This window comes from Myxocyprinus asiaticus, chromosome 10 (genome assembly GCF_019703515.2).
Source record: "Myxocyprinus asiaticus isolate MX2 ecotype Aquarium Trade chromosome 10, UBuf_Myxa_2, whole genome shotgun sequence".
Classification (NCBI taxonomy): domain Eukaryota; kingdom Metazoa; phylum Chordata; class Actinopteri; order Cypriniformes; family Catostomidae; genus Myxocyprinus; species Myxocyprinus asiaticus.
Genome location: NC_059353.1, coordinates 40633028 through 40777206, shown reverse-complemented (window position 1 = coordinate 40777206; position 144179 = coordinate 40633028). Strand labels below are relative to the sequence as shown.

General features: G+C 37.4%; 3 protein-coding genes and 1 pseudogene across 3 annotated transcripts; 2 read left to right on the top strand and 2 right to left on the bottom strand.

Moving 5' to 3' along the window:
- LOC127446761 (PMS1 protein homolog 1-like) overlaps window positions 1-33924 on the top strand; it is a 42223-nt pseudogene extending 8299 nt beyond the window's left edge.
- A 30277-nt stretch (window positions 33925-64201) lies between these two features.
- On the bottom strand, window positions 64202-67772 carry LOC127446766 (growth/differentiation factor 8). Its single transcript, XM_051707958.1, has 3 exons — window positions 67319-67772; window positions 66290-66660; window positions 64202-65572 (listed from the first exon to the last, which is right to left on the bottom strand). Exons 1-3 carry the CDS (start codon window positions 67695-67697, stop codon window positions 65192-65194), a joined length of 1131 nt encoding a protein of 376 aa, XP_051563918.1. The 5' UTR covers window positions 67698-67772; the 3' UTR covers window positions 64202-65191.
- Window positions 67773-82005: 14233 nt separating this feature from the next.
- Window positions 82006-124206, bottom strand: LOC127446765 (3-hydroxyisobutyryl-CoA hydrolase, mitochondrial). The gene is made up of 14 exons (XM_051707957.1): window positions 124066-124206; window positions 121473-121515; window positions 121197-121328; window positions 119921-120005; window positions 119556-119636; window positions 119420-119472; window positions 104574-104652; window positions 98188-98333; window positions 92373-92459; window positions 90196-90254; window positions 85992-86073; window positions 84138-84257; window positions 83945-83978; window positions 82006-83672 (listed from the first exon to the last, which is right to left on the bottom strand). Exons 1-14 carry the CDS (start codon window positions 124095-124097, stop codon window positions 83557-83559), a joined length of 1149 nt encoding a protein of 382 aa, XP_051563917.1. The 5' UTR covers window positions 124098-124206; the 3' UTR covers window positions 82006-83556.
- A 265-nt stretch (window positions 124207-124471) lies between these two features.
- LOC127446764 (GDP-fucose protein O-fucosyltransferase 2-like) lies at window positions 124472-133164 on the top strand. The gene is made up of 9 exons (XM_051707956.1): window positions 124472-124654; window positions 126824-127074; window positions 127359-127503; window positions 127729-127839; window positions 127939-128005; window positions 129041-129166; window positions 129437-129617; window positions 131243-131366; window positions 132120-133164. Exons 1-9 carry the CDS (start codon window positions 124479-124481, stop codon window positions 132271-132273), a joined length of 1335 nt encoding a protein of 444 aa, XP_051563916.1. The 5' UTR covers window positions 124472-124478; the 3' UTR covers window positions 132274-133164.
- Window positions 133165-144179: the final 11015 nt, after the last annotated feature.

The following is a 144179-nucleotide window of genomic DNA, read 5'->3' as shown; positions in this document are numbered from 1 at the left end:
GTAAGTAAATGGTGACAGAATTTTCCTTTTTGGGTGAACTATTCATTTAAGCAGAATGTTAACCTCAATCACTATTCACTATTTATCTTGTGGAAAAGAGCAATTCTTCAAAAATGTGTGTGTTATGTTCCACAGAAGAAAGAAAGTAATACAGGTTTGGAATGACATGAGGGTTAGTAATGAGTAAATGAGTTTTCATTTTTGATGAACTAACAGTTTAAAAACATCCAAAGATTCAGCGAAGAGAAAAATTGCTATTTTGGTCCATGCAGTTGCCTGCAGTGCTCCCTGGCCAGTTGATTTTGTAATATTCAAACATTCCCAAAGGGTAATTATTTATTGTGAAGACTTGATTAGCGGCTAATGGCTGTTTGAGAGCATGCAGTCCCACAGGTGGTCTTATTTTAGGATGACCAAAAAATAACTTGACCCGTTTTACCGTGTTGTTACAGGCTGTTGTCTGGCAGAAGGCCAGGGTGTCGGATCACCGAGCTGCCCTCATGGCCGTGCTCAGAGCAGCCTCCGTAGCCAACATGCTCTCCGTCCAGCATCACCAAGAGTAACCAGAGGTCAGTAAAGCACTGAGAAAACATGGGCATATTTATAATTTCCAGCATGAGCTGTAGGGTTCTACAGATGCACCAGCTCAAGGCTGCTGTAAAAGTACTTTTTAAATAGGAATAGTTCACCCTAAAATTTTAATTCTGTTATTATTTACTCACCCTCATGTTGTTTCAAATGATATGACTTACCCAAGTCTTTTGGAACCCAAAAGTAGAAATGTTCAAGAATGTATTTTCAAGAATGTCAAATATTCAAGAATTGCACTTTTCCATGCAACTACAATGAATGGGAACTAGAGCTTTCAATCTTCAAAAGAAAGAGAAAGCACCATGAAAGAATCAAAAAAGTGGTACAACTCATGCCCTATAATCATTTGTTTACGATTTTCAGGAACAATTACTGTTCTGAAATTCAGCTCACTCAGTGCATTTAAATGTGCATTTAAAATCGAGCTACAGCGGGGGTTTTTTTGCGTAGTCCAGCTACAGACTTCAACTTTTCAAGTATACATGACACAATGCGTAATTGAATATTTGAAGAAAGGATGACAAATACAGCGAGTTAAATATGTCACACGTCACCTCTGTCTTTTGGAGCATGTGCACAATGCAGAGACCAATTGAGGTCCGAGTAACGTGTATACATGCCGGACAAAGCTGAGTTACAATCGCATTGTCTTGGTCTGTTTGTATGAGTTTGCATAAATTGGTACGATTTCAGTCAGACTAAAGCATTTACAATACATTTTAAAAAGCCAAATTATTGTTTTAGTCCAACCGAAATCCGACTGTAAACATTAAAAAGTGCATGTAAACGTACCAACTTAAATTCCAGTCTTTTTTTTTCCACCCATAGCAATTGGATGGCTTCTGAAGTCTTAGAATAAAGAACACGAGTTGTATGGACAGCATAAAATTAATCCATGTGACTCCAGTTGTTTAATCAATGCCTGAAGATGCGATACAGTTGGTTTTGGGTGAGAACAGACCAAAATGTAACTCCTTTTTCACTTTGAATATTGCCATTGCAGTCTCTAGGCACGATCATGATTGCAAGCTCGATTACACTTCCTAGTGCTTGACACATGCACAGAGCACTACATGGCGCTATAGGAAGTGTAATCGACTTTGAAATTATAATCACCAAGGAGACTGCTTTCAAGATGTACAGTGAAAAAGGAGTTATATTTTGGTCTGTTCTCACCCAAAACCAACTGGATCGCTTCAGAAGGCATGATTAAACCACAGGACCACTGATGGATTATGTTTATGCTGACTCGATCTGCTTTTTGGAGCTTCAAGGCCTGGTCACCATTCACTTGCATTGTATGGACCTACAGAGCTGAGATATTTTTTCTGAAAATCTTTGTTTGTGTTCAGCAGAAGAAAGTTATTCATATCTGGGATGTCATGAGGGTGAGTAAATGATGAGAGAATTTAAAATTTTGTGTGAACAATCCATGAGTGGCAGGGTAAATTAAAGGGGGGTTGCACACTGGACGCACCTGGTGGACGGCATGGCGCGCTGCGTTCTAAAATTTGAAACAGTTATTTTCTATGAAGGTACATACACATTGCCATCTTGCATTGGCAGACTTGCCATCAATGGAGCAATTGGATGGCTTCTGAAGGCTTAGAATAAATCACATGAGTTGTATGGACCATTTTAATGATACTTTTGCATCCTTTTTGAAGCTTGAAAGCTTAAGTCTTGATTTATTGTAATTGTGTGCAGAAATTTTTCCTTTTGTGTTCCACAGAAGAAAGTATTACAAGTTTAGAACAACTTAAGTGATGGTGACAGAATTTAAATTTTTGGGTGAACTATCCCTTTAAGCATCTCTGCACTTCTGTCAGGTTGCTAAACCCAAAGACTCGTGTAACAACTTAATTCCAAGTGGCTTTCCTCTCCCTGGAGAGCTGTTTCTCTTTTTCCTAGTTGTGCATTCCTCAGCGATAACGTTTTGCATGAATGACTCAGCATTCTACCCAGGTTATATCTTACATAAAAGACATTAACTTTTAGGATAGGATTCAAATTTCAATGTAATATTTGTTCGTTATACATCGGGTTCATATGGTCATGCAAAACATGGAGACGTCAGGGAATTCTAAAATTGTATGATTATAGAATTATAGAGTCATGGAGATTTTTGTAATGAATATACATCTTTCTAGTTGTGCTCGAAAATATTATATTGGCCAGACATTTCTCTTACGTAGAGTAAAACTTGCTTACAAGCCATAATGATGTCACTTACTTTCTCTTCTTTGATTTGGTAGAACTGGATCACCAATTGGTCTAAATGATTCATTATCATATCGGTCTAAATAAAAATTATTTTAAAAATAATTATTCAGAAATCATGAACAACTGGTTCAGTTGTGTGAGAACCCTGTATGCATGAATACATTTTAAGAATAAAAAAGTGTTTTTTATTTAGGCTGTAGAATTACATGCCACACCATACTGAAAAGCCACTTTGCACCTTCATTTGCCATGTGCTGTTTCACTCACAGTGATCAGTAAAGGATCACGTTACAGTTTTAGAGTTGTACCTATAGGCTAAATGCGGCAAACTTTGTGACAAATGCAGCAGTATATTAAAGGAGCCTGCAGGGACTGTAATGCACTCGGTGAAAGGGCCTCCGAGGGACATAACCTGCCTGTGTTGGCCAGAGGCCACAATCACACTCCTCTGGCACCAATATAATACACTGCTACAAGCATGTGCTAAAGCAATAAGATATGTGACATATACTGTAGATATGCTATTCTGCTTTAGTAAAAGCTGAGGGCCTGCAGAGCTTGATTTCAGCCCATGTTGGTGACATTTCTCTCTCATTTACAAAGACATACATATGAAGATTAAAAGGGATAGTTCAACTAAAACTGAAAATTCTGTCATAATTTATGCACTGTCATGTTGTTCCAAACCAATATGCCTTTATTTCTTCTGTGGAACACACACTCACAAAAATGTTGTGTTCCACAAAAGAAAGTAAGTAAAATTCTGCCTTATTCTCCTTTTGTGTTCCATGAAAGTAAGTCAAACAGGTTTAAAAAAAAATTGAGGGTGAGTAAATTATGATAGAATTTAAATTTTTTGGTGAAATATGCCTTTAATATTGGAACATCTGGGCTGCATGTTTATTGGCATGTTTGCTGCAGGTGTAACATGCTCACTGCCTGCTCTGCTTCTCGACAATAATCCTCCTTGACTAATCACGAATCCTCTACATTGTGAGTAAATCACTTGCATATGCAACTAAATTTTGCGCTATGTGACAAAAAAATGTCTGTTATTAGCCACTAGTTAGTTTCATGAGCATACACTCTGAAGGAAATGTACCTTATTTGTCTGCAGTAGGTCCTGAGGTGTCATGGATCGCAGTGTCACCATCGCTTTACTTGAGCCATGATATGCCATAGTTAAGTTTACATTGCATTTAACAACGTCAATTATGATGAAACTTTTCCATGGTCTGTTTTCACAATTTTGTCCATTTTACAGCATGTCTAGAGGCCAGTGGAATGTGCCTGTTGGACGTCTGTTGAACGCAGAGGTGGGTAGAATAGCCAAAAACTGTACTCAAATAAAAGTACAATTACTTAAAAAAAAATAACTACTCAAGTAGAAATAAAAGTGGTAACATAAATAATTACTTGACTAAGAGAGTATCCAATTAAAAGAGTACTCAAGTGACTTCCTTTCCTCTGCAGAACACACATTAAGTTTTTTTAGAAGAAAATTTCAGCCATGCAAGTGAATGGGTGCCAAAATTGTTATGATCCAAAAGCAAATTCAGGCACCATAAAAGTAATCCATACAACTCCAGTGGTTAAATCCATATCTTCAGAAGTGATATGATAGGTGTGGGTGAAAAACAGAGCAGTATTTAAGTAATTTTTGGCTAGAAATTCTTTTCCCAGCCCAGCAGGGGGCGATATGCAGAGAAGAATGTGAATCACCAAAAACACAACAAGAAGAATGTGAACGTGACCTGTTTCTCATCCACACATTCTCATATCACATTGCTTCTGAAGATATGGATTTAACCACTGGAGTTTTATGGATTACTTTTATGCTGACTTATGTTATTTTTTTGAGCTTTACAATGTTGGCACCCATTCACTTGCACATTATGGACTAAAAGAGCTGAGAAATTCTTCTAAAAATCTTCATTTGTGTTCTGCAGAAGAAAGGAAGAAATCTGGGATGGCATAAGGGTGAGTAAATGATGAGAGAATTTGCATTTTTGGGTGAACTATCCCTTTAAGGGCTCTCGTCAGATCTGGGTGAATTTGTCAATAAGAAGAGAAGTTTGGAAACCTATTACAGTGAAAATGTGAACAATGTCCCACAGGGAAATATAAACCAAAGCAAGATCATGTTTTATTAATGCCTACTTTTGCTATTTCATAGCTTATAGTTGTTAGTTCTGTATAGTTACTGTTTTCAGTGTCGAATGAATTTAGATCATTAGTTCTGTACAGCAGAACTAAATGCAGAGTACGCAGCCTGTGAAATGCTGTCTGTTCGCGCTTCAGTTGTCAATAACGCGATCGGCAGAGCAAAAGGCATTTACACTTAATGTGGATTTTTATATGGATTTCTACAGTTAATCCGTCTGAAGTAGCTGCAATAGTTTCCAGTATCCCCGCTAGGGCGTGGGGTAAATGTGTAAATACTGCTTATGACATTCGGGATGCAGGAAAAAGTGCACTGATATATTGCTGCAGATTTAAAAATGTACACTTAAAAACTGATTTTGCGTTATCATTAGAGCCAAAACTTACCTCAACGCGCTGCCTTAAATTGGAGCTGCAATTTTAATCTTGAAATATCCGCTTGACTTGGTGTTAAATGAAGGCATTGCATGACGAAACTATTCTTTTTTCACTGTGCAGAGCGAGTGTTTCTCTTAGTTAGAAGAGCATGATGCTGCAGAAGTGATGGACTCAGCTTGAGTAACAATCTGTGACATCGCGCGCAGCTGTGTGAAATTCTGCTGTCGTAAAAGTCCCATTTAATAATCTCTCAATAAATTACACATTAATTAAAATTAAACACAGTAATGTAATGGCAGGAACGCCGCCCATTGTAATGAAGTAAAATTACAACAATATCATTAGAAATTTACTTCAGTGAGAGTAAAAAGTACCCACTTTTAAACCTACTCTAAAAGTAAATTTTTTGTGAATGTAACGGAGTAAATGTAGCACGTTATTACCCACCTTTGGTTGAACGGTAAAATGTGTTGCAAAACTCAAGAATGTAGATTTGAATTTGAGAGCTGCACAATGCAAGTAAAGTTTGGTTCGACTAGGTCCGCATCATGTGTGTCCAAAGACTATATCCAAACACTCATTTTCATTTACTAATGTCTCTATTAGGGGCCTGGGTAGTTCAGCGAGTATTGACACTGACTATCACCCCTGGAGTCGTGAGTTCGAATCCAGGGTGTGCTGAGTGACTCCAGCCAGGTCTCCTAAGCAACCAAATTGGCCCGGTTGCTAGGGAGGGTAGAGTCACATGGGGTAACCTCCTTGTGGTTGCGATTAGTTGTTCTCACTCTCAATGGGGCGCGTGGTAAGTTGTGCATGGATCGCAGAGAGTAGCATGAGAGTTCACATGGGAGTCTCCGCGGTGTCATGCACAACAAGCCACGTGATAAGATGCACGGATTGATGGTCTCAGAAGCGGAGGCAACTGAGACTTGTCTTCTGCCACCTGGATTGAGGTAAGTAACCACGCCACCATGAGGACCTACTACAGTAAGTAGTGGGAATTGGGCATTCCAAATTGGGGAGAAAAGGGGATAAAAAAAATAATAATAATACAAATATAAAATAATAATGTCTCTTTTAATATTGTTAGTCAAAAAGAAACAATAAAGGTGCTGTAAGCGGTTTTAGCGTTCTGAAGCTTTCACGTGACTGAGCCGTTGAATTGGCCACTCCCCCTCATTCCAAAACCCCGCCCTCCAAAGATAATTTTGAGACTAAAACAGAGCAAAAGAGCATCATTGTTTGTTCCTGTGGCTGCCAAATTCAACAGTGGCACAAGAGCACTCTCAACTGACAAACATTATGAATCATAGCCTCAATGATCCGCTTCAAAAACAACACTATGAGAATGAGCAAAATGATTGACAGGTGATAAGTGTCATTGTCTGCTGTCCGCGGACACATTTTTGTTTACTGTTTACAAAGACTACAGCTGTCACAGAGACTGATGAGATATCTCAGGACACTTATTTCATTAATATCTTTAAGGGAGTTGGACATTTTTTTGGCATACTTTTCCATGAAAAAATCGATTGCAGCACCTTTAATTCTAAATCACACATTTACGAATGAGGTAAAAACAACCGTGCAACTTCTCTCTCGTTAATGTGTGCTACGCTTATTCAGCTGTAAACAATTGCTCACAGAACTACCGGTTCTCTTAAAGGGACAGTGCCATTTTAGTACCTGTAATACATATCAATGTAAATACTTTATATAAAGCATACAAATTATGCATAAAGAAATAATGTAGCAAAATGTAGTAAGTGTAGTAAATGTATAAATATATAAATATTTAAAGGGCCAATCATACATTATGAAATATTTTAACTTAAAAAAATCACTGTAAATATTTATAAATTTAACAAATAGGCTCTTGCAGCATCTATGCAGGGATTTGGTAAAAACCTGTGCAAAGCCCTGCCCCATAAACCTAATGTTTTTTTTTTTTTTTATATAGTACATTTGATATAGTAGCACATCAATGTTATTTGTGGAATTCTATTTTCATTATTAGGTTCCAACCTTGTGATATTTTGTGTTCAAAATGTTTATGACATTGCAAACAGTGACAACAGCTTGTATCATCATTATTATAAATGCAATTTCATGACATCATATACATTGATAGAATGAGAAATTTGTACATTTCAAAAAATCTAAAATGTGATTTAAAAGATGAAAAGCGACATATGAAATCTTAAACTATAATGTGTGAAGTTCTATATATTAAAACTCTATATAAAGGTGAAGATTCACCTTCCTGGTTTGGTAAATATCCTTTTTAGTTGCATTAAGCTTACATGTCGTCAAAAGTCTGGTGAGTAAAAACTATTCACTAGCCAATGGCGATTCTTTATCCAATGTGTCTGAAGAGGATTGCAGTGACATTATTTTTGGTGGGAAAACAACAGCACAAATGTCATTAAGTATTAGCAATAAACTTGATGAATTCTGTGATGTTTTGTGGTATTAGTTGGTTTGTCTCACTCTAAAACATTCCAACCTGTTTGATAAAATTACAGAAATCAGAATGATAATAGCAAAAGCTCAAAAGATGGTTAAAACATATCAAAATTAACTTCAGGTTGGTGTCCTAATCTAAGCTAACTTTATGTCTTTATTTCCATCCTGTTAGGCATTTTATTGCCAGTGTGTAAATAATCGAGTTATAATTTAATAAAGTTAAAGTGCCTGAGCTTAAGCAGAGCATATACGTCTGGAATTCCCATTAGAAATACTGCTTTAATTTACAACACAAGCATATTCATCTTTTAACATTTATAGGAGTGAACAAGACCCCTTTCTTTTATCTGGTCATTTTGTTTGTTTTAGAAAGCTATTGACCTTCTCCCCCTTCTTTCAGCAAAAGCTCTCCTATCACAGAATCTGCCTTTCATTCTATAATTACCTCCCCCATTATGAGGAACTGTATAGTTCATACAGTACATGCATGAAATGGTGATTCTAATTCAGGCAATTGGCCTGATCTCATCATTGCCCTGTTGGAGAGGATGCTATTGTTGGTGCACACATGGTGTCCTACTATGATATATGAAGCTGATGGAGAACGCACAACAATAGCATTGTCTAAATTTGCTGGCTCATTTAAGAGTGATTTATTCATGTTGAGTGTCCTCTTACAAAATACACTTTAAGTAGAGACGTGCGGTTTGTATAGATTCCCTGCTTGCATTTTGCATTTGTGTAGGAATAATTCTCTGTAGGCATGCTTCAGAATTTGTCTCTGTCAGATCTTGGCAGCTCGCTCCTCTCATGCTGAACATATAGCAGAACACATTGCGTATACAGTGACACTCAAGGATGGATTTTGCTGAGTCTTGCCAATGTTCTGTAAAGTCATGTGTCGGATGAGAATGCATCTTTGCTCACCATGCCATTTATTAGTTGTAAGTCATCCTAGCATTCTAGGAATCAGTGAGTTTTACCAGGAGTTAATTTATGGCCTTGGGAAGGAGGGTCTGTTGGAGTAATCAGTCAATAGCTGCACACTCATCATCAGGTTCAGCACGATGCCAAGACCATAGCAAACCCTTCACCCCACCCCTCGTGGCTTTGACATGTGAAGCCGAATTCAGATTGCAGTGACTCATTTTTTGTAAACCTCAGTAACAAGCAGTGTCATGCAGACCTGACAGGTTTTGCCATTTAACCTTTTACTTGTGTCTAAATCTTACATAATCAGTTATGAGAATGGGCACAATAGTTATGATTTATTAAGTTTAAATGGATAGTTCACCATATAGTTTAACAGATCAATACTGAAGTCCTTTTTACCATACAGGTATATCTCCACTTTCACACTAATCATATAGCTTCTGAAGATAATGATTTAAAGGAATAGTTCGCACCAAAATGAAAATTCTCTCATCGTTTACTCACCCTCATGCCATCCCAGATGTGTATGACTTTCTTTCTTCTGCAGAACACAAAACAGAATTTTTAGAAGAACATCTCTGTAGGTCCATACAATGCAAGTGAAGGCTGACCAGAACTCCAGAAGCTCCAAAAGGAGATAAAGTCAGCATAAAAGTAATCCATATGACTCCAGTTGTTTAATCAATGTCTTATTCGCATAAATACAGTTGGTTTTGGGTGAGAACAGACCAAAATGTAACTCCTTTTTCACTTTGAATCTTGTCATTGCAGTCTCTAGGCATGATCATGATTGCAAGCTCAATTCCACTTCCTACTGCTTGACAGATTAACAGAGCGCTACATGGCGCTATAGGAAGTGTAATCGACTTTGAAATTATAATCACCAATGAGACTGCTTTCAAGATGTACAGTGAAAAGGAGTGATATTTTGGTCTGTTCTCACCCAAAACCAACTGGATCGCTTCAGAAGGCATGATTAAACCACAGGACCACTGATGGATTATGTTTATGCTGACTCGATCTGCTTTTTGGAGCTTCAAGGCCTGGTCACCATTCACTTGCATTGTATGGACCTACAGAGCTGAGATATTTTTTTGTAAAAATCTTTGTTTGTGTTCAGCAGAAGAAAGTTATTCATATCTGGGATGTCATGAGGGTGAGTAAATGATGAGAGAATTTTCAATTTTGTGTGAACAATCCAGGGTAAATTAAAGGGGGTCGCACACCGGACGCGCCTGGTGGACGGCATGGCGTGCCGCATTCTAAAATTCGAAACAATTATTTTCTATGAAGGTACATACACATTGCCATCTTGCATTGGCAGACTTGCCGTCAACGGAGGCTGCTCAAAAATCTGCAGCACCATGGAGCTTAACTCATTAAATTCCAAATCATTACCAAAGGACATATATTATTTAGTCTAGCCATCACTGGATGATATATTGTGTACATGCATCTTTTAAATAGCCTACACAATGTATTTTCAGCTACAAGTATGTCTTTTGTGGTTTGACAGCTTGAATGAAACCTCTTCTGCATACAGAGAAATTGGATAATAATTTCTAATCGTTCAGTTTGTACTGTTTAAACAGTTTCATACACTAACCTTGAAAAGCACACAAATTAGGCTTCTAATTTAAATGTCAGCTAATGTTAATATATCAGTGCCACAAAAAATATCGATAAAATAACGTGCCGGTCAATAATCGATATATCGATATTTTATGGCATGCCTAATTTTCATAGGTTATATATTGGATATAAAATAATTATGTTAGCAAATATGTTTTCTAGTGTCATTTTATCATAAAATTATCCCTTTTTCAATATGTTTTATATACAGTTGCAATTACAAGTGCCTTCTTTGAGTTTTCTCTAAATGTTGTTAACAGTTAAAGTTTTTCTAAATAGATCAGTAGCGTTATGGAACACTGCTTTCAGATTTTAGCAATTGACAGTTTTTGCACTGTGGCCGAGATCCTTCTGCAGTGGAAGAGCTGGGAATAATAACCCCCATTCAGTGCTTGAAACAGGAAAGGACTGGGTCACCTATGCCACCGTGATTGACAAATGTGGCAAAGTTTAGAGAACATTAGTGGTTATTGTGAATCACAATACTCCTGGTTATAAAGTTTGTCAGAGACTCCAATTAAATGTCCTCTTGCCAGCCAACTGCTGTGCTTGTTAATTCCAAATTGTGTGCTCAAGCATCACAATCTAGCGCTAGATCACCGAGTAATTTGGAGCCATTTCTCATCCCGCCACTTTGCCAGTGCTGCATTTTGCCAACAGAAACTGTTTTCATTGCAGATTTTAGCAGCTTGGCCACTCCATAGTTAGGAGATGTCAAATGGGTTCTGAAAGCACAGTGAAATCTTAATTGGTTACTGAAAAGTGGACTAAAGGGCAACAGTGTGTCATTTTGTTTGTCTTGAAAAAAGTTCATGGAAGCCTTAATGTGCTCTGACAATTAACGAGTGCGTTATGTTGCAGAGAGAAATTAATTACAACTTAAGGGGATAGTTTAGTTCCAAATTTAAAAGTTATGTCATCATTTACTCACCCTCATATTGTTCCAAACCCGTATGAGTTTTGTCCATTGAACATAAGAGGGAATGTTAGGCAGAATGTTAGGGACTGACAACCTCAGTCACCATTCACTTTCATTGTATGGAAAGAGATGCAACAAAAGTGAATGGTGACTAACATTCTGACTCCTTTTTTTTGTTCCACAAAAGAAAGAAAGTCGAACGGTTTGGAAGAATATGAGGTAAAGAAATTATGACAGAATTTAAATTTTTGGGTGAACTATCCCTGTATTGGATGAAAACTGTATTTGACATGGACGATAACTTAATAAAAATTACCTTCGAGCAAGAGTATTTCTTATCAGCTTCTTGATACAAAATGCACAGTAAAAATATTTGACACCCTTTTTTTAACCTAAGAATAATATTAATGTTTTATGAAATTTTTTTTTACACAGATTGTCATTGATGGGTTTCTTCCTAAACCGGGCACAGATTTTAATACGATGAGCTCCTCTTCTCCTGATAAAACATTAATCTTTGTAAACAGTCGGCCTGTGCATCACAAAGAAATACTAAAGGTAAAGGAACTGTCATAGCAATACCAATTTACCTACACTTAGTTAATGTTTTGTGTGTATTGCGCTGTGTGTGTAATTATACACTCACTGAGCACTTTATTTGTAACTCGTTGTGTTGTGCATTCTGAGATGCTTTTCTGCTCTCTACAATTGTACAGATGGTTATCTGAGTTACCATAGCCTTTCTGTCAGCTCGAACTAGTCTGGCCTCTCTCCGTTGACCTCTTTCATCAACAATGCATTTCTGTCCGCAGAACTGCGTCTCACTGGATGTTTTTGGTTTTTGGCATATTTCTGAGTAAACTCTAGGGACTGTTGTGTGTGAAAATCCCAGAAGATCAGCAGTTACAGAAATACTCAAACCAGCCTGTCTGGCACCAACAATCAATCCACGGTCGAAATTCATTGAGATAAAATTTTTTTCCCCATTCTGATGGTTGATGTGAACATTAAATTAAGCTCCTGACCCGTATCTGCATGATTTTATGCATTGCACTGTTGCCACACGATTGCCAGATTAGATAATCGCATAAATAATTAGGTGTACAGGTGTTTCTAATAAAGTGCTCAGTGAGTGTATTTGCGTGTGTTGCCATTTCTGTATGAATTTTCAATATAAAGCCTTTGCATAGAGCACAGTTTTACAGTGGCCCTAGTTCCGGAAGCATTTTCCCATTCATTTTCTTAAAAGGGATTAAAACATTTTTTCAATAAAGGTAAAGTTCTAATCCATGAACCAAACTAACCAGCTCTGAGATTAATCACAACAGTATAAACTTTTATTTATTTTATAAACTTGGAAACACCCCTCTGTTCTTATATGAAAGGATGTTAAAAGTCAATTTCTCTAAAGAAAAAATGGATTTTTACTTCTGGGGCCCAAATGTTGCTGTCTATTGATCTAAACCCATAATATTCATCGCAGATGATTGACATTTATATATTTTTTTCTTAGCAGAAGCAACTTGCTTAAAGTGCACAAATTTGTAATTTGAGAATTGAGACATGTATACAGGCAAGAAGTAGACTTGCACAGAAACTTCTTGTATACTCGCACAATCTTCTTGTGACCGCAAGTTTACCATGCAGCTTGTCAAGCAATACTACACCAATTTTCATTCTGATAATGAAACTGTAAACCGCCAGTATCCCCATTTAATGATGAACATCACCATACCTGCCTCAACTGTGGATGTTAACTTGACACCAGACAAAACCAAATTGATGCTACAGAATAAGGTACAATTCAGTTCAAACTTCCAGTTATTTAAGTAAGGGTGCCTACAACACACTGCACCAGGGAACGCTGCAAATCCATTGATTTCAGGCAATTCGCAGAAATGCAATGGAGGAAAACACAATGGTTTGTGAAAGTGACAATCTGTAATGTGACCAAAAGTTGAGAACTCATTGTGGTGCAATGCACTCTGGCATAGGCATTGAGAATTTCAGACAGATGAGTTTTAATGCTTTTTACCAGGACGGAGTGCTCTTGGCAGTGGAGACTATGTTGATCTCCTTGTATGGGTCTTACTCCTTTGGTGATGATAATCCTCAAAAATCCTCCAGAGTTGTCCAGATTCAACACATGGATTGTACTGATGAGGGCGAGATTGTCCAGTGACTAGTGTAGTTATATCTACACCTACCACAGATGTTAGTGTGATGGACCCACCAGAACTGCTCGAATGTTCTCCCACAAATGCAGATAAACAAGACAGCAATCTATCTTTAAACAACTCTGCAAAAACTAACTCCTCCTTATCTTCAGAGGATTGGGTAATCAACAGAAGCTTGAGTGATTTTGACAGTATTAATTTCTCATTAACTGCTGACGATGTTGTAATAAACGCTACAGCTGTTCTTAAGTGTAACTCCCCAAGGCCTTCAAAGAGTAACATTGCCCATGGTCAAAAGAGTGAAGAAGTATCTGCCTGGAGATGGAGCATGGGCAGGGCCTTCTCAAATCAAATCACAGGAGAGTGCCTAGAACCCATAAAACTCCATCTCCCATAAACAATCCAAAACAGTGGAACAACTACAAGTGGGCCTACATAGGGGGCCAGCCCATCCAAGAGGCCTTCCAATGTGATTATGGAGAAAATGGCCAAGCTGACAGCCTATGACCTGATCAGCAACAGCTCCGTGCGTCAGCCCTCGTCTGCCTTTTCACTGTTTGAGCAAGACACCAGATCGCTCGTCCTCCAAGAGAACCCAAGAGCCAGTCTGCAGGATGTCACAGCTGCTGTGAGAGAGAGATGGGAAAGCCTCAGGGAGGAAGAGCGAAAGAAGTAAGTTTCCAGATTTCACCCTCGAAGATGCCGTTTCCAGTAGTTGTGATTCACTTTCTCTGTGTAGAAAGAGATAAATAGGCCTGCCACTGCCATGTGTAAAATGTCAGTTGGAAAGCCTTGGACTGGCTTGTTTGTGTTGCTACTCAATGGAAGAAATGTTGCTTATTATATTCCTGTTTTCCATTGTAAAATAGGTATTCTATTTTCCAAAGAATGCCATGCCTTTCAGTGCCCTGCAGTTTCTTATGTGAAAAGAATCTGGTTCATTCTATCTCAGATGAAGTCCATGTCTGACAAATTTATTAGTCGTTTATGAGCTCTAAGAATACTCAATCTTTTTTTATTTTTTATTATTAAGAAACACTACCAGTCAAAAGTTGGATACACCTACTCATTCTTAATAAATGTTATGTTATAACACTCTTCTATATTGTTTGATCATTATTTGATAAATTACTGCTGCCATGATCAATAGAAAATGCACAAAAACATTTCTTTGATATAAAATCCATTTAGTGTCTGCTTTCTGCAGGTGGTAATAGTGTGATGTTATTTGCGCTGGGCAAAACAATAAGCTCAATCTATATTAAACCTAACTTATATAGAAAGAAGGCGTGTTTGCGCTGAAAGAATGACAATGAGTGCGTTTACATGCACAATCTTAAGATTAAAAATTATGCTTACTAAGCTGACAATAGCTGGATTTCCATCTAAATGTTTAGCAATACGAATCGTTGCTCGTTTCCATCCACTACGTCATGCGCATTATCTTGAGGGAGCCGCCTTATCTTGAAGGAGCAGCTAAATTACCTCCTTGCTTCGGGGAGAGTTTTATTTGCAGGATGGCCAGTCACACCAAGCTATTGCAAACACATAACACGTGCACGAATGGTCAAAACGTCATTTTTTTGCGATTTAACTGTTTCCATCACATTGATGCACATTTTAACTAATGCAAATCTCTAGAAAATCCACCTCTTCCTAGCAAATTTTGAGAGTTTATTCAGATTACAAGCATTTCCACTCAAGATTTATTATGCACAATTTCCCAATGTGCATAAAAATTGTTGGATGGAAACCCAGCTAATGTGTAAGGTAATGTAAACACCTTAAATGCCGTTCTTTTATTGGGATAAGGTCATAAACGGTTTTAGCAAAAACCGATTGGCACACCTAGACTATTGTCCATTACCCTCATTTGCACTGCACCTTTATTAGCGTTCTTAACCGGGTGTGCGCAAGTGTAGTGTACATGCCTGTTTACGTTTTCACGTCAAACGCAGGGAATGAATCTCAAGAAAACGCGGGTTCTTAAGTTGTCATTTTTTATAAAAAATATTTTGTGTTTTGATATAGTAAGCACTATTTTAGCACTGATTGCGCCTGCATAAACTACATTGTGGGAGGTTAGTAAATAAGACGCAGGTTTTTGTGCTGAAATACCATGCGTAAAAGTGGAGCAACTGTTCTGAAAATTCATCCCTTTTCATTTGTAGGCACAATTTGCATTTGTTGACAAAACTAACCGACCAAACAAAAAGAGGTTGCACCCTCCCAAACAAATTGTCAATTAGAGCATGCCATGTCAGCATACTTAAATTAATGGAAAGTGCATTTCAGCATTGCTACTGGCACTTATGTAATGTACTGATAAAGTCATCTGTTTGAATCCTGTTGTGCATTACCGATTCTTTAACATGAAATAGGCCTTATCAAGTACTTTGCCAGTACTTTTTGCTTTTATTCTGGCACATATAGTATATAGTAGTATGCATTTTAAGAAACATTTTTACATGAGTCCATGTAACATGGGTTCATTACATATGGGCACGCTGAGCAAAAGGGCTTAGAGTTGTTGTCATGGATTTATTTTTGTGTGTGTGTGTGTGGGGGGGGGTTCATGAGTTGTGCAGATTGAGCAGGACCCCTACTGTACCCCCAAAACCATGCTTGTTATATTTTGGTTGCAGTGGTCTGATGCAGCAATAAAATGTCTGGCACTGATTCAGGGACTCTATATGAACTTGGTTTATATCCAAAGTGCTCACACCGAGGGAGCATTGCTTTCTTATTGCACAGTTTATGTGCGTTTGATCCTGGTTATGAATTCCAGGCTTAAAATGCAAACAGTGCTCCCTAAATGGCTTTCATCATGCATTTGCAAAGTGTCCAGTGAGGTCCATCTTAGGAGGGGAGAGCAGTAGCTAAGAGTATCTAAATTTTCCATGTACTATTTCCTTACTGCTTGTATCACAGTTGTGACTGGAGATATTATGGCCTGCTTCAGGTCTCAGTTAAGCTATGTTTTGTAGCTGCAGGTCACAGCTCTCGCTACCTACCTGAGATTTAATCTGGATGGGGTGCTTTTTATCCATTAAAGGAGTATTTCATTTAAAAATGAAAATTCCATCATGATTTACTCACGCTAATGTGGTTGCAAGCCTTAAAGACTTACTTTCATATGCAGAACACAAAAGGAAAAATTTTATGAATACTCCGGTCCATCATTTCAATGGAATGGCAGTGGATAGTGCATCATTTAAAGCTTAAAAAGACCCAAAAGTACCATACAAGTAGTCCATGCAACTAGTCTGTCATATTCCAAGTGTTCTGAAGGAATACAGTTTTGTCGAGAAACAACCGCACACGTTTTCATGTGAAAACTTGCTTTGTTTTTAGTTCTTGTGTAAAAACAAGCCACTTTAATGAGCTGCTCTCATTGCGCTCATTAACGGGCAAGGGGCGTCAAGATATTCACAAAAAAAAATACTTACATTTCATGTTGTTTCTCAACAAAACCAATTGTATGCCTTTGGAAGACAGAATATGACATACAAGATTAGAGTCTCTAGTTTCGTTTGATATGCCTCTTTAAAAAAAATTTTTTTTCGCACGTCAGCGCTCTGATAAACGTGATGTCCACATATGTGGAAATTGGCACTGCATTTCCTCAAAAGTAGAAAGAACATGTTAGATATTTTGAATAACTTTCAACTCTAACACATTTGTGGGTCATGTCGCTTCATTTTAATATACATTTAGTTATATTTTATTTAGTTACCACTGTACAATACGATTCTATTCATTAACCTTAGTAAATACATTCCTATATATTTACTGTGCATTTTGAGAATAAATGGGTTCAAGCTAAAAAAAAAAGGTTGCAGACAGACAGCACACTGGAGGTTAATTCATTCACTAAATAGGGAGCAAGGGAGCATCTTATAGCTTTCTATGCAGCTAAGTGCATTCAGTCCTAAAATCCGACCAAAAGTTCAGTTTCAGGCTGCAGATGATGTTTGGACCACTCAACATGTTTGGCAGACATGGGGCAATGGTAATCAGTATGTAGATTCAGAATTTTATAATGCTACATTTTATTTTAAAATATTTGGCATTGGAAGATGCTGGCCATTACTTTGAATAAGAATTATTTATTCGGACCCCCTTTATATTAGGTGGCCTTAACTACTATGTACTTAACCATTTGATACAATGTACTTATTATGTACATACAGGTTGTTGCATTGAAATTACATTAAAGTAGCTGCATTTAATTGCATTTGTAGTTACACAGTTAACTTTACCCATAACCCTTACCCCAAAACCTAACTCTAACCCCTTATCCTAACCCTACCCTTTCTCCTAAACCTACCCGTACCTCAACCTCAGTAGCAGCAAATGTGGGTATTTTGCAGAACAACATGTAGTTACACAGCATAGTCTCGTATGTATTTAATGTTAGTACATGGTAGTTAAGGCCATCTAATATAAAGTGTGACTATTTATTCAGCTTTACAGAAAATCAGCTATTAAGTCTGTAACGTCTCAAAAACATGAATAACCAACACTCCTGGAAACATAATTTGAGGGGGAAAAATAAATCAGACTTTCTAGAGCTTGGTGTTTTTTTTTTTTTTTTTTTTTTTTTTTTGATTTCACAACGTAGTCTCGCTGTCCACATATGTGGACATACATTTTTAGGAAAGCTTTTTTTTTCTTTTTTTTTTTCTTGTTTATTAGGTGCTACTAGTTACAAATCAAAAAGGGAAATGGAAAATGCACACTGCAGTCACCCGGGGGTCTTAGGAGATTAAAGCGAGGCACTATCCACTGCCATTGTACTGAAAAATGGACCAAAATATTCATTAAAACATCTTTTGTGTTCCTCCTTAAAAAAGAAAGTCATATGTGTTTGTTACAACATGAAGGTTTGTAAATTATGACAGAATTTTTCATTTTTGGGTGAACTATTCCTTTAAATGTCATGTACAAAGTCTTTTTATACATTCTCACTGTTCGAACTGCAAACTTTAGTCCCAAAGCCCTCAGGTCAAGAACCCATTTCAGTGTACATGGCAGGGAATACCCTCCAGCTTCAACCTTCTGCTCCATTATGAAATCATTTATCTCCCCCATTGGCCTCTTATTGCTTTGCATTTGCTTTCAGCACATTTCATGCCTGCCTTTTGATTGCTGTGGTTCCATCAGCATGTTGTTTTGCATCTTTCTCTTTCACCCGAGCTGTATGCTCAGAAACCATACAGTGCATTTGAAAAAGTGCCCGGTCCATTGTACAGTAGCAAGCACCATGCAATGGCACAGCTGTTAATTGGCCAGCCCATCGAGAAACTTCCAGTAGAGGGTCAGGGCCACATATTTTTACAGCCCCTCTCCCCCATTCCCTCCTGCTCTATGGCCCCCCATCTGGTCACAGGTAGCAGATGTTTTTTTATTTCGCCTGTTTCTGCACATTTTGTACTCTTTGATTTACAGCAGCCCACTTAGAATCACAAGAGCAAATTAAATCAAGGTTCCTTTTGTGAATTGAGGATATTTAATTAGTCACAAATTCTGACCTCTTTGCTGAACCTTGTTTGTACTTAGCCTCCAAAGTAATAGGTGCTGGATGTTTGTGAAAGAGTTAGTTACAGATTGAATTTAAATTTTTAAATGTTACTTGTTTGTTATTAAGTTAAATTGGTCATGGACTTAGTTTTGCCTGTTCTAGGCCAAAAGTGAAGTGTTCCAAACCAGCTGTGGATTTTTTTGTACAAACTATGTCAAAAGTTTGGACACAACTTGTTCTTCATTATCGATATTTTCCACATTTTACAACAAGGGTCAATGACATGCCACTAATTTTTTTGTCCGGATCTATTACGTTTTTTTTAAGAATACATTAAAAATGCAGTTCACACAAAACAATTATTTCCCTTCTACTATGATGACATTTTTTTCCATTTCTAAGGTCAAAGTCATTTTGATTTTTTTTTTCTGGGGCTTAAAGTCTAAGGGGTGTAACTGTCTGGAGAAAGTAAAACAAAACAAAGAACAAAAAAATGTCATTAATAGCTAGTTTTTGAAAAAAGAAATGTCGGCATAAGTAGTCTGGAATATTATTTTATTCTACTTTTATTTCTTAAAAAATAAGCAGGGACCCATTTTTTTTAAACAGTATTTAGATTTGAAAAATTTTGTCCACCAAATCAAAGTCATGTGGTATTACCAACATGCAGGTAGCATTTTGTTGTCATTTGAGAAAATAACCATAAAACATAGAGGATGCCTTTAGATCTTCATGACTGTGTGTGAAGCAAAAAAATATATATATTTTGAAATTTTTATGAAAAGGCACATTTTGCTCAGGTCAAATGGAGTAGCCCTAAGAAAACTTCTTGGTACTCATGACTAAACAATTCATGATATTTGGACAGTATTTTTTATTTTTATTTTTTACCTTAAAAACATATTGGAAAACTTATTTGAAATTAATGATTAAGTTAAATCATTAAACTCGCGTGTATTCAAGGAGCAAGGAAAGTATTTTAATACCTTATACTTGATGTTTTTTAAAGGGTTAGTTCACGCAACTCATGCCATCCCAGATGTGTATGACTTTCTTTATTCCACAGTACACAAACAGATTTTTTTAGAAGAATATTTCAACTCTGTATTTCCACACAAGTGAATGGTGACCAGACATTTCAAGCTCCAAAAATCACATAAAGGCATCATAAAAGTAATTCATATGACTCCAGTGGTTAAATCCATGTCTTCAGAACCAATATACAGTGGCAAGAAAAAATATGTGAACCCTTTGGAATTAGCTGGTTTTCTGCATTAATTGGTCATAAAATGTGATCTCATCTTCATCAAAGTCACACGTATAGACAAAGACAGTGTACTTAAGCTTACATCACACAAACAATTGTAATCTTTCATGTCTTTATTAAACACATCCCATTAAACATTCACAGTGCTGTGGAAAAAGTAAGAGAAGCCTTGGATTTAATAACTGGTCGATCATCCTTTAGCAACAATAACCTCAACCAAGCTTTTCTGGTAGCTGCGTATTAGACCTGCACAATGTTCAGAAGGACCATTCAGATGGACCATTCTTCCTTACAGAATTGTTTTAGCTGAGCCATATTCTTAGGATGTCTGGTGTGAACGGCTCTCTTGAGGTCATTCCACAGCATCTCTATTGCGTTAAGATCTGGGCTCTGACTGGGACACTCCAAAAGGTGGATTTTCTTTTTTTTTTTTTAAACCATTCTGTAGTGGATTTCCCTTGATGTTTAGGGTCATTGTCCTGCTGCATCACCCAACTTCTACTGAGCTTCAGCTGGCGCACAGCCACTCTGACATTATCTTGTAGGATATCTTGATAAACTTGGGAATTCATTTTTCCCTTGATGATGGCAAGCAGTTCAGGCCCCAAAGCAGTAAAGCAGCCCCAAATCATGATGCTCACTTCACCGTACTTTACTGTTGGGATGATGTTTTCATGTTGGTATGCGATGCCCTTTTTACTCCATACGTAGTGCTGTGTATTCTTCCCAAACAATTCAACCTTAGTTTCATCATTCCACAAAACATTTTCCCAGTAGCGTTGTGGAGTGTCAAAGTGGTCTTTGGCAAACTTCAGGCAAGCAGCAATGTTTTTGTTGGAAAGCAGTGGCTTCCTTTGTTGTATCCTACCATGGACACCATGTCTGATTAATGTTTTCCATATAGTACACTCATGAACAGAGATGTTAACCAGTTCCAGTGATTCTTTCAAGTCTTTAGCTGTTACTCTAGGGTTGTTTTTTACCTCATTGAGTACTCTGCGGTGTGCCCTTTGAGTCATCTTGGCTGGATGGCCACTTCTATGGAGAGTAGCCACAGTACTAAATCATCTCCCATTTATAGATAATTTGTCTAACTTTGGACAGATTACTATTTAAGCTCTTCGAAATAACTTTGTAACGCTTTCCAGCTTTATGCAAAGCAACAATTTTTGATAGTAGGTCTTCTGAGATCTCTTTTTTGCAAGGCATGGTCCACGTCAGCAGATGCTTCTTATGAATAGCAAACTAAAAATGTCGGACTGCTTTTTACAAGTTAAAGTAGCTCTAACCCACACTTCCAATCATGTTTAATTAATTGGATGCCAGGTTTGCCAACTCCTGACTCTAAATAGCTTTTGTTGATGCCATTAACTGGGCTTCGCATACTTTTTCCAACCAACACTGTGAATGTTTGAATGATGTATTCAATATGTACAAGAGCAATACAATAATTTTTGTGTGACTAGTTATTAAAACAGATTGTGTTTTTTCATTATTGTAACTTAGATAAAGATCAAACCAGATTTTAAGACAAATATATACATAAATGCAGGTAATTCCAAAGGGTTCACATTCTTTTTCTTGCCACTGTAATAGGTGTGTCTGAGAAAAAGATCAATATTTAAGTTTTTTTTTATTTTATTTATTTATTTTTTTTTACCACAAGTCTCTACTTTTACTTTCACATTCTGAAAGTGGAGATTTATAGTAAAAAGAAAGATTGAAATATTGATCTGTTTCTCACCCAAAATGATTGCATCACTTCAGAAGACATACTGTATATTTAACCACTGGAGTCATATGATAAATGATGAGAGAATTTTCATTTTTGGGTGAACTAGCCATTTAAGACATTAAATTATTTGATAGAAAATTATATAATTATATTTAAAAAGATTATGAAACTAACATGGACACAAATATTACATTTTACAAATTTGGTATGTTTTTTTTTAACTAGATTTTTAAAAGACCTGTAATTTTTATCATCTTGGACAACCTTATTTGAGTGATCAAAGCTATGAAATAACTCAAATGGAAGTAGGGGAATCATCTATTGACCCAAAAATGTTAAACAAATTACTTTTGTCTAGATTACAGCGTTACACACTGTGGGCATTCTCTCATCCAATTTCATGAGGTGCCACCTGGGATGCTTTGAAAACAGTATTGAAGGAGTTCCCATGTATGCTGGGCACTTGTTGACTGCTTTTCCTTCACTATCTAGTCCAACTCATCCATTTCAAACCATTTTAGTTTTGTATAAAAATTAATAGACACTTGCATTTAAGCCTAAGCCTTAAGAAGGTTTTCAAGTAATGAGTAACATAAATTCAGTCAAGTGTGACCAAACTTTTGACTGATAGTGTAGATAGTGTTGATCAACTAATTTTTCTGTTGCTTGTCCTAACAAAGTCTCTCTTCTGACCACATTTAAATAGTTACGCAGTAGGAAATGCAAAATGTACTACTAAGGACTGTAACAAAATACATGCTCTTGCTTCACATCCCTTCTTAGGTATGAAAGCAAGGCAGAAAAGTCTCTGAATGCCTACAGCCTTCAAAGGAAGAGGGCAACAGAGGGAGGTGGCCAGTGCGGAGAGGGCAAGAAGCAGATGAGCGCAGACTTCTCACTGAACAAAGCTCAAGGCGTGAAGCGCAAGGCCTCCCTCTCCAACCAGCAGGCCCTGAACAAACTCTTCTCCTCTCAGCCCTCGAGTAAGAGGAGCTGTGCCAAGCTCTCCAAACCCCTCCCGTTCAGTATTGCAACCCTCAAGCAGAGTCTTAACCTCCTCTCCTACCAGAACAGCTCAAGTGCACAGGGCCTCAGGCTTGTAAACCGCTTGGCTTCTCATGGTGCCTGGGTCGTTTTATGCGGCAGAAAGCTCATGTTGTTGAACCCGTTTCGAGTGGAGGAGGCCTTGCTGTTTAAAAGACTTCTGGAGAATAATATACTTCCAGCAGCGAGGCTGCAGACCCCTGTACAGCTGACAGATGGGTAGCACATCTCTTTTATTTTCTCTCCTAATGATACATTTTGGATGTGTACATACCGATCTGTTTTTGTAGTTCTAAAGATGCATTTACTTTTATGCCTTTGGCAGAGGCTTTTATATAGGATAAATATTGATAATTTGTATGTGTTTGGCTATAAAAAAATATTTCAGTATTCATATTTACATTTGGATTTACAATTTTGGATTGTATTCTGAATTACAATTTGAAATCATGACTCAAGTATACCACCATATTTGTACTTGTACATTGACATACAGTTCCTTTTTCCATGGTACTTGTTTGGCCAGAGTGCATGGATGTTCTCATGAACATGAAGAAAACTTCACTGATCCAAGGATTGTGGAAAATGGTTTCCAGATTAGGATTATTCCAGGTAACAGTTTAAGACTTTTTAAATTCATACTCTGTTCATATACTTCGCTTATCTTCAGTCTTCAGTCAAATCTGTGAATTTTGCATAATTATTGTGTAAAATAATTTTTCATTTCAGCATTTTTTGTAAATCTCATTTGCTACCATAAAATTGTATTCTATTAATTATTATTATTATTATTATTTTTAAATTTTATCCCCTTTTCTCCCAATTTGGAATGCCCAATTCCCACTACTTAGTAGGTCCTCGTGGTGGTGCGGTTACTCACCTCAATCCGGGTGGCGGAGGACAAGTCTCAGTTGCCTTCGCTTCTGAGACTGTCAGTCCGCGCATTTTATCATGTGGCTCGCTGTGCATAACACTGCAGAGACTCACAGTACGGGAGGCTCATGCTACTCTCCACGATCCATGCACAACTTATCTCACGCCCCACTGAGAGCGAGAACCACTAATGAGGAGGTTACGCCATGTGACTCGACCCTCCCTAGCAACCGGGCCAATTTGGTTGCTTAGGAGTCCTGGCTGGAGTCACTCAGCACGCCCTGGATTCGAGCTCGCGACTCCAGGGGTGGTAGTTAGCGTCAATACTCGCTGAGCTACCCAGGCCCCTATTCTATTAATTATTAACTATTTCGGCCATCGGCTACCCTGGACTAGAGGCAGACCACTATATTTTACAAATTAATCTGTGCCGATAGTTGCTTTTTGGAACTATCAGTTAATGGCAAAAATGCAGATAGTATTATTATTATTTTATTCCTTTGTGTTCCTCTGTGGCTGGCGCTAAAGGATTCTACCGTTAGAATGGCATGGATTTATAGTATAACAGCAGCCTCTAGAGGTGAAATAAAATCAATCACATGATTTGCTTTATCTAAATAGTCATCCATATTTTAATCCTCATGTCAATGCATATTTTGTTATTTTGATTAGATAATCAAGTGTTTTAAATTGATGTGAGGGCATGCAAAGAAAAATGTGACTACATGGAAACGTGCCTCATCAGCAGTAGGGCTTGATAAAAATATCGATCTTCGTTTGAACAATCTCGATTCTTAAATCCCAAGATCGATCTTTCACTCTATGTGGCAACCCTCGGTAATGCAAGTAAATCACTCGCATGTGCAACCAAACATCATGCCATGCAACTAAAAATGTCTATAATTACAATCATAGACATTTACTGGCTAGTAAATGTTCAGATTTCATTCACCAGTGATTGAGTATGATAGTGGAGATGTTATTAGCAAAGAGCTCCTTTCATTGCATGTTGAGAGTAAATGTTTGGTTTAACTTGTTCTGTGTGTCCAAAGACGAGATCCACAGATCCATATGTCATTGAATAATGTCTCTTTTAATATCCTTTCTTTTTTACAGTCAGTTGTTGATAAAAAAAAAAAAGAAACATTTAAATCTAATCTCACATGGATGCGCTAAACATACAATGCACGTCTTCTCTCGTTATATGTGCTTACTGGCTGATGCTGCTAGTCTTAATTGGGCTGTACTGAATAAGCATGTGTTCTACATATCAATGTAAATACTTGTAAATAGGACAAATTATGCAAGTAAACAATAAATATGTAACAAAAAATATATGTGCAACATAATATATGCAATTTCAAGACATTAATCGATGGAATAGACTGAATTTGAACATTTTTCAAAAGCTTTTCAAAAATGTATGTGATCAATTTACATTTAGTCATTTAGCAGATGCTGTAATCCAAAGCGACTTGCAAATGAGGAAAAAAAACAAGCAGTTTTTCATACAAAAGTCAACAATATCTTAAGTATCACACTGCCAAATTAAGATAAAGATGTAGTAAAGATGCTAGCTCAGAAGAAAGAGACAGACAAAGAATTTTATTTTATTTTTTGTTAAAATGTAAGAGCATTTATTGTTGTTTGGTAAAGTGCTTGCAGGACAGATATGTTTTCGGCTGTTTCTTGAAAGCTGAGATGGTAGCTCATTCCACCACAGAGGACCAGAAAGAGTGAATGATTTTGAAATGGACTTTGTGGCTCTTTGCGACAGGACTACCAGGTGCCGCCCTTTCATTGAGTTTAACTGAGTTGGGACGTAGACCTGGAGGAGTGAATTGGAAAAAGAGGGATCTGTTCCATTGGCTGTCCTGAAGGCCAGAGTCAAAGCCTTGAATTTGATGCGGGCAGCTACTGGCAGCCAGTCGAGTGAAATCAAGAGTGGGGTGACATGAACCCTCTTTGGCTGATTGAAGACCAGATGCACTGCAGCATTCTGGACCATCTGCAGTGGCTTAATCATGCTAGCTGGGAGACCGGCCAACAGGTCATTAGAGTAGTCCAGCCTTGAAATGACCAGAGCTTGGATCAGGAGCTGTGTGGCGTATTCAGACAGGAAAGATCTGATTTTCCTGATGTTGTAAAGTGCAAACCCGCAAGACTGGGTGGTTGATGAGATGTTGGCAGTGAAGTTAATCTGGTCATCCACCAACACTCCCAGGTTCCGGGCTGTCCTGGCTGACGTTACCATAGTTGAACCAAGATGAATAGAGAGGTAATGGTAGACAGATGGGTTGGCTGGGATCAAGAGGAGTACTGTCTTGACAAGGTTGAGCTGAAGGTGACGTTCCTTCATCCAGGCCGAGATCTCCGAGAGGCAGGCAGAGATACGAGCCGAGACTGTGGGGTTGTTTGGCTGAAACGACAGGTAGAGCTGTGTATCATCTGCGTAGAAATGGTAGGAGAAACCATGTGCCTTAATGATAGATTTGAGTGATGTAGTGTAGATCGAGAAAAATAGGGGTCCAAGCACAGATCCATTAGGAACACCAGTGGTCAGCTGGTGTGACTTGGACACCTCTCCACTCCAGATGACGATGAAAATTTGATGAAAATCTAATGATAAGATATGATTTGTAAAATTAATATTTTCATATTGTACCAAGAATAGTTGCATAGAAGGTTTACCTTTACATTTATGCATTTGGCAGATGCTTTTATCCAAAGCGACTTACAGTGCACTTATTACAGGGACAATACCCCCGGAGCAACCTGGAGTTAAGTGCCTTGCTCAAGGACACAATGGTGGTGGCTGTGGGGATTGAACCAACAACCTTTTGCTTTCCAGTTCAGTGCTTTAGTCCACTACGTCATCACCACTCCAAGGTTCCTTTATAATTAAGGGCATTAGCTGAGAGAACATTTCTTTTACAGTATATGTAAGCAAAATGCCATATGAATCGATATTGAATTGAATCGAAAGCTTGTGAATCGGGATCATTCAAATTTTGAAATCTGTTTCAATACCCAGCCCTATTCAGCACATACATCGTGTCTCCAACTTCACATCTTGAGAATAATAATAAACCTTATTCCTCATTAAACCTCATCTGGTGAAATATAAATATACACAACCCTTAATCTTGTAAATATATATGCTATAAAAAGCATAATTTGGTAAATACTTAAACATAGAGCATTGTAATGGAGCCAGGTCTCCTTCATTTAAAAAAAAAAAAAGAGTCCCTGGTGTTTCAGGCTAGTTAAAAGTCCAGCCTATGCACCAAAACTGCATCTGGGATTTTATTTATTTTGGACTCTTATAGCCTCTATATCTGTGTCCATCATAGTAAGAAAAGATCAAGTATTTTTTTAACATTGTAAAATGTATTTTAAAATCTATAGACTGATTAATTGGTTATCAGCCTTTTCCACCACCTTTGTTATTGGTATTGGCAAAATCCACTATCCGTTGACCTCTACCATGGACTGTAAGTATTGGTACTGTCATCGCCATTTAAAAAACATTATCCTTCAACCACTACATTTCATTATCTAAAAAGAGTCATTCAACATACATGTAAATAGAATGCTTTGTTAAATTACATTGTGATTTAGTGGGTCAGTGGTTTCATGGGATCTGATTTAGACTTACTGTTCCATCTCCTTAGACACGGTTATTCAGCTTGGGTGCTTTGGAGCCAATCATGAAATGTATGAAATGGTCTTGAAATTTTTCCATGAAATGGTCCAAGAGTGTGGTCAAAGCTTAGATTTGAATGTTACACGTGTATGACTTAATTTGGAACAATTGGCGACAGATACACATTAATCACATTAATTTGTATTGTCTCAAATCAGATCAAACTACCCCTTATAAGTATTTAAAGATATCAGTCAACTTTCAATGTACAATAATAAAACATTTAAAATTTTTAGTTTTTACTAACTTTTGTATCCATGCTGTTACCCCAGAGACATTAATTCCTGCTGTGCCTAGTGATGAAGTCATTGTTTATACAAATTGCTTAAGTGGAAAGTGCTTTGCCAGCATTTACTTTTCCCTACACAGCTCAGTTTGGGCATACTTAATTGTATGAACTTGTTTTTAAAAACAGGGGGCTTCATTTTAAGGGATCGGTCAACTTCATGTTTGACACAGCCTCGTCTTCCATTGTAAGAACTCTTCAGATTGTCATTAAGTGTGCTTAAATTCGCACCCCGCCTTCCCTCCTTATACTCATCATGTGCTGTGGAGAGGGAGAGATTCAGAAATACTTCTACACACGTTTTTTTTTTTTTTTTCTGTGACAGGCTTCCCTTGAGAAAATGTGCCTTTATTAATTCATGGGTCATGCTGTTTAAAGGTCTCAAGGATTGTCCAATTTGATTTAACAAAGGTTGGGCCCAGTGGACATCATTAATGCCACAGTTCACAAATTATTTAGAAATGTCACACATAACGGCTTTAATAACAGGATTATAGTCAATTATTTCTGACAGAATTGCCTGTGTCTGATTAGTGAAGAGTGAAAGTACCTTGTTTTCTTTAAATGTTTTCTTGTGGTGCCTTTAATTTTCCAATAATATAAAAACAGCTCTGTTAATTTGTGGGCTTATAGTGTCACTATACCATTATACACTCACTGAGCACTTTATTAGGTACATCTGTACATGCGATTATCTAATCAGCCAATCGTTTGGCAGCAGTACAGTGCATAAAACCATCCAGATACGGGTCAGGAGCTTCAGTTAATGTACACATCAACCATCAGATCTCAGTGATTTAGAGCATGGCATGATTGTTGGTGCCAGACGGGCTGGTTTGAGTATTACTATAACTGCTGATCTCCTGCGATTTCCAAGCACAACAGTGCCAAACAATTGTGCCAAAAACAAAAAACATCCTGTGAGTGGCAGTTCTGCAGACGTAAACGCCTTGTTGATGAGAGAGGTCAACGGAGAATGGCCAGACTGGTTCGAGCTGACAGAAAGGCTACGGTAACTCAGATAACCATTCTTTACAACTGTAGTGAGCAGAGTAGCATCTCAGAATTCACAACTCATCAAACCTTGAGTCAGATGGGCTACAACATCAGAAGACCACGTCGGGCACTTTATTAGGACCATAGTGCTCTTAATAAAGTGCTCAGTGAGTGTACTTAGACTGGTGACAGAGTATGGATCATGTGCTCCATAGGATAAAACATTAAACATTACCTTTTACATTATTTGAAAACAATAGTACTTTTCTTTCTTGTGTATTATAAGTACTCAATAAAGTACAAAAGGCTGTGCTATATTGTGAATATAGTCATGGCTAAAGGGTGTTGTTAGGCACAATGCACACCGGAGTGCTTGCAACTGCTTCAATCGTGACTATAATCACAATCTAGCATGGCCTCAAGTGCCTTTATGCTTTTTTTAAAATGGCTACATTTAAAAAAAAAAAATACTAAGGACACAAATGTTCATTAAAACATTATTTTAATAAGCATCCTTCCGCTAAATGATATAGTCTCTGGCATGTAAACAATAACAGAACGTGTTTTATGGGTCTTTTGTAATGGTATACACAGTAGCAAGGTGGACAAGTGTTCTGTGTCATCGTTGTTACTGTATAGGTTACTGAATTTTAGCAAGGATGGAATGCTTTATTGACCAATCAGCATCCAGGACCATTTTGTAATTGCATGTAAATCTAATAGAGCACAACAGTCTGGTTTCAGAAGTAAAAATAAATAAAAAAAATCCCATAGATGAATTGATTTGCAACAATAACTTATAAACCTTTAAAGAAGGACCTACCATAAACTCCGAAGATTTCTGTGAAAGTTATTAAAAAGGGTGTCCCTACAAATACTGAGGTCTGTATAAAAACTCTGGCATCAACTCACAATATTTATCTAAATGTGAAATGGTAGCATGTCATGAGAAATATGCTGTTTATATCTTTTACATGTTAACTATATTTTGAGGGACATTCTCTGCTTAAATTATTGTTGCTAGGAATTGTATTATGATCATGTTGAAAATGTATGAATTAAATATTTAAATTTTTCATAATCTGACACAGAATGTTTATATCTCAGAAGATACGTTGCCCTTTTAGGGGTAAAAAAAAAAAAAAAGAGTTCAGTATATGAATGGAGAGTGAATAGAGAATGGTTGACTGTTTTACTGAAAATCAGTACAATTTAAAGGAATAGTTCACCCAAAAATGATAATTCTCTTATTTTTTTATTACCCTTGTCATCTAAAACTCATATGACATTCTCTCTTCCATGGAACACAAACAAAGATATTTTAATAAACTTATGAGGTGTGTTTTCCATACAATGCAAGTGAATGGTGACCAAATTTTTAAGTTTCAGAAAGGACATAAAGGCAGCATAAAAGTAATCCATAAGACTCCAGTGGTTTCATTTATGTCTTCTGAAGCGATTCAATTGGTTTTGGGTGAGAAAAGACCAAAATATAACTCCTTCACTGTAAATCTTGACATCTGCAGTCTCCTTGGAGATCATGATTTTTTAAGCTCGATTACACTTCCTAGCGTCATCTAGCGCTCTGCGCATGCGTCAAGCATTAGTAAGTGTAATCGAGCTTGAAATCATGATCTTGCCTAGAGACTGCAATGGCAAGATATACAGTCAAAAAAAAAAAAAAAGAGTTATATTTTGTTCTGTTCTCACCTAAAACCGATTGGATTGCTTCTAAAGACTTGGATTAAACCGCTGGAGTGTTATGGATTTCCTTTATGCTGCCTTTATGTGCTTTTTGGAGCTTGAATTTGCATTGTATGGACAAACAGACATCATAGCTCCATAAAAATATGGTAATTTGTGTTCCACGGAAGAAAGAAAGTCCTACGAGTTTGAGATGACATAATGGTGAGTAAATGATTAAGTAATATTTCACCCAAAATTATAATTCTCTTAAGTAATTAGTAAAAGAGTTGGATTATGGTCCCACCAGACCCTGGTTACACATCTCTTTTCCAAAAAAATATAATAATTCCATGGTACATTATAAAAGACTCTGACTCTAATGTTTTAAATATGCATTTGAATGGGTTTAAATCTGGTAAGAAGCACAGCCAAACATGAACTCTTTTTTTCTTTTTTTTAATGCCCTAAAGGGGCAGCATATCCTGGTGGATAAAAACTGTCAAATTAAAAATAAAGCAATAGTTTTAAGAAAAACATGAAATTGTGTTATTTGGGCCCTAATGTGTCAGAAAATAGCAATAAATACATTTTCTGAATTTTTTTTATGGTCTTGCCCTTTTTAGGGCTAAGGACGCCACCAACTTAGTCCTCATTTGACCTTATTTTGCCTCTTGGTTATGAAATGCACTTAAGACTCCCTCTCAGCCCTGTTCCAGTAAGTGTTGTGTTGGCACTGGTAAGGGTCATCATGGTTGATGCTGGCTCACTGCCTGAGCTTTTGCCAGAACTGTGGATTTGCATTTCAGTGTGGTTCTGTGGAGAAACACTGCCCTTTACGAAGGCAGTGGTTTCTTGAGCCAAATTCCATGAATTTGGCTAAGACTTTCAGCAGATTTATATCCCTCTCAAGAGCACTTTATTGTTAAAAATGGGCATTCCACAAGTAAATGTTTGGTTTTCTGGTTCACCAGGTTCAATATTAATTAGTGGTGCTTGCTAAGGCAAGCATCAACATTATTATTGGTAATTCTTGGGGTTAGGGATTAAAAAAAAAACCTTCAAGGAATATTCCTTGTTTAATACAAGTTAAGCTCAATCGACAGCATTTGTGGCATAATGTTGATTACCACAAACATTAAATTTAGACTTGTCCCTCCTATTCTACAAAAAGAAAAAAGTAAAAAGAAAAAGACTGGGTTATAGTAAGGCACTTACAGTACATAGATCAAACATTAAAATACTCACTGTTTTAAAAGTATAGCCACAAAATGTAAACAATATGCATGTTAACATGAGTTTAGTATGGTAAAATTGCTAACTAACATTTTCTGTGTAAAGTCATATCCAATTTTACAACTTAATTGCCATGACGACGTAACTCTGTAAACCCTACAACGGCATAAAAAAACTGCAATTTAAACAACTTTACAGCTCAAATATTACATGAGTTTTAACAGTGTAATTAATGTAAGTGCTTTTATAAAATTATAAGCTTCATATTTCTGCCTTTAAACCCTCCAAAAATTGGCCCCATTCACTTCTATTGTAAGTGCATCACTGTAACCTTGATTTTTGCTGCATCTTTTTATTTTTTTAAAGGAGGGACAATACCCGAGCTTACGTTGTATTGAACCCGGAATATTCTTTTAAGTCTTAAGTATTTAACTTTAGTGCATATCTAGTTCTGCATTGCTTTTCTAACAATAAATGAGCGAAAAAAGTCCCATAGACTTGCATTGAAAGATGGGACCAGAGCCATATCTAGGGACAAGAGGATCATAGCGACTTGGGCCAGTAAGCAACCACCTAGCAACCACCCAGAATAACTTAGCATCGTGGTAGCAAGTTGTGTGCTTGTAAACTAAGGCTGTCTATCCTCTAATATGCACTACATTAACAATATCATCATTTTGTAAGCATGGTAGATCAACCCAGATTTTTTATGTCTGGGTCTCTGTTTAAAGCAAACAGGGAAGGAGAATCCGTTTGGCCTGTACTTCCTTGATGACCTTTCCATACATTTCACCTAGAGCAGAGCTCTTCATTGAGATGTGTCTAGGGAAGAGCAATCATCTTTAAATCATCTGTTGAAAACCTCCTCCACCTTGGTTTTTCTTTCCAGTCCACAAAGACACGGTAATAGCGTAATTTGGTGCAGTGCCTGCTTGACTTGGTTTCCAACCAGCGTGTAAATCACAATATTTATTTATTATTTTTTTCCTGGAGAACGTTGTACTAGGAGTTTATTAATCCTTGCTCGTTGCTTATCTCGGCCAGGTTCCTCGTCTACTGAGAGGCGTGTTGAAGTGACGGGCATGGCTGACTGCATGCCTTTCTACGGGCTAGGAGACCTGAGGGAGTTTCTGCAGGCTGTAAAGGCCCGGGATGCAGTTTGCAAAAACTGCTGAGCAATGTAGACCGCTCAAAGTCTCAAACTACCTAGAGATGAGAGAGGCTTCTTGGAGCACACTTTTTCAATTACCAGTTTCACTTCAGAGTTTCTAAATATAAGCACAAATGGAGAGTTTATTAATATTAGACAATGACCACATTTACATGCACATAATTTTTAGATTAAGGTCCATATTCTGGTTAAGCCTCTTATTTTCTCAAAAAGATGCTTTTGTTATAACACTGCATTCATTAGTTCTCATTCATGTGTTTAACAATAAAACAAACAAGCTCAATGAATTGCAAAATGTAAGCCATGAGACTTGAGTTACTATGCTTTCACCTTTTTTATGTTGATTGTAATTATTTCCTTTCATGTTTGTAAAAAATGTATCCTCGCTTTTAAAACATCTTGAATTGTGTTTTTTTTTTTTTTTTTTTTTTTTTTTTTTACTTTCACAGCTGTCAGGATCTTGTGTGTCTCAGTGTTTACATGATCCAAAATTCCAATTAATACAGGCCAGCTGTCTTCTGATTTCCGTCTGGCTTCAGATTATTGCAGTTTGTTTAACATGTTCGTATTATGCTTGTGTAACAGCAATACAACCAAATTCTGATAAATATTGTAATAGTCTTGTGCATACAAACATTGTCAATGATATTTTAATCCCTTTTGTGTCTCTTTAGCTGCTGTTTTTGATTAATCATGCTGTTTCTTTCATTCTTTTTCTTTCAGAGTGAGGCTGTAAGACTAGCTATACAGTTACCTGTGAACCTCTCCAGAGCTGTTGTTACAAACACAGTTTGCAGAATGAAATAGGAACTAAAAGAGAAAAGTCTGGTCTGCCTCCATGGATGACCATTTTATCACAATCTGGTTACTGTTCCTGAAACAGAGGAGGAAGCTCTCAAGATCATAACTAGTTCTCAATAAGGACTTTATTATTTGATCAAATTAACATTTTGTACCCTATAGAGGTATGATGATTGTCACTTGGAATAAATATTTTTTTCTGGATGAATAACCGTTTTCATTCTTATTATTTGAGATAAATTTGCAGAGTAAAGGAATAGTGCATCCACAACTTAATTGTCATTTACTCACAATGTTCTAAGCCTATATGATTTTCTTTCTTCCATGGAACACAAAAGGATCATTTTTAATAATTTACTGGTTTTACTGAGCTTTTGTGTTCTTTTTGAAGCTTGGAAGCTCCAATCGGCATTCATTGTAACTGCATGGAAAAGAGCAGCATTATTTCAAGTTTCTCCTTTTGTGTTCCACTGAATAACACTCAAAGAATAGCTCTTTGGCTGAACTCGATTCAGTCGTGGACAGTGGCTCCATGTGTTTGAAATGAGTTTTCTTAAAGGTGCACTCATTAATTTTTCCTCATTAAAAAGTTTAACTACTAAAGACACGAATTGTAATTTTGCAATTTATGTAGGAAATCATGAGCACTCACATTAAAATGTAGACTCCAGTCATATCATTAACCTTATAAAAGGTTTTATTCTACATGGAGAGGGTCCGCACATGACCAGCCGAATACTACTCGCTTAATCTCAGTAACCATCCTGTTATTTGACACTTTCACTCATTGATTAAAGTAATCATGGCTGACTGTGAACACTACATTTCTACAATGACATCTTAAACTGAAAACTGTTGATTTTAAATGATGCTGCATCCAAGCCGCTAGGTGTCAATGTAAGTCCAAAATGAAACAGAAAATTTATCTTTAACTTACAATTACTATGTAATCTCAACACAAACACTTTGTGCAGAAAGAACCTAGTTGAATTGGGTAAACCCAACAAAATTAAATATGTCAATATAACTCAAATTAATCTCTTATACTTTTATGTACTAACTGGTTAAAGTGTACGTTACTGAATACATGTTGTGCAGAAGCACTACAGAGTGTAGTATAATAACTATGTTAAGCACAACAATTGCTCAGTGAAGCAAGAAACCAATTCCAAATGTGATGTGTACCTGTCCTCATCCTTAATTCAAGCTCCACTCTTCACCATAATGGTAACCTCCAAAACTCCAACATAACAGAAACTCTTCTGAATCTCAAAATAAAGAAAACATTAAACACTAACAACTATCCTACTTTATATTCATCTTTCACAAAAACACAAAATATCACTTAATTTGAACATTTACTCTCCCTTAAGAGTCCCATGCAAAGCATACTGGAAAATAGAAATCCCCTGCCAGTTTCATCAATGCTACATTAACACCACAAAATGTATTCATGTAGTCCCAACTCAAATGGATTAAGTAAACTTCCATTTAAAAAATTTAAATGATAGAATGCAATGAAATCAAGTTGTGACAGAATATTCTAAAATTGTGTTGCTTTAGTTCATTTAAATTAAGTAAATTGAACTTTCTTGTGAAAGTAAGTCAAACAGCATTGGGACAACATAATGTTCACTTTGGGTGAACTATTATTTTATACAGAGGCTTCCTAGTGTTTATGGGAGATGCATAGGTATAAGACATCTGTTCAAGTAAGCACGGCAATCAGCCAGTGTAGAATTTGTTTTCAGCCCAGGTAGAGCTCTGCACTATTTCCTAGAACCAATCAGCTTTTGCATGATCAAGGTCAGCTACTGAGTGAAGGGAGGTTTACGGTGGAAGACATAACCTTTTATAAAATAAGATTATCTGTGCACACAAATCTCTGAGGATTGAGATATAGCAAACAGTATTTACATTACATTTATCAATATTTAATTTTATTTAGTTGAAACACTGTGTACAAATAAAATATAACACAGGTCAGAACATATAACACACCACTTAGCTGCTCCACATTTGACAGACCTTGCTGATGAATTTAGTTTTTATGAATGATTGCATGAGGACAAAGCATAGCAAATCATTTCTGAAAACGACTGAAGACAAATCAAGATTTTGAAATCTAAATAGCACTTTTCTGTGGTGCTAAGGAATATACCTTGTTTCACTGTCTTTATTTATTGTGGGGAAAATTTTTTTGCCATTACTGGTAATTAAGGAAAGGTCAAGTACCCGACTTTTAAAGTTTGGCTTGTTGACTTCTGATTAGAAAAGAAAACAAGCTAAAACTACTGACCCCACAGATGTCAGTGAACCACAAAATTGACTGTAGTGTGGTTGTAAATTCACTCTTCCTCAGAAATCAGCACCTTAAATGCTAATCGTGAAAACCTGGTGCTAGGGTCCCATAAAGCGAAAAAGATGGACTCTGGGGTTGTGCATTCACAGTGAGGGACCTCCAATTACCAGCTGAAAATAAGGCTCAGATGTTAAGTTTTAACAGTTGGTCGCCTGTAGCCATATGGTTTGTGGTTTTCCAGTGTTTGATCAGTTCCACGAACTACATTTTAACCCATTATGGACTCCAGAGCTTCTGTTCATGCGTTGATGTGCCCTGCAATGTGTGACCGCAATAGTTTGTTGATCAGCAGTTAATCGCTGCGTTTGTACCAGTTGTGGCACAAAGTAGTTGGTTTATGAGAGAGAAAATGTTAGATGTAATTAATGGAGCTATCAAGTTCACCTTCTTTTACAGTGTTTGAGCAGATCTAAATTACTCTGATGCTTGTCCTCATGTGGCCATAATTTTCCCAATCAACTGCAGTAAAGCAATTACCTTGTGCTCCTTAACTTGGACACTCAAGAAACATGTGCTCTGTGTTAAATATCACTGGCGTGAAAACATGTTTTGTCTTTATTGTCATTTAAGCTCCTAAAAGCCTTTGAAACAGGTCTCTGGGTCTCCAGGTTAAGTTGGGCCCAGAGCATTCACAATTTTACATAGTTGAATAAGAAATCACCATATTTCCTCACCATTTTAAAGCAGGCCATGGGTAAACATTAATGTCCTCATCTCTTGTGTTTGACAGATTTGTGCACAGAATTAACCCATTAGAAAGGAAATTGCTGTACATGAATAGGTGTACACTGTACAAGCAGTACTTAGACCTCATTGTGATGTCATTTTCATTAGCTAAGTTGCACATAAGAGGTTTATAGAACAGATCAATGCGCTTTAATTGCCTTCACATTTATTCTATTGGGATTCTGACACAAAACTGTTATCACTTGCTTGTGGTGATCAAGTATACAGTGGGATCAAAAGTCTTGGACTACTACAGTTCATTGAAAATGTGGGATGTTTTATTTAAATTGATGAAAATATATAGATTCTGCACTATTTTTAGGTCACCAATCAAATATTATCAAATTTGTGACATCAACAATGTATGGATTGTCAGGTTTTGCACAAACTTGTGGAATCCATGCCAATTTGAGTGCATGCTGTCATTACAGCAAAAGGGGGATAAACCAAATACTGAACCAAACCAAATAAGAAATTCTGACATGTAAATTAGTCAGTTTAAATTTTGACTCAAATTGCTATACTGATAATATAGTTGATATTGATATTTTAATTATAGAAGCAAATGCAGAATAGAAACATTTTCAATAGTGGTCTCAGAATTTTTAAACCCCACTGTACCTTTTCAAGTTTAAAAATGCAATCAAGAGGCAACTTCATAACATCAAATGCAGCAGTTACAGAGGGTTCAAGCATAAGATTATTCATTTTCTATGCACAAGGAAAGGTTTGCTTGATCATATGGATCTTTCTGGGACAGTTTCACAAGGGTGGACATTTTTTCTCTATATGTAGCCTATGATGACCTATATGTCTGCCATTAAAATCAAGGAACACCACTGTGAAACATTCTTATCAGGAGGTAGGAAGCTGGGAAAAAGATGAAGTCCCTTGGGATTCTGTTGCACGTTCAGGATGAATAGCAATAAAAGGTTTGTAGATGCTTGAGTAATATAAATGGAAGAAATTTACAAGACTAAACATGTTAATTGGTGCATGTTTATTGACTAAACATATGCTGCGTTCTCGGAATTACTGTAACACGAGATGACAACTCGGAGAGTTCACAGACTCAGATACTATTCCTATCTCCAAAATCCATGTGCGACTTTGTTGTTGATGACAAGAAAATATTGAATCACAACATTAAGGTGTTGAAAGCGATTTCAGATGCTTTGCTAACTTCTGACAAACTTTGTCATTCGCTGAATTAAAGCGTGCTCGCAGCAGATTATGTGAGTGGAGTGGAGCGGCAACAATTTTCCCTCCGCGCTCAAAGCATTCTTAAATCACTCCGCTCCAGCTCCACTCCGGGTTGTCCATTTACCGCTCCTCGCTTGCTCGCTCCGCGCTCCTGGATTACAGAAACCCCGCTCCGTGTTCGCTCCATAGCTAAATTACCACCTAACCAGTGCTTGAAGTGGAAGAAAAAGAAAGTGCTCTCCTTGTTAGTATTAAACTTGAGATATATATATCTATATTATATATATATATATATATATATATACACACACACTACCGCTCAAAAGTTTTGAAACACTTGAATGAAATGTTTCTCATGATCTTAAAAATCTTTTGATCTGTAGGCGTATGCTTAAATGTGTGAAATTAGTTTTGTAGACAAAAATATAATTGTGCCACCATATTAATTTATTTCATTATAAAAAAAAAAAAAAAAAAAAAAATTTTTTTAAATTGATGACTTGGACCAAATAATACAGAAAAGCAGCCAATAAGTGCCCAACAGAGATAGGAACTCCCTCAATACTGTTTAAAAAGCATCCCAGGGTGACACCTCAAGAAGCTGAGAAAATGTCAAGAGTACATGTCTGCAAATTCTAGGCAAAGGGTGACTACTCTGAAGATGCTAAAATATAACACAGTTTTGATTTATTTTGGATTTTATTTAGTCACAACATAATTCCCATAGTTCCATTTATGTTATTCCATAGTTTTAATGACTTTATTCTTATTTTAAAATGTGAAATATATATATATATATATATATATATATATATATATATATATATATATATATATATATATATATATATAATTAAGAATGAGTAAGTGTTTCAAAACTTTTGACCAGTAGAGTGTGTGTGTGTGTATATATATATATATATATATATATATATATATATATTATATTATTTTTTTTCCGGATTTATCTTACCTAACACATTTATTGTAACTAACATGTTAACATTAAAATTAAAACTGTTAATATTATGCATTTATTTACATTAAAATGATATGCTATTGCATTAAAAGATCTATTTTATTAACATTTGAGTCTGGCTGTAAATTCCTTCTTAAAATATGGCTGAAGAAAAAACATGTCCTCACACCCTCAACTAACAAATAGGTTTTGATTTGCTTTAATTTGAAAACAAAAACATTCAGTGTAGGGTTATTGTTTATGAAATCTGAGGAACAATATTTAGACCTGCTTAAGTCTGTATCTTTGACAATATCAACCCACATAAGAGAACAATGGCAATCTAATGTAGAACTCTCTTTTCACACAAAATAATGTAGCCTAAAACTGAAAAAAGACCATGTCTGTTTTTCCTTTATTATTATTATTATTATTATTATTATTATTATTATCCTCCCATTCAGTGAGGGGACAATTATCCTTTTCTTGTCCTGCGCACATGAATTTGCACACAGGAGCCAGATACTTGTGCAGATAATAAATAATAATAAGAAACGATGAACAAACTGATGATGTTCAGGTCAGGATTGTGAATGCTGACACATCTGTATGTAGAACAAAACACTGTCAGGATTTATGCATAGGCAGGTTCAGTGACACTTCACAATATTTTTACGAGCACTACAGAAAATAATTGAGAATAAAAAGCTAATTTTCCTGTGTATTTTATTTGAAGTTTCGGTTTTCATAATCGATTTATCTTTTGTGAGAAAAGGTTGTGCATATGAGCTGACCACCTCTGTAACATCATTGACTTTTTGTTTTTAAGTCTGTAGATTTGACTGCACCCAGCAGCTAAACAATTTGAATAAGATGCGATAAAATGCACTCATCTAAAAGTTTTGGAAAAGAGTGTAACTGACCTATGTCCAGACAAGCTTAAACATGCACACTGCAGGCCAGAACTGTGGATAGCTTGACGACCGCCCAAAAACTGTTGTTGCATGTGTTGAGTGTTGTTAAACACACCGCTGAGTTTTGCGCAGAGAGGGCTCGGATGTTTACTGCCTCGATTTTATCAAAAATCATTTGGAAGGTCAGATAAAAGTGATTGGCTGGCCTCATCAAATCACTGACTTTCATTAAATAAAGACATTACATCGCACCGGGAGACTCTGAGAAGTGGTGGTACGCAAGAATAACTGGTACGCTGTAGAGTAAATTACAGAAGTGCAGGTGCTGCTTACCGCCCCACTTCAAGCACTGCGCCTCACTACCTCTCCACTGTAAAGTTATTTCTGTATGCTCTTAAATACCACAAACTTCCATGCAGAAGATGTATTAAATGAACAGTAAATACACAATACTAGAAGAAAAGCTACAATGTGCTTTATTGGAATCCTAACATTAGCCCAAGACTAATTTAAATTATTTTTATAGCTTACTTTTGAAACATGTAATTGTAAATCTTTGGGTTTGATCAATTAAATAAATTACTAGAAGAAAAAAAAAAAAATTAAATATAAATTAACAAACACATTTTATTTATTTTTTTTACCAGAATGAAAACAAAACATTAAATTAAATTAAATCAAATTAATTAATTACCAAAAAAAAAAAAAAACAAACAAAAAAAAAACACTTTTTAAAATCAAAACTAGATAAGACTGTCAAAACTATATGTCTAATGTAGAGTTCACTTTTAGAAATACTAGCTTTTTAATTTTTCAAATATTTTAAATCTATTTAATAGAGGATATATATATATATATATATATTACTGACCTTTAGATTTTCTCTCCACATGTTCTGGACACCTCTTTTAGGATTTCACAACAAACCTTTACTAGTGACAATCACCTCCCCATATATGCTAGTTGATGTTAGAATAAAGAGACGAGACACGAGCATGTAGTTAAGTCAAGCATTACTGCAAGCTTAACTCAATAATAGCGAGTGTGTACACAGAAAGCGGAAGTAACCTTCGCGCTGAAGGTCGAACATTACCAAGTGCTACTAGATTTTAAATTGTTATTATTATTTAATTTTTTATCACATTCTTTCTGGTTAAATCAGGAATTTCATCTTTCCTTCATGCCAATAGTGTTTAACACTGCTTAACACATGGTGAATTGCTGCATTAAGGGCCGTTAACGTACTGTGCCTGTGATGGAGCATTAGTGGAGCACTCTTGGAGCGAGAGAAAGCAATGACGCTCTGATTTTTAAAAAAACCCGCTCCTTGCTCCAGGCAAAATCATGTCGCTCCACTCCTCCGCTTCCACTCCGCTCCGCTCACATATTCTGGCATGGAGCCCTTCAAGCACTCCCCCAAAGCACGAATTTCCAAAACCTAACCTTGTTGGAGCGTTTCTGACTGGTAAAAGGCAGAGTCCTCCTGACTCTGCCTTTTACAAAGCTTTGTGTTGTTACAGAGACAAATGTGATATATTAAAGGTGCACTCAGTAATTTTTTTTCTCATTAAAAAAGTTTAACATGAATTGTAATTTTGCAATATATGTAGGATATCATGACCACTCAGATTAAAATGAAGACTCATATGAGTAACCTTAAAAGAGCTGTTTTATTCAACATGGAGAGGGTCCACACATGGGGGCTGCCATGTTTGAATCACATTACCAGTCGAATACTACTCGCTTAATCTCCGTATCCATCCTGTTATTTAGCGTTAAAAACAATTTCAGTGATATCTGTCAGGTAAAGCCTGAAATATACTTCGGTTTAGATGCAAATGCTAAGAGTATGCGTACAGTCGAACGCTCAGCCTTTGAAAGGGGTCATGAAATTCACTTTTTTTATATTTCCATTATCTTCCCTAAGGTCCACTGATAATGTTAGTAAAGTTTTTTTTTTTCCACCTAAACAGTCATAAATTTGTATTATATGATAATTTTCCACCCTGTCTCTGACCATCTTTCTGAAAAGCTTGATTTTTGTAATGCCCTCTTTTATGATTGGCTAACAGCATGCAGCCCCTCATATTCAGCCATTTTTGAAACTCAATCGGAAGAGAATAAACAAGCACCAAAACATTAGGTATGTCCATTTCACGGTTTACACATAAGGCACATCCAACACATTGCATCTGAATATATTACACTGTTCATCTCAAGCACAACTGTTAACACTCACACCCTGTCTACACCGGACGCTATAATCAATGACGCTGTCTACCATGGAGGCGTCCGTTTTTGCACGTCACTCCAACAGTAAACAAACAGGTGCCCCGTTCCATTTTGCGCTGGCAGAATGGAACTGTTTACTTATGTTTTTGATCGGGTCCAATAGTGTTTTTAACTGCCCCATATCCTTCAGTGACAATTGCTTCATTTTATGACTGCTTCACAAGACGCACACATCCAGTTTATCATCCTGCACTGAGGTGCACATCGCCGGAAACATATCAAAACGGTTAAAGATGTCCCCCTAATGCAGTGGTTCTCAACCTTTTGTTTGATGTACGCCCCCCCTTCCCTCAATCATGTGACATAATTTGAAAGCGGAAACTTCGTTATACCAAAAAACAATTGTGTATTTTGCATTTGCCCTTTTGAAATTTTTAATTTCTTCATTAATTATTTATTTATATAGTTTTAACTATGGTATTTGTAACAGGGCCATAGTAGGCACATGGAAGCATGGATATTCTTCACTACCATGGTTAGATGGAACATGATTTCTATAAAACAAGCTATGGCATTTTTTAAATTATAAACAGTAGACCTACTCTAAACACATGTAAAAACAATAAGTTGTAGCAATAATTAATTATATTCCCTCACTCCCCTAATGTAGCCTATGACAAATTTAATAGAGCTGAAGTAGTGATATGATAATATTTATTATAAATCTATTTCTCCCTAAAGTACAGTTAGTGTTACTATAGTAAATTCAAGGGTGGTAATGTAGAATTCTGTGCCGAATTCAAATGGTTTCCGCTTCTCGCGCCTCGCTTCTCAATGATTCTCGCAGAGCTGCGCATTTATGAACTCGAGACTGGTCTGCAAGTAAAAAACACACCTTCTTTGCCTGGCGCTGCTCTGTCCATTGAGACGTATCCATCAACAGAGCCATAAAGGTGCATTAGCTGAGGTTGTGCTTCTCCCTGTGTATTTGACGCTGCTAAACCAGATACTTCAAATGTGTCGCAAGACTACAAAATCAGACGAACCGTGGTACTAATGTGTACCAACCCATATAATTGAGAACCAACTGATATACTCCAAGTTTGAAAGCCCTCGTTGAGAATCCCTGATCTAGTGCGTACAATTATATACACCAACAATTAAAAACAGCGCTGATGGGCGATATAACAGTTTGTTGAGCAGTTTAAGCAACAAAACAACAGGAGCCACAGCAGCTGATGAAACGCATCTTCTCTTCAGAGTTGAAACTTGACACCGTTTCTTTTAAAAGCAAGAGAGATGACAACAGTCAAAGACATCTGTGTAGTATATGTTTGTATACAAAAATAATTCAAAATAGTCCAGATGGTCCCCTTTCGTGTTCAGGAGTAGTTAGGCCACAGAGAGCAGGCCTTTTGTCCTTCTCTCTGTCTCTGTTTACGAGCCAAGTGAGCACCAGTGGACAGGGCCATGGGTGCAGTGATTCTAAAATAGGTGTTAATGTTGATGCAGTAGAGGCCGTCTTGAATTAATGAGAACCCCAAGTGACGTAGAGAAGTCACGGAAGTAAAGAATGGGGTCAAGTCATGAGGAATCAAGGAAAACTTGATTCCTCATGACATGACCCCTTTAAAGTATTCTCCATTTAACAGTGCACACTCACACAGGTGGCTAAGATATGAGATACTGGACTATTTCTCTGTAGGAGTTTAGACTCTTTATAGCCCTTCAGTCTAGTTATATAAATGCAGGTATCTCCTGACCTCTGAGTCCTCACAAACGGTCTTGCCATGCACATCCACTGTTGTTGTTTGCACCTTTGGTCACCTGTTGTTTACTGGAGATTACATCTCCTTGCGCTTCTTCTTGAAAACAGTGGCTCAATTGTGAGTGTTGCCACCTTGTGAATCCACTAATTAGCGTAAATAATTCCAGGCGCAGGTGCATGCTGTTACAAAAATCGGTCGATCACTCTGCTAATGACGAAATTTACGTCACGCATCCTGTAAGCAGATGGCTAGATCTCTTCTAATCGAAGTATGCTTTGGGCTTAATAGGGAATTTTTTTGTCTGTGCTGTTCCAAAGAGATCGATTACAGCACCTCTAAATTCACCTCTACACTGTCCTGGAAGATATTGTAATACTACGAAAGCGCACACTGTAAAAAATTGCTGTAAATGTATGGCCATTTTCTACAGCAATCTACTGTGATTCTTAAATACAATAGTTTGCTGTTAAAATGTTGCATTCTGGGAGATCAAGAGCAGGCTCACTGTGAAGTGATTTGTTTTACGGTAAATAGCCATTGTTTGCAAGGCATTAGGAGAAAATGAACATTTAAAATCATGAAGCCTTCACTTGTCTGTCTAATGAGAAGTCAAATTAAAAAGAGGAAATATCAACCTTTGAAGTAATGCACATATTAAATGTTAAATGTTGCCAGGATTGAACAGCATATTTTTTATGGAAAAAAGAAACAAACCTGTACACAGTAAAATAACAGAATAGCACTGAAATACTATAATGGTGAAATACCCATAAGCCTTTGCGTTTTAATAAGTATGTATGCTTTGGAAATGCATTGGGGCTACAAAAAAAACAAAAAAAACAAAAAAAAAAAAACACAAAAAAAAAAAAACAAAAGAAAACGTACATTTTTTTTTATTTAGACTTAATAGAAATCTTAGTTTATTTAGTGTTGTTGTTTTGTTATCAATAGTTGTGTTTTGTTTGAAGTCACCATTACGGTGATCAATGTTCTCTTGAGCTGGCACCTTGAACCTTCTTCATTATTATATTATGTTCTTCCAGCCAGTCAATTTGTGTTGAAGCAAAACACAAGTTGTTGCACTGTGCTACTTGGAAGACAAACCTAAGGTCAGACTGAATATCTGATCCTACCATGCAAATAGCACTACATGTTGCAAAAGTGATACATTACACATAAAAGCAAAAACAGTAAAGGATATTTCAGCAAAATAATATCAGCAAATTGAGTATTTGATGTTTTAGAATATACAACAGTTAGTTCCGGTCCTCGAATCTGATTGGACGAGAGACGTTCCATGAATACTGATGGTCTTACACAATCAGCACTTGGACGTTTCACTGTGTGTATCACTCCACTTGTGTTCGTGCCTTTCTAAACTAAAGTGTAAGGACAGTGCATATGTGTTAAGAGCTACTGTATGTGTCTCTTTTGACATTTTTTTTTTTACATTACATATGTTAGCCAGCAGGTGGTGGCAAAAGATAATTTTTGTGTGTAATATGAGCCAGTTAGGTGATGTGAAGTGAATCCGCGTCAGCCAGTGTTTACATACAACAGCATTCTGTGATCGCTCGTATTACTACTACACTACTAAAGCTAGGAAATAGCTTTAGACGGCTTTAAACGAACAACTTCAGCATTACGGCTCATCACATCTGAGAGACACAACAGACTGACTAATTACAGAACTCAAGGTGCTTACCTCTTACCGAAGTTTCCACATTGGAGAGGACGTGCTGTTTAAAATGGCGGAGGACATTGCGGTTTCTATAGTGAATGACTCTTGCGCACCGGCTACCGCGAAATAGGGAGAAATACCCCCGCTTGGACGGCTACTTTTTCACTGAGAAAGCTGATCTTCAGAAAGCTGACAGCATCTCTGCTTGGGTGTGGCAACAGGTGATCGCACACCCTCCATCTCTCTCTCTCTCACACACACACACACACATCCATCCTTGTTTATCTAATAACTTGTTAGAAACAGCACAAGCCGTGATACTATTTCTGAAGTGAAATTTTTGAATTACTATTGAAGGCTTGGACGCATCATTTGGTTTGAACCAGCAACGGCAGATTCTGATCCGTTGCGTAAGAAAGTAGTTCCATGCACAAATGCGTTTTTTATGACCGTACTCAGTTTTTCCTAATTTTTAAAAATTTACTTGTTCATTGAACTGTTGTATATAAGCAATATCACACGCGCAATCATGCTATATGGCCCTAAATCAGCACTGCTGTGATTACCTACAGCCGAATCACAGCAGTGCTGATGTAGGGATATATCGCACTCTTGCTCGTGTGATATTGCTTAATTAATTTACAGCATAACTCAATTGCTAATATGACACACACAGAAATCAACTCTCGGCATACAAAACCCAACAATGGTGACATTTAACAAACATACTTTACGTAAAAAGTAAAAGCTAAACATTAAAAAATACAAGTAACTTAGACTGCAACATAAACGTCAAAATAAACCAATAAAAAGGTAATTTCTTCATGCCTCAGTGCATGCTGGGAACTTAGCTATATGCTGCTAAATTACAGTTGTATACTGTAGTTGTAAAAACAGTATCTCGCTGTTAATTTCAACAACAGTAAAACACCATATTATTACAGTATGATGTTGACGAATACAGCTTTATGCTGTATTTGCAAAAACAGTAGCAATCTGTACATTTCAGCAACAGCAAGACACCGTTAATTTTACAGTAACTTGCTGGCAACCCTGCTGCCAGTTCTTTACTGTTTTTGATGGGAAAATCTTTAACAGTGTACCAGGTAATGACTATGATAAAATGATTCATAAAACAGTAATGTATGTAGAGGAAACTCCCCCACAACCTTTAGATTTTTAAAAACAGATATTTTGGTTGTTTTATATACTGTGTGATGTCTCAACAGACAAGTGGGCGAAGGTGGGAGCTTTCCAAAAATTTAGTGTTTCCAACATGTAATTACAAGTTTGGCAGAGGTAAATGTATTTTTTCTCCAAAACACTGTACTTGATTACTAAACCTACTTCCGATATGACATGTATGCACCAGCACATATTGACTCAGCACAAGATTTTGAGCATGAAATTAGAATTTGTACCCTACACATTGTTTTAGCAAATTTTGCTCAGTCATGCACTGCACCATGCTTCTGTTTATCTAATTAAAACAGGTTGGTGTGGTGATGGGTTCTATTTTCTGGCCTTTCTCAGTCCTCATCACTGAACTAAAAATAGCATGGAGTAGATCTATGCAGCATGTGTAATTTCATTTAGCACTTGATGACTCAAAGTTTACTGTACATGAAGCCAGAGAGGGGTGCACAGGGGGTTGAACACAAACTGTGAAAGGGACTTTGGGCTACAAACACCATCAAAATAACACATCATCAGAAGACATTGGTTTATCATGCACTGACCCTCAACTGCTCCTAGCTTGGTAAAATGTATGCAGTGTGACCTTTTTAAATGAGTGGTCACATGTTCATCATTTAATCTCAACTATCAGCTTGATATTCATGCCAAAGCATATACAGTATACTATAGGCTGATCTGATCTGCTGTCCTGACTGTTTCAAGAGTGCACCAGGCACACATACCCCTTTATTTGAAGTCTTAAACATGGGTCAGTGAGAAATGAGGCCCCAGAGGGCTTGGAGCCCCACAAGCCTGCCTCACTTATACCCTGCTTTGCCTTTCTGTAGAATTTGCACCCTGCAGCTATGCAAGAGCAAGTGCTGAAGTCACAGCACAGGGCCATGAAAACTAGAACGTGTGCTGTGGTTTGACCTTTTCCCATGTTAAATACAATATTATTATAAGACGTGCTATCGAGTTGCAGTGCCGTTGCATGATCAAATTTACTGCCACGTGGGCCCTATGGTCAGGTTCAGCACATGTGTGCTTATTAGAACATGTCTGTTGTTGTAAATGTGGTTTAAGTGTAAAAATAGTGCAGCATGCCAACTGTTATTCAAAAAACATATAGAATTTTTTTAATTTTGTTTATTTATGAGTGTGCAAGCAGGACAGTTATGAGGAAAGAATTATATTTTATCAGATTTTGAGGCTTATGGTGTGCAGCAGCTCCTAATCTGCACCAGACCCTAATGCACCCTTAACCCTCATGTTCTGCTGAGTTTGACTAAACTCTTTTTATGTTGCGGTTCCAGAGACCCCATCGACATATGTGTAAAAATAATAATAGTAGTTTTAAAATGAACCTCTAATTTGCCCTTCAAATTCTTAAAACATTACACTGACCCAATCACAACCCATTTGGCAGATATTATTGAAGCTTTAGCCCTCTGTAAAAATCTTTAGCCTGAAATTTCACTGAAATCTCATATAAGGAAAAGTTATTTAGTATCAACCTGACAGTTAATGTTATGTATGTATTTTTTGGGGTAAAGTATAGTATATTATTTGGGGTCTCTGCAGGCGCCAAACAACTTTAAGTTTAAACAATTAATGTAAAATTACAATTTTTAACATGTAAAACTTTGTATGGGGAAAATAATGACTTGTTGAGTCAATTGGCATTCAGGCTTAATTCAAACACCCTTATTCAGAAACTAAGGACAAACATTGTGCATAAATTGCAAATCTCCAAAACGTGCTGTAGATTTAGGGACTACACAACTAGCTGTCAAACTGCATTCATTAATTAAAGACTGTGCAGCTGGCACTGGTACAAGCAGAGTACTGAAGGGGGTCTGACATGAAATGGACTGCACATTGTGGTCAGCGAGCATGCCAAATGCCATTCAAGTGCCTCTGCAACAGGGGGCGAATGTTAAGAAATGTTGTGGCTCAGTAGACAGATGTCCATGCATCCGGGATAGATATTATCTTTTTGGCTGAGAGCTGAAATCACCTGCATATTTATGAGTCCACATTTATGTGTCATTGCATCACCATTTGTTCTCCAACAGTCAAACATTTGGACACACTTGATCGAAAAACATTTTGATGCTCTAAATTAGTTTTGTAGACAAACATATTGTAGATTGTGTCGACATATGAATTGCTTTATAAAACTAAAATTGTATTCATTTATTTATTTTGTGGATGAGTTGGTTCGGATTGTGAAGACAAAGCAGCCAAGTGCCCAGAAAACTCCTTCACTAATGTTAAAAAGCATTCCAGGTGGCACCTCATGAAGAGAATGCCCTGAGTGTGCAGAGCTGTAAGCTAGGCAAAGGGTAGCTAATTTGAAGAAACTAAAATATTAAATAGTTCTGATTTAGTAACATTTTTGGGTTAGTATGTAATTCCTATACTTTCATTTGTATTATTTCATAGTTTTAAAATGTGGCCAATTGTAATAATAAAGAAGAAGTAACATGATCACACAGGAAAAAAGTTGCTACTAAAAACTGCCAGCAAAGATATAGGGAGCCCCATACCTAACACTTTCCCTAACCCTAACTGTGTATGGAAGTGACGCCCCCTTTTGGAGTTGCCATAACCCCCTTTTGGAGTAACCCTGCCCCTTATGGAGTAACCCCACCCACTTTAGGAAATTCCGTCCCCATTTGGAGATCTCCGGCCAGCAGCTATACCTACTTGGATTGTTCAGCACCAAGCTAAATTTCGCCGTTTGATAAATGGTAAGGCAATATTTTTTTCCCCCTTCTGCTCTAGTGTACTGAGGGGCTACCGTCCCTTGTTAAAACTGTGTATGTCTACTGTTACAATACTTTTATGAATGTTGCCTATTATGCTTACATAAAATACAGCATATTGCAACAGTACTTGCTAGGTGAAGTTATAAAGAGAGTAAGCAATTTCTGTTTTGGGTCAGGTCAGGCCACACAGTCTCGGGTACGGGTCGGATTCTGGTTTTATTTTAATGCATGTGCAGACCTCTAGCTGTGTGGCCAGTGCTATATTGTCTATTCTGAACCCGTGGTAGGGGCCCCCTGGTGGTCGCTGGGCCCTATGCAGCCACTTATGTCTCTTATTAGGTAGGGCAGCAACGCTCATTACCAGCCGCTGCTTGATTAGATAGGCACCTGCACACTATCTTCTCTCTCCCTTATAAGCAGCCCTTTTGTGTGAGTTCAGTATTGGATTGTTCTCTTGTTGTGTGCTTTGTTACTCGTGTTCTCACGCTGTTCTCTGTATTTTTTAGTCTGTATATTTTTGCCTATTTTCCTGTGCTCCAGCCATTACCATCAGCTCCATTCACCAGGATTTCTCACCTCTGTTTCTCTCTGCTCCAGTCGTCGCCAACTCACACCCTGGAATATACATTATCTCTACTCTCTCCCCGCTGCAGCTGCCACTGTCAGAGTCCTCCACCTTCATCTTCTTCCGTTGTTTGTGCTACTTCATATTTTTTCATCATATACCTGAACTTTTCACTCATTAATCATTGTTATATTTTTACTCCTGCGTCTGGGTCCTATTTATATCACGACATAACGATCCGATCAAGATGGACCCAACAGGACTCTCTCAGATACAACAATATCTTACCAACGAGGAATCACGCATCACCCAACAGGAAGAACTAGCTAGAACCACCAGGACGGCCATCAAGGCTTTGGCGGCACAATTCACCGAGCTCTCATCTATCGTCCAACAGAGACCAGCACCCAGTGAGTCCCCTGCACCCACACCGCCACCACCAAAGTCTATAGAACCAGCGATGCTGTCCACGCTTCGATCTGAACCTCGCATCAACCCACCAGCGAGCTATTCGGGTGAGCCGAACTACTGCAGAGCATTTCTGTCTCAATGTTCCCTAGCTTTTGCTTTGCAGCCATCTGCTTTTCCTACTGAAGGTTCCAAGGTGGCTTATATCATCTCATTACTGTCAGGCCGAGCATGCCTATGGGGTATGGCAGTGTGAGATCAGAAACATCCTTGTTGTTCCTCATTCCAGTCATTTTCCAGTGAGCTACTGAAGGTCTCCGACCATTCGGCGCATGGCAGAGAGGCTGCCCGAATATTAGCGAAACTACAACAAGGTACTTTGTCTGTCTCTGATTATTCCATAGAGTTTCACACATTGGCAACCAGCTGTAACTGGAACGAGGAGGCGCAGTGGGACTTATTCCTGCATGGGTTGGCTGATCGCATCAAGGACGAGATTTACGCTCTGGACTTACCCAAGAACTTTGATGAGTTGGTCAACCTCACCATTCGAGTAGACTCACGTCTTCAACGTCGCTCACGCTTGGCACTAGCTTCTCGTCCAGAGCACACTCCCAGCATCTCTCCGCCACATAGGAGCTCCTGTCTTCACGGTGCGATCAGCCAGTCATCAGAAGGAGAACCCATGTAGGTGGGCAGAGATCGGTTGACACAGGAGGAGAGGGATCGATGACGCACTCATGGTCTCTGCTTGTATTGTGGATCTGCTGGTCATTTGTTACATTTCTGTCCGTTAAAAGACAGAGCCCACCAGTAGTCCAGAGGTTACTGGTGGGTGGATCTTCTCTACGTAAACCCTCTTTATCTACTCTCCTCCCAGTACAGCTGCAGTGGGATACCCTTCATCATTCCTGTCATGCCCTGGTAGACTCTGGAGCAGAATCTAATCTCATCAATGCATCCCTGGTCAAATCTCTCAAGATTCCTCCCTCCACACTCGAGCACAAGATTCTGGTTAATACCCTCTGTAATACTCAACTCACCAAAATCACCCAGGTCACCACCACCATCAGACTCATCGTTTCCAGTAACCACACTGAACTCACCTCTTTCTATGTCATTGACTCTCCCCTGGCTCCAGTCGTCTTAGGTCACTCCTGGTCATCCTCACACGATCCCCACATCGACTGGTCCAGAAACAAAATATTGGCTTGGAGCACTTACTGTCATTCTGCTTGTATTTTGTCTGCTCCTTCCCCTGTGTCTTGTTCTGTGTTGCAGGATGAGCCGGTGGATGTTTCCCATGTTCCTGTGGAGTACCATGACTCGAGAGAGGTGTTCAGTAAGTCCCGTGCTGCTTCTCTTCCTCTGCATCGTCCCTACGATTGCGATATTGAGCTTAAGTCAGGCACGTGTCCCCCTAAGGGTGGTTTATACTAGCTCTCAGCTCCTGAGAGGGAGGCCATGGAGAAATACATTTCTGATTCTCTGGCAGCTAAGATCATTAGGCCCTCTTCTTCCCCTGCTAGCACGGGGTTATTTTTTGTGGATAAGAAGGATGGTTCCCTTCATCCCTGTATTGACTATCGTAAGCTGAACGACATCACGGTGAAGAACACTTACCCTTTGCCGTTGATGTCTCCGGCGTTCGAGGGTCTGCAGGGAGCAGGGAACTTTTTCACGAAATTGGATCTCTGCAACACCTATCATTTGGTCCGCATAAGGGAGGGTGATGAGTGGAAGACTGCTTTCAACTCCCCTAGGAGGCATTTTGAATACTTGGTTATGCCTTTTGGTCTAGCCGATGCCCCCGCAGTCTTCCAGGCTCTCGTTAATGATGTGCTGAGAGATATGGTTGATCAGTTTATTTTTGACCATTCTCTCCAGGAGCATATTCAGCACGTCAGACGAGTGCTCCAACGGCTGCTAAAGAATGGGCTGTATGTCAAGGCTGAGAAGTGCGAGTTCCACTCCCGATCGGTAAATTTTTTGGGATTCACTGGAGTGAATTCAGGTAGATACTCTGATGACAAAATGCATCCATGCGCCTTTTACTCCCATCGTCTTTCTCCCACTGAACATAATTATGATACTGGCAACCGTGAGCTGCTGGCTATCAAGTTAGCCTTGGACGAATGGCGCCATTGGTTAGAGGGGTCTGGGGTACCTTTCATCGTCTGGACCGATCATAAAAACCTTGAATACATCCGTTCTGTGAAATGTCTGAATTTTAGGCAGGCTCGGTGGGCTCTTTTATTCAGTTGTTTTGACTTTAACATCTCATACCGTCCAGGTTCTAAGAACATTCAACCGGATGCCCTGTCTCATATTTTTGATCGTTCCGAGTGACCGACCTCCCCAGATTCCATCGTTCCTACCGAAATGGTGGTAGTGGTGGTTTCTTGGGAGATCAAGTCGAAGGTCCGCACGGCCTCACAAGGGGTAACGCCCCTGTCTAAAACCCCACCAAGTCCGTTGTTTGTGCCAGAATCAGTTAGCACAGACGTCATCCATTGGGGCCATTCTATCTGCCATTCTGGAGTTGGGCATACCCTGGCTCTAGTCAAGCAGAGGTTTTGGTGGCCATCCATGGCCCATGATGTTCACCTATTTGCTGGTTCCTGCTCTGTCTATGCTGCTTCCAAGTCTTCCTGTACCCCTCCAGCTGGACTCCTTCAACCGCTGTCGGTGCCTTCGAGACCCTGGTCCCACATAGCCCTTGATTTTGTTACAGTCCTTCCCCCCTCACAGGGGTTCACGGTCGTCTTGACCGTGGTGGACCGATTCGTGAAGGCAGCGCATTTCATCCCTCTACCCAAATTACCCTCAGCTTGAGAGACAGTGGTTGCTGTCTTTGATCACATCTTTCGAATCCGTGGCCTCCCGACTGATGTGGTCTCCGACAGGGGGCCCCAATTTGTTTCCAAATTTTGGAAAGAGTTTTGTAAACTACTGAGGGCTACTGTTAATCTTACTTCTGGTTTTCATCCCCAGAGCAACGGACAGGCCGAGCAGGCTAACCAAGATCTAGAGAGAGCTTTACGGTGTGTGGCCTCTCACAACCCTATGTCTTGGATCCAGCAGCTCACATGAGTGGAGTACGCACACATCTCGTTGCCAGTATCATCCACGGGCCTTTCTCCATTTCAGGTTAGTTTAGGCTACCAACCACCTTTGTTTTCAACACTGGAACCCAAAGTCGCGGTCCCCTTCGCACATGCTTTCATCCAGAGGTGTTGTCGCACTTGAATAAGAGCCAGACAGACTCTCATCCAGGTGGGATGACGCACTAAGGCCCAAACTGATCACCACCGGTCTAAGACTCCCGTATACATTGTAGGTCAAAAAGTGTGGATTTCTTCTAAGGATATTCCTATGCGTTCAGTTTCTAATAAACTCACTCCCAAATTTATTGGCCCTTTTACTGTTACCAAAATCATTAGCCCGGTAGCAGTTCGTCTCAAATTACCCCCAGCGTACAAAAGGATTCACCCTACTTTCCACGTTTTCATTAAACTGGTCATTCATTCTCCCATTAATCCGCCTGTCCCTGTTCCCCCACCGCCGTGCCTCGTAGACGGGGAACCCGCTTATTCGGTCAAGCGTATTCTGGATTATAGACGGAGGGGGCACGGTTTCCAGTACCTGGTGGATTGGGAAGGTTACGGTCCAGAGGAGAGGAGTTGGGTCCCGGCCCGGGACATACTTGACCATTCTCTCATTGACAGCTTCCATCAGCAGCAGGTCACCCATCCTGAGCGCGTCGAGAGGCGCGCGTAGGGGGGAGGTACTGTCATGGGAGGATTCATTCTGCTGGTTTGATTCTGTGTGTCTCCCTCATGTTGTTACTGGTGCGGAGTTAATCAACGCTCATTACCAGCCGCTGCTTGATTAGCTTGGCACCTGCACACTATCTTCTCTCTCCCTTATAAGAAACCCTTTTGTGTGAGTTCAGTATCAGATCATTCTCTTGTGCTTCAGCCATCAGCTCCATTCACCAGGATTTCTCACCTCTGTTTCTCTCTGCTCCAATCGTCACCATCTCATACCCTGGAATATACATTACCTCTACTCTCTCCCCGCTGCAGCTGCCGCTGTCAGAGTCCTCCATATCCTTATCTTCTTCCACCTCGTCTCTGGACTGTTCCGTTGTTTGTGCTACTTCATAGTTTTTCATACCTGAACTTTTCACTCATTAAACATTGTTATATTTTTACTCCTGCATCTGGGTCCTATTTATGTCATGACACTGACTGTATTACATCATTTACTGCAAAACATTCAACTGGCTATAACAACTATAGCCAAATTTACAGTTAGATCAGTAGGTGTGTCCAAACTTCTGACTCAAAATGTAGGTCTGAAATTCAGTTTTTGATTAAATTTATAGTTTTCAATGATTTTCTCATAAGGCCCTGCAAGAGCTACAATAAATACAATACTCAGATAATGGATGTTTCGACCCCACCCCTATCTGAGTCAATATTCATTTGGGAAATTTCATAAAAGAGCTTCATTTAGTTCTATATGGAGTTATAATGACCATTTTTACCATATTTGTATTGGTACTAAGTGTGTTTAAATATGTCAGTTAATCTTTAACAGTGACCTCAGAGGGTGAAGCACTCTTTTAAATGTGCATTATTAACAGCTGCTGCCTTACATTGGCGGATTGCATATTGTCTACCTTTATTCTCTCTGCGAGAGGCTTGTGGTACTCGGCAGCATCCACTGTATAATGACCGACTGTGGTTTCCATCTTGTCTTCGAGACTTTATAAGCTTTAGATTTCTGTCCTGGAATGGGAGTTACCTTTCCTTGTTCTCTGTCTGAACTCTATGTAGTTTGTGTTATTAACAGTTTTTATGTATAGAAATTAACATAGGCTATTATATTTGTTGAATATATACCCATAGGATGTTTGTGGATCAGACCTATTTTGTTCTTCTAGCCAAGTAATTCTGACAGTCCATATGGATGCTTCTTTTGGATGCCATAATGCTCATACTTGTGCTTTTAGCTTTACCTTAAACTGCAATTTGGCAATTGAAAGTAACCAGCAACTCAAATTCTCCTATCAACAGACATGATATAAAAAACAGGACAACAGATTTGATTGTCAGATATATATTATAGATAGATGGCTGGCTGGATGGATCAGAAAGCAAACTGGTTGATCAAGCCGCATGAAGTGACTGGGTGTAAATAGGCCCAAAGGATTTTGATTGTTTTGTTCTAAATGTACACTATTTTAATGACCAACAGTTCCAAAGAAAATGATTAAAAATGTGCTTGTAGTTCTTATATAATTTGTAAAATTCCAGTGTTTAACTAGGCGAAATCATTTTTGATACAAAGATTATTGCCTCGATTGCAAAACAATGTAAAAGTGCTTTTCCATATGACAAGACACCTCACATTTCTGCATATCCAGCTGTCTGACAGGCGTTGTGATGACACAGGAGGGGACACGTTTCCATTTTTCCAAATGATCCAGACATCTCGCAGTCTCCTCGGAGAAGCATCTATCCTCCATCACTGTCAGTCATTGGCCTCCTGGGGGCATATGGTTTACTGCCACAGACCTTTTCCACTTCGGTCATTAGGGTGCCTTGTAAATGAACTTAGACTTATGGACAAAAACTTGCTGAATGACTCATTCCAGCCCAAATGCGATCTTGAGTTACACATTGCTAAAACAGGACACATTCCCGTCCTCGACGTCCGGAAGCTTTACGATGTTATTAATCAAATGTTGATTCCACAAGGGTCAATAGAGTTTCGAGAGAGACGGATGTCGATTTCTTAGCTAAGTGAAAAAACAAGTGGTGTTGAAGGCAGGACCCAGTGTGGATGCACTTGATAAATCCATCAGGAGCGCTGACAGCCAGCCGTCAGTGGCTGCACATATGCACCATCTGCTTGAGGCCGATGGCTTTTATTGCTTTTCATTGCTTTCTTCGGATGAGAGTAAGTAACTACTACAGAAGTTTACTCTGTGACTAAATATCATCTCCCTTGGAAACTGAGGTGATTATTACATAGCAAAGTGTAAGATTAATCAGTACAATAAGGGCACTTTAGCCTGTGAATGTAGAGAGCACCAGATTGTTGCTTAATGACAAGAAATGGGTGACCAATATACTTGATCTCGAACTTTAATTTATACATGGCATCACACTTTAGATCTACCCCAACTTTCTCTTATCTCAACTTAATATGTAGAAACAAATATGAGTAAACTTTTCTGTTGGTTGATTTTCCCGAAAAGTCTAAACACTGTGGTTCTGCTGTATCTAAACATTTCTCTGTTTATTTGAGAATTCTGACCTGACAAATACTGCAACATTTGGTCAAGCAAAGGCATGAGTTTTTTGTGACCAATGCAAGGCTTTGAATCGAGAACCATTTTTTGCCTTTTTTTCCCCTTTTTTGTCATTTCAATGAAATCCTAAAACAGGCAGCATGCACCACAAGATACATACTATTTAATTTCTTATATGGGGTATGAGAAAGAGTTTCTCATCCAATCTTGTTATAATTTTTCATAGTTGGGTCTGTTTGAGTATGTGGGTCACATGACATGAATGTTCTGTGATCCTTAAGTCAGCCTGACCTAAAACCAACATGACCATGGTGCAGGACATGCTGACTTTGTGATAATTAATTATATGTTAATCTTACTTTTCTTCAGTAAAAAAACAATAAATCTTCTAATATTAATTGTGAACATTGTCTTAAGATGCGGAAGAAGAAAATTAAGTCATATGTTGTTCATGCTGTTATTTAGCACATTTTGAAGTGTGCGTATCCCCTGAGATTGAGGGAAGAAAAAGGGTTAGTTCACAATATTACACATACACATTTATTACGCTTACACATCTCATACATGCAACCTTAAAGCTAAACTTTTCTCAGTTTTGTTAAACACACACATACACACAAATACACATGTTGGTGCAGCTATCATTATGAGGACTCTCCATAGACATAATGATTTTTATACTGTACGAACCATAGATTCTATCCCCTAACCCTAACCCTAAACCTAACCCTCACAAAAAACTTTCTGCATTTTTAAATTTTCAATAAAACATAATTTAGTATGTTTTTTTAAGCAATTTGAATTACCCCCACCACACACACACACACACACACACATATGATATGTTTTAAAATAAGAGGGGAAGTCAGAAACTCATCATTATTTTTTTTTTTTTTTTTTTTTTGTGCATAAAATAAAACAGAAATGTTGATGACTTTGACTTTTTGTACCTTAATAGGGCAATGGATCCTGGGAGATAAAATCCCAAATATATCAAAAACTGGATATGTTTTACTTAAGTCCAAATGATATAAAAAGTGATATGAAATTATTTGTTGCTAATCATTTCCCACTCAACTTCAACCTGTTTAAGGGATAAAGGTGAAGTATGTAACTTTTTTGGTGTTAAAATACTTCCTTCTATCCCAGCTTAATATGCAGAGACAGCTATAAGCAAGCCATTCATAGATACATTTTCTCGAAAACTGTAAACACTGTGTTTCTCTTGCGCTATGAAAATTGCTCTGTCTTTGTTTGACCAACGGCAGACGGGGGTGTATTTAGAAAGCTGTTTTGAAAACAAAGTTTATTTTTGCAATTCTGTTTGGTGGTGCTAGTGCTGCAGAAATGACATACTTCAACTTTAATATGCAGAGACAACTATAAAGCCCAAAGTATGCTTCACTCAAATGCCAATGCTCACAGGACACGACGCAAATCTTGTCACCAGCAGAGTGCGCGAGCACTGAACGCACGCAGCCTGATATTTCTAACCGCGCACCTTTGAGCGCTTAGAATGCGCATGCGCCTGGAGTTATTTGCACTAATTAGTGGGTCCACAAGGTGGCTACACTTTCATATTGAGCCGTTGCTATCATGAAAAAGCACTAGAAGAAGGTGTAATTGCAGCTAAGCATCAGGGGCCGTTTGCACCAGCTATAGGTAAGTTACAATTTAGCCTAGTTGTAGCGTAAATGGGCTCTAAGTCACAATTTATGCACTACTAAATATTTGAGCATTGCACCATTAAACTTAGGTAGAACGTAACCCTATGTATGAACTAAATATTTATGGAAGCCTCCGACCAGGAGTAATTGATGGAATAAAAAAGCAGACTCATTTAATGACATCAGTGAGCTCATGCTGTGCGTGACAGACATCAATCCTTTCGTTTACATTTACGAGAGAGAGAGAAAAAAAACGTACTTTTAAGCGGCTCTTCATTGTGAAACCGATCTAACGGTGTAGTTTTCAGGATGCGTCGCCCGGTGTCAAGTTTCAACACATTCAAAATATATATAGGATATTAAAATGAATAAATGTCTATTTTTCCAGCCTGTTGTATTAGTATTTATTTATCACCTCTATTTATTTTAGATACAGTTCCTATATATTGTAATTTACACAGGGCAAATATACTATTTATCAAATCTACTTTTATTACGTATCATATTTTAATGGGGATATAATTTATTACAGTTGACAGTTACATGAGCAAACAAGGTTTTAACATCAACCGTAACAAGATCAAACTGAAGTTCACAGCTTTTTAACACTTCTGTGTACAAATTTGAAGGCTGCTTATTGGATTAATACAGGTAAACGTCATAATATGCGACTACGCATCACTTTACGGAGAGCTTACGACTTACTAGTTAAGTCTTGCCTTAAGAACAGGTGGTGCATCCAAATTAAGCACTGACTTAGTTACAAACTAACTAGTAGTTACTAAGCCCTTAGGTTGAACTTTACATCCCAACTTACGTGAGACCTTGCGCACAGCTGGTGCAACCCAGGAGATGAAGGTAAAAACAACAACAATGGATGTGCAGGTCAAGAGAGCGTGTATGAGGAGGTAACTGTATTTGTATAACTCGAGTCTGAAGGAATATAAAGACATCTTTATAGGTCTAAACTCCTGAAGAGAAAGTCTGGTGTCTCATAGCAGTCGTAGCGCCAACTGCCTGTGTATGCGCTCACAGTTATATGGAGTATACTTTGACAGGCTCGCGTTCGACTGTACGCAGACGCTGTGCTTTGCGTCAAATTGGAAGTCTACCCAGGGCTTTAGTAAGTAACTGTTAGCACTGTGTCTTTGTGGCACTATAAAAATTCCTGTTTGTTTTGAGCAACCTGCTTAGACACACCCCAGCAACGTTACTCAACCTCTTTGAACAACAGCAGACGAGGGGCATTCAGAGAGGTGTTTTGAAAGCATCGTTTATTTTTTCAATTCCATTCAGTGGCACTAGTGTCACAGAAAATACATTCTTCAGCTTTAAAAAAAAAAGTAACGGGAACAGGGCCAAGTTTTGGAGAGCTTAAAGGCAGAAATGTGAAGCTTATCATTTTATAAATGCACTTACATTAATTCTTCTGTTAAAGCTCATGTACTATTTGAGCTGCAATGTTATTTAAATGGTCATTTTTACAGTCATGTTAGGGTTTTAGGTTTTGTTGACATTACATCGTCATGGCAAAGAAGTGGTAAAACTGGCTTTATCTCTACAGCGAAAAGGTTAATAATTGATTTTATCACACTAAAATCATGTTAAAACGCATATCCTTTATGTCTTGTGACTATACTTTTGTAAACAGTGAGTATTTTAACGTTTATGGATTGGCCCCATTCACTTCCATTGTAAGTGCCTCACTTGAACCCAGATTTTTGCTTTTTTTTATTTTTTAAAGAAAAGTAAGGGCAAGTCAAAATATAATTTTTTGTGGTAATCAATATTATGCCACAAATAGAGTGAGCTTAACTTGTATTGAACCCAGAATATTCCATTAATTAAAAAAATCTGTGTAAATAACATTTTGCAAGAATCTGTTCTATTAAAACCTGAAAATATCTCATTATTTGGTAACAGACTGCTAAGGAAAGTAAATGCAATAATAATTGCATTTCTTCTTTACAAAGATTTCCTCCTCAAAAGTACTAAAATAATCCTTAATGCAACCTTCAAAGAACTGGAATTGCTCAAAGGATTCGGAACTGGAGTTGTTCAGTTCCTTACAATTCCCATCCCTAGACCAATTACAGATGCACGAATTGTTAAGGAAAACTTTTTAAAACTGTCATTAATTTTTGCAATTCTTTTTGGTGCCAAATTGATATAGCTTGCACCAATACTGGTTGAGCCCATGTTGCTATGTTGGGCTGGTCAGGATGCTCAAACAACAGAGCAATGTTTTGATAGAGCCACAGTTTTTTCCACTTTTCAGGGAAATCAACCTACAGAATGGCTTAAACATAGTTGTCTCTATATATTAAGCTGTGATAGGAGAAAGTATTTTTAACATTTAAAAATTACGCACTTCAACTTTTAAACTCTGAACCTGCACTGTGACGGTTTACCAGTAACAACAGACCAGGTGAGATGTCAATAGCATACAATAAATCATGTGGTCTTAAACCTCACCATCAATATTCAACCTGATGCATAATGGCAAGGCTGTACCTTTAACTCATTACTCAAACTAAGCGTTTCCCCAGCTGTTTGCTGTTCTAGAGTCTATGCACATTAGTGTGAAGATGCAGATGTTTAACCACACCTGGCAGCTGTCCCTCTTCCCCCTTGTACATGGTGCTTCCCTCCTGTCCGAGCGCAGCTCTACCCAGCACCCCTGTAGCTTGTGCGGATATGGGGAATCCTGGTTGCTGAGATGAGCTATGTGTTTTCCTCCGGAGTATCCAGTCCACTGAGGAGGCACGCTGCCTTCCCATTTTCTCGCAGTCACTTCCTCTCCTGTCAACCTGGGAATGTGCTGGCAACTGTCACACCACAGAGACAAACTAAACTTTTCCCGAGTGACAGATATAACAAGTCAGAGAAGCCATTACCATTCCTGTTTATCATACACTTGCCTTTACCTGGCTCTAAGGACTGTGCTGAAAGTTACAAGAAAACAAATAAATCATTTTTCTGCCAATTGTGATTCATGGCACGAGCAACTTCTGCATATAGCACATGGAAAGGATGAATTATTGAGGAACGCACCTGATTATCAGTATACACAATAACATTCAGATGTTAAAACACGTACTAGGGCTTTTCACACTATAGTTGAAGGGACAGATGACACAAAAAATGAAATTTATATAATCATTTACTCACCCGCGTGTTGTTCTAAACCTGTATGACTTTCTTTTTTCCAAAGAACAAAAAAGGGAATTTTAGGGACTGACAGCCAGTCACCATTCACTGCAATTGTATGGAAAAAAGATTCAATGGAAGTGAATGGTGACTGAGGCTGTCAGTCCCTAACATTGTGCCTAACACCTCCCTTTGTGTTCCATGGAAGAAAGAAAGTTATACAGGTTTGAAAAGACAATTAGAGATGTTAGACAGCCTCAGTCACCATTTACTTTCCTTGCAAGGAAAAAAGATGCAATGAAAGTGAATGGTAACTAAGGCTGTCATTATGCTTTACATCTCCTTTTGTGTTCAACGTTTGGGTTTCATTTTTGGGTGAACTATCCCTTTAAAACAACCAGAGCCGATTTATGTCAACGTTATTAACCTTGTTAATATGCAAAAAAGTACATTAACCAAAAGCCATCACTGAAACTAAGGAAACAGACTGATCCAAAGTGAATTCAGAAACAGTAGGCTGACTATTCTTGAGCTCAATTCTGTCTATTCTTACCGAAATTCGAAGCGCACTGTGGCCGAAGTGGGAAGTGTTTTTGAACGTAAGGGCACATGTGAGCTCATTTCCAATAATTTCCAATGTATGCAGTTATGGAGAGCATTTTATAATGTCTCCATTTTCGATGGAGGAAACCGCCGTTCCAGTGTGAATAATCAGTAAACAAAGTAAAATCAATGCATGTTTAAGTTAAAACATATTAGTGTGGATGTGGCCTAAGAGACCCAATAACAGTTAAACAGTAACTCAGTATTGACAAAATGTGTAGTTACTGGGTTTTGCCTTTGCAGAGCAGTATGGTTCACAAATGTACAGCATGAAATCTCGAAACCTAACCAAAGATTTTTGTTCAACTTTTAACGCCATGTCCACACTAATACGATTTCCTTTGAAAACGCATTAATGCAGCAAAATGTACACCTCTTATCAACACTGAAAAAGCATTTTTATCTCTACCAAAAACCAGGATTACATATGCAGGGTTTAAGGAATAGTTCACCCAAAAATGGCAATTCTTTCATCATTTACTCACCCTCATGCCATCCAAGATGTGTATGACTTTCTTTCTTCTGCAAACACAAATTAAGATTTTTAGAAGAATATCTCAGCACTGTAGGTCCATACAATGCAAGTTTATGGGTCCTAAAATTTTGAAGCTCCAAAAAGCACATAAAAGCAGCACAAAAGTAATCCATAAGACTCCAGTGGTTAAATCCATGTTTTCAGATGCGACATGATAGGTGTGGGTGAGAAATAGATCAATATTTAAGTCCTTTTTTACTATAAATTCTCCTCTCTGCCCAGTAGGTGGCTATATGCACAAAGAATGTGAACTGCCAAAAACCAAAGAAGAAGAAAGTGAAAGTGGAGATTTATAGTAAAAAAGGACTTAAATATTGATCTGTTTCTCACCCACACTTATCATATTGCTTCTGAAGTATTGGATGAGATAAGTAAATAATGAAAGAATTTTCATTTTTGGGTGAACTATCCCTTTAAGTAAGACCCTGGGTTAAAGGTGTAGTCCACCCAAACATTCAAGTTCTGTCATAATTTACTCACCCTCATGTCATTCCAAACCCAAATGACTTTCTATCTTCTGTTAAACACAAAAGGAGATGTTACGCAGAATGTTAGTCTCCATGTTAGGCAGTATGTTAGCACCTTTTTTCCATACAATTAAAGTTTTTATTACCAGAGTTGAACTTTAATTGTATATGGCACATGATCCTGATTGCACAGTGCATTATCTCAGCCGAAATGTGGAAAGCAATGTTATTGCTCAGGGACTTTTAATCTCCCATAACCCTCTGTTCATTTCAGTGCAGTTCCCACCTGGTTTCCATGGCATCTGCCCAACTCACAGCATGCAAGGAAGCAGATCACGGCAGTGTTCAGCTCGCCCTCTTCTGGACGGAAGTGAGGGCTCAAATAAGCCTTGGTCTAATTAGCCATGCTGTCAAAACATTTCTGCACAAGCCCTTTTATAAAACTCTGCTGTATGATCATGTTGAACTGGTGTGAAGGGGAAATGAGCAGAGAAGTAAAGGCTGCGGAATTGTTCTTTTGGGTTTAAGTTACACCACAGCTCTGCCAATATGGCAAAAACAAATGAAAAGGTCAAATGATAAATGTACTCATTAGCATCAGAAAAGGAACGTCTTTAACAACCTTCGTACACCTTTACACAGTACTAATACTAATAAACATTGCTAGTTGCAAACTATTGCCCCCTTACTCGGTTTAGAGAAGAACATATTTCCTCCAACAACAGATCTTATCAAATTTAGTTTGAACATTTTGTTTCTTATTTTCTCTTATTTCAATTTGCGATATAATTTGGGTAAAGAATCACACGATTCTAGTTATTCTAGATATTATATCCAAAACCTTTTTGAAATAACAGAGTTAAACATATAAAGCAAGCACCTTTATTTGATGAACAGATACATAGATTTATATTGTAGACTTTTTTTTTTTTTTTGCTAATTTGTGTTCTTATACATTTACTAACAGTGGTTAAAAAAGGCAACTGTTAATGGAAACAATGGCAAGTATACAATACAATTAGCAAACATATCAAAATCAGTTTTTTAAAACATTTTTAGCAACCAATTCTTTCTATTGGTCTGCCATAGTGCAAACTGTGTGGTTTGAAGACAAAGTGTTAGCGTGATATTAACATTCATTCTTATAGTTCAGATTTCTCTGTCTTTTAACACATTTCAATGTGTAGACTTCATTCAAAGTGCCTCTGCTTCAAGTCCTTCTGTCCACTAATGCCGATTTTTCAACAATACTTCAAGTGTGTAGGGCTGTTCAACAGATGAATAATGGACAAAAGCTACAATTAAAGATTAAATTGGATTGCGCATCTTGTGTTTATTGCAACGTACATGGAAGTTTGCTTCAGCTTACCAAAACTTTTCAGGCATGTTTTTCAAGCTCTGTTCAAAGTCCTTGAGTCTCTCTGTTTCTCTTGGATACTCTTCTTAAACAAGCTCACCGGTAGTTTAACACAGCTTTTACAGCAAAGATCTAAATGATTGTGTGATTTTGGAGAGTGTTCATGTAATACGATTTTTGTACGTTGTCATCCTTTATGCACTAATGAGAGTATTTTTAAAAGGTGAAAACTGTAATGGTAATGTCATAGATTTCAATAGTGTCCATTCCCAAGTCCAACCAGTATGACATTCCAGTACATCCATGTGACATTTGACTCCTGTGGCAGAGATACTGATTTAGAGGAAGACAAAAAAAAAAAAAACATAGTCAAATGAAGCAGTGCCCAGAGAGTGAGTTAGCGTCCTTCTATTGCACAGTGTCTTGCGGTAAGCACTGCTAATGGATTGTGGGTTGTGTGATCAGATGTCCGGGTCTTTTAAACGGTTTGAGTCCTGTCCTGTGTGGGCACTTGTTCACGAGCAGCCACAACGGTCTACTACCATTGAGGGGATCTTGCCGTAGATGATCTGCTCCTTGCCGTTGAAGTAAAGCATGTTGATTGGAGACATCTTGGTGGGGGTGCAGCAGGGTCCGGCGGTGCCTCGCGGGTTGGCCTTGTTCACCAGATGGGTGTGGGGATACTTCTGCAGGTGCATGTAGTCGCATTCTCCCGAACAGTAATTTGCCTTGTAACGTTTCGGAGCAATAATCCAGTCCCAGCCAAAGTCCTCGAAGTCCACAGTGAGAGGATACCGGCAGCATCGAGACTCTGACGAATTCTCATCGCAGTCTAGTCCAGAGTCCCTTCGGATTCGCTTTGGACCCTCAGAGATTTTGACCTCCATAAAGGGGAGCTGTAAGAGAAAAAAACCCCCAAAGTGATAGCGTTTCTTAACTTACTGTTCATATTTTATAGTCATGCTAACCTTGACATATTTTTGTCCAACCATTAACAAATGCTAAAGCTGACCAATACAGATATTACAGGACCAGAGGACTGCACTTAGAAGAATCTTTATTCATGCCACACCACTTCACCTGTTAATTTTAATAATTTTTAAAGACCCAGTTTTTCTCCTCACACACTTTTCAAACATTTCTTAGGCCCTTTGATCTAATACATGGATGCTCAAAATAAAATCTTGTACAAAGTGCATTTGTAAACATTTTTACATATGTATACTTTCATAGAAATTTGTTCACATTTTTGTGGTATACATATTTGTAAATGTGTGTGTGTTTAAAAATAATAAGTAATAATAATAATCAAATTACTTAATAGTAATAAATATAACTATTAATAATTAATCAATATATATATATATATATATATATATATATATATATATATATATATATATATATATATATATATGTAATATGTTAATATATATACATTATGAAACTATTATGAAACGTTTTATCAGTATGAAATATATATATATATATATATATATATATATATATATATATATATATATATATATATATATATATATATATTTAGCATATAATTTATGTATTCATTTATACTTTTATTTGATATATATATTAGCGGATATTGTACTTACCAGTCCATCCTCTCCAGTCTCCGCTGAGGTGACGGCCAAGTCGTTTCCCTTCGCGTCGTACGCGTTTATCTCTATGCCCCAGTTTGTCTCCGGTTGTCTTAACCACACCGTAAGCACCTGCTTGACATCTATACTCTGCCAAGACGTGACTCCTGACTTCACATCGATCTTCAGGGATCGTATTCGTATGTGTCTGCCTCCGTCCGTTACGGGCATGAGCCGCGATATCTGTAAAAACACGGTGGTCGCCTCCTCCGCCGGTCTCAGATGAACCCAGAGCTGCGCCCTCACGATCCGGTTCGCCTGGATCTTCGGACTGAAGGAGAAAAAACAACACTTCGGTTTCCGATCTACTTGAACGATGGGGTCAGCTGAAAGAGAAGAGAAAGTAAATGAGAGTGAAAGAAAACGATACGTGATCTGCAGATTTTATTAGTCGGTTCTTAAAATATTCCGTGAAGTGACGCATTGATAATTAATTCAGATACATTGTCAGTTTCAAGTTTTAAAGAAATAACGGTTGGAAAATCCGTGTTTACGAAGCCCCCAAAAAACAGGAAAAGATATTTAGGACACTTAATAGCTAAATAAACATTTATTTGTAAAAAGTTGATTGGATAAAAATGGATTGATACACTTGTCCCCAATTTCAACTACAGTTTGTTGGTTTGAAATTAAATATAGTTATTTATAATCAAATGCATATATGTAAACAATTTTAATTGGGGAAAACATTTTCTTGTGACCGACCCTCGGGCGCCTTTGCTGCGCTTCTATGTTTAACGTGCGTAAAAACGCAGCGTAAAAAGTCAGGCAGATAAAGGAGCTACACAAACCATTAATAATAATAAAAAAGAGAGGGAGAAACGAGAGGAATACGTTTAAATTGAGCATTTTATACTGTACTGCTGTCTTCTAGGTGCGCTTGGCCTGGGCGTAAAGACTGCGTAATAGGGCTCTCCATTTAGGTTCTCCATTCTTAACGGGAAACAATTACATTAATGAATGTTTGAAATGGGTTATTCTTACGCTCTGTGGCCATGGTCATGATGGTCTCTGTGGTGGCATGTTCATCATCCTCTTCCATAGTCCCATCCTGGCTATCATCCCTAAGCACATCGTACTGATCCAGAAGTTGTTGCAAAGGCGGCGCTTTGGGTAACAGCTGCTTGACCACGTCTCGGCTGATGTTCGGAGCCTGTTTGAGTCGCAGTTTGTAAAGAATTTGGGACTTGATGGCATGCAGTCTCATCAGCTTGCTGTGTTGTCTGAACTCACATGTGGAACACTGCTCGCTTTCCTCCGTGGTTGTGGAAGGCTGCTGGTGCGCCGCCGTTATATCTCCTTGACCCACTGGACCACATGCAATTAAAACACTTAGAGAAATTAAAACCTGCGTAAAATGCATGTTCCAAAACGTGGTATAAGACGGTGGATGTTTGCGTTGTTTGATTTGATATGATTTTGCTATGGAAATGAACCTAACCACGAACTACTCAAGGAGATGTCATGCTTAAAATTCGGCAAGGCTTTTTATACCGCAACTTTGGCCACTCTATTGTGTCGTCGAATTCAATGATTGGCTGAGCCGGCAACAATAAAACTAACGGACAGAGCTGAACTTCTTTCGCTGTTCTTAAAGAGGTATTGCATATCCAAGAGGACTCATAGTAGAATGAACTGAAATGATAAAGTATGCATATGTATATGAAAAACAGGCTATGCACATTGCAGTAGTTTAGTTTGTGCATATACATAAATTGTATTTATGGGGCTCTAAATACAGTTAATATTTATTTATTTATTTATTTATTTTTTATATACAATTTACAATCATATTTAATCAAACTACACAATGATGACTCTAAGACTTTATAGATATTACAGTTTCATTTTGTGCTCAAGCATGCTTTTCTGTAAAGCTGCTTTGAAATGATGTGTGCTGTGAAAAGCAACTATACAAATAAAAATGACTTGACTTGACACACCGCCTGCGTCTATGGCAAAAAAGCAGTTGGACAATAACTTACAGGCTACTAATGACATCTATAAAATAGCAATCTAACCTGCAACTGTCCTGTTGATTATAATCTGAAATTACTGACACTTTGTTGTTGTTGTTGTTGTGGTTCTTCATCTTTGCACATGAAAGCTACACAGTAACCTACATAATCTTGATGTGCCTCTGCAGATAAATATGCCATTAGTCATTTAGAATAAGCACAATATCAAGTCATCAAGAATTAAGTCAAGTTTTTTATTGTCATTGTATAGGTACAACACAATTATTTTTGATTCCACAGGGTGTTGCAACAAATTAAGTATAAATAAATATAAAAAGAGTAAAAAGTATATAATATATTCTATATATATTCTAAAGGTATAGAAATATATACAAATTAAAATGAAATATAGGCCTAAATAAGTTATAGTTATAATAAGTTATATATATATATATTATAATTAATAACTAATAAACGTTTAATAATAGTTCATTGCCAAAGCACATCATGTTCTAACAGACACTGTTCTTTTCTAGCAGCATGTTTTATATTTGATACTAAATAATCAACATTCATCTCTTTTGTCCTGCACTCAGGCAGAGCACAGTTGCGTCTTCAGTAGTTTTGGGACTCGTGGGTAAGATACACAGCGCCATCTTGTGGCGAAAGCATGTGTACACCAGGCGAGGATCGTCTGCTCCTTTGAAGCGCCTGTCCTCTTTTTGCTCAGATTTTTGTACAGTTGTTTTTATCGTGTTATTAGTTAAATGATAGCCTACATATATAGACAGTAAAAAAAAAAAAAAAAAAACGCTCATTAAAATGTAACCGTTAATAAACATTAATAGTAGCCTACACTACAGATAAAAAAGTATATATATATATATATATATATATATATTATAACCGGCCACTTTGTACACACCTGTACATCTACTTATTCGTGTAATTATCTAATCAGCCAATCATGTGGCAGCAGTGTAATGTATAAAATCACACAGATCGGGGTCAGGAGCTTCAGTTAATGTTCACATCAACCATCAGAATGGGGAAATAATTTTGATCTCAGTGATTTCAACCGTGGCATGTTTGTTGGTGCCAGACGGGCTGGTTTGAGTATTTCTGTAACTGCTGATCTCCTGGGATTTTCATGCACAACAGTCTCTAGAGCGTAAAAAGAAAATGGTGTGAAAAACAAAAAACATCCTGTGAGTGGCAGTTCAGTGGACAAAAATGCCTTGTTGATGAGAGAGGCCGACGGAGAATAGTCAGACTGGTTCGAGCTGACAGAAATGCTACGGTAACTCAGATAACCACTCTGTACAATTGTAGTGAGCAGAATAGCATCTCAGAATGCACAACATGTCGAACTTTGAGGCAGCTGGGCTACAACAGCAAAAGACCACATTGGGTTCCACTTCTGTCAGTCAAGAACAGAAAACTGAGGCTGCAGTGGGCTTACCATTTGTGTACCTCAGCAGAAATCCAGATTTGTCAGACCAGGAGATGTTTTTCCAACTGTCTACTGTCCAGTTTTGGTGAGCCTGTGTCCACTGCAGCCTCAGTTTCCTGTTCTAAGCTGACAGTAGTGTACCCGGAGGGGTCTTCTGCTGCTGTAGCCCATCAGCCTCAATGTTCGACGTGTTGTGTGTTCAGAACAGAAATGCTTTTCTGCATAGAAATGTTATAACGTGTGGTTATTTGGGTTAATGTCACCTTTCTGTCAGCTTGGACCAGTCTGGCCATTCTCCTCTGACCTCTGACATTAACAAGCCGTTTTCTTCCCAGAACTGCCACTCACTGGATGTTTTTTTGCAATATTCTCTTTACGATCTAGAGACTGTTGCGCGTGAGAATCCCAGGAGATCAGCAGTTACAGAAACACTCAAACCAGCCCACACCAACAATCATGCCATGGTCGAAATCACTGAGATCACATCTTTTCCCCATTCTGATGGTTGATGTGAACATTACCTGAAGCTCCTGACCCCTATCTGCACGATTTTCTACATTACCCTGCTGCCACACGATTGGCTGATTAGATAATTGCATGAATAAGTAGGTGTACAGGTGTACTTAATAAAGTGGCCGGTGAGTGTATATATTTATTTACAGTATATATGTGTATATGGGCTCAACTTGACTTATCCAATCACAATGGACATTAATTTGTTCATACAATACTTGAGATGTTATGAAATTCCAAATGTGATTAAAATTAATAGAAAATCTTTAACTCTTTTTATATTAAAGTATTATCTTAATTTGTTACTCAAAAACCATTGACATTAATTATGCTTTTTTTTTCTTCCTGATTATAAAAAATATAGATTTTCAAGCAAATGTTGTTTTTAGGTGGATTTTAGCCAGCTGTGACATTCAATATTAATTTTTCCTCACCAAAACTGTTCTTAGGTTTATTTATTTATGTTCACCGTTTTAATAATAATAATAATAATAATAAAAAGTTGCAATTCTGCCGCTCTCTGATAAATAAGCAAAAAAACACTTATTCCACTAGGTGGCGACATTGTTTTCAAAAAGAACCCTTGAGGCGCAACCCGTGTCTGCGTGTACTGCAGTAACCCATTTTACCCAGTTTACAAACAACTGTTTATGCAAAGAATGCCCGTGAAAAGAAAGAGTGAGAATTTCCCATCCGCAAATTCCGTTATATGCATGGTAATATCCAAAAGAGCAGCGAGATGTTTAAAAACAAGAATGATCAATGCGCTGGAGAGCTCAATCGAAGTCCTATCACAGGAATGTAACCGAAACGTTATCATCACTAAATAGGATGTTGTATGTGGACTTCGGACGCACATGCTGAATTCTGACCCGACTTATCCCACAAGAGCAGGTTCATCATGCCTTTTCCATTCTCCTGTGCGGTCACCGAGAGTGGAGAAGAAGAGGGAGCTTCTGCATGTGATTAGTGCGGATTTATCTCGCATTTTGCATTTCGATTTGGATTAAATGATTTCCTCGATACGGCACGCTTTATTTTCATATGCATAATTTAGGTGCTTGCAGCCTGCCGTTCTTATTCTGAGCAGGTATGTAGCCTATGTAACCTCACTGATTATATCACTGGAATGTGTTTTAATATTAGATTACAAAAATGGGCCACTGTGCAATTTTTAAACCAGAAATTACATTTTGTCCTGACCTTGAGGCTCTTGGCACAAATGTGTTCATGCAATTTACCAGAAACCAAAAAAAAAAAAAAAAACAAACAAAAAAAAAAACGTCTTAACTGACAAATTGCACTCATGGTCTCCCTGGCTATAACATTTCAACCAGTATTTAACCTATGTTTATGCTTTCAAACTGTTGATCACTTCGTATTTCCAGACAGTGACTGACGGTTGTCCTTGGCTGCTGTGCATACGATGTATTCAACGACTTTTGAGGTCAAGAGATTGATTTATATCGAATATTAAAGGAATATTCCGGGTTTAATACAAGTTAAGCTCAATCGACAGCATGTGTGGCATAATGTTGATTACCACAAAAAATAATTTCGCCTCGTCCCTCCTGTTCTTTAAAAAGCAAAAATCGGGTTTCAGTGAGGCACTTACAATGGAAGTCAATGGTGGCCAATCCGTAAACGTTAAAATACTCACTGTTTCAAAAGTATAGCCACAAGAAGTAAACAGTATGCTTGTACACATGATTCTAGTGTGATAAAATCGCTAACTAACCTCTTCTGTGTAACGTTATTGCCAAGTTTACAACTTCCTTGCCATGACGATGTAACAAACCCAAAAACCCTAACATGACTGTAAAAATGACGATTTAAGCAACTTTACAGCTCGAATAATATACGAGTTTTAAAAGAAGAATGAATGAGAGTGCTTTTATAAAGTTATAAGCTTCAAATTTCTACCTTTAAACCCTCCAAAAACTGGCCCCATTGACTTCCATTGTAAGTGCCTCACTGTACCTTTGATTTTTGCTTAAAAAAAAAAAAAAAAAAAAAAGGAGGGACGAGTCAAAGAATTATTATTATTATTATTTAATTTTTTTGTGGTAATCAACCAAAAAATCCTGTTGTTTAAGCTTAACTTGTATTAAACCCGGAATATTCCTTTAAAAGACGCCTTTCGCAGCTAAACAGTTCATTGTAAAGGTAGTATTTCGAATGTTTTTAGCGAAAGCCGTTTACACTATTAAATTAGTGTCGATATTGCAATTTAATACCAAAAAAAAAAAAAAGTTCTAGAATTAACCAATTTTTGTGTCACTGTGAGAAATCTGTGAAGATAACTAACAAGTCGACTTACTTGTGGTCTACTACAAGCCTGTTTATATTTACAAATCTGATCAAGCCTGCTATAATAGATCAAAGCACATGCAAATATGTTTTCTACTTCTCCTTAAGGAAATACACAATACTGTGAAGATGAAGCCATTACATGGACGAGGCTTGCCAAGACACCTTGAAACACAGGCCAAATAGCACATGTACATCTCTGAGGTGCCTGTTTTAGATCTATTCATCTGAAAAGCATCACAATCTAATTAACTAACATATTGACATCCGAGACATGATGAGCAAACAACATAAAAAATACATCTCCCTAAACACACACATCAAATAGACGTCTGGGTGACATATGTGTACTATCAGGCAGTCATCATGAAAATGTATACTTAGCAAGGCAAAGATTTGCAATAACTCACTGAAACCTCTTCTCACAGGGCGAGTGTGAGGTGGCCATGAGAAAGCTATACATCATGACTGACCATCTGGAGTGTCTCAACTACACTTGCTACAGGATAACTTCTGCATCCTAGCCTCGTACCTGCAGAACAAAACCCTAAAATCTGCCAACCAAAGGAATATAACCTCTGTATCACGCCATCTTTGCATCTCTTTCCTCCGCACTGCTTTCAAACCAATGCTACATTATTTATATCATGGGATGCATGAAATCCAAGCGCCTCGACCCCACTCCAAACTCCAATTCAACGGAGAGAGTGGATGGCAAGCCAGGAAAGCAAGGAGATAAAGCGGTTCTGGTTTTCTCAGAGATTGGCTCCACGGAGGACCCGCCGCGGGTCAATCCGGTGCTGTTAGACTATGCCCAAAGACTCTCGGAGGAAATCGTAGCACGGGCGGTACAACAATGGGTGGAGGTGGACAGCCGGTACAGTGACATCCCTTACATTGAGTGTGATGTGCCATAAGGGTTTATCCCTTGAGGAAAAAGATTGAATTGGTTCAACTCATAAATCTCTTCTATGTATAGAAGAGATGTTCAGCTGGACAAATGCAGGTCGGTGGAGAATGCCAAATTGAGACACGATGTAATTACGGAAAAGTATGCCATTTAGTGTTTAACCAGCTCTCTAAAAACGTATACACTTGAAATATTCACTCATTACATATCAACATACAAAGCAAATTCAGGAGGAAATGTATTTATCAGAGGGCAATGGAACTCTCGTTTACCCTCAAAGCCCAGTCCTTTAATCGGAAAACCTTTGCATATGTTCAGAGGCCAAAACACAATAATCTCAGGCACATTTATTAGACTTCTCGGTAACACTTTACAATAAGGTTCTATACATTCACTTTTCTTATTGCATGTTTTATGAACTTACAACGAACAATTAGCCTATTTATACAACATTTATTAAAGGGATAGTTCATCCAAAAGTGAAAATTCTCTCATCATTTACTCACCCTCATGCAATCGCAGATGTGTATGACTTTCTGTCTTCTGCTGAACACAAACAAAGATTTTTAGAAGAATATCTCAGCTCTGTAGGTCCTTTCAATGCAAGTTAATGGTGGTCAGAACTTTGAAACTCCAAAAATCACATAAAGGCAGCATAAAAGTAATCCATACGACTCCAGTGGTTTAATCCAGTGGTTCAGTGTTTTCTAAAGCGATGCAATCGCTTTGGGTGTGAAACAGATCAATGTTTCAATCCTTTTTTGACCATAAATCTCCACTTTCCCTTTCAGAATGTAAAAGAGTGGAGATTTATAGTAAAAAAGTACTTAAATATTGATCTGTTTCTCACCCACACCTATTATATCGCTTCTGAAGATATGGATTTAACCACTGGAGCCTTATGGATTACTTTTATGCTGCAATTATATGCTTTTTGGAGCTTCAGAATTCTGGCCACCATACACTTGCATTGTATGGACCTACAGAGCAGTATTCTTATAAAAATCTTCATTTGTTTTCAGCAGAAGAAAGAAAGTCATACATATCTGGGATGGCATGAGGGTGAGTAAATGATGAGAATTTCCATTTTTGGGTGAAACTATTCCTTTAATGCAGGTTAATGTTAATTTCTAAATATACCATATTGTTTATTGTTAGTTCAGTGTTTTTTTTCATTAACAAAACTAAATGAAAACATTTTTGTTATCTGCAATAAAAAGTAAATAATAATAATAATAATAATAAAACAGGGTTGGAAAAAAACTTAAACTAAACAAAAATACTTTTCCATAACTCCAAAACTAACTAAAAGAAAAGAAAAAAAAATGACCTCAAATTAATCTTAGTTTTTGATACACGGTATTTTATAAAATTTGAGCCTTCACTGGACATGAAAATGCTACTAGAAAATGCAACACAAGACTGCCCTGAGAAATGTAACAACGTTAAGCATATTTAAATAATATCAGTGAACACTTTAGCTTTGGTAGCCATAAAATACTAAAACTAAACTAAAATGAAACTAGAAAAATCTGAAAAAATAAAATAATTAAAACTAACAGTGCAAACAAACAAAATCTAAACTATACTGGAATGACCAATTGAAAATATAAATAAAAACTAAATTAAAATCTCAAAACTATAATAACCCAGGTTCATGTTAGTTCATAATGCATTAACTAATGTTAAAATGTATTAGTATGTAGAAATGAACAAAAACCAAGTTAATACATGGTGTAAAAGTATTGTAAGTTGTTAGTTAGTTTTAATTTACATTAATGCTATAGAACCTTATTATAAAGTGTTACTGTCTGCACTATCATTTTTACCTTTACTATTTTATGTTTATGTTATTCAGCACATCCAGCAGTACCCCATTACATTTTTTCCATCCATCCATCCATCTATCCATCCATCATCATAGAGAGTTGCTGCTCAGGGGTCATGTTTTCTCTTTAAGGGGCCAGTGCCGGCTGCCAGGGATCAATAAGTGTAAATTACTTCACCAGTAACCGTTTATTGACATGTGACAGCTGTGGTGACTAACTCTAGTGAAACAAAATCAGTGACCTTGTGGTCACTATGACCAGGCATGTTTATCAATGACATAGATTCTCAGATTTACAGATACAAAAGAACTCAAGCTTTCCTGCATATTGTGTTTCTCGATGCCATTGGAATATACATTTAAAGGGAATGATTGAAATGATGTCTTACAATGTCCCAAATTCTGCACACATTGGTTAGTGTGTATTAAGCCATATGACTTACAGTATAAGTGGTATATGTTTTTCTTTGTGTACAGAATATTGCAGCTCAAATATGCAATTCTTAAAGAGAGCCAATCATAACAGTGGGTGTAACTGTCAAGTCTTAAAAGTAGAAGCAGCACCAAAACAGAGCATTTCTGACAGAGGGTCAGAATGAGGGTGGAAAATGATCTTGTTTTACAAATATATGATTGTTTTTTTGTGCAAAACACTTTACTAATATTATAAGTGAATCTTAAGGAACACACACACACACACACATATATATAAACATGTCATGACCCCTTTTAAGGCCAAGATGTTTTGAAGTAGTATTTCAGAAAACTGAGAACATAATGCTACAAAGACAGCCGAACCCCCACTAGGAGACAGGCAAAGTTTAGACAGGGGACCAAACATGCCAACGTCCTTAATGATTGGTAATACAAGCACAATTACTATTTTGGTAGTATGTTAAACAAGCACTTGTGGGTCTTGTGTCATGCTGTCAGTTAGCCAGATTCCCATTAATGATTTCCAAATTAAACAGCACAACAGCAGTGTTCCAGAAAATCCCACTCATTTTCTCCATAAATAGATTTTTAGTGATAATGTATAAACCAAATACAGTCTTGTACTTTTGTCTTTTATCCAGATTTTTCAATACTTTTTGTTTTTTGAAGCTGGTTTATTTGGCTCATAACTTGCAACTCTGTACTGAAGATTATTTTAAAATCCCCATAGAGAAAATGAATGGGAAAATTACTTCCGGAACCAAGGCCACTGAAAAAGTGGGTGGTTACTGTTGCACTCTATTGCAAAGACAATTATGAGAGGGCCGCACATTGTCTATTTATGTATATTTACCTTCATAGAAAAAGTCATAAATGCAGATTGATATCTTAAAGGAATACTCCTTTAAGATATGAAAACTCTTATAAGGACTTACAATTTTATTTTACATGAGGTCTTTCAGCACATACACTACTGTATATGCAAAGGGTAGGACTTCAGTCAAATTTTCTCAACATTAACAGCACATGATTCATTGCTGTTTATTACTCTAGTTAGCTTCCCTTTGTCACTCTTATACTAGAAGGTAAAACTAGAACTAAGCGATATTTTCAACTATCCAATCAGATGAGGTGTGTTTTGGATACTGTTACCATTTTCAGCAAGCTGTATGTTCATGTCTCTGAAGGTGTTACCAGTTCTTTTCAGTTTCAGACTAATTAAACATAAAATAAAACAATATCATATAATAAAAGTGCTTTAATATCAATATACATTTACTGCAGTCATACTACATTGTACCAGCTTGCACACTGAGGCTGAATTTGATTTCTCGTATGGTCTCCAATCACCTCATAAATGTTTAATGAGGTGCTGATGATTCTGACCAAATTGTCATCTTTCAAATGGCAGTGTATATTTCAGACAGAAGTGTACTGTAAATGTTCTAAAGACAGTTCTGTAACCTAAAAAAGGTAAAAACTGCAACGCCAATAAACCATTGCCTTCCTCGATACCACAGCTGTTGTCTTCTTTCATTTTCATCTGTTGTTGTAATTATAACACATACAGTAATAATAATAATAATAATAATACAAATTAAAAAAACCCAGTAGCGGATTGACTTACAAACAACCTTTTTTATAAGCTATGTTCGGAATAGCATACTGACATACTACTCTTAGTATTATTGCAATATACAGTATGTATACTGTGCACAGTATGCACATTTTCTATATGCACTGAATACCCTAATGACCTACTACATTTGCTAAAATGTGCAGTATACAACAGAGTGTACAGTGTAGAATACTGTGTCCCACAAAGCAATCTGCTCAACTTGAACTTCAATTTCCAGTGCGACTGAAGAACTGGAAGTAATGTCAGCCGCAATATCTTTCTTGGCTGATTATTTGATTGATTCAAAACCCGTCCGTCCTTCAATGCAAGTCTATGGGATATTTTTCACTGTTTTATATCATTCGCCATGCAGATGAAATTCATGAATCTAATCACTCATTAAAGTAATAGCACACCTCTCCTCAACAAGGCACACGATTTGATGTATCAGTCGTGTCCAATGCACAAAAGGTGCAGGACTAGTTATATGCTTGAATTTACTACTTAGGTTTAAGGGTTTATTTAAATCCCTAACCTTAAATATAAGCAATGCAACCTGGTCTCACAGAATCACGTTATTATACCTACATTTTTGATAAATTATTTTTATGTGGTTTGATGCATCATGGCAGTTTCCTGGTGAAATAAACACAAGAGCTTAGCTAGCGCTAAAATAACGACTTTTAATCACTTTCACACAAATCACGAGTAAAACGGCAGATAATCACTTAATAAATTCTTTCTTTTTACCCTGCTCCTCACACAATGCTATCTCTAAATAGGGAGCAAGGGAGCATCCTATAGCTCTCTATACAGCTAAGTGCATTCACTCCTAAAATCTGATCAAAAAGTTCAGTTTCAGGCTGCAGATGATGTTTGGATGGTTGGCAGACATGGGACAATGGTAATCAGTACAGAGATTCAGAATTTATAATGTATAAATTTTAACATTGTTGGCAATGCTATAGAAGATGCTGGCTATTACTTTTATCATAATTAATTATGCTAATTGCTGATTGGTAAAATGCTTCAGCACCGGCTATTACTGGTTTGTTTGACAGTGCAAAGAGAGGACACTGAGATTTTGTTGCCAAAGTAGAAAAATATATTGTAACAAAGTCAAATAATTGTATTTGTATAGTTTTTTATTTGTGCTTTCCCCAATACACATTGTTGAAAAGCAGCTTTACAGAAAATCAGCTGTAATATCTCTTTCTATAGCTTATCGTTATTTAAAATTTTACAACGTAGTCTCGCAGTCCACATACACTATATTGCCAAAAGTATTCGCTCACCCATCCAAATAATTGAATTCAAGTGTTCCAATCACTTCCATGGCCACAGGTGTATAAAATGAAGCACCTAGGCATGCAGACTGCTTCTACAAACATTTGTGAAAGAATGGGCCGCTCTCAGGAGCTCAGTGAATTCCAGCGTGGTACTGTGATAGGATGCCACCTGTGCAACAAGTCCAGTCGTGAAATTTCCTCGCTACTAAATATTCCACAGTCAACTGTCAGTGGTATTATAACAAAGTGGAAGCGATTGGGAATGACAGCAACTCAGCCACGAAGTGGTAGGCCACGTAATATGACAGAGCGGGGTCAGCGGATGCTGAGGTGCATAGTGCGCAGAGGTCGCCAACTTTCTGCAGAGTCAATCGCTACAGACCTCCAAAGTTCATGTGGCCTTCAGATTAGCTCAAGAACAGTGCGTAGAGAGCTTCATGGAATGGGTTTCCATGGCCGAGCAGCTGCATCCAAGCCATACATCACCAAGTGCAATGCAAAGCGTCAGATGCAGTGGTGTAAAGCACGCCGCCACTGGACTCTAGAGCAGTGGAGACGCGTTCTCTGGAGTGACGAATCACGCTTCTCCATCTGACAATCTGATGGACGAGTCTGGGTTTGGTGGTTGCCAGGAGAACGGTACTTGTCTGACTGCATTGTGCCAACTGTGAAGTTTGGTGGAGGGGGGATTATGGTGTGGGGTTGTTTTTCAGGAGCTGGGCTTGGCCCCTTAGTTCCAGTGAAAGGAACTCTGAATGCTTCAGCATACCAAGAGATTTTGGACAATTCCATGCTCCCAACTTTGTGGGAACAGTTTGGGGATGGCCCCTTCCTGTTCCAACATGACTGCGCACCAGTGCACAAAGCAAGGTCCATAGAGACATGGATGAGCGAGTTTGGTGTGGAAGAACTTGACTGGCCTGCACAGAGTCCTGACCTCAACCCGATAGAGCACCTTTGGGATGAATTAGAGCGAAGACTGCGAGCCAGGCCTTCTCGTCCAACATCAGTGTCTGACCTCACAAATGCGCTTCTGGAAGAATGGTCAAAAATTCCCATAAACACACTCCTAAACCTTGTGGAAAGCCTTCCCAGAAGAGTTGAAGCTGTTATAGCTGCAAAGGGTGGGCCGACGTCATATTAAACCCTATGGATTAAGAATGGGATGTCACTTAAGTTCATATGCGTCTAAAGGCAGATGAGCGAATACTTTTGGCAATATAGTGTATGTGGACATCAATGTTTAGGTAAACTATTTCCTCTAGAATTTACATTTTTGTATTTTGCATGATTATTAGGGGCTACTGGTTACAAATCAAAAAGGGAAATTTAAAATGCACACAGCAGTCACGCTCTTGTCTCAGGAGGTTAAAACTCAATAGGGTATTAACCTTAAAAGACCAATCTGTTTACTCACTTTTAGCACCACACAGTGGACATTTCACCTTGAAACTGGCACAATATATGTAATGACCCACATGATGTTATTTAGAAAAATGTTGCCTTAGGTAATTTTCATGAGATCAGGCTGAAGCAATAGCAATAGTGATGCTTGCCTTAGCAAGCAACAATAAAAAGAAGCTTAACTGGTCTGCTGCCATGTAATTGGGTGAATCAATTAGTTAATTACTAATTATAGTTAATAAGTAAGGAATAATTGACGACGACTGTTGAATTGTTGAAAAATAATGCACGCCCGAGGTGAGCGTTATTTTTCAACAATTCAACGGGCCGGAGTCAATTATTCTGCTTATACCACGGTTATCACAACTTAAGACATCATTCAGGGTTTTATCTCAAGACATTTTCTGGTTTTTATCCCTAAAACTCTCTTATGAGAGGAACTACTTTCTTCCGCCACAGATTCAGCGTCTTATTTTAGTACAGCTCAAGCCTTCGTTGCCAATTCGAAAACGTCACGTTAGAACTAGCAACGGAGGCTTGATCAATACAACAGTTTCTATATTACCCACGAGGCCACAGGCCAAGTGCCATAGGTAATTACAGCAGTGCTGATTTAGGGCCATATAGCACGATTGTGCGTGTGATATTGCTTATATACAACAGTTCAATGAACAAGTAAATTTAAAAAAATTAGGAAAAACTGAGTACGGTCATAAAAACGCATTTGTGCATGCAACGGATCAGAATCTGCCGTTGCTGGTTCAGAACAAATGATGCGTCCAAGCTTTCGTTATGAATTCAAAAATTTCATTTCAGAAATAGTATCATGGCTTGTGCCGTTTCTAACAAGTTATTGGATAAACAAGGATGGATGTGTGTGTGTGTGAGAGAAAGAAGTGGAGAGAGATGGATCGTGTGAGATCACCTGTTGCCACTCCCAAGCAGAGATGCTGTCAGCTTTCTGAAGATCAGCTTTCTCAGTGAAAAAGTAGCCGTCCAAGTGGGAGTATTTCTCCCTATTTCACGGTAGCTGGTGCACATGAGCCATACACTATATAAACTGCAATCTTCTCCGCCATTTTAAATGGCAGGTCCTCTCCAATGTGGAAACTCCGGTAAGATGTAAGCGCCTTGAGTTTGTGTAATTAATCAGTCTGTTGTGTCTCTTAGCTGTGATGAGCCGTAATGCTGAAGTTGTTTGTTAAAGCAGTTTAAAGCTATTTTCTAGCTTTAGTAGTGTAGTAGTAATACAAGCGATCACGGAGCGCTGTTGTATGTAAACACTGGTTGATGCGGATTCACTTTACGTCACCTAACTGGCTCATATTACACACAAAAATGATCTTTTGCCACCACCTGCTGGCTAACATATGTAAAAATAATAATAATAATAAAAAATAAAAAATACATGTAAAAAGAGACATACAGTAGCTCTTAACACATATGCACTGCTCTTACACTTTAGTTTAGAACGGCACGAACACAAGCGGTGTGATACAAACAGTGAAGCGTCCGAGTGCTGATGGTGTGAGACCATCAGTGCTCATGGAACGTCTCTCGTCCAATCAGATTCGAGTACCGGAACTAACTGTTGTATATATTAAAGACACTGAATCCGTGGTGGAAAAAAGTAGTTCCACTCACAAGAGCGTTTTAGGGACGAAAACCAGAAAATGTCTGGAGATAAAACCCTGAACGATGTCTTAAGGTGTGGTAGCCATGGTATTAGCAGAATAATTGACTCTGGCCCATTGAAGTGTTGAAAAAGAATGCACACCCAAGGTGCAACGGTCACTCCGCTGTGCATCATGACCGCATTACCACCTCGGGTGTGCATTATTTTTCAACAATTCAACGGGCTGGAGTCAATTATTCCTTACTTATTTTATCAAATGCAGATCAGACTGTTCACACAAATATTTTTCCACAAGTTTAAGAACTAGACAAACTGTATAATTTCATCATGATTTATTAATGATAACTTTTATTGTGAAGCACTGTGGGTAAGTTAAAATTCTATATATTTCATAACTACTATCAAAACTAAAAACACAGATACAAAACACCTTTTTTTTCTTCACAAATATGGGTCACACAGCTTTTCAAGAACACCCACATATTTATATGAGCAAAGCAGAGGAGAACCAAATTATTTGAATTCTTCCAGGCATCATGGTTTTCAAATTATTCAGATATATTTTGACACCTCAATAATCTAGGCCAGTGGAACTGCTTGTTTTAATACAGTGTAGTAAACACTGTTAAATATGGCAGTCATACTACATGCACTACATGGCAATACTTTAATCCCGTTGAACTGAATCGTGGCCAGCGTGTACATGTTAAAGTTGTCAAGGTTAATCAGGGATTGGGATGCAGCATGTGCAAAAATGAGTGTCTGCCATTGTCTTTCCACAGGATTAAAACAAATTATTCCACAGTATGGAGGAAAAAGCAATTAGGCACAATATGATTCCCAGCACTATATGAGTGCTATATATCACAATGTCTTAGAATAATAGTTTACCCATAAATGCAAATTCTGTTATTATTTACTGACCCTCATGTCATTTGAAACCCATCTGCTGTTTTTTCCTCCTCCTATGGAACCCAAAAGGAGAAATTCTGAAGAATCTTTACACAGCTCTTTTCCACACAATGACAGTTTATAGTGACCACGGCTGTCAAGCTACATAAAGAGCAAAACTACTGTAAACTCCAAATAAAAGTATTCAATATGCACTATATTCCAAGTCTTCTGAATATATATGACAGCTTAGAAAGAAAATGAATCTTTATTCACTGATAATCTTGTCCTCTGCGTTCACATTTAAATAAAATTGGCAAGTTGATGTGCTGCGTCAGGTTTGACGTTATTGACACTAAAACACTACTGATACTCTCGTGATGCAATCGAAGTAATGCTGCAATTATGTGAAATGGAAAATGAAATTTGAGATCTGCAGCGAAGGGGAAGAGTTTCAGTGAATAGCTGAAATTTCGGTCTGTTTCTCACACAAAGATATCGTATGGCTCCAGAAAACTCGGAATATAGTGCACAAGTCATACTGACTACTTTTATGGTACTTTTTGAACTTGACAGCTGCTGTCACTATTAACTGTGTTGTATGGAAAAGGGCTGTGTGAATAAAATATTTTCTAATTTATTCTAGTGTTTCTAGTAAAAAACAACAGCATACGGCTTTGGAATGACATAAAGGTAAGTAAATGGCAAATATTTTATTTTTGGGTGAATGATGAATTTTGCTTACTTTAAATGCCATTTCCCATTCAAATGATGAATAGAAACCCTCTGAAATCCTTCAAGAAACCAGCATTGTTCATTTCTACACAAGGATCAGCAGATATTTGCAGAAGTCTCAGAAGAACATCTGCTTTAGCTGTAAGCAGCAGAATAGTTTTCATTTCTCAGCTATGCTGACAGAAATAATAACGCAGACTTCTGTAATGAATTTCAAAAGCTTGCAAAAGTAAATTAGGTTTCTAAAGTTTGAGGTCTCTTTCACCAAGGGAGCTAAAGCATTCCTCTACAGTTTTCTCTGAGACTTCAGAGAGGGTGGAAGGTTTCCACTTTGGACTCTGGTCTTTATCAATTAGCACTGCAAGTAGAGAGGGAAAAATACCTGTTAGTTACATAATGACCTTTCTCTGGGATTGTTCAGGGAGAAAATGTGTTTGGTGAGTGGACATGGCCAAAAATGAGGCCTTATAATTTTGAATTTATAGGTATCACTATAATATAACCTTCATTTACCTTGAGAAAAATTACACTGAATGAAATTCAAAAACATTCATATAACTGCTGTAACTTATTATGTGAATTTATTTGATTTTTTATAAAAACAATTCTGAAGAAAAAGGTGCATCTTACCAGCTCTAACTCCCTCATAAAAATCATGGCCTCTCTGCAAAACAAAAGTAAAAACCCATGACATGAATAACACAAATTTGTCTCCTAAACTAATAACTGGCAAAAAGAGCCAACTCTGTTTAAAGCAGATTTGATTTGGGTAATGAAATGATACAGCCATGCACTGACAGAGAATAAAGCAGCAGTTGCATACCATGCAGGCCTGACTGAGTCTATACTCCATCACCAGCACCTCTTGCAGACTCATTCTTGCTCCTTCTTGAATCTGTCTGAAAGTTAACTTTAGTGAAGTGGGGGACATTTTGGCCAGAATCTGTAAAATACAATACAAAACACCACATTTTATTAAGAATACTTACAAGAACAAACAAAAAAATAAATAGCAAGTAAAAAATCTGATCTTACAAACAAAAATGTCAACATCCTCACAAGTTATTCTGATTTCTGTGACAGTGATGAGAACGGACGGATAAGACAAATGCAATAAGCATCACATAGTGTGGATAATACGAAGGGGAAGGCTCGAGCAAGTTTTAATTTGATTTGATTTTTAATTTGATTTGTTGACCTTGAAAGACTTTGAGAACAGTGGATGAATGGAAACTTGCATTCACAGCTTCATGCAGCGCTGATTAATTCACAAGATGAGGACTCTACCCTTGAACAGTTTGAAGATTTTCAGTTCATAATCAAAGGGAATTGCAAAAATATTGACCAATTCTAAACTTATGGAAGTTCACAGAGGCAGTGCATTATTGTTTTTCTGCCTTGTTTTCTTTAGATCACAACTTATTTTTCTTCTGATCTTAACATTACAAAAGGTCTCTCGAGAAAAAGAAGAAGAAAAAAAAGGAAGAGTATTGGGGGTGGGGGCATGAAAGGGTCCACATACATTAAGGCCAAAATGTACAAACAAGGAGATTAAACAAGGGTAATGGCCAAGAGTGCTGTTGATAAAAAGAGGCCCCACCAGAGCAGAAGGTCAGCCCATGAAAAGCTTCGTGGTTAGAGAGAACCATGCATAGCCTGCTCAGACATAAAACCAAAAATTCAATATCAGTGCCACTTGCCATAATACAATAAGGTCGTTTTTTTTGTTTGACATAATAGGACAAAAATAGCATATGGGAAACAGAATTTCACTCCAAAATGAAATGTCACAATGTCAAACATCAATTTCCCTTCTTCAAGCTCACTCTAAAACAAAGTGATGCATGGCAAAGTAGTGCTGTGGGATGAAAAACAGAATGGCTTTGAAATACTAATGAGGCATAATACGACTCAGGGCCCATTACGCAATAAGAGTGAGTGTTTGCATGCAGCAGAGAGTGTGCAGGGACCTTAAATGAGTTGCTATACACAGTCATTTTGTTTGTCTCAAATTTCCCGGAAACCATCACGCTTTACCCAGCAGTAGTAGGAACACAACCTTGTCATGGTCTTCCCTATTGCCGTTGCTTTTTATGAGGTTCATAAAACATCACTCGCATTCGGCTTCATCCAGAGACATGGAATGAGATACACCAGCAGTAGTCATGCTTAGGATAGACCATGCAAGTTTATTTCAATTACCAATGGTTTAGGTTTGTTCATCTGTCACTTTGTAATATGGCTATTAATAATACAATAATTGGCGCAGTTTTTGTTGCATGTGTTAGGCTGGTAAATTACACTTCTGCTGTTGTTAATGAGTTTTTACTAATTTACTAGTCCTCTCAATGTTCATATTCAGCCTATGTCATGTTAATACCTTTGCATATTGTTTAAAGGACAAATGTTTAAGGACATTTTCTAAAGGACTGTTGTGTTGTAATGGTTAACCACTTTATGCCCAAAGTAACATTTGGGTTCTGAAGTAAAACAATTTAGAAGCATTTGATTTGAAGAATAGTTAATAAAATAGCTATTCATTTTGAATTTTGATCCTTGAACAAAATGCCCAAGCACTTTGTCAGTATGGGAACTTCATTATCAGTACAGGTCTTGCATTCGGATTAACTATCTCTGCTAATTAATGAATTCAGAAAGTCATTGTCCCTGAACCCACCTCAGCCTGTTTCTGTGCAAAAGCAGAGCCATCCTTCTTAAGGTTCTCCAGGATCTCCTCCACACTGGCAGCAGAAAACAGCCTGAAACATGAGGACAAAAATGAAATAAATAAAATCAGTCCTGTAACACAGTAAACACTCTGAATTTGAGAAAACTTTAAGGGCAAGTTCACCCAAAAATGAAAATTCTATCATCACTTACACTCATTCATGTCATTCCAAACTTGATAAGACTTATTTCTTTTGTGAAACACAAGTGGAGAAATTTTGAACAATGTCGACACTGCTTTTTCCCCATACAATGACAGTGAATGTGGGCCACTGTATAGATGGTTACTATTCACTGGCGATTGCTTTAAGACTTCATGTGAACCCTTTGGAATTACCTTTATTTATGTATAAATTTGTCTTAAAATCTGGTTTGATCTAAGTTACAATAATGAACAAACACAAATTGTTTTAACTAATGAAACAATAATAAAAATTATTGTATTATTATTGTACAGTGTAGGTTGGAAAAAGAATGTGAACCCCTAGGTTAATGACATCAATAAAAGCTAATTAGAGTCAGGAGTTGGCAAACCTGGAATCCAATTAATGAAACGAGATTGGAGGTGTGGTTTAGAGCTACTTTGTCTTAAAAAACAAACAAACACTCAAACATTTAGGGTTTGCTATTCACAAGAAGCATCTGCTGATGTGGACCATGCCTCACAAAAAAGAGATCTCAGTAGACCTACGATCAAGAATTGTTGCTTTGCATAAAACTGTAAAGGGTTAAAAAGTTATCTCGAAGAGCTTAGATATTCATTTGTCCACACTTAGACAAATTGTCTATAAATGGAGATGATTTAGTACTGTGGCTATTCTCCCTAGAAGTGGCCATCAAGCCAAGATGACTCAAAGGCCACACCACAGAATGCTCAATGAGGTTAAAAAAAAAAAAAGGAACCTTAGAGTGACAGCTAAAGACTAGAAGGAATCACTGGAACTGGATAACATCTCTGTTCATGAGTCTACTATACAAAAAACATTAAACAGGCATGGTGTTCATGGCAGGATGCCATGAAGGAAGCAGCTGCTTTCCAACAAAATCATTGCTGCGTGCCTGAAATTTGCCAAAGAACACTCCACAACGCTACTAGGAAAACATTTTGTGGACTGATGAAACTAAGGTTGAATCGTTTGGGAAGAAAACACAGCATGTATGGTGTAAAAATGGCACCGCATATTAACATGAAGTACGGTGGAAGGATCATCAAGATTTGGGGCTGCTTTGCAGCTTCAAGACCTGGACCACTTGTCATCATTGAGGAATTCCCAACTTTATCAAGATATCCTACAGGATAATTTCAGGGTTTCTGTGTGCCAGCTGAAGCTCAGTCGAAGTTGGGAGATGCAGCAGAACAATGACCGTAAACATCAAAGTAAATCCACTACAGAATGTCTTCAAAAAAGAAAATCCACCTTTTGGAGTGGACCAGTCAGAGCCCAGACCTTAACCCAATAGAGATGCTGTGGAATATCTCAAGAGAGCCGTTCACACAAGACGCTTGAAGAATATGGAGCTGAAGCAGTTCTGTAAGGAAGAATGGTCCAAAATTCCTTCTGAATGTTGTGCAGGTCTAATCTGCAGCTACCGGAAACACATGGTTGAGGTTATTGCTGCCAAAGGAGGATCTACTGTGAATGTTTAATGGGATATGTTTAATAAAGACATAAAAGATTATAATTGTTTGTGTTTTGTTAGCTTATGCTTGTCTATACTTGTGACTTTAATAGAATGAGATCACACTTTATGACCAATTAATATAGAAAACAAGCTAATCCCAAAGGGTTCACATACTTTTTCTTGCCACTGTATATACTGTAAGTTACATATCACTATTTGTGATTTCAATATTTTAGTAAACAAAACAGTCAAATATCACACATCACTATCGTGCTGTATGTTGAAGTAATGCTTTTACATTTTTTCTAAATAAATACATCCATAGAAAACTGTGGGCGCACGGCCCATAGAGCCAATGGCAGACACCAGTGTAAAAGATTAATGTTTACTGAACGAGGGGCTCTAAACACATAATGTTTGGGTCCCACCTGGATGCTGTGCTTGTCTGGAAGTCTACAGAAACCTCATGAGCACTATATGCATTGGATCTGCATCTAAATCGCCTGTTGAACATCAAGCTTTCAATCAATGTATTTTATCCCACCTGAAAGCCCAGCTTCACTGTACGATGATTGGCCGAGCTCTCACATGGACGGGAGCTTGCAACAAACGGCAATAATTGAAATGTAAAAGCACCGCAGTCGAGCAGAGTGTTCGGTGTCTTGGAGATACATATGCAGTTATTTGCAATCTGACGTTACACCTTTATTTGAGCTTTTATAATCAGATATTTTGCCTATTTTGTTGCAAAAACAATTTTGATCTTAGTAAATTATTTTCATTTAGAAATTTCCCCAATTGAGCAGCTTTTGGGAGCACCAGCCGCCACTTGTACCATTATAACCCCTAAATAAGTTAACAAAAATAGAAGTTGCTCATACAGAATGATCTAAAAGTTGACAATGGATTTTTTTTTTTGTATTCTCAACTTTTATTACTTTAGATTGTTCAATTAACCTCTAAAATAGAGTTTTTCTGATGATGGAAAGTGCAACCAAAATCTCAATAATAACCAGAAAAATAAAAATTGTGCATAACATCAGACTTTCCATAAACAAGTTAAATACATAGAGTTTGATTTTTTTTTTCAGTGAAACACACACACACACACACACACACACATTATGCAAACCCTATCTGTGAAACAGATAAAACATGGTTGACTTCACTTTTTATGCACCATGGTCAGCCACGCCAAATTAGTCATCAGATTTAAACCTGGGACAGCAAATTAGTGCAGCATCAACTGTTGTTACATAAGGCTCATATGCAATCCAGCATAAAACCCCAAAACTCCACAAACACAGGTAAACAAGGGATGCATATATGTATTTATGAATAATTAACTACAATAAATGCTCAAACTCCCAATAGGAAAGACACATAGACAATGCTGCACATACTCTGGTCAGGGTAAAAACTGAGCTCTGGAGTGTGTCCAGTGCTTATCACTCAGATAATTTCAGTACTTTGATCAACAAACCCAACTTTGTCCCTGTGAATGGAATTATGGGCATTTCAGGTCGGCACAAACTGCCTGGAAGCCTCAAAGCTTTAACATCCAGCGAAACAGAGGCTAATCCAGCAGTATAATTAATCAGTTTCAAAGCGTGAAGTCTATTGATGTCACACCCGTTCTGTTCCTGCAGGTGAATTAGACTCACAGTGGCCACATTTGAATGTTTGCAGACACTATTGTGCATATTCACTGGCACAGTATACAAATGAAGATGAATACACAGTTATAGTGCAACCACAAATCATGATTAATGGAATATTCTGGATTAAATTCTGCATCTTTGGCATGCTGTCAATAACTAGGGATAGTGTATATAGCTTAAAAAAAATAAAATAAATAAAAATTCACAATATTTTTTCATTTTTATGCATTTGCAAAAAAACAAAACAAAAAAAAATACAACAATAATAATAATTTTAAAAAAAAGTTGAAATAATGCGGACTGTTGGTTTCAGTAGAAGAACAGACCATTGATTAACAAACATGGAGCTCACTGTAGGTCTTTAAAGGTTTATAAGTTATTGTTAATAATAAATTCCAGTTTCTGGCATAGGATGTGCAGTTGAGTCAAGTGTCTACCTCTTGGAAATGTATTTATGCCAATTTTAGCCACAGGAAGTGGGGAAAAACATAAGTGAAATTTTAGGAAGTGAAAAAATAAAATAAATAAAAAACGGGTACTTCGTTAATTTTTTTTTACGTGTTAAACAGTCAACTGTTAATTGCAGAAATTAACGTGTTAAATTTCCCAGCCCTAGTAACTTTATATCACCAGCAACACCATCAGGAGTATATTATTAATATTTAATATGCCACATAATATAATGATCCCCACAATACTAATAAACCTAACACTTCTGTCCCTATAAAGTTCCTTTATAAAACAATATATTCTTTTTTTGATTTTGAGGGGGAGCTTTAGTTTCATTCTATTCTGAGTTAGACATTTGACATTAAAACAGACTGTTTTATTTTTGGAACACTGATGTTAGGAGAGAGCGTTTAGGTTTACCTGTCGATGGTCTCTATGTGCTGCTGCAGGACAAATGGTTTCTCTGCATCCTGACTGCACTGTGGAGACAGAACAACAGTCTGTGTTTACACACCAGCTCAAGCACATATACAGGGATGTATTTCAGCATAGACAGTCTGTGTGCGAGTATGTCTGTGGCCATTTTTGTCCTGTCGGACACGATTTATCACTTAAGAGTCTGTGAAGATGTAAGAAGCTGGTCAGACTCATTTCCTCCTTCCTAATGCTAAAAGGCTGTCACTTGAATCCAGCTGACATTTCATTTTATGCCTTTTCTGATACATAGTGAATATCTCCATGTCATGGAATAACAAGTCACCCTTACCACATTCTGAATACAGAATAAGGCTTTGTTCCAAAACCTTGTAAGCTGCCTTACTGTCTAGTGGACACTCTACTCACAATTGATTAGAATAGAGTTTGGCGTTAGCATGCTTCAACGCTAACGATGCAATACTCTAATAAGCATAAACATACACTCAGTGAGCACTTTATAAGGAACACCTGTACACCTACTTATTCATAAAATTATCTAATCAGCCAATTGTGTGGCAGCAGTGCAAATGCAAAAATTTTATCTCAATGACTTCAACCGTGGCATGATTGTTGGTGCCAGACAGGTTGGTTTGAGTATTTCTGTAACTGCAGATCTCCTGGGATCTTCATGCACAACAGTCTCTAAAGTTTACTCAGAATGGTGCCAAAAACAAAAAACATCCAGTGAATGTTAGTTCTGTGGAAGGGAACCCCTTGTTGATGAGAGAAGTCAACAGAGAATGGCCAGACTGGTTTGAGCTGAAAGAAAGGCTACAGTAACTCAGATAACCACTCTGTACAATTGTAGTGAGCAGAATAGCATCTCAGAATGCACAACACATCGAACCTTGAGGCGGATGGACTACAACAGCAGAAGATCACGTCAGGCACTTTATTAGGGCCTTTATGTGTTCCTCATAAAGTGCTCAGTGAGTGTACATAGCACATGCAATTATTAGGTAAAAAGGTCAGATTTTAATTCCATTAGGTTTTAATCAATACTTTCTGGTATTGAATGAATATTAAGATCAAAATTTATCTTGCTTTGTCCTCCATATTAACTGAGTTTGTCGAAATGCATTATGCGATTGCTTTCTTCACTAAGAATGCAATGATGAGGACAAATTTTTAAGAATGTTGACAATGCTCTTTTTCCACACAATGAAAGTGAATGGTGACTGAGGCTCTCAACATTCTTATGTTCTTTTGTGTTCCATGGAAGAACGAATGTCATATAGGTTTGGAATAACATGCGAGTTAGTAAAAGATTAAAAAACTAAAATGTTTGGGTGAACTATCACTTCAAAATGATGCCTACGTAGGCAGCTTACTATGTTTTGGCACAGAGCCTAAATTGTCTACATTTCTCTCATACCTGCTCATGTCTGGGTACATCATATCTTATCTTGTTGTGGTATCAAACAATCTACAGGCTTTAAACTTTTGATCCTTTATAAAGGTGTGCCATTTTATGGTTCATTGATGATCGCTACAGACAAAACTCTCTCTGAAGTGTGTGTGTTGAAGGGAAGGGTCTGTGAAAGCTAATTTCTTTCCTTGTAGCATAAAGGGCTGTTTCCACCACAAGTTCTCTGGAAAGCTCTGTGGTGTAAAAAGTGTTTGAGTCAATAATCCTCACTTAGACACACCTGTTCAGCACCCAACTTTACGGCATTAACCCAAATGGCCATTAAACTGTACCACTGACACAAACAGCACACAACATATTGAGCATAATGAGTGCAGTAAAACATAGCACAGGACTTTGAGCTTTTGGGCAGACATGGGAATACAAAGGGTAGAACTGTGAATGTCACTCAAAAATTCTATGAATTATGAAAGCTATGAAGAAGTATTTTGCATTATTTCTATGAATTAAATATACTATTTCCAACAACAATGGAATTATTTAGCTGCTTATCCACATTTTTGCATATTTGTGATATACAGTGCAGGTAGTATACAGTAGTAAAGATGCACTGAAAGAGAATTAATCAATGTTGTATGATACAGTTTACATAAGCCCCATCGCTGTGTAGTGTAACCGCAAGCAGACACAGGTTGTAAAAGTGCAAGATCCTGCGCAGAGTCTGTTTGAAAGTCACGTCCTTGTCACATACCTGTTCCTGATAAGAATCCAGCAGCTGGGCCACATCACTGATAGAAGGAGACTTCAAGTCAACAAGATCCTTCTCAAGAGATGCAATCTAAAAGGAGACAAAAATTAGGAAATCTCAATTTCACAGCCAGAAATATTTTAGTGGGCTGCTGATCTTGTCCGGTTAAATAGAACAGTATGTGTGCTCCAATGTGCTATTTATAACAGGAATTTTAACAAGGTGCTGCCTCATGGTGACTGTAGGAACACAGCGAAATACAGAGTAGAGGTTGGCCGATAGTGGATTTTGCAGATACCGATAACTTGGGTGGTGGGAAAGGCTGATAACCAAATTAATTGGCCGATAGTTTTTAAAAATAGATTTATAGAATGAAAGAAAATGTCTTAGTCTTTCCATACTATGAAGGGCACAGACACTAAAGCTACAACAGCCCAAAATGAATAATATCCCAAAAGCTGTTTATTGCGCAACCAAAATCTCAGTAATAACCAGAAAAATAACAATTTTGTGCATAACATCGGACTTTCCATAAACAAGTTAAATACATAGAGGACTCTTATTTTGAAATGATAGAGACTTTGCAACCTTACAATGCTCTATATGTAAGTATTCACCAAATAAAGCTTTTCATAGCCTATATTTTCACTAGATAAGAGTTTGTATAAGTATATATTTCAGATTAGTTTTTTGATGAGGAATAAAAATAAATAAATAAAAAAAACTATCGTCACAGATTTTTGCAGATTACCGCTAGTTCTAAAAAGCAACTATCGGCAATGATTAATTGGTAAAACCGATATATATCTCTGATATATTGGTCTACCTCTAATACAGAGAAGATAAAACATAAAACAACTACAGCTCTTCTTCAAAACCTAGTGAGCTGCCTACCTAGACAGCATTTTCAGGCATCATAGGCCTGCTTCCAACAGGAAGACTGTTTTAAAAGGTAGATAAGTACCTTCTTTTGGCCAAATTCATCTAAGGCAACATCACATGTATCCTTTTTGGTAAAGGCAGACCCATAACGCAAGCAATGAGATCATTTAAGATGGGAAGGGAGTTGAGAGAAATGTTGATTATAAATATACTAAATACTTATACATTGTCATTTAATTAAATACTGCAAATTATAAATAGACATAATACATAGACTTATAATTCAATTAAATACCGTAAAGTATCAATTTAAATATACTACAGCTGTCAGAATTAACATATGCAATTAATTTAACACGCTAATTTTTCTTCATCACGATTAACGCATTTACCGTTAATATGGCATAAACACTTATGTGAAGGAACCTTTGTAATGTGTCCACCCGGAGTCATTACACTAAAGCACACTTCACAAACAGACACACAACAGCGCCAGAGCCCTCCTACCAAGATGAGCCTACAAGTTTAGCATAAAATAGCATAACACGGCAGTCCCATTGACATTCTATGGGCGGTCCTGTCGTAATACTCTCCTATGGTAGAGTCTTAACTATCACCAAAACGCAGAAAGAGACGTTTTTGTCTGGAAGAGATTTTCATGGTGAGTTCAAAGCTCAGGCACTGACACTCTGATGTTAATCATGAACGCAGCTTCACGATTGCTGTAACAAAGCAGAGGTCCACAGTCTACCGGCAGATTAATATTGCGGAGGATGAGTATAAGAGATTTAATGTGCATTGCAATGAATATGCAACCTATGGGGAAACTAGTTCTTTCAATTAGTCAAACTCCCACTAACACTTTGGAAATGGTGTGTTTTTGGGAATGTTACTAAAATTGGTACAGTTTTAGTGCATTTCTTATGAAAGGCTTTGTTTAGAAAATGTTAATAAAGCATTATATTGTTACATATTGTATTGTTTTCTTTCCGAAGATGGAAACAAATGCATTTTGACAAGAAAATAAGCATATATAGTGTAAAATTTCAGCACTTTCAAAATCTGTGATTAATCGCGATTAACCACAAAAATGTATGCGATTAATCGCGATTAAAATTTTTATTTGACTGTCAGATCTTAAATATACTTAAATACTTAAAATACAATAGAATGCAGAAAAGTATCGATATAAATGTACTAACATACTTATAATTCAATTAAATACTGCAAATTATCAATATAAATATATTTAAATACCTAAAATTCAGTTGAATAACACAAAGTATCAATATAAAATATTTAAATGCTTAAAATTAAATTGAATACCGCAGAGTGTCTAATTATATATATATATATATATATATATATATATATATATATATATAAAATTCAATTAAATCCAGCAAACTATCAACATAAATATACTTAAAAACCTATAATTCAATTAAATACCACAAAGTATTAATATAAATATACTAACATACTTATAATTCAATTAAATCCAGAAAACTATCAATATACAGTGCATCCAGAAAGTATTCACAGCGCTTCACTTTTTCCACATTTTGTTATGTTATAGCCTTATTCCAAAATGGATTCAATTCATTATTTTCTTCAAAATTCTACAAACAATACCCAATAATGACAACGTGAAAGAAGTTTGTTTGAAATCTTTGCAAATTTATAAAAAATAAAAAAAAAATCACATACATAAGTATTCACAGCTTTTGCCATGACACTCAAAATTGAGCTCAGGTGCATCCTGTTTCCACCGATCATCCTTGAGATGTTTCTACAACTTGATTGGAGTCCACCTGTGGTAAATTCAGTTGATTGGACATGATTTGGGAAGGCACACACCTGTCTATATAAGGTCCCACAGTTAACAGTGCATGTCAGAGCACAAACCAAGCCATGAAGTCCAAGGAATTGTCTTTAGACCTCCGAGACAGGATTGTATCGAGGCACAGATCTGGGGAAGGGTACAGAAAAATTTCTGCAGCATTGAAGGTACCAATGAGCACAGTGGCCTCCATCATCCGTAAATGGAAGAAGTTTGGAACCACCAGGACTCTTCCTAGAGCTGGCCGCCTGGCCAAACTGAGCAATCAGGGGAGAAGGGCCTTAGTCAGGGAGGTGACCAAGAACCCGATGGTCACTCTGACAGAGCGCCAGCATTTCTCTGTGGAGAGAGGAGAACCTTCCAGAAGAACAACCATCTCTGCAGCACTCCACCAATCAAGCCTGTATGGTAGAGTGGCCAGAAGGAAGCCACTCCTCAGTAAAAGGCACATGACAGCCCGCCTGGAGTTTGCCAAAAGGCACCTGAAGGACTCTCAGACCATGAGAAACAAAGATTGAACTCTTTGGCCTGAATGGCAAGCGTCATGTCTGGAGGAAACCAGGCACCGCTCATCACCTGGCCAACACCATCCCTACAGTGAAGCATGGTGGTGGCAGCATCATGCTGTGGGGATGTTTTTCAGCAGCAGAAACTGGGAGACTAGTCAGGATCGAGGGAAAGATGAATGCAGTAATGTACAGAGACATCCTTGATGAAAACCTGCTCCAGAGCGCTCTGGACCTCAGACTGGGGTGAAGTTTCATCTTCCAACAGGACAACAACCCAAAGCACACAGCCAAGATAACAAAGGAGTGGCTCCGGGACAACTCTGTGAATGTCCTTGAGTGGCCCAGCCAGAGCCCAGACTTGAACCCGATTGAACATCTCTGGAGAGATCTGAAAATGGCTGTGCACCGACACTCCCCATCCAACCTGATGGAGCTCGAGAGGTCCTGCAAAGAAGAATGGGAGAAACTGCCCAAAAATAGGTGTGCCAAGCTTGTAGCATCATACTCAAAACGACTTGAGGCTGTAATTGGTGCCAAAGGTGCTTTAACAAAGTATTGAGCAAAGGCTGTGAATACTTATGTATATGTGATTTTTTTTTTTTTTTGTATAAATTTGCAAAGATTTCAAACAAACTTCTTTCACGTTGTCATTATTGGGTATTGTTTGTAGAATTTTGAGGAAAATAATGAAATTAATCCATTTTGGAATAAGGCTGTAACATAACAAAATGTGGAAAAAGTGAAGGGCTGTGAATACTTTCCAGATGCACTGTAAATATACTTATATACTTATAATTCAACTGAATACAGAAAACTATCAAAATAAATATATTTAAACACTTATAGCTTAAATACTTCAATTAATACAGCAGTACTAGTAACTAAAAATAGTTTTTATGGTCATTAGAGTAGCATGTTGTAGGCTGAGCATGCCAAACTCTACTGGAAATGGCTGTGAATATTTGTGTGGTGTGCAGAGTTGCTGCCTATGTGGAATGTTCCGAATGGTTCGCTTATGAGCTTCCATTTCAGTTCAGATGCTGCCATTTGTAGACAGCTTTCTTCTGCCTACATTGGCAGCTGTCTTCTAAGGCAGCATCCTAACTGTAATTGAACTTCACAAGTACAATGTAGGCAGTAGACATTAAGGCAGCCCACAACTAACCAGTAACTATATAAGCCAGGCCAATGAATTGACTGACATTTGACCATTTTGAGATCATTTTCATCAGTCACGAGTTGCCTGAACATTGCTTGTAAAGCAAACTGAATCAGCTCACAACTAGTCATGCAGTACAAACTAATGCCCTCTCCTTAGAGTCCTTTGCGGTTATTTTTATCACAAGTCACTTTTGAGTGTAGTGTGCATGCCAGTTCCTGCTGGTCGGCTGTCCTTGGCCGGAGGTGGTGTGTGTGTTTAGGCTTGTATGCTGCTCTCTCCAGCAGTGCCTGGTCCTAGTCCTAATTTTCACCTCTGGCACATAAACTGGGTGTAGTGTCAGGGCTCGGTCGGCCCCTGCTGCCAAAAGCTCGTGGGCAAGCCTGAAATACGCTGACTAAGTCCTCTAACCTCAGTAACTTCTCTCATTTCACCATCAGAAGCAAGAACAGCAGTCCAAAAGCCCAGGAGGGCTGCACCATCATAGTACCCTTACAGACATCATTACCTTGAATTTGAGTTTAATCACCTCAAAACTGTAAATGAGCTGTCCAAAAATGAAACTGAAACTTTGTAATATGGCACTTTTCGTACCACTGTCTCCTTAAGATGATTCATTTATATTTTTCCTCTTTTGTAAGTCGCTTTGGATAAAAGCGTCTGCCAAATGAATAAATGTAAATGCAAAAATCATTATTTGGCTTCTTACACATCAATATTAGTGGCTGACTGATACAGATTCTTCAATGGTCGATAGCTAGAGAGCAGGGTAGCATACTAATTCAATTTAATGGCAACACAAACACAAACCAGCTAAAATTGCTCCCCCCAAGTCAACATTTCCCTTGGTGAAGTTTTGCTTTCTTCCACACCCCAAGAATGTTGCTGTTGTACCATATTTAAAAAAATGTATGAATGGTGCTGCCAACTTTGTCTATTGGAAATTGAAGTGCCTTGGGAATGTACTTTTAGCCATGACCTTTCTTGTGTAATGAAATAATCTCCTCTATTAGCTTTTGAGACAGCTTATTTTTAATTGCATATTTTGCATAGAAATACATTTTTGCTTACAACGCTAAACTTAAATTTTAAAACTTAAATAAGTGCCATTGCAGACTGATGACTTAATTTTGTTTTAAAACAATTACTTGTGTAGCCTTACATATTTAAGAAAAAGCTACATGCAATAGGGGTTGAATAATTATGACATGGCTGTATTTTAAAAAAATCCTGCTATTTGCAAATATTAGGTTATACTGTATATTCACACTATGACTTTGAATGTGTCACAACTAATATAGATGTAAAGTTAAAAAATTCTGGGTCATCAGAAAAGCTTACCTTTATAAATCCTTACTGTCTTGGGGGGTTGAATAATTTCAATTGCAACTGTATATCTGTCAATCACAAGTTCATATACATTACCTTCTCAGATTGCACAAAGTGAGTAGCCACACCGACTCTCTGCACATCTCTTCCTTTAAGACGGAACCCTGTCAGGGCGAGAAAAAGGCCCAGCTTGCCTTGGAGTCTAGGCAGGAAGTAGCCACCCCCAACATCTGGGAACAAACCTGCAGTAACACAACACACAAAACACATCATGAGATGACATGAGCCTACTGCCACTATAAACAAAATCAGTAGGGTTCCGGAATAAAAATCCCATTCATTTTCTTCATAGAAATATTGATTTTTAGTGATAACATATAGACCTTTCAAGACAGACCTACCATGAGCTCTGACATTTTAAAGCAAATGTACTGTATATGCTTCTGTAGAAGCCAAAAGTAACCCAATCAGAGGAGTTGCTGTTTCCATGGAAATAAGAACTGCAGCAATCAATCTCAGTAACTACATTCTCAACTAACTTGAATTGATTATTTTTTGCAATAAACTTCTAACATGTTGTATTTTATACTTAGAGACAATAACTCTACATTTATAGTTTTATATTCTATTGTCGTTGCACATTCAATTACATCATTCTTAATACTTTACAAGAAGAATTGTTTCGTTTCCTAAATGTACCTTTTTCCAGATTTAAGACAAAAGTTATTGTGATGAATCTTGAAGCTCATTTGTTTGGTTCAAATTTTAGAACTCCTGAATTTTTAAAATGCCTATGGAGAAAATAAATGGGAAAAATACTTCCAGAATGAAGGCCGCTTGGTTTGGTTCAAGGCTTAGACCCGTCTATTGAGTAATTTTTTTGAAAAGCCTTTGGAAAGACTGGATGTGGAGAATAAAATAGTGCGGAACCAAGGCCGTTGTTTTTAAAGAATTTTAATCCATAACAGTCAGTACTTTAAACCGACTGCCGATCTTGATAACATTTATTCACTGTGTAAGCCACAAAGTGATGTCCTACATCTGCTGTTTGCTTATGCTTTCATGGAACAGTCTTGTCCTTCAACTCAAGCTCTTTACACAAGAAAAAGAGATTATTTTCGGGGCACAAGAGTGAAAATCAGCTATTTATTTTAATTCAACTAATCAAGTGGTGTCACAAGGAACATCTCAACCGAGCCTTCTCTTATAATATTTGAATAAACTAAAACAGCTTAATGATGCAAGTAGTTTCACGGTAAAAGCCAAATATGCGGTTACAAATGATGCCATAAGCATCCGGTTATCAAATGCACTGTGCAGTCTGTGCAATTAAGTGATTGTACAGCATTTACAGTTATGGAGGATTTGGTTTTGAAATGACATCTTACTTAAGGCCTTTGCACACCAGAGGCAATGCAAAAATGCAAAACGATTGCTGTTAGCACATTCAGGCCTTTACAATAGGTGGCACTAATCGACAAGCAATTTTACATTTACATTTTCTATTACAAAATTACCCCGGTCTGGGAGGTGGCATAAAGCACCTCTCAGCACATTTCTGTGCTTCAGCGCCACCAGTTGTGCTGATTTTGTTAACTGCAACTGCTCCCGACACGTGATCCAAAACTGATATTTTATTGGTTGGGGCACTTCATTGGTAGGCGAAAAACAAAACAAAACTACACAATCATCAAAAAAAAAAATAAAAAAAAAATAAAAAAAAAAATAACTGGCTTTGTCAGCACGTGAATGTTCACTCCAGGTGTGAATGGAATCCACTGTTTCTATTCAAAACGTTAATCACGGCAAGAAATAGCAGAAATAATTTGCGTTTGATGTGCAAAGGCCTTAACCTTCCGATGTGCTTTTTTTTGCGGCAAGGATGAGAAAATGACATTACTTCACTCATGCACGCCCAGCATGAGCTAACATTCTGAATAAAGCCTGACAGGATTAGGTCCCCTGACCTAAAAGCAGATTATGAATGCTGTTCACCCATTCCCTTTGTCCCATGGGCGGCATGGTTTTGAGACACGAATAGCCCCATAATCCTTCAACAGGAGTTGGTGGAGGGGAGGGGTTAAAATTGCGGGGGTTGCATTTTCGTCAAAACACAGATGGGTGGCACATTGTCAAAGATGGTGTCAATCAGTTGGTGTGTTGAGTAAATGCCAAAGCTCAGTATGAACTAATCAAGGCTACTGCTACCATGCTGCTGGTGGTGCTTTCCCTCTAGAAACCTGCTTAGCCTGGAGCATTTTAAGCATATGACACACAGCTCAAAAAATAAAACTCAAAATCTGTTATTACACCACTTTGTAAACTGCACAAATGTCGCACACATGACTGGGCATTGCTGTTATTTGATTTCTGTTTGAACACATTGAAATTTAAAGGGGTTTTTTTCGATGTTCAAGGCCAATCACCCTGTTTTACTAGGGTTTGTTTGGGATACACCAGTATATAACTAGGTCAGATAAAACTTCAACCGTATCAGGTTTCGACAGCATTCCGACATGACTTGAATACGGCAAAATTCCAGAGTTTCCCACTCGTAATAATGACTTTGTGGAGGCGTTCATGTGCGTTCAACTCGTAAATACGATCATTCCGACATGACTTGAATGCACCAACTCTTTTAGTACAGACACCAGCAGGTGTATGTGCAGACCATGCGCACAGACGCGGACTGTTAAAAACAACAAAAACTGGGATGCACGTGGAAAGTCCATCTGTGCTGATGATGAATTTGTAGTGACACCCAGAACACCAAAGTATACTTTTAGCCTTTAGGGGGTGATTACATGTAACAAATTCTTGTGTTCAAAACAGCTAGAAGGAGTGCAACGGAATGGAACAGGCTGCAGTGGTCTTGACGTTCTTTTTAAAATAAATTGAACTACTTATAGCAATTGGATTAACAATACCAAAACCCAAAAATATATAATGTAGATAACCTAGTTGACCTCATTAATTGACTAGTCGATTATTGGATGACTATAGTTAAGGATAGTGGCCCATCTCAAGCAGTGCCATATTGTAGCTGTAAACAGTTCAACATCCACAAACTGACGAGAAAGAACTACAAGGAACTACCCAGATCTGAGACAGATGAGGCTGGCCACCTTAAAGCAGAATAAACCATTAAGACAAGTGCAAAGCCAAAGAAGATTATTAATTGAGCTGGGGTTGAGACACACAGGCTCTTAATGGAATTACTAGGTGATGGTGCCCAGCAGAGACCAGTGGACATTCACTCATTCAAACACACACACTCACAGATGCTTAACAGATGTGTCACAGACTGCGATTAGCACTACTTCCTGCCACTTCAACAGATCCACAGGGAGTCTTTACCCAAGGCTTGCAGGAGTGAAGGACATTTTACAGCTCAAAAGGAAATGCCTTTAAGAGCCCTCATTAAGAGTTCACAATAAATGACAATAGGTGAAGCATACTTCTGCCTACATGTTTAGAGCATGTGATAGGGACGTGGGCAGAGTATTCATCACAGACAATATAATATATACTGCATCAATACTCCAGACATACCATTCACAGGGTGTGATTAAACCATTATTTGCTGGAATGAAAAGCCAGAAAAATAAAAAAACATACTCAATAAAAGTGAGGTGCCATGAAGAATGATATATTCCAAGGGTATGATTGTGTAAGATGGACCTGGAAACATTCACTTGATAAATTATACAGTAAATAATGATACGTCTTTAACGGCATATAAATAAGAATGATAAAAAATATTTTCTTTAAACTTTAATATACAAGTAAAAAGAGCTAATTTCGTAATTGTGGTGTCGGAGCTGTATTTGACTTACTAAACAGCAAGTCACTATTAAATTGAGTCTAAATTGTCTAAATTGAGAATTGTTCCTGTGTATCTGTGGAAATCTGTATAATTATTGCTGATTGTTCATATAACAACATGTACTTAAAGTTACACATTCGAAAAAGGGTATTGTTCTTGTTTAGTATTTTTGTGTGTGTATATACTGTCCTTTAGACCAATTATTATTTTCTTCCTCAAAAGTACCAAAAGAAATTTCTTTGTGGAATCAATTAGAAATCAGAATTATTGAAATCGGAATCTAAACCAGAATCATTAAATACTTACAATTCCCATACCTATTTAAAACTATATCCATAATAAAAATTTGGTCACATGCTCATGACACACCCTGCGTTCCAAACGGGACACATCAACTTCCAAAGGGCACTTAGAAGGGAACACAATCATGATGGCCATGCTGTAAGATCGCTAAAAACAGAATTTTCTAAAAACGTAATTTTTGAGCCCCACACCTTTCAGCCCTCCAAAGCTCTCTCAATGGATGGTAAAGTATTTGAAGGGAATAGGGCATAGGGACTTCTGAATGAAATGCACCCACAGTGAGCCATGGTGCTTATACTGTATGGATGACACAATGTGCATCGCAAACCGCAGACTTCTGCACTATTCTACGTCATTATTTTGACTACGTAGAGCAAGTAGTGTTTACACTGAAAATGCAACAAAACAAAGAGCACTATAAGTACTAAACGGAGTGTGGAATGTTGGACACTTCACGCTCTCAGTGCTCTCAGCTTGTCGTCCGTAGCGGAAGGGGCAGAATTACCTGGCTACGCTGATGGTCTGACAAAACAATTGGAAGTAACAGAGAATGTAGCAACTAGTGAAACTTCAGTGAAGACAGCACCTTACAAATGTCAGTTGAATGCTTTTCCATCACCCCACACTGTGTGAATATGTATGTTGTTTGAGATACAAGTGTTGAACTAAGGTTGAACTAACACATCGCATGCATTTGAAACTATACTTCTGTCAGCCGTTAAGTGGCGAATGCTTCCGTGAAGCAAAAAAGCACTAAGCGTTTCATTTGAGATGATACTACACTTTATACACTACATGGCTGAGTTTATAGCGTATATTGTAAGTGCATAGTGTATAGTGCGTCATTTGGGACACAGCAACAGGTTCGAGTCTGGCCTACAATGTTTAAAATGGTAAAATCCCAAAATATGTAGTATGTACACAAAACATACACAGCTGATAATATAGTCTGGAGATTCCACCAAAGCATCAAGGTACTGACACCATTCACTGAGCTGTTCATGGATAAAAACACTCCATACAAATAGTTTCGACAAACCTAGACCATATGAGATGTTATAAACTTAAATCTGCATACTGCAGTGCAAGGGTCATCTGCTGGCTTTACAGTAGAAACAAAACCAACCCACTTACATATCAATGACAGATTAATCAGATGCCGTCCGCATGGCCAGAATTCCTTCCATTAGCAAAGGGAGCTTCACACTGTCTGTGGACTGTTTTCAGCATGCCTCTCATTCACAGAGTACACACATCAAACAGGTGCTTCACTCCATGCACTGCCTCTCAATACTGTTTCCACATTAAACTGTCCTGAACCATTTCCTGTGATAGATTGGTTTGAGAAATCTTTGTGTTGGGCAGAGAGTGCAGAAGGGAAGGGATCACACAGGCACTATAGTTTTTTTTAGTTATAAAAGAGGAGTTTCAGAGCCAGATGTAAGGCATCTTCAACTCAAGATGGTTCCCATCTGTCTTGTTTGGCCATTTTCTCTATAAGAGGCAAGAGCTGGGAAGACACCAAGGTGTGTAAATCACTGCCAAAGCAAATATTGACCAGATTACATGACACTAGGGGAAAAAATAAAGTAAAAACAGATAACATAAGAATAAATGGTGAAGAATCTAAACCTAATAGTTTTGTATTATAAAGCATTTTGTTTTAGGATAATGATCAAAAATGTTAGAAATGTCTTGTTCCGTACTTCCGCAACTTTCTGATATCAGACAGCTGAATACATTTTAACACAACCGCCCACATTTACACATCAATAGCTCCTATTCGATGTTCAGAACTTGGCCCACCCAATCGTAAGTAGCAAATATGGAGAAAGTAGAATGCATGTCTGCATTTCTAACAGTAAAAAGTGAGAAAGTCCGTCAAACCTTGAGACTCTGAATATCATTCTGAAGGATCCCCGCTTTAAAAACGATTGGCTTAAGTTTATTTTTAACAAGGTCTCCGATCATTTCAGTCTAATCTTAACGTTATTGTGGCACATTTTTGCGCAAACTGTTGGTAATCTGTCGTAAATAGTTTTTGGTGCAAAAAAACGTACTAACATTATAAGTGGACCTCAAGGAAATAAATTAAATAATAAAACAATTATATTACCCATTTCAATTTAAAAAAATACTACTTAAATGGATGTTTACTTTTTTTTTTTTTTTTAGCAAGAGCTATGGTTACATTCACATTTTACATCCATTTTTGAGGGTAAAGTACTATTGATTCCTGTGAATTCAAAGCCCGTCCATCTTGCATTATTAATGAAAACTTGTCTCAAATTATAACCCAGTCACAGCCCACAGGGAGAGAAGAGAACAGATTACAGGACAGACTGCCTCTTACCAATGCCCGTCTCTGGCATGGCAAACAGTGTCTTCTCAGTGGCCACACGAAACCGCCCATGGACTGAAAGACCGACGCCCTGCAAAAAGAAAGAGAAAACAAGAAATACAGGGACAACAGTAGGGATCAATAACTGGGTACAATGTTCACCAGATGGAGAGAGCTGAAGAATCATGGTAAAATCTCCACAATCATTAAAAATTAAATAGATTGAAGTAATAGTTCACCCTAATATGAAAATTCTGTCATTATTTACTCACCCTGATGTCACTGATGCTGTAATGTTTCATGGAACACGAAAGGAACATTTTTGAAAAAAATCTGAATCACTCAAAAACCGGATCAGTCCGACTGGTAAATGCAACTTTTGAACCAGTTCTTGTCAATGAACCGATTCATCTGATTCACAAATCTGACTGAATGATTTGTTCACCAATCTGTCTAAACGATCTGTCCACGAATCTGACTGAACGATCTGTCCACGAATCTGACTGAACGATCTGTCCACGAATCTGACTGAACGATCTGTCCACGAATCTGACTGAAAAACTAAATGATTGGTTCACGAATCTGACACGACTCTGGGTTCACAAATCTGACTGAATCGTTTAGTTCACGAATCTGACTGAACGGTTAGTTCACGAATCTGACTGAACGGTTAGTTCACGAATCTGACTGAAAAACTAAATGATTGGTTCACGAATCTGACTGAAAAACTAAATGATTGGTTCACGAATCTGACACGACTCTGGGTTCATGAACCTGACTGAACGATTTGTTCACGAATACAACCGAAAAATTTGTTCATGAATCTGACTGAACGTTTAGTTCACGAATCTGACTGAATAACTAAATGATTGGTTCACGAATCTGACACGACTTTGGGTTCATTAACCTGACTGAACGACTTGTTCACGAATCTGACTGAAAAACTAAATGATTGATTCACGAATCTGACACGACTCTGGGTTCACGAATCTGACTGAACGTTTAGTTCACGAATCTGACTGAACGACTTGTTCACGAATCTGACTGAACGACTTGTTCACGAATCTGACTGAACGACTTGTTCACGAATCTGACTGAACGACTTGTTCACGAATCTGACTGAAAAACTAAATGATTGGTTTACGAATCTGACACGACTCTGGGTTCATGAACCTGACGGAACGATTTGTTCACGAATCTGACTGAACGTTTAGTTCACGAATCTGACTGAATAACTAAATGATTGGTTAACGAATCTGACACGACTTTGGGTTCATGAACCTGACTGAATGACTTTTTCACGAATCTGACTGAAAAACTAAATGATTGGTTCACGAATCTGACACGACTCTGGGTTCATGAACCTGACGGAACGATTTGTTCACGAATCTGACTGAACGTTTAGTTCACGAATCTGACTGAACGTTTAGTTCACGAATCTGACTGAACGTTTAGTTCACGAATCTGACTGAACGTTTAGTTCACGAATCTGACACGACTCTGGGTTCATGAACCTGACTGAACGTTTAGTTCACGAATCTGACTGAACGTTTAGTTCACGAATCTGACTGAACGTTTAGTTCACGAATCTGACTGAACGTTTAGTTCACGAATCTGACACGACTCTGGGTTCATGAACCTGACTGAATAACTAAATGATTGGTTCACGAATCTGACACGACTTTGGGTTCATGAACCTGACTGAATGACTTTTTCACGAATCTGACTGAAAAACTAAATGATTGGTTCACGGATCTCTCTGAACGATTAGTTCACGAATCTGACTGAACGATTAGTTCACGAATCTGACTGAACATTTAGTTCACGAATCTGACTGAACGGTTTGTTCACGAATCTGACTGAACGGTTTGTTCACGAATCTGACTGAACGGTTTGTTCACGAATCTGACTGAACGACTTGTTCACGAATCTGACTGAACGACTTGTTCATGAATTTGACTGAACGACTTGTTCACGAATCTGACTGAAAAACTAAATGATTGGTTCACGAATCTGACACGACTCTGGGTTCATGAACCTGACGGAACGTTTAGTTCACGAATCTGACGGAACGTTTAGTTCACGAATCTGACTGAACGTTTAGTTCACGAATCTGACTGAATAACTAAATGATTGGTTCACGAATCTGACACGACTCTGGGTTCACGAATCTGACTGAACGTTTAGTTCACGAATCTGACTGAACATTTAGTTCACGAATCTGACTGAAAAACTAAATGATTGGTTCACGAATCTGACTGAACGTTTAGTTCACGAATCTGACTGAACGTTTAGTTCACGAATCTGACTGAATAACTAAATGATTGGTTCACGAATCTGACACGACTTTGGGTTCATGAACCTGACTGAATGACTTTTTCACGAATCTGACTGAAAAACTAAATGATTGGTTCACGAATCTGACACGACTCTGGGTTCACGAATATGACTGAACGTTTAGTTCACGAATCTGACTGAAAAACTAAATGATTGGTTCACGAATCTGACTGAACGTTTAGTTCACGAATCTGACTGAACGTTTAGTTCACGAATCTGACTGAATAACTAAATGATTGGTTCACGAATCTGACACGACTTTGGGTTCATGAACCTGACTGAATGACTTTTTCACGAATCTGACTGAAAAACTAAATGATTGGTTCACGAATCTGACACGACTCTGGGTTCACGAATATGACTGAACGTTTAGTTCACGAATCTGACTGAAAAACTAAATGATTGGTTCACGAATCTGACTGAACGTTTAGTTCACGAATCTGACTGAATAACTAAATGATTGGTTCACGAATCTGACACGACTTTGGGTTCATGAACCTGACTGAATGACTTTTTCACGAATCTGACTGAAAAACTAAATGATTGGTTCACGAATCTGACACGACTCTGGGTTCACGAATATGACTGAACGTTTAGTTCACGAATCTGACTGAACATTTAGTTCACGAATCTGACTGAAAAACTAAATGATTGGTTCACGAATCTGACACGACTCTGGGTTCACGAATCTGACTGAACGGTTTGTTCACGAATCTGACTGAACGGTTTGTTCACGAATCTGACTGAACGACTTGTCCACGAATCTGACTGAACGACTTGTCCACGAATCTGACTGAACGACTTGTCCACGAATCTGACTGAACGACTTGTCCACGAATCTGACTGAACGACTTGTCCACGAATCTGACTGAAAAACTAAATGACTGGTTCACGAATCTGACACGACTCTGGGTTCATGAATCTGACTGAACGACTTGTTCACGAATCTGACTGAAAAACTAAATGACTGGTTCACGAATCTGACACGACTCTGGGTTCATGAACCTGACTGAATGACTTGTTCATGAATCTGACTGAACGACTTGTTCATGAACCTGACTGAACGATTTGTTCACGAATCTGACTGAACAACTTTCTATGAATCTGACTGATAAACTAAATGATTCATTCACAAATCTGACTAAACTATTTGTTCATGAAATGACAGATCCAGTTCTTAAGATCGAACTTACCGATCTGGTCGCAGGTGGTTCTCGAGTTCACAACTCACATAAAACTATTACATGGCTTCCGAAGACTCATTTTCTGGTGCTTTTTTTTTTGTAATTTCTGTAATTTTTGGAGCTTGACAGCAACAATAAATTGTCATTATATAAAAAAAATCTGCTTGAATATTCTTCCAAATTTCACCTTTCGGGGCATGAGGGTGGGTAAATTTTAGCTGCTCCTTGAACGTTGTGTATCATTTGCACAGTGTCAGGATTTTCCTTAAAGCACTGCTGCCAAAGTGAAGCACCAACAGCACTGCAACAGCATTTTGGACATTTAGTAGTGTCTGAGACCCAGCATCACTACAGCACAAGTAGCACACACAGGAATGGAGCAACAAACAGTCCACTGACGTACAACACACTGTATCTTTATGCACTCTTACACTCCACAGCCTGTCTATGCATTGTGTAGGATTATAAAAAAGCAGCGCAGTACAACAACATGGCAAGCTCAGCAGATGGCTGATAGTCTGGATGCCTTGAAGGCATAGCCGAAAGGTCAACAAATCTTGTTAGCACTAGTGACAGACTGATTAATCGGCCAAGATTTGAACATTTTGAGTTTATTGACTTTGGCTGCTATAGGTAACCAGTTCCAAAATCTACCAAAATTTAAGGGAGATTTATATAAAATTCAAGAAAATCATTGAATTGCAATACTACGCATACAATACATGAGTATTATATTAGCCATTGGCTCTCTCTAGATATCGGTATTGTCATCTGCATTTGAAAAACCCCTATCAGTTGACCACTAAGGAAAAAACTAAATAATTGCATGATAAAATACATTTAAATGTCATCAAGATTTATTTATTTATTTTTTGCAAAAGAACGAAAACAACGCTGAAAAGTTAAAATGTGCACTGAAGTACGAACAAAAACTCAAATTACTGAGAATATTACTATAGTTTTTATATTTTTAACAATGTTGGATGGTCTGATTTCATTAATCACTAAAGCGAGACTGTGAACTGTATGTCAGAAATAACCACCTAATTAGAAGCAGCCATCTGATTGACATGTAAAACAACCAACCACAGTTCACTTGTTGCATTTTATGCTAGTGTTGTGTTTCGTAATATGCAGATGGAACAATTTGTGGTGCTGTCTTAAAAGGAGCGAAAACTAAAACCGAACCAAAATAAAAAACTAAACTAAAACTAAACAAAAATTGAAAATCAAAATACATCACCAAATGAAAATACAACATTTTGGTCATATTTAAAAAATATATAGCCTGAATGAACTTTAACGGTGTAGTGATAAATAAACCTCAACAAATGGTAAATAGGAACTTATTCCTTGTCGCCACTCCAAAACTCAACCCAACTCTTTCATAATAAAGGTCGATCCACAACTGAATGCAACTAAAAATTAACCACAGGTCTAAGACTTCACTTCAATAAATTTAGCTGATGTGACTCACCAGATCACTACACATGACAGACAAAGACTCATTAAGTTTGACAAGATAGACGTTATAAAATCATTAATGACGAGACCACCTGGGAACTACAAGCTCAACGGGGCTGCTCATTAAAAACAATAATAATCTACTCCTAGGAATTTGAGATGCATGTTATGAACAGAGCAGCACGTCATCTACATAAAAACATTACACATGATAAACTCATTACACTGATTACAAAGTAAGAACACTTTGTACTTCACTGTATTTCAGACTGTACAGCTGAAAACAACTTGCTTCACTCGCTTTTGGCGCCCCTCTGTGGACATTATACCAGAACAAACTGAGCGCAGATGAGTTGTAAAACACTGACCCCAGTGGACAAAGCAGTTAGTGTTGTTGGGCGTCATCACTGTGAGATCAGTCTGCAGAAAAGGCACACTTCACCTTTGTGAACAGCTGTGTGAATAATTCTTATGTAAAGGCATTTTTTCATTTGATAACATATTTGTCTTCTGAGTCAAACGGGAAACACATGCTGTAGGGGCATCGAATCACTCATCTAGAATCATTGGAAACTCTCATATTTTTAAAAATGTTTGTCTGGAACCTGACAGAAAACTTGCAGACACTGCAGCCAGCTTATAAATTTAAGAATCTTCTGCAGGATGGAAAACATTAACTTTTAAAAACAGCAGAACATCCATTTTGATAAAAATGTTTAAAGACATCTTTATTCTGGTAGTTATCAGCCTGGAATAGCTCTCCAAACAGTCCATCAAAGGTTTAATCACAAATAGAACAAAGTAAGGCAAACAGGTTTATCAGGTACCTGGCAAAGTTTCCCATACTTAAAATACAATATCTATAAAGGTAAGCGGTGATAAAGTTCTATAAATAATAATAACTTAAAATTGCAATATCAACAGCCAAATATACTAGGCTATATATAAGACATATGCAGCCTCAGGTGGAAAGTAGGTTTTTAGCATTTGAGAAATGTTGATATAGAAGTTTTGCTTTTCCCTGAGTAACAAAGTTTAAATCTGGTGTACTCTGAATGAAAACTAATTTGACCAATAGGGATCTAAACATTATAGATTAATCTCCTGGCTTAATATAAAGAATAAAAAATTAAAAGCTGCAGTGTTGCTGAGAGTGGAGTAGATTTTCTTTTTATAATTTATTTAAAAAAAGAAGCATTAGAGGATAGCATCATATCCAGTTTTCCACATACAGCAGTGCCAGAGGCCTACACATAGACACACACACAGAGCAAACTGGATAACTTAATTAGAGCACAATTACAATGGCGTCCAAAAGTCTGACACCACCAGTGAAAATGCTTACATTTTCCATTTTTGTAATTTAATAAAAAAATGTCATTACAAAATTACATTATCAGTATTACAATTTGAGTGATATACATACATATATACTCTGGAAAAAAATGTAATGAATTCCAGAACTTTTTAATATTTGGTCTATCCACCTTTTGCTTAAAATGACAGCATGCATTAGAGTTTGTACAAAGCTTTATCATTCCATCAGCTAAGAAGACAACCTTCTTACAAGTGGAAATATGGAACAACTGGAAATATGCAGAAAAAAAAAAAATGCCCAGGAAAATCAGATAACGACAAATAAAAAAGTATTAAAGGTGTGGTCGTGGCCGCACTCTGACAGGCTAGTGAGTGAGATCAAAGACATGCTCATAGATCATCCTGGGCCTCCAACTGATACACTGCAGGCTTGTGGTATGAGGTTACACCCCTTGTGAGTGATTTTTTACATATTTTTTCCATGACTTAAAGTCTTCCATAAACAGAGATTCAGGTGGATCACTAAGGAAAATCATTTATTATACTATCACTTATTTTGACGAGACTATTATTATGTCTTTCATACATCTCTAAATAGTGATTATAAAAGACTGCTGTTGACGAAGTATGAGGGGAATTCACAAGTAGAGTTGTAGCTAAAACTATATTTGGTAGAAGAACAGTGTTAAAGTTTTAGTTACACTAAGGCCTTTTTCACATCGCAAGCATGGAGCAGTGCATGAGCAGAGAGTGAGAAGAGTGTATTTATTTCAGCACCCATGTTAATAGGTTAGAGCAGGGGTTCTCAAACTTAAGTCAGGCCCTCCAGAAAGTCTCTATATGAACTTCACTGTGTTAATTGAAGTATAGATGTTTGTCTCTTTGGATTTACACCCAAAATGTAATTGTAGAGAAGGACCTTTGCGTTTGTCTGCTGCGGATGCATTGAGTGTACAATGATGTGAAGATGTGAGCTGTTCTTTAAAGGCAATTTATTTGAAGCAGGTATGAGAAATGCATTATACCATAATAACTGTGATCGGGACCATGCCAAGGCACAAGTTATACGGTATCAACGGCAGTTGACTTCCTCAATGTAGGACGACTTCACCAGAGTTCCACATGAACTGTACCCCAGATCACCTTTTCAAGTGGACTCGAGTTCAGAAAACAGCTTTCACATCATCCAAACAAACCAAACTTTGATGTCAAACCAACCCAGGTGAACACTAAGTGCTTTTGTGAAAGCACCCAAAAGGGGTGGTGTGGAGATGGTAAGGGTGCACACACCTGAGCACAATATTTCTAACACCTGTTTCTGATTGCAATGAGCAATAGGGAGAGCGATGTAAGGAGCAACCACGCTAGAGACTGGGAGAGAGAGCTAGCACACACATGCCCTTACTGTGTTCCATTTAAAATTAATGAATTAAGGAACTAAAAGATTATCTGTCTGAGTTGAAGTCACATTTCCCATTTCCTACTTGTCTCCACAAATGAACCCCATTACACAGGTGCCGAAACCCGGGACCTTGGAGGAAACATATGTCGACATGTAGTCCTCACCGTTGGTGGAAGTCATCAAGTCCCTCGCCAGTATGCACCACTCAACATCAGGCTCTGCTTGAGCTGTGCCAAGACCAGGATCGGCAATTCCAGGAGGTGCTCCGGGCTCAAGCAGAGGACTGGCAGGTGATCCGGAGCTTACTGCACCAGGTGAAAGCCCCGGCCACGACCCCAGCAGCCCCCATACCTCCGGTCGCCCTCAAGAAAATGGGGGCAGAAGATGATCCGGAAGCATTTCTAGACCTCTTTGAGAGGACGACCGATATCTCGAGCACAACAACGGCGAGTATCCTGGTATACAACAAACTGAGGAAGTCCATCTTGCAGCGGGTCGGTTGTAGCCCCGAACAGCACTTCCGTTCGATGAAAATGGATATGCGCGGCTGCTGGCTGAGGACCACAACGCAGAGAGAGTCATTGATCTCGTGGTGCTGGAACAGCTGGTCCGTCATCTGCTGGAAGGAGTGGGTCCAGTGCCACCGCCCGGTGTCACTGGAGGAAGCCGTCCAACTGGCTGAGGACAATCTGTCGGCGTATCCGAGGGCGGAGCCCCCCACTTTCTCTCCCCTCCCTCTTGTTTTTCCCCTGCTCTTCTCTCTCACTCTGTCCCTGTCAAGCAGCCTGTCCCGCTACCCTGGAGGTGAGGAAAGGCTCCCTGTTACCGGGGGGTTTCCCTGCTGCCAGTGACCCCGATGTCTCTTCGCTCTCCCCCTCAAGTGGTTGAACCCGCTGTTGCAAGTGAGGTGTAACGCCTGGGCCGGCCAGCTGGAGTCACGGGGAACCCGGGCATTTCTGGGACCAATGCACCGTGATGAAGGTGGGAACATTGGTCCAGGTCCCCGACACTCCGCGGGCTGCTCCCGATCAAGCTGGAGCTACCTGTGAGTATCAGGGGAAGTACATATCAAGCCTTGCTGGATACTGGCTGTAATCAGACCGCCAGTCATTATTACATTTCGGGGGCAAAAGCATAGCGTGGAGGCTCACCCATCCACTAATTCTGGGGACTAACTGGCCAAAATTTGAAACTCTATTAAAAGGAATATGTGTGGATGGGTCCTGCGAGAAAGTTGTTAGATGTGAGATGTGCAATGCACTGGCTGGGAAGGCGGATCCAGGGCCGTCTACGTCAGCTCCACGTCAGGATGATATATATATATATTTAATTTGTTTTTAAATATTGCCTTAGTCTTTCTTTACGTATACAGGATGGCCCAGACACAGAGACTACAAGAGTGCAAATTGAAAGAAATTCCACATGCAGTTTATTGTGCAACTCCAATTCCAATCAAAAATTACCAGAAGAAGAAAAAAAGTGGTACACAATATGGGACTTTTAATTATAAAGATGCCCGAAATACACTTGGTAATCTTATTTCGAAATGTCTGCGCTCCCAGATGTGAGAACAATGATGGATGGAGAAAGTGAATCTGATTCAAAATGCTAACCTGAGCTCCTGAGTTCAAACCCTCAGTTCTTTTCGGGTGATTGATGAAAAAGACCCGGTTCAAAAGAGTCATTTGTTCATGACACTCTCGTGCTGGGCTGGTTGTTGTGTGCGGTGCAGTGAGCTCGTCAGAAACAGAATGGGTGACAAGCGGCACGACACACTGGTTGTGCTCGCTCTAAAGATATATTCAATAACTTACAAGATGATATCTGACGAAACCGCATGTGAACGCACACAACCCGACTGTCGCCAATGGCAACTAGATGTTAAATTATTGTCGCAATTATTATTTTGGTTCCATTTTAGTCGCAGTCTGGAGCCCAGCAGCATGTGATATTTTAATCTTCAATTGTTCACAGGTCCTCTCGTCAACTGGATTCACAGTTCAGAGTCCACCAAACTTGAACCTTCCTCCTCAGCACAGTGCAATTTTTTTTCACATGAACTTGCATTTCCGGTATCCCACATACGGATGTGTTTGAATGGGAGTGAATGGAGTGCAGAAGAGAGGAAAAAGAAGAGAGGAGGAAGAAGAAGAGAAGAAGCAGAGGAATAAGCAGCGAAAGAACAGGGAGGAGGAGAAGGCAGAGGAAGGAGAAGAAAAGAAGCAGAGTATGAAGAGGAAGAAGCAGAGGATTAAGCAGTGGAAGAACAGAAAGAGAGGAAGAAGCAGAGGAAGAAGAAAAGGAAGAAGAGGAAAAGCAGAAGAAGCAGAGGAAGAAACAGAGGAGAAAAAGGCAGAAGAGAGGAAGAAGCAGAGGAAGAAGAGAGGAAGTAGAAGAGAAGAAGCAGAGGAATAAGCAGCGGAAGAAAAGGAAGAAGAGGAAAAAGCTGAGGATGAAGCAGCAGAGGAAGAAGAGGAAGAAGCAGAGTAATAAGCAGCAGAAGAACAGGACTCGGAAGGAGAAGAAGAGGAAAAAGAGGAAGAAAAGGAAAAAGCAGAGCAAGAAGCAGCAAAGGAAGAAGAGGAAGAGAAGAAGAGGAAGAGAGCAAGGAGAAGAAGAGGAAAAAGCAGAAGAAAAAGAAAAGGAAGGAGAAGAAAAGCAGAGGAAGAAGCAGAGGAAAAAGCGTTGGAGGAAGAAGAGAGGAAGAAGCGTGGAAGAAGAGGAAAAAGCAAGGAATAGGAGAGGATGAAGAGGAAGAAGCAGAGAAATAAGCAGTGGAAGAACAGGAAGAAAGAGGAAGAAATAGAAGAAAAGGAAGAAGCAGAGGACAAAGAGAAGAAACAGAGGAAGAGAAGAAGATGCTGAGGAAGAAGCAGTGGAAGAACAGGAAGAAAGAGGATGAAATAGAAGAGGAAGAAGAAAAGAAACAGAGGATGAGAAGATGATGCAGAAGAAGAAGAGGAAGAAGCAGAGGAATAAGCAGTGGAAGAACAGGAAGAGGAGGAGGAAAAAGCAGAGCAAGAAGAAAAGGAAGAAGAGGAAAAAGGAGCAGAAGAGAGGAAGAGGCAGAAGAAGAGAGGAAGAAGCAGAAAGAAGCAGAGGAAGAAGAGGAGGAACTGAGGAAGAAGCAGAGAAATGAGCAATGGAAGAACAGGAAGAAGCAGAGGAAGAAGAAGAGGAAGAAGAGGAAGAGAATAAGGAGGAGAAGTAGAGGAAATAGCAGAGGAAAAAGCAGCAAAGGAAAGGAAGAAGAGGAAGAAGAGAGGAAGAAGCTGAAAAAAAGAGGACGAGGAGAGGAAGAAGCAGAGGAATAAGAGGAAAAGCAGGGGAATAAGCAGCGGAAGAACAGGAAGAAAGAGAGGAAGGAGGAGAAGAAGAAGAGGAAGCAGAGGAAGAAGTTGAGAAAAAGCAGCAGAAGAGAGGAAGAAGATATGAAGCAGCAGAGGAAGATTAAAGGATGAAGAGAAGAGGATGAAGCAGAAGACGACGAAAGGAAGAAATAAATACAGTGTTTGATTAATATCAATACAGTGTTGCCTTGCAAGCACTGTAATGACATAATTTACAATTATGTAGCTATGCTGACATTACACAACTCGGTATATGGAAAAATCTATTTCTAGACCTAAGAGACATCTCAGGCTAGCACAGCCTCATTGAACTCAACTCTGGGTGGCCATCCTAGTCTTTAACCCTTCCTCCGCTGAAACACTTTCTGAAGCAGCGCCTCGGCCTTCATAAAATCACTGATCAATCAAACATCTGGAGGTGCTCCAGATCCATTGCTGTCATGTGCATTCCTACTGCAAGAACTGCATAAAACTATGAAGAGAGAGTAATATTTCAAACTGCTCTGTCATGCCTGTATAAAAGTTGGTGTTTAAAACTGTATTGGGTACTTGTGCATGCATCATGATTTTATATAAGAATTAGCAAAATGCTGTTTAAAATAGTTTTAAAATTAAGTGCATGTCACATCAATACACATGCCAACTTTCCAAAAGTATATCACGCTACAGCAACAACCCATCTAAGGTTGAGCACTAGGGCTGGGCGATATATCGAATATTCACGATATAATTGCAATGATTTTGCCGGTAATATAAAATTAAAAAATATTGTGATTATCAATTATTTTAATGCGCTTTTGATTTGGCCATTAGGTTTCATAAAGAACATCAGTAGCATAATTTCAAGATCCTTCAGATCTGCACATATATTCAAAATAACGAAAATGGCGAGCTATGTGATTAGTAAAGTGCAATAGGCTTTGTTTAACGACAGATAAACAGTCGGTGTGCGCTTCAGAATAAGATGTGCTGTTTTGTGCACGTACGGGGCTCGTGGCCTCATGTTTTTCACATGCATGAAAAGTAACGAAGATTCAAGCAAAAAAGTTATTTTACAAGTCTACAAATGCAAAGATGATGACAACGTTTCACCAGATGCAGAACATTGTAAACTGTCAAACACACTGATAATGCACTTTCAGTGTCAAAAGCTCTAGGAGAAGGTAAGGTAAACAGGACGAATCCTCAAAATAATAATGATAATTCAGTATTATATTATAATAGTACACTTGACTGGGTCCCACAGTAATAATTTAGTATTATGCAATATACAACTTGGTTCCAAAAAATAAGTGAAGTAGTTTTTGCACACTGTGTTCATTAACAATTTTTTTTTTTTTTTTTTAGGAAATATATATGAAGGTAAATAATGCTTTTTCTTAAGTTACAATGTATCATTTTATAAAAATAAATATAAATGTGCATATTAATGAAAGTGATAAAATCTCCTTATCCCTTTTGTTCATTTAGTGAAAAACATGCCTTAATTAATAAATAGATTTTTATTCCATGCCTTAAAAATATTGAATCTACTTGGCTAAATAATTTCATCATCTGGATGAAATGGTAACTTCTATTACAAAAAAAAAAATAATAAATAAAATTGACATTTCAGAGCAAATACATAATTATCGAGACACACACACGCACGCGCGGCCAAAAGTTTGATATAATGTACAGATTTTACTCTTATGGAAAGAAATTGGTACATTTATTCATCAAAGTGGCATTCAACTGATCACAATGTATAGTCAGGACATTAATAACGTGAAAAATTACTATTACAATTTGAAAAAAATTTCAGAACTTCTTAAACTACTTCAAAGAGTGCTCATCAAAAAATCCTCCATGTGCAGCAATGACAGCTTTGCAGATCCTTTGGCATTCTAGCTGTCAGTTTGTCCAGATACTCAGGTGACATTTCACCCCACACTTCCTGTAGCACTTGCCATAGGTGTGGCTGTCTTGTCGGACACTTCTCACACACCTTACAGTCTAGCTGATCCCACAAAAGCTCAATGGGGTGAAGATCCATAACACTCTTTTCCAATTATCTGTTATCCAATGTCTGTGTTTCTTTGCCCATTCAAACCTTATCTTTTTGTTTTTCTGTTTCAAAAGTGCCTTTTCTTTGCAATTCTTCCCATAAGGCCTGCACCCCTGAGTCTTCTCTTTACTGTTTTACATGAAACTGGTGTTGAGCGGGTATAATTCAATGAAGCTGTCAGCTGAGGACATGTGAAGCATCTATTTCTCAAACTAGAGACTCTGATGTACTTATCCTCTTGTTTAGTTGTACATCTGGGCCTTCCACATCTCTTTCTGTCCTTGTTAGAGCCAGTTGTCCTTTGTCTTTGAAGACTGTAGTGTACACCTTTGTATGAAATCTTCAGTTTTATGGCAATTTCAAGCATTGTATAGCCTTCATTCCTCAAAACAATGATTGACTGACGAGTTTCTAGAGAAAGCTGTTTCTTTTTTGCCATTTTTGACCTAATATTGACCTTAAGACATGCCAGTCTATTGCATACTGTGGCAACTCAAAAACAAAGACAATATTAAGCTTCATTTAACGAATCAAATAGCTTCAACTGTGTTTGATATAATGGCAAGTGATTTTCTAGTACCAAATTAGCAATTTAGCATAATTTCTCAAGGATAAGGTGTTGGAGTGATGGCTGCTGGAAATGGGGCCTGTCTAGATTTGATCAAAAATGACTTTTTTCAAATAGTGATGGTGCTGTTTTTTACATCAGTAATGTCCTGACTATACTTTGTGATCAGCTGAATGCCACTTTGGTGAATTTAAAGTACCGATTTCCTTCCAAAACAGCAAAATCTGTAAATTATTCCAAACTTTTGGCCACCAGTGTGTGTGTGTGTGTGTGTGTGTGTATATATATATATATATATATTATATAGATAGATAGATATATAGATAGATACACACACACACACACACACAGTATATTGAATATCAATAGGCTAAAATATATCAAGATATATGTTTCTTAGGATACAAGCTTATGTAGAGTTTAACTGATCTGGGAATTGCAAGACTCAAGATAGAAACGAACTAAACAAAACAAGGCCACACTTCACATTAATATTCATGTCACAGTGTAATTACGAATGTTCTTAGTATACAAATGAACAAAACCTACTGAATATGCAGCTTGTAAATACACATTAATATCGCTACTGTGATTAATTATAATCAAGCCCGAGTAGTATGCAACATTAACATTACATAAAATCTTACTGAAAGCAAGACAGTAGTAGCAACAAATCCATATTCTACCAATCAGAGGACACTTGAGAACTGATAAATAAGAAACTGTAGGATTAGTTGGAAGGGCAGCTCATTGCTGACTCCTACTGGAAAAAATACATAAGTGCAGGATGGAAATTAAGAGGATTAAAAAAGGGGGTTTATGACTCATAATGCGACACAGCTCGCTTGTAGCTCAGAATGGCATTCAGCTAATAGGTCCTTAAATGGTGTAGTGTTTTTAAGCATCCATTTACAAATAATAAAGGTAGATTCTAACAATAAACCATTCCTTTGTACATTATGTATTAAGGCAATGCTACGGTGACAAGAATGGAATAACTACATGTATCATCATCATTAGCAAATATTTTATATTTAGCCGTTATAAACGCTTCGTCCTCATTTATATTTATTTTGTAAGCACAAGACAAGCTAGTCCACATCGCCTCTGGCCCTAAATCCCTAAATTAAGATACACAGCACCATCTGGTGGCCAACTTTAGTGGTGTCAATTTTAGATGAATACTTACTCCTCCCATTGTAATTCCATCAATTAGGGCCACATATGGTTTCTGACATGTACCTAAAAAAAACAACAACACATTAATAAATACAAAATTGTGTTCATTAAACCTTAAAACTAGGAACAAAACTGTGAAAACATACCAATAGTGTTGTTCAAAATGTACTCTTCAAAGAAGAAGTCTTGAGCAAGAGAATCTCCAGATTTTCCAGCCTCTGTGACAGCTAGGGAAAACAATGGTAATATTTTAATTCAGCGTGAATTGCAGTTTTGTTTATCTGTTTTACTATATTATACATGTATCCATTTATGGCAAGGCAAGACAGGTTTATTAATGTATTATATTTAATTCACAATCATACTTCAAAAGCTTTACATAACAAAGGCATTGTAAAGAAAAAAAACATAACATAATAATAGTCAAGCTTAAATACTTTAAAATTACAGGTAAAGAGTTGTTGTCAGAATTAATGAAAAAAAAAAAAGTTTATCTCTAAGCAGCGATTACCTCTGATATCCCCACCAGCACAGAATGCCTTCCCCCCAGCTCCTTTAATGATCACTATATCTGTTTCTGAGTCGTTGTCCCACTTCTATAAAACAACATGCAATTAACACTAGTCAACAGAACTGAGCTTTTAGATGACTTATAAATCACAGTTTATTTTTAGACTGGGTTTGCATAACACAGCATTGTGGATGATAATTTAAGGACCACAAAATTCCCACTCTTTTTACTCAATGAATTTCCATGATTTTTATTGTATTTTTTTTAAAGAAATAATTTAATCAAGATTTCTGGGGTGGATTTCCATTTGAATGACAGGTGCCAGTCTTTAGAATGAACAGATTTGAACATTTATACTTAGTGCACAAATATTTCCTTATGTCAAAATGTTTCCTTAGATTTATGTTAATAACGCTGGCTTACAGGCAAGTTTTACTCCATACAAGCACTCACAAAAAACAATGTCAAGCAGATGAAATATCTTATAGCAGAGCAAAACTAAAAAAAAAAAATTTTTTTTTTATTCAATATTGAAATTTACTTAACTTTTTAAAGGGGACATGACATGAGAAATCACATTTTCCTTGACATTTTGACATTTAAGAGGTCATTGTACTATAAAACTGTAAGTATCAGAACTCAAAACATCCTCCTCACTGCAAAAAGAGTATTTGTTGAAAGCAAGCTGCCAAAACGACTCGTCCTCTACTTTCTCCAAATTGTGATGTCACACTGTGCATCTGACTGCCTCCACAACACCACATCAACGCCTATTTTACCTGATCACTTCAGTAGCCCACCCAGTAGCGGTGAGCAGGGAGATGGGAAGAGTGCGCAGGTCAGTCAAGAGCAGACAGACAATCATATCAGTGGGCGAATACTGCCAAGTCTTAAAGGAGAAGAAGCACCAAAACCGAATGTTTCTGACAGATGGTCAGAATGAGAGTGGAAAAGAATAACGTTTTGCAAATATATGACTGCTTATTGTGCAAAAACACTTCACTGATATTACAAGTGAACCTCAAGGAACAAGTGAAAATAATTTTAAAAAAGGCATGTCATGACCCCTTAAAGATTTTACTTATTTCCTTGACTTTTCCAGGGGAATTATCCTTTTAAAATAAATGATATTTCCAGGTTTACCATGAACCCCTTAAAAAAGTGAGAACTAATTCATAAATGTTAATGACTGGTCATTAATATTAATGAGTGGTGACTGTTAATTCAAAAGATTTACTGTGTTGAATGTTTCCAGTCAGTAAAACATTTCCCGAACCTTAAGCTGAGGGTAAATGTGTCTGATCATTGTGAGATTGAGAGCATTGAGAGCTTTGGGCCTGTTTAGTGTGATGACACCAGCATGCCCCACTTTCTCAAACAGAACTTCCGACCCAGTTTGACTTGACATCTGAAAAAGGCATACACTTAATAAAACAATTTTTGATTAAAGAAACAAGCAATATTGGTATAAAATTATAATACTAAAACATATTTTAAAACACCAATATATGTGAATATTTAATATAAAAATTGGTTATTTGTTCAGACTTACCATGTGTCCTTGTATTCTCTGCAATCTACAGATTGATCGTAGTCTATACAGGTATAAATACATCAGAGTTACTGTCACATCAAGTTAATACCCTCCTGGTATCTAGCAATTATTTAATTTTTTTGCCAGTTTCTCTTTGACTATACATTCCACCTTTTTATATTATAAATACTGATATTAATAATAATAATAATAATATTATTATTTATATATATATATATATATATATATATATATATATATATATATATATATATTATACACAACCACACACACACACAACCGGTCAAACGTTTTGAACTTTTCTTTATTCTTTATTATAATTTGTTTCTTCACATTTTAGAATAATAGTAAAGTCATCAAAACTATGGAATAACATAAATGGAACTATGGGAATTATGTTGTGACTAAACAAAATCCAAAATAAATCAAAACTGTGTTATATTTTAGCATTTTCATAGTAGTCAACCTTTGCCTAGAATTTGCAGACATGTACTCTTGACATTTTCTCAACTTCTTGAGGTATCACCCTGGGATGCTTTTTAAATAGTATTAAAGGAGTTCCCATCTATGTTGGGCACTTATTGGCTACTTTTCTTTATTATTTGGTCCAAGTCATCCATTTCAAAAACTTTTTTTTTATTTTTATTTTTTTATAAAATTGTAGTTTTATAATGAAAAAAATTAATATGGTGGCACAATTATATTTTTGTCTACAAAACTCATTTCAAACATTTAAGCATACGCCTTCAGATCAAAAGATTTTTAAGATCATGACAAAACATTTCAGTCAAGTATTTCAAAAGTTTTGACCGGTAGTGTATATACACCCCAAACTTTTGAAAGGCAGTATATATGTATGTACATACAGTATATATACTGCCGTTCAAAAGTTTTGAAACACTTGACTGAAATGTTTCTCATGATCTTAAAAACCATTTGATCTAAATATGTATGCTTAAATGCTTGAAATTTGTTTTGTAGACAAAAATATAATTGTGCCAATATATAAATGTATTTCATTACATACACTGTATGTTAAAGATGGCATCATGAGGAAGGAAAATATATTAACATTTTATTTAAAAAAAAAAAGTTTTTGAAATGGTTGACTTGAACCAAATAATAAAGAAAATAAGTGCCCAGCATAGATGGGAACTCCTTCAATACTGTTTAAAAAGCATCCCAGGATGATACCTCAAGTTGAGAAAATGTCAAGAGTACATTTCTGCAAACTCTAGGCAAAGGGTGACTACTTTGAAAATGCTAAAATATAACACAGTTTTGATTTATTTTGGATTTTGTTTAGTCACAACATAATTCCCATAGTTACACTTATGTTATTCCATAGTTTTGATGACTTTACTATTATTCTAAAATGTGGACAAAAAATATTAATAAAGAATGAGTATAAGTGAGCCATTATTTCACACTTGTACGTCAATAAAAAAAAAAAAAAAGTTACTCAGAGGTCCTTAAAGGACAAAAAAGTCTGTGTCAAAAAACTGTCATAATATTATATATCAATATTATTTTCCACTTTCACTGACTTAAGATTTTTTAATCAACAACAGTCATGATCATAACTACCAAATATTCATTCATTCATAAATGCCAGTTTCTTTACATAATACCACTGTTAGTTTTTTTAATACACACACACACACACACACAAATTACACTCTGACATCCATATCAACACACCCACACAATTTTAGCTGCATCATTTATTCAACTGGCCTACAGTGCTCTATAATACAGCAAACAGAAAATAGGGAACAAAAGCATGCATTTGCTCCACTGGCTAAACTTGAGAAAAATGATTAGCCAGTTTTTGGTGGAAAATATTAAAAATGTAAATTCTGAAGCCAGGGCTCCGGAATGAAAGTACAATATAATAGAATTCATGATTTTATGCTTTAATGGCACTGGGATCAAATATTGCAGTTTTAATGGGTTTCAGTGGGGACAGTTTAACTATTTTGTGTACACAGTGCATTATAGATGTATTATAGGAACTGAGGTTGAAATATCAAAATTCCCCAAAAAATACACACCTTTGCAAAATGTATGCTGTTGGCATTAACACAGCCAAAATGATCGAAAAAACTAAAATAAAAAAATAAAAACAATGTCCCGAAGGTCGCACAAGGGTTAATCTTTCACAGCATAATTGACAAACAATGTGGATCTTTTTTAGTGGAAGATGAGATTTGGCAATTAAAACCACTGTTCATTTATTCAAAAATAAAACACAATAAAATCCTCTTTTGTAAACTTCTAATGTAATGAATGGAAAACGTCACTTTTGTGCATAGTGTCCTGATGTCCTCTACAGGTGCCATAAAATATGTTTTTTCATGTGTTTTCAATGCTCCAATTATGACGAAAAAAAAATCCCATAAACTTGTATCTGCTAAGTAGCAAAAGATATATATGTATTCATCTAAGTGGGTGATTGCTTTTGCTATTTACATTATTAACACTTTCTGTAGAATCCCTGCATAACAGAATGAAGGCAATAGTTTACCTCGGATACAAAGTCATTGCATTATATTATGCCACAAACCTGTGACACTTCAGGAAGACTTACCTGTGTGCAGATGTTAAGATTATTAAGGACATGGCTAAACAGTTCAGTTGATTTTCTGGATCACGGTACACACGCAGGAAAGACGCTTCTGCAACTGTTTAATGGGCTACCTTCATGACGGCATAATGGCACGACACCATCGAGGCAGTCCCGCGAAGCATCAACAAAGTCCCGATACTGCTCCCTACAGGTTCATTCGCGTCCTGCCATTGGAAAACAGCACAATTATGCTCCTTTTCTTGATACGTCAACCTTATAGTATCACATTTTAAATATTTATAGGTATAAGTATAAAATTATCTTCAAAAGGCTGGATTCGATAACTAGGAAAAAGAGTAAACACCGTTAAATACAGCGATACCATTGTTGCTAGGCAACTGTAGTGACGCCGGAAGTACGTGGCCGTGGAAGACATGGCGAACAAGGGAGGAACTGCTCTAGCTGTCTCCTTCCATCATATTTTGTTTTTTTATTCAGTATTGACTGTCACAATCCCCTTTTTTAAAATCTCCTCGGCTTCAGAGGACGATGCATTTCGTGCCGGGCAGCAGATGTTCTCTCAGGTGGCTGCAGCATCACGGGATGTGCGGTAGGAATTTAATATGCTGGAAAAGATGCTTCCTCAATATACATTGCAAATCTGATGGCCCCTGTTAAATATCCCTTAATGTGTTGTTTTATTCCTGTTATGCCGTAACTTTTGAACTATGTAACTTTTAAAAATGATTATGGTTTGCAAGACTAAACAATGCTGTGAGTAAGCTCAGACACTCTTACCCCCACTGTGATTATTTACACAATGGTAAGACTTTTGTTAGTTAAAGGGATATTACAAAAGACTAACAGGGTGGAAAGTGATATTGAGGACAGGGAAATCCTATATATTGAACATATATATATATATACATACAGTTGAAGTCAGAAGTTTACATACACTTAGGTTGAAGTCATTAAAACTAATTTTTTAACCACAACACAGATTTCATATTAGCAAACTACAGTTTTGGCAAGTCGTTTAGGGCATCTACTTTGTGCATGACATGAGTAATGTTTCCAACAATTGTTTACAGACAGATTGTTTCACTTTTAATTAACTATCACAATTCCAGTGGGTCAGAAGTTTACATTCACTAAGTTAACTGTGCCTTTAAGCAGCTTGGAAAATTCCAGAAAATGATGTCAAGCCTTTAGGCAATTAGCCAATTAGCTTCTGATAGGAGGTGTACTGAATTGGAGGTGTACCTGTGGATGTCTTTTAAGGCCTACCTTTAAACTCAGTGCCTCTTTGCTTGACATCATGTGATAATCAAAAGAAATCAGCCAAGCCCTCAGAAAAAAATTGTGGACCTCCACAAGTCTGGTTCATCCTTGGGAGCAATTTCCAAATGCCTGAAGGTACCATGTTTTTCTGTACAAACAATAGTATGCAAGTATGAACACCATGGGACCATACTGCTCAGGAAGGAGATGCGTTCTGTCTCCTAGAGATGAACGTAGTTTGGTGTAAAAAGTGCAAATCAATCCCAGAACAACAGCAAAGGACCTTGTGAAGATGCTGGAGGAAACAGGTAGACAAGTATCTATATCCACAGTAAAACAAGTCCTATATCAACATAACCTGAAAGGCTGCTCAGCAAGGAAGAAGCCATTGCTCCAAAACCGCCATAAAAAAGCCAGACTACAGTCTGCAAGTGCACATGGGGACAAAGATCTTACTTTTTGGAGAAATGTCCTCTGATCTGATGAAACAAAAATTGAACTGTTTGGCCATAATGACCATTGTTTTGTTTGGAGGAAAAAGGGTAAGGCTTGCAAGCCGAAGAACACCATCCCAACCATGAAGCATGGCGGTGGCAACATCATGTTGTGGGGGTGCTTTGCTGCAGGAGGGACTGGTGCACTTCACAAAATAGAAGGCATCATGAGGAAGGAAAATTATGTGGATATATTGAAGCAACATCTCAAGACATCAGCCAGGAAGTTAAAGCTTGGTTGCAAATGGGTCTTCCAAATGGACAATGACCCCAAGCAAACCTCCAAAATTGTGCCAAAATGGCTTAAGGACAACAAAGTCAAGGTATTGGAGTGGCCATCACAAAGCCCTGACCACAATCCGATAGAAGATTTGTGGGCAGAACTGAAATAGCGTGTGTGAGCAAGGAGGCCTACAAACCTGACTCAGTTACACCAGTTTTGTCTGGAGGAATGGGCCAAAATTCCAGCAACTTATTGTGAGAAGCTTGTGGAAGGCTACCCAAAAAGTTTGACCCAAGTTAAACAATTTAAAGGCAATGCTACCAAATACTAACAAAGTGTATGTAAATTTCTGACCCACTGGGAATGTGATGAAAGAAATAAAAGCTGAAATAAATCATTCTGTCTACTATTATTCTGACATTTCACATTTACTGAAATAAAGTAGTGATCCTATCTGACCTAAGACAGGGACTGTTTTCTACGATTAAATGTCAGGAATTGTGAAAAACTGAGTTTAACTGTGTTTGGCTAAGGTGTATGTAAATTTCTGACTTCAACTGTTATATATATATATATATATATATATATATATATATATATATATATATATATATATATACACACACACACATATATATATATATATATATATATATATATATATATATATAAACATAAACACCTGGAATATTTTGTCCAATAGATTATTTAAGACATAAATGATGAGGACGTGAAAGTGTAGTACATAATAGGAATGACCCTTTTATAATGCTATCCTCAGATACCTGCTGTATGATGTGAATCCACCTGAGGGCTTCAATCTTCGCCGGGATGTGTACATTCGCATGGCAACTTTGGTGAAGACTTTGAGAAAAGAGGTTGACTGGGTGCTAGTGTTGCCTCCGTGGGGTCGGCTGTATCACTGGCAGAGCCCTGATATACATCAGGTTCGCATTCCTTGGGGGGAATTCTTCAGTATAATCAGCCTGCAGGCTAACATACCAGTCATTGAGTATGAGGAATTCATTGCTGGTGAGACACACTTTCCGCTTTCTTGAGAAAGAGAGAGTGAGAGTGAGAGTGAGAGTGAGAGTGAGAGTGAGAGAGAGAGAGAGAGAGATCTTTGTTATGTAAGTGTTATGTTATAACTTATTCATTTGTCTGTCTGTCTGTCTATGTATCTACTGTTTCACAACTTTCTTTAAATGTTTTTGAAATCAAGCTGGGAGTCAGTCCCCAAATATTAAAAATTCTTGCACCATATCCTTGTGTATCCTAAGTCATAATCTAGACTGTGTCTTCATTATTGATCTCAGAGTCTGGAGGTCCCTTCATTGAACAGATCCTTGTGCTGCAGAGCTATGCAGAGGGCTGGACAGATGGGAAATGGGAGGAGAAGGTTGATGAACGGCCCTGTATTGAACGGCTCATGTACTCAAAAGACAAACAGGGATATTACAGGTATTGTCTTAAAATCACATGGTCAGCCAGTTCTGTTCATGTGCTTGTCAGATATGATTTAAGAAGGGTGCAAGAAATACTAATGCAGCTTTTAAAAAAATAGTGAAAATTCTGTCATAATTTACTCACCCTTATGTCGTTCCAAATCCATGCAACTTATTTTCTTCTGTGGAACACAAAAGGAGGTGTTGGAAAGAATGTTAACCTCAGTCACTTTCATTGCAGAGGCTGGTTTTGGGGCTATGAGGAGACCCGAGCTTTAAATGCCACCTGTTTATCAGCCCAGGGGCATGCCTCCATCCTGGCCCCCATCCTACAAAATAATTTCACAGCCACGTAAGTCCACGCAACATCCTTTTTTAAAAACCGTTGTTAATAAAATAACCTTTAAAAGCATATGGGGGTAATTGTACATGTGTTGTCATTGAACCATAGGTCAGTGATGCTGGACAGAGCTGAGACTGTCCTTCATGATCACTATGCTGGGAAAGACTACTGGGATGTAAGTCTTTGGATGAGTTACAAATAGCCATCTGAAAAATAATAAGCCATAAATTCTACAGAATGTCATGGTAGACTTACAATCTAAAACCATTATTGAGTCTTTTACAGTATGTTTTGTACGTTAGTGGCCCCAGAAAGTTTTTGGACACTAAAGTCACACTTAAGCATCTATGAATGTCATTGATTTTATGATTTATATGTTTCAAAATTAAGACAAAAGTATATGTTCACTTTCTGGTTGTCAGATATTAGTGGAACATATTATATTAGTGATTCTATGGTCAGCACATATTTGGGGCTTAGCTTAGACCTCTGTGGATATATACTGTATGGGGTCATGCTTTGATAAAATATCAGAATATAATATAATTTATACCAACAGTTTAAATGTTACATCTGTGATATGTAATTTATATAATAAATCTTTAAATATTACTGAGACTAAAAAATAAATGGTCCCACTAACTTTTGTCTTTAGCCTCAGATACGCTCAAAGATCATAAGCTGCATTCAATTAACATGTACTGTGATCTGTGAACCCGCATCCTCATAGGAGGACATTGAATTTTGGCTTCCCTATACATAATTTCAATTCATTTAAACCGACTGTCCTCAAGTCAGGAGACTCTAGGCTTTCATTTGATGGCGCGTTCCATTCAAGTCGGATGTAGGATATTCCTAATTAACATATCCGATCTCCAACCATGAAGGCATTCCATTGCCAGATGATCGGAAGATAACGTGGAAGGAAACAAAACTGTAATGCTCCCGTTAGCTTGGCAGGTGTTCGGCTGTCACCAGATATGTCTCCTTGCAACCCAGTTGATAAACAGTGCTGTAAAGAGTATCATTTACCATGTTTTGAAGACCTGAAATCTTTTATGTATTTTAAAATGTGGCTTGAGTGTCCAAATACGTTTTTGGACCACCGTCCATGAATTTGAAATATTTTAGCTTTTGTCCTTTTGAAATATTTTATTTTCACCTGATCCCTTAAAATTGAACCAAACCTTATGTGTTTTTTACTCCTAAGACACGGCGAAGTATGGTGTTTGCCAAACACTTGCGTATCATAGGGGATGAGTTCAGGGCCAAGTATCTTAACTCCACCGATAAAGAGGACCAGACACTGTACAACGAGGACTGGACCCGAATAAAAGTATGTTTCACTTACATTAATGCTCCCATCTCATTTTTCAAATACAAGAAATACTGATGTCACTGATGCAAACTGAATAGATATCAGTCCCAGACTGGTATTTATGCTCCAAGACATTTGATAAAGACATTAGCTTTGTCAAAGCTTTTGTTCATGTGTCAAAACAATGCATTTCTGGCATGTTTGCCATGTGCTGTAAACCCACGCTCACTTCATTTGTTTAATAAAGAAGCCACGTGTGTTACACAACTTGTTAACTCTTAAATGCAGAACAGGCTGGGCAGTGCTAAGGGAGGCCCCTACCTGGGAGTCCACTTGCGCAGAAAGGACTTCATCTGGGGTCACAGAGATGATGTGCCCAGTCTTAAAGGTGCAGTTAAGAAGATCCGTAGTCTCATGAAGAAGCACAAACTTGAGCAAGTTTTTGTTGCCACAGATGCTGATGAAGAAGGTACAGACACTATTAAAGACAAAGCTGTATTGTGATGTTTGAAGAAATAGTTGACCCAAAAACGAAACCCTCATGTCACTTGCTATGTATGCTGTTGTTATTTTTTTCTGTGGAACACAAAAGGAGAAATTTTGAAGAATCTTCACACAGCTCTTTTACATACAATGACAATTCATAGAGACCACCATAAAAGCACCATTAATGTAGCCCCAAAAACACGTGCGCTATATTCCAAGGCTTAAACGGTGGTATGTGGTTCATATTTGTGAGGAATGGCAGCTGGTAGAGTTTCTGGTGCCCCCCTAGGGTAAGATGGTGCCGCTGTTGGGAGTAGGTGCACTACGCAGACTGCATAATATGCATATAGGGAGCAGCAGTACTGGTCAGTAATACTACACTGAAGATGAAAAATATTAAGAAATGTATTCAGATGGTCCCTTACCACATCCTCTACAGTTTTAGCAATAAATACTTTTTTAGTTATTAATAATAAAAAGTGTATATCCTTTCTTATATGCTGAGAACTTTCCTGACCCATGACTTATAAAAAATACAATGATTTTTATTTCTTTGATTATTTAACTTCTTTATCTTATTTATGTGTATATCTGTGTTGGTTTATATATGTTTTATGTTTTTTTTTTTTTTATTATTATTTTTTTCCTTCACCTGTACTTCTTGTCTTTATGACTCAGTGATTATATTCGTACATTGTTGGGTCTGTGTCATTTATTTTTATTTTTTTTACATCTTATTGAACCTTCTCTTTTTCAATAAACATATCCACCGTTTTAGCACAATGTGTAGACTTTTCAGACGGTCCCTTAACACACCCTTCACAGTATTAGCACATTTCAGCACAATGTGTGGAGGTTTCATACCACCCCTTACTCACCGTATGAAAAATGTCCAACTTATATCAATGTTAAATTAACGATCTGGACAATATCGCCGTGATGCCATCTGACCAGCTTACGGGACAGATCGCATCCCGTATTGATTCGATACGGGATGCATAATTTCATATTTAAATATGGGTCAATCCAGTATTTTATGGGACAGGTGGCAACCAACCCTACCTGGAGGTCTAATACATTCTCATGAACAAAGTGTGGATGCGGAAAATCATGAGTTTATCGGGAGAAATTGTAAGTCGGGAGTACAGCGGGAGGAGGGGTAGAAAAATGGGAGAAACCTGGTAAAATCAGGAGTGTTGGCAGGTATGGTTTGAATATGGAGAATGAGATTTCAGAGCTTCAGTGGAGGGGAAGATTTTCAGCGAATAGCGATACATTTCAATCTGTTCCTCACACAATTCTAGCTTAAGTGCTTAAGTGAATAAGTCATATATATATATATATATATATATATATATATATATATATATATATATATATATATATATATATAAATAAAATTTATAGTGTGTGATTTTTGGAGCTTGACAGGCATAAATACTACTGTATGATTCTTCAAAAATTCTCTTTTTGTGTTCCACTGCAAAAATAACAGCATTTGGGTTTGGAACGACATAAGAGTGGGTAAATAATGACAAAATTTCTTTTTTGGATGAAGTATTCACTTAAGTATAGATATTTATGACATCGGGTTGTTTCTGCTTATAGAGCTAGCTACACTGAAAAGGATGCTGCCTGAGATGGTCCGATACGAGCCAACCTGGGAGGACCTGGAGCTCTTGAAAGATGGAGGGGTGGCCATCATAGACCAGTGGATCTGTGCACATGCAAGGTATTGAACCACACCCATATGGCTCTCAGCTGTCCTTTCTCTGTCGCAACAAAGAGGTTACAGAATGACTTTGCTTTTTCTTTTTCTTTTTTTAAAAAGAAAAAGTAAAAACAAACACTGTAGGTGGACAATAAGGTGCTTCATCAACTATGCTTTGAAAGATGAGTCATCCACTTGATTTATTTACATTTTGTTGTTTTATTTTAGAATTTTTAATTTTACAGTTGTATTTCCTATTGAGCCTCATTTTCCCTAGATACTGTAATTAGGATAACAGAGAATCAATGTTTGAAATCTGCAAACAATTACATTTTGGTTTAAACTGAGTTTGATGTTGGGAATTGGGAATAACATAATTTAAGGTTAAAGACCTATCTTTAATTTATCTCAAAAGTAGCTCATGGCCAGATAATAATGTTATTTTAAGGAGGAGGCATTATTTATGTTTTAATAATTTGCTATTCCATTAATGTGGGTGTGATTTGGAAAGATTATTTTCTTTAAAAACAAGAAAAACATGACCTATGACATATTAGCTCGCACCTCAACCCATTCAGTCAACTCAAGACTTGAGTTGCTTGTTGAGAGACTTGTCGCTTTACTGGTTAAGACTACCTTTGAACTATTTATCAAATGCTGTTGTGCATTCCTAATGTATTAGTTTTGCAATCCATATTGTTTGCAATGACTTAGCATCACTTTGTAAAATAACCCAATGCCACCCACTCACATCTATGTTGCCTTTCTTGCCAGGTATTTCATCGGAACTTCAGTTTCAACCTTCTCATTCAGAATACACGAGGAAAGGGAGATCCTAGGTTTTGATCCTAAAACCACCTATAACCGTTTCTGTGGTGATGGAGAGAAAGAATGTGAGCAGCCCACACACTGGAAAATTGTTTACTGATAGCTACTGTACCACAGAAAACAAGGTGCAAGATGAACAGACTGCTATTGATTCCTCATATTCAACAGGATTTATATATTTTTTGAAAAATGTTTTTCCTGAAAGTGTTGAAAATGTATTGTTTTTAAAAGCAGAGTTGATCGTTTTTGTTCAGAGCATACTGAGAGTGGAAACATAAGATAAGGAAAACAAGTTGAGCCATATGAGAAATATCACATGGATTTCATCGCATATCTTGTGCCATACTCTTCATATCTGTGAATGCTGCTCTTCTGTTCTCACGATGGTTTTGGTTGTTGATACTGTTGTTGATCTGTTGATCTGTCTACAGTATACCACTGTGATGAAAGCTGTGGTATACTGTAGACAGGTTTTTTGTCTCTGCACAATTTATACCTTTTTTAATATGGACAAATGACATATATGACCATACAGTATTAGTTTTTATTATATTTTTGTCAGTGTTGTGCCTCTGTGTGCTATTTGGCCTAAAAAATGGTGCTTTAGTTGTTTTGCCATACAGATTTGTATTTTATCTCATTTATTTTAATACCATTTGCACCATGCTTTTTATTTTCGTAAGATGAAGTACCAAATAAAAGAAGAACTTTAAATGCCAAGAGGTGTAACATAAAAAGTTTAATCACAGTAACGCCAACATCAACTTTTAGTGTACCAGTGTATTTTTTAAACTGTATATTTTCTACATCTTACCATTTAAAGATGTACTCATTTGTACATTTTTGTGCATTGAAGTGGTTATTTTAATGCTTACATGTGATGTGAAAGTTGATCTTTTTTTATATTTGATTGATTGTCAATCTTATTTTTCCTCTTTGTTTTCCCTTGATTTTTGTCAAAAAATAAATAAATAAATAAATAAATTTTCTTACAAGAATTTAAACTGATCAGTGCCTTTCAATCACTAAAGTCTGGTCTTACGTATCCAGCAAATCATAACACATCTAATTGCAGATAAATTATTGCAGATTAACCACTGTAGGTTTTGTTTCCACTTACATTATTTTTAAGGGGATGTTGTGGGTTGATTCTGGTTTCGTTTGATGGTAATCTGCCTAGCTCAAAGCCATACTGATCAGTTTACATCAACTTGTGGGTGGAGACAATGCTTTGTGACTTATACTCACAAAGGGTAGCATGAGATACTTTGTTCTGGTGTTTCTGGGAAACTTTTCACAGTTCCCAAGATCTGTCTCTTTTTAACAGCAGGGTGCAATGTGGGTCCCAGTCTGGGATGTTTATTTTTACCCTCTAGATTTTGAGCTGAAAAATATATGTATTTCAGTTTAATATATGTGCGTTTATATCATTGTCAAAACCCCAAATTAAGAATTTGACTAAAAAGGCAAAAGTACGATTTAACTTTATGACCTGTATAACATCATTACTTTACTAAATGGGAGTTGTTGTGAATAGCACAAAGGCTGAGGAAACTAGTCTGGTTGACTAGTCATGTTGTAGGGTAAACAAAAAAATTTTTTTGGACCAGCACTGTACTAGAGCTGGCATTATTCCATTCCTTTTTTTATCTACATTACATTTAGGCATTTGGCAAATCTTTTATTCAAGGTATACATTTTATCAGTATGTGTGTTTCCTGGGAATTGAACCCATGATCTTGGTGTTGCTATAGTGTCATGCACTACAGGAACACTGATTTAATAATAATAATAATAATAAGAAGAAGATAGGGTAATCATGAAAATGTACTATTGCACATACATAATGACTCCTAATAAGGGCAGTGTGACTATTCAGACTCCTGTGCAATTCACCACTATATTCTTTAATTCACTGCAATGGTTTTAGAAATTGTGTCTGGGAAAGTAGTAAAGCTTTCTTAAAAAAAAAAAAAAAAAAAAAAAAAAATGCTTTACCTGTTTTTATTTCATCACAGGTAAACTCAAATACCTTAGCTCACAGCTCTTCTTATGAAAACTTCACAGCTTGAAATTAATCTGCCTTTTTTCACCAATAACAGTATGAACTACAAGAGTGAATACAGATACACAACACAGATTTCATTTTTATATTGATTGGTTATCTATTCAGACTTCTCCAACCAAGTATTATGGGCATACCTGTAATGTCCAAAAAGAACAACAATAATAATTTCTCACGATCGCATTTACTGGTTTTTATTTCACATGCACACGCACACGGCGCGTGGAATCAAACCGGTCTTGCAAGCTGTAATGTGTGAAACTCCCGCCTCTCACCTGCGTTATGAAAGTCAACGGGCATACAGACTGAATAGAGAAAGGTGTACGGGACAACACTGACAGCGGCGTGAAAATCTGACGAGAGAAAAAACTATTCTTCTTTCGCGCGACTTATTAACAACTTATTAATTGCTGTTATTAATTTTCCGCCAGGTGTTGTTGAAATATCACATGGAGAGCGCTCTTTGCTAGGAAATACCTGGCAACATGTCTTCATTATATCACTTTCATTGGAAAAGATAAACTCAACTCGCCTCCAACAGCCGCAAAACAAGGTAACTATAGCCTACAACGTATTTTATTTATTTATTTATTTATTTATTTATTATTTTTTAGTAAGTAGCCAGAGTTCTGGCATGTGGTCAAGTCTGCCAGATACTGATTTATTCGTTTATTTTATATGAGATAATGTCGGTAGCTTAATTGAGAGACAATCAAAGTAACGTTTAATCAATGATTACATTAAAAGATTATTTGTATTATTGGTATTAAATAGCAGACATAAAAGGAATAAATAGGCAGTAGCCTATTCAGTAGGGACGTTTTCTCCCTACATATTTAACATCTCTGAAAATTGCTTTCAATAGGCTACTTTTAAACAAGAAACACATAACGACAAAGGGACCATATTAAAAAAAAAAAAAAAAAAAAAAAAAATTAGCCTTTAAATATTATTATTACAAATCTTAGTAGATATAATATTAATATAAAGGCCTCACTCTCAGAAAAAAAAGGTTCCAACCTGTAACTTTTCTGTTGCTGGGGTGGTACCCTCAGGGGGACATTTTTGTACCTCAGTTTCAGTTAGTTACAATTAGAGTTTTCAACTCGTTTTGAGAACATAATTGTACCTATAAGGAACAATTGTGTATCTATAAGGCACAGTTTCTAGAGGAACACAGTATAGCTACAAATGTACCTTAAAGATACACAATAGTACTTTTAAGGTACATAATAGTTCCTTTTAGGTACAATTACAGTATGTACTCAACCAGTTAAAAACTAACTAAAGGAACAAAATAGTTCCCTATAGGGTACCACCCCAGCTACAAAAAAGGTACAGTTTGGAACCTTATTTTATGAGTGTATACAGGGTTGGGAGGGTTCCTTTTAAATTGTATTCCATTAAAGATTACAGAATACATGCTGTTAAATGTAATTTGTAATGTTTTCCATTAGATTACTCAAGGTCAGTAATGTAATCTAAATATTTTGGATTACTTCTTCAGCACTGGTAGATTTAAAAAAATATATATATATATTTATTTTTTACTATTAATAAGTTAACAGAGAAAAAAAATCTGCCAGAACAGTAAGACAATATACACATTTTAAAAATACATTATCTGAAAAAAGTCAAAATATTTCATGCAATGTTGCTTCTAAAACAAGATTGATCTTGTTTTAAGTGCTTTTAGTTTTATTTTTTTATTTATTTATTTTTTTCTGAAAAACAATACAAAAATGATCAAGAATACGATTTTTGCCCTAATATAATAGAGAAAGAAAAATTATGATGTAACGTGGAATTTCTTGACAGAAAAAATATAATCATGCTGGTAAAAGGGTGCAGGTAAAATGGCTAGAAACAGCATTTTAGCTTAACTTAAAGCTAAATGTTCACATTACAATTTACACATGGTCTGTTTCTATTTCTGCTGCCTCAAACTTACTTCAGACTTACTCCTCTGTCTACTCTGTAACACATATTAAGAAAGTGTTTCACTGCTGTTCAAATGGTCTTTGTATTGCATAATTTATATGGATAAATGTTTTCCAACTGAATAGACTTAATATTAAATGGAACAAATGACAATAAAATGCAATGTAATCTCTTTGGTAATCAAAATACTTTTTACAATTACATTTATACAATGTAACTGTATACTGATTACCAATTATTTAAGTTAAATTCGATGTATACTGATTACAAATGATTTTTAACTGTAGTGGAATACAGTCACTAATATTTTGTATTTGAAATACATAATCCTGTTACATGTGTTCCGTTGCTCCCCAAACCTGTATATATATATATATATATATATATATATATATATATATATATATATATATATATATATATATATATATATATATATATATATATATATATATATATATATATAGGCGTGCAGTGACACCAATAAAGCAAACACATTTTTACTATAACGTCATATAAAGATTTATATAAAGTTTTGTCTGCACTGATGTGCTTCATTTGAAGTCTGCACTTCAAATGTGCTTCATGTTGTAACATCTAAATAAACTGGTTTTATCAAAAATATTATTCTACCGTGACTCACCAAAAAAGGGATTTTTAAGGTTTAGATGTAGTAGAAATAGTTCCTTAACGTAACAATTGCAGGTTACCCCTTTTTACAGTGTCGAAAACAGAAAAATGCAAGAATTGCTGAATATCTTTGCCAGTTTAACAGGAACGTTACAATTCTGAACATCTTTCATCTTATCTTTCATCTGAATTAGAACGTCTCCTCTGATGGCCTCCTTCTTACAACAGTTAAGACTCCTTCTCTGGAAAAATGGCCTGGGTGTCATCCGGCAGCCAGTGAGTAGAGCCAAATCTGAAATTCACTATTAAAATTATTATTATTTATTTATAAAGGAGTAAATTCTGTGAAACATGACAGGTCTCTAGACAAGGTATGATGCCAAGCCCAGGTGAAAATTGTATTGATGTTTGAATCATACATGGATTCTGTGGAATTCTGTGGTGGCACTTTCCATTAAGGCTTAAAATAAAAGCATGAGTTTGCATGATTTGCAAATTGCATTGTTCAAAGCTAAGAAGAAATACCACAAACCTTTTGTCATTTTGTTAGCCTATTTGATGTTATTGCAATTATCAAATAGCACTAGCAGCACTAAAATGTTGCAGCTGCATATTATGAAGTGTTATCTAAATGAGACATTTACTTCTGCTGTTGTAGCCCATCCGCCTCAAGATTCGATGTGTTGTGCATTGTGAGATGCTATTCTGCTCACTATAATTGCATAGAGTGGTTATCTGAGTTACCATAGCCCTTCTGTCAGCTCGAACCAGTCTGGCCATTCTCCGTTTACCTCTCTCATCAAAAAGCCATTTCTGGGCCTGGGTAGCTCAGCGAGTAAAGATGCTGACTACCACCCCTGGAGTCGCGAGTTCGAATCCAGGGCGTCCTGAGTGACTCCAGCCAGGTCTCCTAAGCAACCAAATTGGCCCAGTTGCTAGGGAGGGTAGAGTCACATGGGGTAACCTCCTCGTGGTCGCTATAATGTGGTTCTCGCTCTCGGTGGGGCGCGTGGCGAGTTGTGCGTGGATGCCGCGGAGAATAGCATGAGCCTCCACATGCACTATGTCTCCACGGTAACACGCTCAACGAGCCACGTGATAAGATGCGCGGGTTGACTGTCTCAGATGCGGAGGCAACTGAGATTCGTCCTCCGTCACCCGGATTGAGGCGAGTCACTACGCCACCACGAGGACTTTGAGCGCATTGCGAATTGGGCATTCAAATAAAAAAAAATAAATAAAAAATAAAAAGCATTTCTGTCCAAAAAAACTGCCGCTCACTGGATGTTTTTTCTTTTTGGCACTATTCTGAGTAAACACTAGAGACTGTAGTGTGTGAAAATCCCAGGAAATCAGTAGTTACAGAAATACTCAAACCAGCCCGTCTTGCACCAACAATCTTGTCACGGTCGAAATCACTGAGATCAAATTTTTTTCCCATTCTTATGGTTGATGTGTTTGAAGTTTGTTTATTTTTTATTTATTGACTTTTCAGCATTATTACAGGTTCTTCAAGACGTTCGTCAATGAAGAACACTGAATTATTTTGCTGTTACAATAAAACATCAATACTAATTAAACCACAATTTAAAATAAACAAAATTTAAAAACATACAGTATTAAGATATACAAATTACTAATCTAACATAAACTGAAGTTCCTAACCCACATCTGCATGACTTTATGCATTGTGCTGCTGCCACACGATTGACTGGTTAGATAATCACATAAATTAGTACAGTAGGTGTACAGGTCTTCATAATAAAGTCCTCAGTGAATATATATATATATATTGTACACACACAAACAAAGTGGTCAGTGTGTCTAAAATGTAAGTTACTCGCTACTATCGTCTTGAATAAAAGCAATATCCACTCTCAAATTTAATGTTGTACTGAATTCACTACAACAACACTCATTCTTGTGTAATATTGCTTAAGTAGAATCTTTTGTAACACACATTTGTGTTTTTCATGTTTTCAGGCTTGGTCGCTGGCTCTCCTTATCTGGCCTCTTGTGATCTTTATCATCTTGGCCATCACCCGTTCACAGTTCTCTCCAAAACTCAAAGACTCATGTGTGTACCTCTCTCAAACATCATCCTATATATAGACTACAAGGGAAAGTCAATTAAATGTGTCGTTATCTCAGTGTTTCACTACAATGAAACACTTCAACAGTGATTTATTACAGTTATCTGATAAAAATGATGGAATGTTTGTTCACAATGCGTAATCCTATTACAAGAGATTACTGAAGGCATATTGGGTTAGTTAAGGTGAAGGTGGTTATGGTGATGAGGAAAGGATATGTTTGAGGATCTGGACTGCTAACAGTATGGTTGTAGATTCACGTTTTGAGTTAGAAGCTGCTCATATTTAATACTCATATCATAATACTGCTTTATCACCATTGTGCCCTTAAGCAAGGCACTTAACCCTGGGTTTTGCCATGGGGACTGTCACTGCACTTAGTGTACTGTAACATCACTGAGCAAAAGACTGTCTGCTTAATTTCAAGCAATGGTAACATTGTAACAGCAACAATGTTGATGGTTTGATACATGGTTTGATGACGATGACGCAAGTGAAAATATTCTTTTTCATGGCTGTTTGTAAATGATTTAAAATGACTGTTATATGTATAAAATGATGTAGATCTAATGTGGGCTGATGCGACAGATCTCTGTGCTACTAGTCTCTTGAGAACATTTGACACTAGACACTAGACATATTTGGCTTGGGAATATTCTAGTACCTTACTTATACATAATGGAAGTTTCATTTTAACTTTGTATTATACACCTACCTCCAGTTTCCTTTATATACAGTATTGGCAGCAACAAGGTTCATGAAACCCCACATTTCAGCATGGGTCATTCTCACATCAGTTTTGAAAAAGACACAAGATATAGGCATGGAAAGTTGTGGAAAAGTGGGAGGGTCAAAATATGAAGATAAACTAATAACGGTAATGATAATGTTTTAGTGTTTTGAGCTGAGAGTCCAATGGGAGTTTTCTAGTTTTGAAGCTCTCTCGAGGATCAGGTTGTTATGTCTGGTCTTTCCCGTAAGTAGCTCCCTCTTGCCTTGCGGTGTGCTGTTCAGGTAAACCCAGTGTTTATCTGTATATCCATCCATACTGTAAGTAACTCAATACACATTTCATAACATCAGTAAACTAATGCTTAAACTTAGTGGTAAACCATTTTGGCATCAATGCTAATTCTAGGTGATGTATTTGCCTTGATATTTGCATTTGAAAGATACTTACTGTTCAGGTGATAGTGTGAACAGGTGCTAGTTGTGAAAGAGGTTTTCTGTTCTTAGAAGACAATGCCATTGTACATACTTGATTTTCGCATCATGTAATTCTTACATTGAGTAGCTCACGGGACATGATGAAGTGAAGAACCCAAGTTTTTTTTGGTACAGAATTGACAAAGTAATATAATATAGGATAATCCCAAAATAGAGGTGGAGAAAAAATCTCTATTTTTGGATAAGTATTGCGAATGTTTACCTCACAATACTGTATTGATATTCTCATGCCAATGGACAATATTTTTATTTATAGATGCACTCAGTAATTTTTTTCTGTTTGTTGTCTTGGACTTGGACACTGACATCTAGGGGCATGGATGCAACATCATTCAAATGCAATAGATTTCAGTTACCAAGGTGCATACAGTAATGTTTTCATCATAAAAAAGCATTACTCCTGTAAAAAAATTAATTGTAATTTTAAAATCTATGTATAAAATCACGAGCACTCACATGAAAATGAAGACTCCAGTCATTTCAGTGACCTTATAAAAGCTGTTTTTATTCTACATGGAGAGGGTCTCCTAATAGGGGCTGCCATGTTAGGATCACATGGCCAGCCGAATACTACTCGCTTAATCTTAGTAACCGCCCTGTAATTGGACACTTGTAACATTAGCTCAATCCACTCAAATATTTCTATTTAAACATAGCTAAGAATATAACTGCGTAAAACACTGAAGTGTGCAAAAGATCACAATGACCACATTTACATGCACTTAAAAAAGTGTTTTATTCCAGAGGTTTTTGCAGTAAGCGGTATTCTGAAACGTCATGTAAACGAGAACACTGATTAAGATTAAGAGAAAGCAGCGATCTGATTAGTGTTTGAAGAGTGCACATGTGCGTGAACAGAGCGAATAACTAAAGTCATAGGATGGAGCGCAAAGACAAATCAACACAGTGGAAAGAATTCAATATTTCTTTGGAGAACAGAGAGAAAAGCCATACACTATAAACGATAACCATTTATACTGTACACACCACCGTAAAATATCGACTGTCCCTCACATTCACGTATTTGCGCTGGGGGAATCCCAAAGTTTTACTTGAAAGGATTACCCCACTATTGCAGTGCAATTCTGCTGCAGGTCGCGATGCAAAGTTAAGGAAACAAAAACAGCAACAACTCAGTAATATCTGGAAATAAAGCGGAGCAGCAGAGAATAAAATAGCGAAGTCTTCCTCGGATGCCATGTTTGTTATTTACACAAGCATCACAGGAAAATTACGTTGCAGAGGTAAAAGCTTCTTACTGACATGTATACGGGAGTAAAGAGTACACCGCTTATACAGTGCATGTTAACTGGAATGCTGCTTTCTCGCTTTAAGCCGCTTGTTAACGTAGTCAATATATCACAGTTTTGAAAAAACTACATAGGCCTACTACATATAAAGAATCTAAACTATTTTCATATCATATATTAATATTGATATAACCTAGATAACCCAGATATTGATATAATTTTGCATCTCCAAGTCCCTGATGTTTTCCACTCCTACCCAAAACAATGACATGACCATAATAAACATGACCCCCATATAACTAGAGGTTTGACTTGATTTGTTCTGACATGACAAAGACTTGATTCCAAAAACCTACCAAAATTGCTGAATGAAACACACAAATAACATTCAATGCCTGACATGAGACAACATTAAGGGGTATTGATACACTTTGAGGGTTATTGATACAAACAGTATACTAACATTGCACTATTATTAACTGGATAAAACTTGCACATGAATCTAAATAATGCTCAAATGCAGTAGCGGCTCATGACCACAGAAATCGGTCAGGCAGATCTTGCTCTTTTTTATTATTCTTTTTTTTACATTATTCAACTGGTTCAACTCATTACTCAAAACAAAAATGAGCTGACACAATATGTGGTGGCCTTGCATTATTCCACCACAAGGAGGCACTCTTAGAACATAATGTTGATTCTAATATCTAAATAAGAACACTTTATCTTAAAATGTTGACTTGCTGTAGATCAAAATCTAAATCAAATGTTATTTAATGATGTTAAGTGTTGTTGAAAACACCAGGAAGGAGAGGGAGAGAAACAGACCTATCTACATGCCATTTACACATTTCCACACTACAAAAAATAAAAATAAAAATGTTTTATAATGATAATAATGTTTTCAATCACAGTAAATTTAAAACAGAAACTTTCAAGAGCCAAGGCTTTTTGACATACAATTTGTTGTCATTCAAAACATAAAATGTCTTATCAACTACCCTTATGTTTTGATTGCCAAATTATTTTTAATTCTGGCTTGTCAGGACCAAGTTGTTTGATGGCCAATTTGTCTTGAATTTGCAGTGCAAACAACACGCTGTTACACACACGTTTAACGATAGTGCTCGCCATGTTCACTGTCTGTCATACTGCAGGCGTTCACTAATACTAAAGTTACCTTTGGTTTGGCACTAGGTTTATAGGCAGATACATTTCTGCTCCAATGAGGACTCGTTGCAGTACCATATTTGACCACAGATTTCCATTGGAAAAACAGAGGGGCGTTGTGGAGTTCGGGAGGGCAGCAGACTCTCTGCCCCACATGCTTGTGTCTCTATATCAAACACTGTGTAACGGAGGTTTCAGCTACATTACGACTTAAAAATATAATAAAAGCTTATACTAGGTCTGGTTTTAAATATACAGTATATGTCAGCATTTTTAACACATTTACAGGCAAACAAATTACATTATTGGCAGTTAGTATAGATCTATGTTTTCAAGTGAATGAATATTTAGGTGGGGATCTGCCCTACCTGCCCATACAGATGAGCCGTGCCTGCTCAAATGTCAGGCAGAGTTCACTTTAGGTTAAAAGAAAATTATTTGAGAATTTTTTGTGTCATTGTAGTTTTTGCCTTATGTTACTTTATTTATCATTTGGATAACAGTAGGAAATAGCAACTATAAATAAAAAAATTCAATGTAAAATGTCAGAAATAGGAATCATAGTTTTCGGTTCTGGGTCAAAGCAAAGTATATCTGCAAAAATCTGTCACAATGAAAGAATAAACATTACATTCAGACTTGATAATAGTATTATTATCTCGTATTAAATATTAGTTTATGAATGACTACATTAAACAATGCAACAGTCCTTTTGAGGAACAGTCCTATTGCACTGTATATTTCGGTAAGCAGGATTCATTTATACACTTGTCACACCCTAAGCAGATCATGTCGTGTTTATTTTATCTTTCACTATTGTTGTGATGCTTTGAAACACTATTTGCATGACAAACATTGCATAACTATGTCTGAAATGCTATGAAACCATTTAAGTGGTCACTGTTAGTCTATAGTAATGTACTTTATGACTTTAAGGACTGTGTGTGATTTAAAGAACTGAAATAAATCAAACACTGTTTATTTCCATTGAAAGTCAAATACTGGTAAAACAAAAAGTTAAACTTAATTTTCACTTTTAAGACTATATAGAAAGTAGAAAAGACTGTATTATTCTCCCTCTAGTTGAAAAGACCTGCTGTTATTGTCTTTGTTGTAATATGCAGATATTTGTCATTTTATGGTTATTCAGAGCTCATCTTATACTTAATACGTTGTCTTTGGCACAATTATTGTGATTTGTATGTCAATTAATGAGGTCCACGTGAGGTAAGGAGTAATCGTGCTATTGAGGAAATACGCTATGATTTTAAGTACTGTCAAAATAAAAGCCATTCTATTAGTTTGGCTTTACAGTCCTTTGATTATTTACTCTGTAAAGGGTCCGTGCGGGCATGTTGGAGCCCAGGGTGGCCGCCTGTATTGCCTGTAGGACGGGGCCTGTACTTGCGCAGCAACGGCCAGCCCAAATTACCCAGCAGCCCACTGGGAAAACACCCGGTGCTCTCGATGGCCAATCCGCCCTGTGCATAATTGTAATGGCAATAGAAAGACGACATGTTCTTATTAAACAGATTATTTAAGAAGACATATGTGAGTAATGTGACCACGCAGTTTAAAACTTAAATAAATATGCCTTAATAAATAATTAAAATGTGGTTAACAGAGGAGA

Coding starts and splice junctions, on each gene's coding strand:
- LOC127446765 (XM_051707957.1), bottom strand. CDS start 124,097: ATGTCCTTAATAATCTTAACATCTGCACACAG. Junction 98,334..104,573: donor CATGCCAGAGACGGGCATTG/GTAAGAGGCAGT, acceptor GTGTTACTGCAG/GTTTGTTCCCAGATGTTGGG. Junction 92,460..98,187: donor ACTTTGTGCAATCTGAGAAG/GTAATGTATATG, acceptor GTCTCCTTTTAG/ATTGCATCTCTTGAGAAGGA.
- LOC127446766 (XM_051707958.1), bottom strand. CDS start 67,697: ATGCATTTTACGCAGGTTTTAATTTCTCTAAGTGTTTTAATTGCATGT. Junction 66,661..67,318: donor CATGACCATGGCCACAGAGC/GTAAGAATAACC, acceptor CTTCTCTTTCAG/CTGACCCCATCGTTCAAGTA. Junction 65,573..66,289: donor AGACTGGAGAGGATGGACTG/GTAAGTACAATA, acceptor TTTCTCTTACAG/CTCCCCTTTATGGAGGTCAA.
- LOC127446764 (XM_051707956.1), top strand. CDS start 124,479: ATGGCGAACAAGGGAGGAACTGCTCTAGCTGTCTCCTTCCATCATATT. Junction 127,504..127,728: donor GACAAACAGGGATATTACAG/GTATTGTCTTAA, acceptor CTTTCATTGCAG/AGGCTGGTTTTGGGGCTATG. Junction 127,840..127,938: donor CAAAATAATTTCACAGCCAC/GTAAGTCCACGC, acceptor ATTGAACCATAG/GTCAGTGATGCTGGACAGAG.